The sequence below is a fragment of the Hibiscus syriacus genome, unplaced genomic scaffold (genome assembly GCF_006381635.1).
Source record: "Hibiscus syriacus cultivar Baekdansim isolate YM2019G1 unplaced genomic scaffold, ASM638163v2 tig00110773_pilon, whole genome shotgun sequence".
NCBI classification, from domain to species: Eukaryota; Viridiplantae; Streptophyta; class Magnoliopsida; order Malvales; family Malvaceae; genus Hibiscus; species Hibiscus syriacus.
In genome coordinates, this window is record NW_024062855.1 from 347,592 (window position 1) to 491,770 (window position 144,179).

Genomic DNA, 144,179 nt, shown 5'->3' on the forward strand with positions numbered 1-144,179 from the left:
AAGAAACACACCTCGCAAAATAGGGCATACAGTAAAACTACTGAGCATCGGTCTCGTCACGCTCTGCTACAGTGCTCGAACCTAAAGCATCACAATCATAGTTAATATCGGAGTAATATTTTAAATTGGGTATTCGAAAAGTTCACAGTTCATACGAGTGACTATCGACTCTCGTGGCCTAACGGATCAAGAAATGCTGGGTCGAGCTGGAGAACGGTCAGTCAAGTCTCTAGTACCTTCAAACAATAACAATATATTAGTCCCAAGTCTTACTTTAATTTTTCCAAAATTAAAACATTTAATTACTTAAGCATATTTGGGTTTGACGGCCAATTTGGAGGCTTTTGGGTTAGAATTTAGCGAAACGGACTTCAAAATCGGGCTCAGGACGTCAATAAACATAAAATATAACTTTTCGAAAATTTTGACTTTTTTGTCAAAGTCAATGGTCAGACTTGTCAAACTCAACGTTCTGACCGGTCAACGGTCAACTTTGACAAAAATTAACGGTTCGGTCCGGTCAACGGGGTCGGGCATGCAATACGGTTCTGCTCGAACCGGTTTCTGGAAATTTCTTTGGGTCAAACAAGTCCCTTGCGCACCGCCGACGTGTGGCGGCGTACGAGACCCATTTCACCTGTCGATTTTCCCCAGCTCAATAATAAGCTTAAATACAACTAAATCAATACAATATTACACCAATAAACCAATTCAAATTAATAAAAATCGATTATTAACTTACCCACACCGATGATCGGTGACGACGCGCCACTGGTGAGCAAAACTAGTCGGGTTTTGTCCGCGCTACACCGGTGGTTGCAATGGAGGCGGCAGTGAGATGAACCAACGTCAGACGCGACCGAAAATGGGTAAAATAGACGGCGGTCAGGGTGATTATCGTCGGCCAAACCTCGGCTGATTCATGGCGAATGACGACATTTCTCGGTGAATCAAGGGTTGGGTTTTGATCGCCGTTCGACGGTGAACACTTTGGTGGTCGTGGTTCAGGCTAGGGTGATCGGACGGCAACGGATTAAGGGCGAGAAGGTGATCGATGAGGGTTTAATTTAGGGGTTTGGGATTGGCTCAATTTGGGGGAAATTGGGGATGGCTCGACCAGGAAAACTAAATATCACTGGGTATAAAAAATGGGAAATTATAGGTTCTAATCCTTTTATTCCCTAAGACTTCTTTAAATGGCATACTATTTACTAAGTTTTATAAATTAGTCCCTAAACTATACCCAATTAAATTCTTTTATTAATTCTCTAATTTCCCTAAGAATTTGGGCTGTGACACTGCCCTAGCTACCCCATGTTCATCACTAAATATGAAAAAGTAATAGAAACGGTAGAAAACTTGGAAGAAAAATGCTCTTTGTTATTTTATTGATAAAATTACTTTATTTTATATTTTAGTAAAAACTCTTTTCTTCTACTTGTGGTTTTTATACTGGTCGTTATCTTTTAACAAATTGTTATTAATGTCAGGTTATTTACTCGATCACATTAATGATGTCCTTAAAATATAAAATTCTAATGTTGGATGCAATACCAGATTTACGGCAAGTCGTTTGAATATGCAGATAATTCTAGTGTAGATGGATTTGAAAGATGCCCTACTAGGGTTAGATAAGATGCCTTCGACATTGACAGTTAAAGAAAAGTAGCATAAAGATCAAAAGGCCTCATCATAATTACATCTACGTTTGTCAAATAATTTTTTGAATGACGTGTTGATGGAGAATAATGTGGTTACGTTATGGAAGAAGTTGAAGTAACTATGCATGAAGAAAATCTTAACTGACAAGTTATATCTAAAGATATGTCTTTATTCTCGTCATTTAGCAGAATGCATTTCTTTGGTATTATACTTAACTATCTTTCAAAAAAATTGTCTTGGATTAGAGACCATGAAGATTAAGTATGATAAAGAGGATTTAGACTTAATTCTACTTTGTTCATTACCATTTTATTTAATCTTTAGAGATACAATTTCCTATAATCGTGAATCTCTTATAATTGATGAAGTTGATGACCTCTTATCCTCGTATGATAAAGTGAAACTTTTAGTGATTAGATTTGATTTCTTAAATATAACACAACTTGAATTTCTGAGTCAATATTCGAGTGTTATTCTCATTTTATACCGAGTTTTGTATTTTTATACTAGTTACATTAATATCAAAATAATACACATTATTTAACTTGTTAAAATCTTCAAAATCAATACAATATGAATGTCATATTAATTATAAAATTTTGAAATTAAAGCTTTTTTTCTATGTTCGTTTTACGTCTATAAAAACTTATCCTTTTAGGATTTATATTAATCTCTATAATAATATCAACTCTGAAATTTAAATTATATTAATTATATTTATTACATTCAATGGATTGAACCCCGAGTAATATTTTACATTATTAACTCACATGGTTTCAAAGATATTTACGACTTATTGCAAATAGTAAGAAAAGAAAGAAACAAAGGAGGCTCCAAGCAAGGATCCAAAAACAGGCAATGTTGCCATTGCAAAACTGCTATCTGGACCCGGGGCAGAAGCTGAGCCCGGAGCAGAAGCTGGGCTGTCAGCGGCCATGATGGAGCTCATAGAGGCGGCGGCGACAATGACAGCGCATGAGATCTTCTTCATGTTCATGGTATTGAAGAATAAGCTTATTGGGAGACCTGCTGCAACAAAAACAAAATCTATTGATTTGGTTTGTGTTTTTGTCTCTCTTTTTGTTTTTCTTGCAGGTCTGAAGAACAATGATGGAGGTATGGGGCATTTTAAAGGTAAAATCCGTCTATTTTAAGCAAGAAACAGTTTTTTTCATGAGCTTAAAATACGGTTTATGTTAGGTTTTGCACGTTTTGAGGATTAAGATTGATTGTGCATAAATTTTGGATAGTTCAATTTTGTATTTTCATCAAAACCTTAGCCACCACATGTTTTGCAGTTAATGTAAAGCATCTGATCGTGCTAAAGAAACTCCCGTGAAAAGGCTGAGGCAAAATGTCAAAAAAATGTATCTGAACATTTAATTAAATAAGTGCTGTTGTTCCTGTTTAATTTTGGAGTATTTTAGTCTTCAAGATTTCATTTAAAAAAATGTTTTATGAATTGTTAGTTAATAAATGATTAACTCTCTAAATTTACCTTAATTTTCATCTTTTGGTTGATGGTAATTGAGAATATTATTTAAATAGTAGTCAACTTCAATATTGACATTTTCTTATCAGCACCAATATAATCCCATCAATATCGATAATCATGGCCTAATATTGATACTATGTTCATACAATATTGATATTATATATTTACAATATCGATACTATAGGCTAAAAATGCAAAAAGAAAAAAATCATGTTTAAATGAGAGAAATTAGCCTCTAATCATCACCGAACGTCATAATCATACTCTTAATATAATGTAAACACATCCAGTGTGTGATTCTTTTCGGACGAACAAAATCAAACTGAATAGAGTGGGCAGACTCTTGATTTAATGGTACACGAGCGGTGTAGACTCGATCACCTTCACAGTCAAAGAGAATATAAAGAGGGCAAATCGAGAGAAAATAATGATGAGGAGAGGGCAAACAGTTGAAATAAAGGAAGGAAAAAGAGGGCTAAAACCTGATTCTAGGGCTACTACAAGAAGCATCATCTTACATGGGCTAGCACGGATGGAAGGCACACTAATAGGTATGCGAGATACATTAGTTGATTCCCAGTAAACTTTATTTTGCAATTTTCTCTATTGTTTTAGGGTCTAACGTGAATTATATTTTTTAATAGTTTGAAGTGATTACAATATAATATTTATTTTATTTTTTAATTTATTTACAATGCACATACACATTGCAAATGTAATTGTTCGAATACATGACCTCTATAGAGATCAACATTCTCTTTCACAATTTATACTATTTGATGAATTCTTTAAGGAAAATTATATATATATTACATACAATAAGATTATATGAATTCATTAGTAATATTTTATTAAATAAAAAATAAATGATAATTAAATATTTTTTAACTCGTGCTTATTATAGACACTGATTATGTTGATTGTTGCGACACAATCTTCGATTCTAGATTTGTTAGCTAATCTGGCGCCAATGTTTTTTGAACGCAAGATTTGGGCTGTTTAATGTAATCTTATCATAAATTCAACTTTTTTATTATTATTACCAGTTTCTGATTTATTAATCGACTAATTCGAATCAGGTACTATAGAAATTTCATTTAGATTTTCTAAGATTTGGATTTTCTAAGATTTGGTGCATGAACTTGAAATTTCATTTAGATTTCGAGGTGAGAGAATATATTATTTGTATGAATAATAAATTGTGAAAAGATAATATATTACATGTTGTTTAGTTGATAGTTTCATTGTTTTAATATATAAGGGATATTAATATTTGCTTAAATGAAAAATTCAAATGTTATCCCTCTTCAATTATTAAAGACAAACAAATAAAGTTGATTGAGGTTTTACTTTTATGTTTAAAATAATATTTTATACTAGTATTTTTGATAATATAAAAATAATTAAAGTTATTTTTAGATAAATAAAAAATTTACTGTTAGTATATTGAATAATGGTTATTATATAAATATATAATGTATTTATGATTTTCAAATCTATATGAATAATTTTAAACTGATTACACTATGAAGCTCTAAAGAGAAAACAATAATTAATTAATTAATTATTATAACATGAATTATTTGGGGGACCATACACAGCATTCATCCAACCCATTACATTACCGACACTGATCCCTCCGACCAATCTTTTTCATACACGTGTCCTACTTTTATTGGGTTACAGTCACAGACCGTTGAAAGCTTTCCATTCCACACAACACACAATAACAGCCCCTGTTCTCTTAACTCCAAATTAATGAGCTGTTATATGAACGTTACCCAGCTGTGACTTTGCCCACAGTCGGCCCCACGCGCCTATCACCCCTCCAATAAAATGCCATCCCCCAAACCCTAAACCCAAACCAATCAGAATTACCAAACAACTATTTTCAAAAACAAAATCGAAAAGAGATCTCTTTCTCAGCTTATTCTCACTTTAAGAAATGGCTCAAGTTAGCATGATGAAGGCATTTTTGGTGGCTTTGATCATGGCATTTTTAGCCTCCGTCTCTGCGCAGGTTAGCGAGGCGCCGTCTCCTTCACCGGACGCCGGTGCTGGATTCTCCGTGGGCGTTTCTAACGCAGCTGTTGCCTTCTCTTTGATTGTTTCTCTTTTTTCTTTCTTGAAGCATTAAGTTTAAGGGCTTGTTTGGCTGTTTTTTCCCCTTATTATTATTTTTTGAGTTCATTCTTTGTTACTTAACCATTGTAATGAATTTGATTCTTTGAATATGATATTTCGAGTGATTTTTTTTAGGTATAATAATCTTCTTTTTAGCGGTTCTTTCCATAATCGGAGCAATATTCCGGTGTGAAATTCGTATTATTACCAAACATATTTGAGATAGATTGAAAAAATAATTTGAATTTTAAATCCAGTTACGGAAAAATTAAATATATTTGTGACGTTTTTGAAAAATAAAATAGAATTATAAATAAATCGTAACAAATTTACTGATTTGAAACGAGTTGAAAATATAAATGGGTAAACTACTCAAATGACCACATAATTATGATATTGGTGTTGATATGATTATGTTTTTAATTTTATTAATATGACTACATAACTATTTTAGTATAATTATACATTTAGTCTTAGTACTATATGTTCTATTAATTTATTTTTTTATATCATAGAGGATTAAATTTTTTGAATTATATTAAAGATAAGACTAAATTGATAGAATTTGTAAGTATTAAGGACTAAATGTATATTTATACTAATTTTGTTAACTACTACATCAGTACTTCAGTTAAATGTTAACGATATGTGACTTGATTGAAATCACTTAAATAATTATATGGTCATATTGACAAAATTGGAAATATGATAATCATATCGAATTTTAAGGAAGGTTTAAGAGGAAAATATTTGGAAAAAAAAGTAAAGTACATAATTATAGAAGAATGTTAAGGGCATTTTTTTAAGCATAATAACAAAAATAGCCCCAACATTTGTATAAATAATAATTTTGTATCATACTCTTTTTTGTTTGGAGCATTTTATTCCTTAATGTTTTAAGTTTTGGTTAAAACATACATTGTTGGATGGAAATTGTTAGTTGACTAACAGTCAACCCATATTCACATGTGTTCAATTAATGATGTTGCATATTCAACATTGTTATTTTCGCGACATGCGCATGACACATCGCCATTTTTGATGATGTGGTAAATGTCATGTCATCATTTTGGGTGACATGTCATGTTACCTATTAGTCAACTAACGGTTTTCATCCAACATAGTCTGTTTTGACAAAAAAATCAAACATTAAGAGATAACATGCTTCAGAAAAAGAATAGAATGTAAAGTGACCATTTATACCAACATTGAGAGCTATTTTTATTATCATGCCAAGAAAAATTCAGTTGGTGTTTTTCAATTTTTGTATTCCAATTTAGTGTATATTTTGATATCTCAACTTGGTTTCAATATTTGATTTAGTACTTCAACATTTTTTTGGGCTAATTAAATATTTGAATTTAACTTTTTAATTCAAATTAATATTGAAATTTTCATTTGTATTTGAAATTGGTATTTGAACTTGGTTGCAATGTCTTATTTGGTACTTAATATTTTGTTGGTCCAATTATACATTTGAATTTGACCTTTTGGTTTAAATTGATCTCAACATATATATATATATATATATATATATATATATATATTGCTTTAAATGGCTTATTTTAATCATTAAATTAAGTTCACGTAATAGTTTGAACCTAAAAGTCAAGTTCACGTATCTAATTGGACTAAAAAAGTTTAGATGTCAAATTGAATCTTAAAGCTAAATTTGATACCAAAATGAACAAAAAATTTACCAAATTACACTTTGAAACCAAGTTTAGATACCAAAACATATATTTATCTTATAATTTAGGCTTAAGATCTTGTTCAGCCTGTAAATGAATTGAACGTTCTGCGAACCGTTCATGTATCTTGCAGCGGGAAGTTCATTTATGTTCGTTTATTTATTAAATGAACGAACATGAACAAGATTTTGCGTTCGTTTAATTAAATGAACGAACACGAACAAATGGTTTGTTCGTTCATTTACGTTCGTGAACGTTCGATTATATGTTTGTTTATGTTCGTTCATTTATGTTCATTTATGTCCGTTCATTTATGTTCATTTATGTTCGAACAGAGGGCAAGTTGAATATGTTACGAAGATTATTGAAGTTGTTTGGATTTCAAGAAGATTGTTTTGTTGAACAAATTAACTTTAAGACTTTATTATATTCATATAGCTTATTTATAATTTATGTATATTTTTTGTCGTATTCGAACAAATTAACTCTAAAGTTGCATGTTATATTAATGAATTTTAAGTTGTTATTCTTGTTGTTTACTTTTTTTTTACATTCATTTGTTGTGTTCGAATAAGTTTATTTTTTTTGTGTTTGTGTTGTTCGTTTATTGTGTTCGTTTATGTTCGTTTGTGTGTGTCCGTTTACGTTCGTTTATGTTCGTTTATCATTTAAATGAACGAACATGAACAAGTTATTGTAACACCCATAACCCGTATAATTATACCTATACAGATTATAGATGTCACCCGAATTTCTAAAACCAATTTCAATTTCAAATTCAAAATTAATTTAAAATTTATTTTCTTAAAATGGTAAATGATATTATAAAAATATCATATCATATGAATTATTTTTTATTATAACAAATTTAAAGAATTTTTTATGAATAGTACCGTGAACAGTAATGAACAGTGTACCGATACACTACTACAGTAACGTGAATAGTATACCGATACACAAAAACATCGAATTTAAACTGCTACAGTAATTTTAGCAATATATATATATAAATAAAATTCATAAAAACTTAACATTTCATCACTATAAAGTTACAATTTTGTTTCCAAATATGCTCAACAAAGCAAATAGAACATTAATAAGTACATGCACTAATAAAGTCAACATTACATCATAGAATGTCTTACTATATTGAAATATACACCTCGATGCTTTATGTCACTTTGAACCCTTTATTCCACTACTGATTTTTTACCTACGCGTGAAAATCATCACACGCTGAGTATATACTTAGTGAGGTAATTAAAACAATAAACAGTGCAATACAATTCATGCATGAATTTCAATGTCAAAATCAAATGCCATAAAATCATGTTACCAACATATCCAATATTTTACCATGATCAAAATAATATAACTGAGTATAAAATTTCTTACCAATATACTTGTCATTTATTCTATAAGCTCGTAAGCTTAATTTCATGCTTACAATTTATTAACCAATAATCTATAAAACCATAGACAATAGCCTATTATAAAACCCTGACGACCCTGGATATTCGAGCAATATTTGCACCGTAGTGCTACACATAAGGTCGTGCCCACCATATACACCGAAGTGTATTACACATAAGATCGTGCCCACTATATACACCGAAGTGTATTATAAACCTGCAGCTGCTATACTCTATGGCATGCCAACTATATCCTGTCCCTCAATGACTTACTTGGGCATATAGTCTATTTTATTTGATACGTCTATGGCAAAGTATATTATCATAATTTAACATTGGGCAATTTATACCCGAAAACATTCATGGTAAAATATCACATTTTCCATAATCAATGTTATAATTCCATACTGTGACATATCAATGGCATGTCAATTTATAAAAAATATGACATAATATCATGCTGATATAAACAAGGTCAACTTATCACAAGTCTTCCTGATGATGTATAAAACATCCATGTATAATGTCATGCATGTATTGCACTCACCTTGACACTTTATATCTTTCAAAATATATGTGCCTCGTTATTGTCCACAATAAACCCTTTTCTATTTGACTTGCTTCTATCACAAATCAATCACGAGCTGTATAAATCACAAATTCATAACGATATATATGTTAGTATTGTACTAACATATCCCATAACAACTCCATAATATACTTGAAACTCATTTTCCACCAAATATTTTAACACTTATTAATTCTTTTTAATTTTGGCACCAACTTTTCCAACTTAAATAAAATGGTCATTCACCATTTTATCACTTAAAATTTCAATACAAAAATTCCCAAACAACAATTTCCAGTATAATACATCAATTATATAACACTTACACAACAATCCATCAATTTTCCAAAAATGCCAAAGTGATCCCCAACTTTTCAAAAATTACAAAACGATCCCCAAATTTTTCTAAGGCTTGTAGAATACTTCCTTCATCATTTCCAACCTTATATAATTTTTCCATAATTTTTCTCACTCAAACAATCCATGGCCGAAACTTAAAGAACAAGTTCTAGAAAGATTAAACATGTTCTAATCATCATACATGCTTGAATATGAATCTACTACCTCACAAACATCAAGATCCATAATCAATTTCATGATCCCTTATATGAACACAAACTGTAGAATTTGGGATCTTTGAACACCATCAAGATTATCATGCAATATTAGTACCAAATGATAGCGTTTTTCGCGTATAACCATTTATATTTTACGACATACTCAAAATCCTAAGGAAATTGCTTAAAAATTGAATTGAAGCTTTCTCTTACCTTAGGAGAAACCCACGACAACTTGGAGAAGAAGATGAGCAAGTTGGATGAAATGTTGGGTGCATTTCATATTAGTTTACATTTAATTCCACTATAAATAAATAAAATATTCATTTAATTGAGATAAGACCAAAACACCCTTAATGAATCTTCCTATTCACCATAAAACCAAAACACCTCATCCTTATCATCTTTCAAAGTCAAAGATGAATTAATTTGACTTTAATTTATGAAATTTCCCATGAAATTTTCAAAACTTGCGTTTAATTACTAAATTCCACTGTTCCGGTTAAATATGAAAAATTGCACATTTCCAAACCAAATTTCTCTGATCTAAAATATTAAAATAATATTTCCAACCATTTTATAACATCCTTCAGATTTTCATAAAATTCCAATTCAATCTGAATTAGCGATTCCTTACAAGTTTTAACCCTTTCTAATTTTTCTTTACTAAAAATTCAAATTCCAAAAATATGATTTCTATAAAATCTCACTCTCAATAGTAAACTATCTATTTATGGAACAAAATTCTTTTTAGGAAATTTATCACTTAATTCCCTAAAATTTCCAAATTTTATACTTTGGTCACCAACTTCAAAAGTTACATTTTGGTCACTAACAAAAAAAATTGGGTATTACAGTTATATTCCTTAATGAACGAATATGAACAAAAAAAAATTTGTTCGTTTATGTTCGTGTTCGTTTATTTATTAAATGAACGAACATGAACATACATCCGCTCGTGTTCGTTTACAGGTCTAGTCTTGTTAAGTCTTTTAGATTTTAGTTTTATTTAGATTAGTCTTTAAGAATTTATTTAATATGAATTCGACTTTTACTTATTTCTAAATTTTATAATTTAACTCAATTTTAATTGACAATAGTTTTTATTTGTTTTTTTTAATATATTAGTATTGTTTAATAAGAAGATGATACAAATCTTCATCTATTAGGGGGAAAAAGGATAACCACAATATTTAATTTGGTAAAGAAAATCATTATGGATGAATGTTAAGGAGTTCCCGCCGAAAGAAGGAATTGTCTTCGTCAATTTTTATTTCCCCCTAACCAAAATAAACTCTTAAACATTTGGGTAAATTACACATTTCTATACAAACTATCACTTTTGTTTTGTTTAGTCACCCAATTGTTTTTCTTTTACAAAATTATACATAATATTTAGTTTTAGTTTCATTTTGGTCACCTATTATTAAAAAATGATACTGAAGTGTCATAATAAACTAATGTCACATCATCATTAAGAAATAAAAAAATAATGTCATCAATTCTATTAATTTTTAACGATAGGCGATCAGAATGAAACCAAAATGTATCACCAACTAAAATAAGAGTAATTAAGTAAACAAATCTCACCCACAATCACTTTCCTTAGAATTATATTCACATAAATGTTCTCATTAGTATATATAGTTACCTTTTATAATATTCTTCAGTGAGATGTCATCTCCTTTTTTTACCTATGTCTAAATGAACGGACCTCCTAGATTACTCCAAAGATCGAGTCAATATATTACAAAGAATCTCTTGAACAACTATATGCGTATTGGTTATGGACCTTTGTACTCAGCCCGTGACAAAAGCTTCCAGCTCATCCACGTTTCATGTACATTTCTCATTCCATCTTTGATTCATGTTGCCTTCTAAGACAATTTAAATGCAATATTAGTATGAGATAAAAAATAATATATAATATATATTCATTAAGGTTTATCTGATACAAAATATTAATATTATATAAATATATATATTTAAATCCAAGACGAAGTAAAGACATAAAATGGTATAATTTTGAACTCCGTATCTTTATTTTATGAAAATTAAGAAGTCAATCCTTTTATTCTAATCTATTTAACTTTATGAAAATTAAGATGTTAGTCTACTGGGTAACATTCATGAACCTTGTCGTTAAATTGCTGACCTGAAATTAGTAGTTCAATGATTTATATATACGAAAATAAATAAAAATTGACAACTCAACAATTTATATGAATTAAATTACTAAATTTCAACAGCTCAAGTTTATATATATACGTTTATTGATAACTACTCAACTTTCTTAGAGAAAAAAAAATTATGACAAATTAAAATAAATGTTAAACTACATGTTTAATATCTCAATTATCACTTTTGTTTCGTTTTAGTCACCATACTATTTTTTTTCAAATCATATCTAACGTTACGTTTTGATTTTATTTTGATCACCTGTTGTCAAAAAATTAACATAATTGATGATGTAACAAATAGGTAACTAACTAAAATGGAACAAAAATTATAGTTGAGATACTAAACTTGTAGTTTACCTTAAAATAAATGGAGTTACCTCTCATATTACATTAAGTAGAGGGGTGAACTTTTTTTTGAATAGTTTAAGGTGATTATAAGAGTAATGTATGTTCATAGTCTTTATTAATCATTGACAACGTATACACATACTATAGATGTAGTTATTCAAATACAAAATTTCAAGAAAAAATGGTTCGCAGAGGGGTGAAATTTAGAATCAAACCAAAGAAAAATGAGAAGTGAAACAAACAATGATTGTTATATAGTAGGTAATCCGCCTTGGCTATTAGTTGAACTACTTGCACGTGGGCACACGGTGTTGGGTAAGGTTTCCCACTCTTACAAGACAACATGCCAACCGACAATGACCTTGGAACAACAACTAACATCGCCAACGTGTCTTCTTCTAACAGATGGATCAACCACCCACCACCACCATTTGAGCTGTTCAAAGCTTATCCTTTGATTTTTCTATAAGAAAAGCCTTCCCACTTTCCTACATATACAGCCCCAAACATTCATATGTTGCATCACTAAGGAACAGTGAAATTTTTTGGAATAATTTCTTTCCTTTTTCCAGTTTAAACTTTCCATATCTTTGTCAATTGAGTTTTTAGAAATGACGGAAGTTTGCTTCTCCAAGGCCATCATGATGTTTGTTGCTGCGGTTGTCCTCTCAGTGGCCACCGCTGTATCGGCTCAGGACAGTGCGGCGGCACCTTCCCCGACAATGGACACCGGAGCCGCCTTCTCCCTGCCGGTTTCCGGTGTTGCTGCCACATTCTCTCTTATTGTTTCTCTTCTTGCTTTTATGAAGCAGTGAGTTTACATTGTTTGTATTATTTTTTCTTTGAGGTGATTTACGTATTGCATTTTATTAAATTGATTGTAATAATAATATTTATTGACTATTTCATTTGTAACCAATAATATTATTTGTGTATATATATGAAATGGTGCTCACTTTTTGTGTTTTGTGTAGATGGTCGTCGGTTCAGAATCAAATTTTGAATAAAGGTTTAATAATTTTTTTATAAATCTGATAATTATTTAATAAATTTAATTATAAAATATATACATGTTATTTATGAAAAAAAATATCAAACAAGGAAAATAAGAATAATAAAATCAAGTGGTTGATATTGAATCAAATCTACTGGTTGGAACAGAAAATTGAGATAATAAACTATTTTTTTAATGATTGAATGATGATAAGATAATGTTTATTGAGATAATAAATTAATATTATTATGCAATCATGTGATAAATAAATAAAGTAGATAATATTATTAAGATACAATCACAATATCTAATCATAGACCGTAAAAAATATGACCTAATAAGTATTTTATAGGCTTTTTACTATTATTTTAATAGAGAAGATCAAAAAGAAAAGAAAAAGAACTGATGTAAGAATTCAAATCTCAAATTAATTTTTTTAAAATATGATTTCGAAACAAAAAGTAAATTCAACTCTCGATTGGTAGCAAGTTGAGTTGGTTGCATGATGAAGTTTGATTGAATTGGTTCCAATTTTTTAAATGGATTTATGAGCAAGAACAATTAAGCCATCTCATTCTCTTGGCTGCAAAAAGGTACGGGGAACGAGTGTGTCCAAGAACAGAGTTATAGTTGAAAGGTAAGTCGTTTAAATCTAAAATAAATAGAATCTTGAACCCTAAAGTTAAGAGATTAAAGGGTTTAATTTTACTAATTATAAAATTCAAAGGTCTCAGAAAGTAAGAAAAGAAAAAGCCAAGTGAAAAGAAGCAAACAATAGGCTAAGTCTACTGGTGGAGGCATGAACTCTACTTTCAATGGAGCACCAGAGGATTCAATAATCCTTATAAAGAAAGTAGTGTAATTAATTGAATGCAACAGTTACATGTTGATTTTATTTGTTTGATTAAAGCAAGAGTAAAGGATTGAAAAATTATTGGTATAATGGAATCGGCTTTTTGGTGGACTCAAAATGGGTAGTTAACGTTCTGAATGGGGAACAGACCGAGGATCATCCAAGTCACGTTCTAGTTAGTGATTGTAAGGAGTTACAGAAGGAAGGGTGGATGAGAGAGAGATGATACATTTGGAGGGAAGACACAGATTAGTTAGCCAAGATGACCCTTAACGAAACAAACAATCTTACTATCTATTTGGCTCCTCCGAATAAGATATTAACTTTGCCACAGGTAGATGCTAGAGGAGATGAAATGCTGAAAATGTAAACAGTTGATTTCTTAACTTCTATACCAAATATATATATATATATATATATGTACCACTCGGTGAGAAAAATCAATCAAATGAGATAGATCAAATTACAATTGTACTGTAGAAGAATCATTATCATAGAAATAACTTTGTCATGATTGATGTAATCATAAAATGAATGTTGTCCTCAAGCTTTACCTTCATATTCTAAAAAAGGATTTCATTGACTGATGTAACAAGGTTTAACAAATAAAAAAAATACTCTTAGGACATCGAAATAAAAAAAATATTTCATGAATTCTTTATTTAAAAAAATATTTCATTGCTCTTTCTAGAGATTTTAGGGTTGAACATTTATGTGTGTTGTCAATTAATATCGGAACAAATTAAAAACTTTCCATTTTGCTTATTATATTAAATATTATTCGATAGATAAACTTGATTTCAAAGATAATTGAAAACTTATAATGTATAATAAATATATATTACACAGTTAATCATTTAGATTATTCAACTTAAAAGTTAATTAATTAAATTAATCAACAATTTTATAAATTCGATTAAATTACTCAAATTTTAAAAAAATTGTAATAGATTAAGTGGGTCTTTTAAAAAAATTTGACCAACCGAATATTTGAAGAGTGAAGTGGTAATTTTAAAGCCTGAAAAAATGGGAAGGAAGTAGAAGTGGAGACTGGAGAAGATCGGGGCCGAGGAGGAAACTTAACCTAAACAAACAAGTCAAACTCATTTGACCCCGGAAACGCCTGTATTTCCCAAATCATTTTTTTTTTAAAAATTAATTTTCTCTATGTTTCTGATTTCTCCCCCCTTTTGTTGTAAAACTATGCATTAATCTGATGATTAACTGTTAATTAGCTCCGGATTAAGATGACACAACCGTCGGTGATACTAGCAACCGCCAGCTATGATCACACTATCCGATTTTGGGAGGCAAAAAGCGGCCGCTGTTACCGTACTATTCAATACCCTGACTCGGTTAGTTCCTTTGATTTTGCCCCAAACAATTTGGTTTCATGTTATTTATAAAATGTTTTTAAGGTTTTTGGTAGTTTTTGTTTGTTGGCAATTCTGCTTTTGAAATAAATAGTGACTATTGCCCATCGATTATGCTTTTTGTGTCATTCTAATTGTTACAAACATTGAAGTCTGTTCTTCATTCATGTAATGATGTAATCCTCTGGTGGGATGCAATCAGGTTTGTTATGGATTCATGGTCTCGGGCATATTTCATGCATTATACTTTGTTTAATTACTTCTTTGTGCAGATTGAAGGCGGTGATTTCAACCTGTTTCCCAACTTAATTGTGAAAGAGAAAGTTAGAATAAAGATGATCTGCAACTTAGCTACTATCTATTTTGAGATAGGAATGACATTAGGTTGGTGAATGGGAAATAACGGTCATGTTGGTAACTCTTATCTGGTTGAGATGGTTTGGATAGCCGATGCTGAGTTTGCATTTTTCAATTTTTAAAATCATATTTAAAATGTGTGTTTATGAGAACATCAGGAGTTAATGAAGCCTTTTATCCACTTAGTTTAGTTGTGTGTTTAGGAAGATGTAACTTTCCTGATGTGCAAAATCTTCCACTCGCCATAAATGTTTTTTTGGGATTTAATTTTGCTATGTGATTCCTGCAGCAAGTTAATCGGCTTGAAATAACCCCAGATAAGCGCTACCTGGCTGCAGCTGGTAATCCTCACATTCGTTTGTTCGATATTAATTCCAGCAGCCCTCAACCTGTATGTTTTCTTAACTTCTTGCATGATCTTTGTGGACTTTGTTCTCATACAATTAGTCTTATTGCTTCTTTTCATGCCATTGACTTTTATTGTGCATTACTTTTACTTCTATGCGTAATGATACATGACAGGTAATGAGCTATGATTCACATACAAATAATGTTATGGCTGTTGGATTTCAATGTGATGGAAAGTGGATGTATTCTGGTTCTGAGGATGGCACTGTAAAAATTTGGGATTTAAGGTAGGTTAAATTTGAGCCTAGAGGCAAGGTACCTTTATTCCAATGTTATCAAGGGTACAAGGCATGTTCTAGGCACTTGAACCCTTATATAGCCTAAGGTGTAAGGTGCAAAAAAGTGCTAGGATCAAGTGAAGTAAGATTCAATATGCATGTATGGTTCAGTTTATCCTACAAAGCTTGTAAAATTTTCTTCTTCCGTTTGTTGGCCAATATGCATAATTTCCTTGAGACCTTTATTGTCTCATTACCTAGGAAAATGCGCTGATAAAACTGATTTATTCAATTTAGTTGCTTTCTCTTTATGTGGATGTTCTCATTTTTAAGTCTACTGCAGGGCTCCAGGTTGCCAGAGGGAATATGAAAGTCGTGGTGCCGTTAACACCGTTGTCTTACATCCAAATCAGGTGATGACATATCATGTAAATTTTACAATAAATTTGTGGTGATCCCACAAGCCTTCTGTTTTCAAAAGAAGACATGTCTGTGTAATGCTGTTAAGCAGAGATTGTGTTGGCTTTTCTTGGATGTCAATCTCCTCCTTTTATGTCTTTTGGTTATCATGCTGTTTATCTATTGAGGTGTTTGTATCATGAAAGGGTTCATTATATGCTGTTGTCTTACACCCGATTCAGAAGATGGCATATCATGTAAATTTTACAATAAACTTGTGGTGATGCCACAAAACTACTGTTTTCAAAAGAACACATGTCTGTGTAATGTTGTTAAGCAGAGATTGTGTTGGCTTTTCTTGGATGTCAATTTCCTCTTATGCATTTTGGTTATTTCACTGTTGCTCTGTTGAGGTGTTTGCACCATGAATGGGTTCATTATATGCCTCTGTGATAATTAACAAACCTATCTGTTTCTCATCGTCTTCTAGCTAATAGGGTAATTGGAAAAAACCTGGCATTTGATTACAAACCCATCGGCTTTTTACCAATCAAAGAAGAAAAGATTTTATTAGACATGTTTATCTTTACTATTTATTGGACAGCATTTACCCAGTAGCTTACTTGTTGCTTTTATTTATTTTCTCTCACTTGTACATCATTGATTGTTAGACATGCTTTCTTGATTGCTGTATATCCTTGATTTTGTAGACAGAGTTGATATCTGGTGACCAAAATGGAAACATTCGTGTATGGGATTTAACAGCTAATTCTTGCAGCTGTGAATTGGTATTCTTTTCTTTCTTCTATCTTCATTTTACAGTTTATATCTACTTATTGGATTCATTTACATGAACATATATACATGAGAGGTCTCTTTCATCAACATGAACTTTATGCTTCGTGGACATCCTAAGTTGACCCCTTTTTTGTAGTAAGATTTTTGAAATATTTTATTGACGAACTTGTTATAAAGCTATTGGATATATGCACTCATTGCTAAAAGGTAATTGTTTTAAAGATCCGTGGATGAGTTTGGAAGCATTTGTAGATAGCTATCGTGGGCATCACATGAAGGAAAATAATTTATTAGATTCTAGACTGCTGTTTAGTAACTTTGACTGAGGAAATTGTTCATATTATTTTTGGGCTGTTTATATGATATCCTAACCTGAACAGTATTCATGTACTCTGAGCTAGCTGCAGCCTGCAAAGTTGTATCCTTGCCTCCTATGTCTTTCAGAAAGGCCTTGAATATTTTTTCTACATTTAGGCACTGTATAATTGCATTATCTGCTTCTTTCCCCATCCTCTCATCTGCTTCTTTACCCCCACCCTCTCCCACACACAATTGATTCAGTTATGCACCTGAGAATGATGTGTGTTAAGCTGTCAATTATTATTTATTATCAATTTTGTAAATCTAGGTGCCCGAGGTAGATACAGCTGTGAGGTCTCTTACTGTCATGTGGGATGGAAGTCTAGTAGTTGCTGCAAATAACCATGGTACCTGTTACGTTTGGCGTCTATTAAAAGGAAACCAGGTTACAATTTTATTTGAGTTGTGTTATAACTGGTCTTTTATTAACTTATTATGTCTTTTCTTAATAAGCATTATTTTTTTCTTCTTGCAGACTATGACCAACTTTGAGCCACTTCACAAGCTACAAGCACATAATGGATACATACTCAAATGTCTCCTTTCTCCTGAGTTTTGTGAGCCCCACAGGTTCTAACGCTTGAGATTAAATCTTTTAGTTTTTCATTTTAATTTTTGGCTTCTTACTGGAGAAAATTAATTTTGTGTCTGTATTCCGATGCTAGTGTAATTACTGTTAGCATATCTTTCAGATATTTGGCCACTGCATCTTCTGACCACACTGTGAAGATATGGAATGTTGATGGCTTCACATTGGAGAAAACTTTAATAGGTATGCACTGAGTTCTCAACTTTAAGCCGTGCTATAATTTTGCCTGCATAAATTAAGCCAACTGTGAATTGATTTAAAAGGTTTTTCTTGTTTTGTGTGTTATTACGTATCAGGACATCAGCGCTGGGTATGGGATTGTGTTTTCTCAGTGGATGGTGCCTATCTCATAACAGGTATTTGGTTTTAATATTGCATCCAGATTACATGCACCACTTTTTCCAACCATTTGGGTGCCCTCACTTTGTTTATGTCATCCACTTCGGTTCGGCAACACCTGTGCCAAAATATGACATTGAAGGCATGAAGGCATCTCTCTCCCTATATATGACATTGGATTTTATCTTTCACTTGGCAATAGTACTAGCAGTCGTGGATTTCATCTCAGTTATGGGCATTGTGGATGTTACATAACCCTTCATGGTTGTCACAATCTTGAACAAACAAATTACATCTGCAAAATATCTTATTTATGTTCTAATGTTATTTACTAATACCAGAAAATTGCATGAAGCTTGTGTTGTTATTGGATTAAAACCCATGGAACTTCAAGACATGTATCTTTCTTACTCTCTCACTTTGCCAAATGGTAAAGCAGCTCATCCTCCGGTTTCAATGCTTAAATACTAAATACATGGTTCCACTTCTCTGAAACTATTTCCATAAGTTGCCAAATATCCTTCAAACTCAAAAAAAGAAACGTGTACCATCATAGGCTCCCCCCCCTTTCTCTCTTCATTTCTGTTCAACTAGATGCTAGATAGACTCAATTAGTGGTTGAATTGTGGAATTGTATTTATACTGATGTTCTTTTCCTGCTCTATAAGGTTGTTGAATGGCAGGTAAGCCTTTACAATTGCGTATCAGGGATGGCAGAGACACTGCCACTCTAAATCCATTATGAAATACCCGCTACATTGCATAATGGCTGCATTTTAGAGCTATATGCTCTTGGCACTTGCTTGTTAGTTTATTATTTATGATTTTCTTTCTTCATCCACTTCCCCTTGCTTGTTCATTACCATTTGTACACGCTTGTTTTGCAATGGTCTTCACCTTGATCTGCTAGGCCTACTCAATCCTTTCCTTTGTGAGTGGGTTGCTGGTATAACATAGATGTTCCATATTACTTGAAAGAAAACAATCTAATAACTGAAGGGTTTTTTTTCTTTTACCCTGGAAAATGTGATATTTCCTCGTGAATTCGATCTGTATTTTAATGAAATGTGTGTGGATTGCAGCCTCGTCTGATACAACAGCCAAGCTATGGTCAATGACAAGCGGTGAAGAGATAAAGACATATCAAGGACATCACAAGGCAACTGTTTGCTGTGCACTACATGATGGAGCAGAGCCTTCTCCGTCTTAAACCTATAATCAGGTATTTTCTGGTTCCCTGGAAGAATTTCGAGTTTCTGATATTACCCGATATGTACAGTGAGTTTAGCAGTAGAGCAGTGCTTGGTTTTACTTTTAAAAAGAGATGTTTGTATCCGCCTCCATCTCGAAGAACAATTGGTATGTTTAAATTGGCATGGTTTGCCTTGGATCATCAAATCTAATTGTTTGGTTTTAACTAATGACACAATTGAATGGGAGTCCGTTACAGGAGAAATTGATTTGTTTTTAATTACGAAGAGTTATAAATGAATTTTGGTGTTTAACTTGGGTTGTTAAACAATTTTATCACTCATGAATCTTCAAGGATTTTTTAATTTTAATTTTTTAAATAATTTTAGTATTACTCAAAGATATTACCCATGTTTGAATAAATATTATGAAAAAGATAAGAGAAAAAGAATAATACATTTATTTTCTATTTGGATGGTTATTTTTTTCCATAAAATAAACAATAGTATTGGGTAATTATGTTTCTTTTGTCCCTCATATATTGCACGTTAGGTAATACAATTACGAAAAAAAAATAGTCGGTAAGAACCAATAAAATATGTCAATAGAAATGGCTTTATAAAGAATTCGTTGGCTAATATTTAATAGTCTTTGTATATATAATGACTTCTTAGATTTTGGGTTCAGAACGAAGAGTGAAATTTAAATTTTAAGTATTATAATTTTTAATGTGTTTCCTTTCCTCTTATTTTCCCTCAAATTGTGTATTAAAAAATTAAGTAAAACAAAGCAAGGATGAATTCTCTTCCTCGCTCAGATTCTCTTCTTTTTAATTCAATCCAAAACAAGTTATCAGTATTTTTTATATGAATTGTTAGGCTCAGAATAGACGTTCGTTTAATAAATACTGGTGATGATCTCTTAACTTCAATGGTAAAAAATAAAAAAAATCAAATAAATATTATTTATTATTATAAAATATATGTTTTTATTATCGTTGTCTACTATGTATTACTACCTGTTTCTATCACAAAAAAACGGAAACACTTATAGTGTGTATCAATTATTACTTGGGTAAAAGAAAATTTGAGGAAAATATTAAAGAAAAGAAAATTAGGGAGTTTGTTAATAAAGAACCTAAGATAAGATAAAATTTTGACGTACTAAATGGAATAAATAGATAAGTTGTCAAGTCTCTTAAATAAAATTAGAGATTTGAATTTTGACGTTGTAAAAGTTCTCTATAATAAATTTTTACGGTACCCAATTCATATTAATAAGCTAATAATCAAATGTAAATAGTTAAACCAAAAATAAATTAATAAAAGAACAATATTTACCAACTCTTCGCATTTGCTTTTGTTTTTTATCCTCGAAAACTAGTGTATAATTGATTTCAGTTCTTGGTTTTATTTACTTCATACTTTTGTTTCTTTCTTTTTTTATTAATTTGTTCATCCATACATGTAGTTCTTTGCGATCTTGTAAACGAACCACTTACCAACTTTTTGCTATTTATTATTTCTGTTTCAGGTCATCTCTAATCTTTTTATTTGTTTAAAGTAAATTTTCAAATTATTAATTATAGTTTACAAAACTCATCATTTTCACATGTAGTATAACAAATGATTTAAGTGTCAAATTAATTCTCAAACACCTATAGCTCTCTAATAAAATTTCCTGCCTAAATTATTTGACCAACCAACGAAGCCCACGAAATTACGTTAATGTACGAGTAATACAATCTTCCTTTATTTTATTTAGAAATTGTTAGCAAGAAATTAGAATTATAACCAAAAAAAAAAATTAGTCTACTACCAAGGCCTCATCGGTTAGTTTTTCACATTACAATCTTCTTTCTTTCTCTTTTTTTGAACAATTGCTGAACTATAACATATCACATTCTTAAGTAAATAAATTTGAGTTAAAATTGTACTACTGATGTGAAGTATCAAAATGTGAAACAAATAATCACAACGTAGTACAATCCCATATTTGAAAGAGTGTCGATGCTTAATCCCAAGATTTACTTATATTAAAAATCGTACAAGTCACTGCCCTACCTACCTTTTAAATTATATTATCCGCCTTGCTTTGCTATACCCAAAACATAACCTCTTAATTCAAAACCTTACAACTATATTGTTTTAGCGTTTACTTTTAATTATAGGTTATAGATGTGATTTCAACCACTTTCTTCCACTAAGAAATAGGAACGGAAAGGGAACCCTAATCCATTCTTTTTCCATTTTTCCATTGCAAATGTTTGCTTTGATTTACGAGTCATGAAAAAATCAACTCCCTGTGTGTTGGGGCTGGGAAAAAGTTTGAAGTACGCCAAATATTTCTAAAGAGATACAACCTACAATATTGAAAATAAAATACACTAAATATGAGAACGATACACGCACGCATGTATATACATACCTGATACAAGCACACATTAGGACTGCAGATATGATCGAATGTATGTAATTTTTCTGCTAGTAAATATACACCCATGGCAGTATTCCCTATTCTTGCTCATGATAAAACATGGTTATGTATCTTTTTCCTAGTGCAGCAAAGGAGAAGCTATGTTGAAGTTATGCACGTTAGCAACCTTTTACAAAGTTGTTGAATGTCAAGTGATGGATCAGTCAAAGTGATATCAGAAAGTACAGACCTTGCTTCCAGTAATAGGTGAGATATACTCTCCAAAATCGAATCTTCACTCCCCATAAGAGAAGCCATAAGCTTTGCAGCTGCCATCCTTTCCTGATGATAATCAATTGGTCAATCAGCACCAACTTAAATAAACTCTTATCACATTTTAAGTTCTAATGATGCAGAGAGGAAAGAAAGAATGAACACAGCTGTGGGGCAATCGAATTGATAAAGAAAGTGAAGGATCCAAGAATGTACGAGTACCATCACGGAAACTAGCCACCAGTAAGCTTAGTAAAATCAGCTAATATGAGCATTAGTAAAAATAATTGCTCAACTTTTGTAAAGTTTGGACACCTTCGTGGGTACAATCATGCGATCCCACAATAAAAAATAATTTTGTGGGTGTCAAGATATATATAGAAACTTTGAACCGATGTAAACCTACATTTTAACTCACTCATTAGATGTCAACATTACCATTTGTTGTTCAATATGCTTCTCATTATTGCTGTTATTATTAAATATCAGTTACAATTGTAATTGGCCTTTTACTATTTCTTGTTATATATAACGAGAATCTATTAACTGATGAAAACACAACAAAAATGATTAAAAACATATATGTTTACCTGTTAGTTATAAATAAGGAAAACCATAGAAGGCTGCGATTAAAAGCGTGAACGGTAACATAAATGGTTAAATTTCTACAATGTATAAAATATAATTTTAATAATGAGAAAAGAGTTTTAATTATATTAAAATATTGTTTTTAGAATAATTATTTATATTACTCTTAATATAGATGTGCTAAATTTCTCAAATTAATTTTTTTTCATCCATTTCAATGAATACTACATAACATGTTTTGCTTTATATTTCATAATCACGATTTATCCTTTTTGAAGCTGAGGAGGGATTTTAGATATCAAAATAATAATCAATCAATCACTCAAATCAATGTTTTTATATTAGTATACTTGGAAATAGTTGTAAATCCTGTTAATATATATTAGTTCATCTAAATGAACATTTTTGCTTTGCAAGATTTTCATTTAATATAAAATTCCTAATTTCATGAATATTGTTTTATAATATTTAGGCTGGGATTAGACTGTTAAAATCTTTTATTTGTTAAAAGTTTATTTATATTTTCTAAGTATAGTTTAAAAATATATCAATAATAAATATTTAAAAAAGCATATATTCACATGTAATGCACATGATCATATACTAGAATCTAAGAACAACCGAAAATGGAGAGGTTATGAGAATTTCTAAAAAAAAGGAAAATGGAGACAATATAATACCTGTTCTGATCCCTTTCCAAGGAATTTTAGAGAGAGCTTGAGCAGATCACAAGAATACGGAAGAACTGCAGACTTCAGATGATACACAGCAGAAAACATAACCTGGATGCACGCAGCTCTAACCTGAGGTTGCTTTATTACCTACATAATTTGATCCCATGCAGGCAAAGTAATAATATGATAAAAAAGAACAGAAGATCAGCATCTGCCGTTGAAACTAAAAGAAATTAAAATCAACTGGATATACAAATTCGGTGACAGAAGTACCTCAGCAAAACCAATTAGACATGGAAGAATTGTCTTAGCTAGAGCTTTTTTGCCATCAGATATCTTCTGACAAGCACTGATGAGAACATTAGCCATGCATAGACGAAAAGGAACAGGAACCGGTTCACGGCTTTCATCTGGCAACTCGGACCCAGGGATATGTCCAGTCTTATCATTTATTAATTGACTGATCACATGTCTGAGGGCACAGAGTTTTCCAGTAGCATTCCCTACAGTTTACACCAAAGACTGATACCTTGATCGTTGTATAACATATATGTTCATATCAGGAATAAAATACCAACCACAATTACCTTTCTGAACAACAATGTCACTCCTCCATGAGGTGCAGTCTTTAAATGATTCAGGAGCTTGCAACTCGGCACATATTATCAGTGCCAGACAATCAATGCAACCGTGTTGTGCTTTGGAAACTGAGAGAGCAAAAAGATTAGTTCAGACATACTGCTAAAATATTAATTGGAGGATCATTAACTTTCTAGTCTGGAGTGGGGAAGGAGAATTAGTCAGTTGCAACGTTAAGTACCTTGGTCACCATCTGATGACGGCCATAACAAAATCACTTCAATTGTTCTCCGGATTTGAAGAACAAAGGGATGCACAAGGGACTCCTTCCCTCGCACCTAGAAACAAGAAGAAAGCTTCAAATTAGCTCTAAAGATGAACTCAATTATTGCAGGAATATACCCTTCACTAACAAATATCTACTAAGAAGAGAACATGATTACCGCAAGGGATGTACACATTGAAAACAGGCACGCAATAATTTTCAATATATCCTGAGATGCTGCAGCGTGCTCTAATTGCGAGCAAACAAGTGGAAGCAGAACCTAAAGTACCATGAGGCAAATAAGAAAAACATCTCTATATAAGGATTACAAATATATTTATGTAAAATCTCGGAATATGTCAAGGAAAGACGGTGAAAAAAAATAATTAAGCAAAGTCATTGCTGGGTACTTGAGGATGGATGCGCCCACAAAGCTCAGCAGCAAGTTTTCTTACATCTTCAAACTCAAACTTACTAAATGCTCTGAAACGGGAAAAGTAACAACATTAGTAGAATGCCAACGAGATTACAGAAGTTAATAAAATACTCATTGTCAAGGATTGACCTATTAACAAGGAAAGCAGCAACACTATCATCATCAATGAGGTAGACATCTCTATATTCTGCAATAGAATAGAATCAAAGTTATCCATGACATTATTTTCTTTTTCTTCTATCTAAAGAACAAGAGTGTAAATCGTGATCAATTAGTTAAATATATTATTATCACATTTTCATGAATAGATGGAAAGGATATAACTTAATGTTTGTCATAGGCAAGGAAAAAGAGAGTATAAAATGTAATCAATTATTTAAATATTTGTAACATGCATCACGAAATTATGGAGTCAACCAGATCTTCAATCCAAAAAGAGATATGAATGCAACAACTTGGATTGCCATATGTAAGGAAGAAACGATACCATTCATAAAAGGCGCATTATGAAGTTGACCATACATAACAGAGGAATTGAGATCATTAAATACTCTTAACGGAAGCAGCCTAATTATGAGTAAAGGGCAAAGTCGCTCAAACAAAGATTGCTGCATTCTCATTGAGTCATCACTTGTACAAGTTCTTGTCTCCCATCTAGATAAGAAACCTTCATCAATCCTACAAGAGTGGAAAATTGGCGGTTCATATAGGAAAACAGCAAGAGTGCAAGACCTACCATTGAATAATCCCTTCAAATGTCAAATAAACGTGCTTCATGCACAAGATTTATCTAATACATAAATTAGTCTCCTTAAATGATCCAAAATTGGAAAAACAAACATTTTATTGACAAGTAGACAATCCTAACCTCTTGGCTTCTAGCAATTAACACAATTGTTTAAAGAAGCTAACGACTGAAAGTTTACTCCTTTAAAACTTGTTCCAAAAACAAATGTAACCAATAAATAAGTTATTGCAAGAATAAAATGATTGTTTGCCAAGGAAATTACAGACCTCGCTGTATCACATACAATTGGGTAACTTTACATAATGACCCCCAGATTTAGCCTAGTTGTTTCCACAGCCAACCTAATAAGATGGCATTCAACAGGTCTAGGGGTTTGAGTCCTAGCATCTACAACCTTACCTATTCAAAAGCAGGGGACCCTTTTGTACCCCAAAAATATGTAGTCAGAACATTAAAATAGATTAACTGACAAGCTTCTTATCTTATGTGACCAAACATTCTATGTATTGGCGGTTCTCTCAAGTATTATCGTTTGTGTGGCCAAGACACATTATAAAGAAACCTATCAGTTAGATTGCCAAGTAACTATATGCATTTGTGAAGAGCACAAGGTGAACTCTAGATGCTTAAACCCTTATATTGCTTCAGGTGCAAGGTGCTAGAAACAGCACTAGCCTGATATGCAATTTTTTTTATTGGACAAAATGCATGATTTCCTTATGATCAAGGATTGTTGTTGAATGATCTAATATTACGAAATATAGAGTTCAATATTCCCCTTTCCTTTCAATAAAGATATATCACATGAAAAAAAAGTGATAAATATAAGAAATTAAAGGGAAACTCAATCAGGCGGGCTTTCTTTGTGCCTATGGCCTTTAAAAAAGCATGCCTAGGCACACGCAAAATGGGTCTGAGGCACTTTTGTTGAATAATGTTAAGGTGCAGGTGAGCCTAGGAGCACGCCTTGACAACACTAATATGCATATCTCCTTATCATTCAAATAATGAGTTTTACTCTCATTTTTGTCTTCAACATTCTTCTACAAATAATACTTCCTGGTTACTTAATTAAACTCTCTACACCTTTTAATTAAACTCTCTACACCTTTTAATTAAACTCTCTACACCTTTTCACACCTTGTTAAACTCCCTATTTTTGCAGATTCCACTACATTCCACCCATGCCTTACCTGACAGCCATGAAATCTGCCCTGTCTTTAAGGGAATATTTTCATATCATACACATGCCTTCCTATCTTATCAAATGCGCACTTGCCACTTCAAAAAAATACTTAACAAGCATAAAGGTACTCCTGGCTCAATGCCATGAGCCTTATACAATATACTCGCTCCTTTTAAAGTTGAAACAAGCCTTAAAAAGGCTAAGACAAAAAACATGTCATATGATAGTTTGTGTTATATGATGTTCTTACTCTTTCTGGCCTTTCATTTTTAAAACAACACGAGAAAGGACTACATCTGCGGCTTCAGCTAACTGCTCATTTATGTGACTCAAAAACCTGACGATAATAGCATTGGATGGCTCTGCAAACATCTTGTCAATCAACGGTCCAATTAATGCATTCCAGTCTTGAACCTGAAATATTTCAGAACAAGAAAATTAAATAATTCACATACCGGCACCAAATATGGAGCTCCAACCATCCAATTTCATAGTTACACATACAGAAAATTGATCAAACTTATACATATATGTGGAGAGGAAAGAATCTATTAGGCAAATGTCTTGGTTCTCACATAGTACAGAACCAACAAAAATAAGATAATAATGACCATCACATTGGAGTAAACAACTGGACTAAACCAATCATCTCAAAACAAGTTGGTTTAAACATGCACATCTCAACCTAGTCCATGGTTCTACTATCAGCAACGCAAATAAACTATTTTAAGTTGAAGAAGTATTAAACTTCATAATCCACATGAGTGCATTTATGCACCCACTGCATGTTCATGCATATTCATCTACATTGTCCCTATCTTTGTGAAAGGGAAGCCTCAAATTCTAGGACTTTTACAAGCTGCCGAGAATGATTGTGAATTTAGAGAAGTCTATTTCTGAATTGGAGGCAGAAGCACAACAGGGGTCTTCTTTGGTTTTGATGGAGTCCATTGCGAGAGCTAAGAAGGAGTTGTGGTCTTTGTATCAAAAAGATAAACAAATTTGATTTCAGAAATCTCGGGCGAAGCGGATTCGGGATGGAGATCTGAATTCAAGATATTTTCACCGGTGCGCTTCAAATAGGGGAAGGGTTAATGCCCTGGAGTTTTTGCAAGTGAATGGTAAGTTGGTTTCGAACCCGGTTCAGATAAAATCTAGTGTTCTTAAGTACTTCAAGAAAGCATACAACTTGAAGCCAACATTGGCGATGGTGGATTTGGACTTGCCTTTCACTAAGTTAACCGAGGAGTAGTGTTCTTTTTTGGAAAGGAACTTTTCCGAGGAGGAAATTTGGGAGGCAATTACGTTGTCAGATAGCAACAAGGAGCCGGGACCGGATGGATTGAACATGGGGTTCTTCAAAAGATTCTGGCCGTCTTTAAAAGAGGACATTTTGATTTTTTTTTTTGATAAGAAGTGGAGGCCTCATTAAAAACCCCCTTCATGATTAAAGGAGCACCAATAGGTGCTCCTTAATCAGCGGAAGGAATAAAAGAGTGCCTCAAAATTCATTAATAACTGAAAAGTTACATAATGTTAGAAAAAACAGCCAAAACCCCCTACAATGAACAACCTAAAACACTCAAAAAAACATCCTAAACAAAAAATAAAACTAACCAATGCCAGTCTTAGCTAAGGTATCAGCCTCTATATTAGTTGTTCTAGCAACCCATTTAATCACACCCTCCATTTCTCTTAACTGAGTAGCAATGTCCTTCACTAAATCAACAAAAACAAAAGGACATCTATCTAAATTCTTAACTCATTCCACTGCTAGTTTACTATCAGTTTCAACAATCAAACGATTCTTGGACCTTTGAAGAAGAGAATGAAAGAAAATTAAACCCTTTTTAATGGCTTTAAGCTCCATCAAAGTAGGAGGACCTGGACCAGAAGCCTCTTGGAAAGAACCCATCAACGTACCAACCTCATCTCTTAATAAACTACCTATACTGCTTTTTCGCCAATCACCACTCAAAGTTGCATCCACATTCAATTTTAGAAAGCCCTTTGGAGGAGGAAGCCAAGGCACAATATTTAGAATCAAATTCCTGGAAGAATAGCATAAATCTCCAATAGAGGGATCACTAATGAGAGAGTCCTTAGAAATAGATACATCCTTTAACTTAGCTAAGAACCAAGAAGCTAGCCTGAATCTTGCCATAAAAAATAGATCAATCTGATCTAACGACCCCCCTTCAAACACAATGGCATTTCCGTGTTTCCAAATAGTCCAAAGAACGACTCCGGGGATAAAGGACCAAATACAAGAATAAGACACCAAATCATCCCAAGCTAGTAAAAAACTTTTGAGCATTGACAAGTAGAACCGAACTAAATTTCCAAAAATTCATAAACTTATTCCATAGGAACCACGCCACAGAGCAGGTGAATAATAAATGAGATGGAGATTCGATTTCCCTTTTACAAAAGGACATGTAATGTCTACAATCCCCGAAACCCCTCGCTTTTGTAATTCAGACTTTACTGCCATTTCTGGTGCACTACCTGCCACATAAAAGTCTCCACTCTTGGAGGCACCAAGCCCCTCCAAATGTTTTTCATCCAAAAAGTCTCAGCTGCCGAATCATAGTAACATAACTTCATACAAGAATTGACAGAATAAATACCTTCCCCATTTCCTCTCCAGAACAGACCATCTCTCGACTCTTGGGAGAGACTAATATTATGAATGATAGCAAGTAAGTCGGAAAACTGATCCAGTTCCCAATCACACAAATTCTTCTCATTTAAACATGCCAAGACCACCCTGCTGATCAAAACTCCCCAAACTCAATTAACTTCCCATTATGATTCATAGAAAGAGTAAATAATCTCGGGATAACTTTAAAAGGAGAATCTAATGCCCGTATATCAAACCAAAAACGGATACTCTCTCCATTACCCACTTTGACTAGGAACAAACTTCGAAACTTAGCACTAAACTGATCTTCTTTAAAATGGTTAATGACCACCGATTTCCAAAGCCAAGAGACATTTGTAGGAAGTTTACTCTTGAACAATAACAGACTAGAGTTCAGATTATATTTGTTACAAATCACCTTCTTCCAAATGGATTCCCTATCATTAGCAAACTTCCAAGACCATTTCCCTAGTAGAGCTCTATTCATGAATTTAAGATTCAACACACCTAGACCACCAAAACTTCTTGCTTTACACACTGTCGACCAGTTAACCTAGTGAATCTTTTTGGACTCTGCCCCGCCTTCCCATAAAAAGTTGGCCATGATGAAATTTAGTTTTAAATTCACCGCAGCAGGAATCTTGAATAAAGACAAAAAATATGTAGGTAACTAGCACAACAACGACTTCAACAATACCAATCTCCTTGCCAAAGAAAGGGTTTTTGCCTTCCAACCGTCCAGCTTCTTAAAAAAATTCTCAACAACCGGATCCCACAAAGTTAAAGAGTTCATGTTAGCACCAAGTGGCAGCCCTAGATAATCAGAAGGGAAACGACCAACTGAACAACCAATGTCACCCGCCCTCTCCTCAACCTCTTCCCCACTAATGTTAACGCCAAATATTTGCTTTTGCTGAGATTCAGCCCTCGATCCGGATGCCTTGGTCGAAGCTTGTTTGGGTTGGAATTGTACCTCCAAAAGTGAAGGCATTTTTATGATAGGTTTTTCACCAGAAGATGGTTATCAAATCTATTTTTTTTTTGGCTAGATATAGGGTGGTTGCCTGATTTTTGACAAAGAAGTCCAATTTCCCTGTTCTCCTATATTGTCTTGTGGGAGATCTAACTTTGGCTGATTTGCACACTGATCCGATGAAGAGAATTCCTCCCTCGCCCTATTGGTGTCCCCCTCCACCAGGTTATTTTAAAGTAAATGTGGATGGGGCTGTAAGATGTGACTGGAGGTGCAGCGGTATCAGTGGACTGCTTAGGGATGTTGAAGGTAAGCTGGTGGGGTCCTTCTCGTATGCGTTTGGACCAGGCCCTCCGATTCTTGCTGAGCTCAAAGCAATTCAAGTTGGTTTGAATCTTTTTTTGGATTCGAAGTGGAGCGAAAAAGGGGCGTCTTATTTTGGAAAGCGATTCTTCCAATGCTTTGAATTGGATTAAAAATCCGAAAGCAAGTCCTGACGCTTTTGTTCATCTGGTTAAGGAAATTGTCAAGCGCTTGCTGGATTATAATATGATCATTAGGCATGTTCATAGATGTATTAATTGGGAAGCAAATGATTTAGCTAAGTCGGGCATAAGGTAATGTAGGGTGTTTCCAGTTGGTTGTAGGGGTGTTCAAATAACCGAACTAATTCGGTTAACCGACCGAACCGAATTAGTTTGGTTAATTCGGTTACCGAATTAGTTCGGTCGGTTAACGGTTAAGAAAATTTTTATAATTCGGTTAACGGTTAATTCGGTTCGAATTCGGTTAATTAACCGAATTAACCGAATTAACCGAAATTAAATTTTAAATATTAAATATATTATATATAACATATGGGCTCAGCCCAAACCATTTAAAACCCAATTAATAATTTAAGATCCAATAACTTTTAAACCTAAATCAATATTAATTAATTAAAAAAATTATAAAATTTTTTTATTTTATAATTATATATTATTTAAATTAATTGTAAACTGTTTTTTTAATTAAAAAATATTATATATATATTATATATAACATTTGGGCTAAGCCTTAACAATTTAAAACTCAATTAATAATTTAAGATCCAATAACTTTTAAATCTAAATCAATATTAATTAATTAAAAAATTTATCTGAAATTTTTATTTTATAATTATATATTATTTAAATTAATTATAAACTTTTTTTGAATTAAAAATATTTAATTTTTATATAAATTAGAAAATTTTAAAAAAAAATCGGTTAATTTGAAAATTAACCGAATTAACCGAAATTAATTCGGTTCGGTTAATATGTTTGAAAAAAAGTTCGGTTCGGTTAACGGTTAAAGAAAAAAAAAATTCGGTTAATTCGGTTAAGGATAGTTCGGTTTGGTCGGCCACTGTTTTAACCAAATGAACACCCCTACTTGGTTGTGTAGGTTGAATGTCTTTTAGGGTAAAGGTTTTGTTTTGTGGGGAAGGTTGTAATTAAGATGGTTTATACCCAAGATGTACTTCATGTTTTAGTAATAAAATTTGGACACTATTTTCCTCCTTCCAATGATCATTAAGATACCTATGTAGCTTGACGATTAAGAAGGGGGTTTTTAACGATGCCTTTTTCCTATAAAAAAGAATAACTACAACACAAAAGTATGTTGCAAAATGCAAGAAGTAACCATGAAACAAAATTCTTTCGGCAATTCAATTAACAAGCAAGTTCTCAAGTTAGGAATAAAAAGGGATAATAATAACAACAACAATAATAATGGCATAAGAAGACCAGGTTTTTTCATCATATAGACATTCAGACCAACAACGAAAACAAAGAGACACGGAAGTTCTTATTACTAGGCCAAGGACAGTAGGATTATTAGCAAGATATAAAGATATAAGATTTACGCAGAAAAAGTTCCCCTGCTGTAAGGATGCCAGTTAAACATGAAAGATCTATACAGAAAAATACTTCAAAATTAGAAAAAAGTAAAATTAGATATCACAAAGATAAAAGGAAACAAGAAAGAAGTCTGAATGTATGCCACTCAACTCTCCCAGAGAATTGTGGATTTTAGATTTAGTATTAAGGAGGCTATGAATAACTCAAACAGTCTCAATAATACAAAGGTTCTTCCCTCAAAGTGAGTCCTTTATCTCATTTTTCCTCTTCCCATTTGTTGTTCGGAAAATAAGAATTCACTATATTTTTATCTATATAGCTAGTACTAATATTAGCACGTAACTGATATGAAGTATGCATGTAGGTTCACATGTATGCATGTACTTATGCATGTCAGTCTGTAGATAAAAAAATTGCAGAAAACATGAATTTATGTACATTTGTATTTTTTTGAATATTTCATTGCAAATTCCAATCACGCTTTCTTGAGAAATATGCAGCTCAAAATTTTAGCACGTCACATATCACATCTCTATATATCTTCTTAATAGATCACATCATCTCAATGCATCAAAAAATGGGAAATGTGATGAAAAAATAAATCTAATGCAAGGTAGTTATCTTCTCAATTCTTACAGTTTTTGACCACTCTGGGATCAGCCTTAGCACTCGATCGCATAAATTTGATCCTGCCACATCAGTACAAAGAGATTGCATAAATCCAGGATTGTCGTCCAAAGAAACTAATGAAACTTGCAAAGAAACAGATAGCTCAAAGTTTGAATTCTTGATGCTTAATCAACAATGAGGAAAAGATGACAAAACAAGGAAGCGAGTAGAAAGAAAAAGGAGGGAAGTTTGGAACATCCCTGTACATTCAGAATCCAAATACATACACACACATATCAAATGGAAAAGAATGCTTTCTCAATATTTAAAACAATAAAAGATATCAGTCAGAATACTAAAGAAATACAAAATGATATATAATAGACCGACATCCATACAATACTAGATGGATAGAGGATTGTGCCTTTATTGCTAATGAAGGGATCGACTAATGGAGAAAACAAGGGCTACAAGGGGTGGTACTAAAAGTTGACTTTCGGAGAGCCTACGATTCTGTTGAATGGCCTATTCTACTCAGAGCAATGAAGGAGATGGGATTTGGTATGAAATGGTGCTCATGGATCTCACAGTGTCTTTCCTCAGCTTCTATTTCGGTTCTTGTAAATGGCTCCCCCTCGGATGAGTTTTCTATGGCTAAAGGGCTTAGACAAGGATGTAGTCTCTCGCCGCTTTTATTTAATATAGTAGGGGAGCTGCTGCATTTGATGCTTTCTAAAGCAGTGGATAAAGGTCTGTTCCAAGGTTTTGTTATTCTGAAAATTCGTTTCGGCTATCACATCTTCAGTTTGCTGACGATCTCATCATTTTTTGTCAAGCTTCACTTACCCAGATTAAAAACGTTAAAAGAATTTTGAGGATTTTCAGTATAATGGCGGGGTTGCATTTAAATTTAGCGAAGAGTAAACTTTTTGGGATTAACGTTGATGAGGAAATCCTATCTGATTGGGCGTTGGAAGTGGGCTGTTCAGTTGATCGTTTTCCAACAGAATATTTAGGACTCCCCATCGGTGCTAGGAAGAATTCGGAAGCTTTATGGGAGCCAGTCGTTAAAAAATTTAATTCTAAACTAGCCGGGTGAAAAGCTTCTTCTCTTTCTTTGGCTGGTAGGACAGTCCTATTGAAGTCTGTGTTATCTTCCCTGCCCATATTCTTCTTATCTTTTTTTAAAATGCCTTGCAAAGTAGGCAAGTTAAATTCTTTAATGGCTAAATTTTTATGGGGTGACAGCGAGGATAAGAGGAAGATTCACTTGATTAATTGGAGTTCAGTTTGCAAACCTATTAGCAGTGGTGGCCTTGGAGTTCTTGATTTGAATCTTACGAATCGAGCACTATTGGGGAAATGGGTGTGGAAGTTCGCAAATGAAAAGAATTTCGTATGGAAAAGAATGATATGTAGCAAGCACAAGATCAGTTGCAACTCGATGTCTATCAGCAAGATTATTTCACCTAGATCTTCTTGGATTTTGAGAAGTATTGGCAACAAATTTTGGAAGAATGATTCGGTGGGTTTATGTCTTAGATCAAATTCGAAGCTGCAAGTTGGTAATGGAAAGTCTATTTTATTTTGGATTGATCCATGGATGGAAGAGGTTCCTCTAAAAAATCTTTTCCCTAGAATCTATGCATTATCTCCTAACAAATGGGGCAAGGTTGCTGAATTTGGCAGTCATGAATCAAATTGTTGGGTGTGGAATATTTGCACTAGGAGGAATTTGTCTGACTGAGAGTTGGATCAATGGATGGATTTGATGTTGAAATTGAAGGATATAAAATTTTCAGATTCTGTAGAGGATAGTCTCTCGTGGTCAGCTAGTGAGGATGGATTATTTTCGGTCAAATCTTGCAAGAATGCGCTCGGGTTGGAAGTTGGGAACAAGGATCTGTGGTCAAAGGGGGTGTGGTTGGGGCTGTCCCCACCAAGGGTTGAAGCCTTTCTTTGGCAGTTAGCCCATCAGAAAGTGGCAGTAAAAGTGGAGTTGGTTAACAGAGGAATGTCCTTAGGGGAAGCTATCCTTTGCCCATTTTGTAAGAAGCATGGGGAATCAGTGCAGCATTTGCTTATTACGTGTAATGTAGTTTGGGAATTATGGAAAAAGGTAATAAGCTTTTGGGATTTATCTGTAGTTTTACCTAAGGACCCTCCTTCTTTACTTATCCCGTGGGGGAATTTGAGGGTGAATTCATTGATTTGGAAGTTTATCCCGGGAGTCATTTTTTGGTCTATTTGGAAAGCAATGAATGAGATTGTGTTTGAAGGATTATCTCCTGATAGGATTTCTCTGTTTTTCATTGTAAGATTTAGGCTATCTAAGTGGTTTAAAGCCAAGTATCCTAAAATTCCTATACAGGAGGATTTGCTCATTGGGGATCCTTCACTTGCAGATGGAATTTCGGTTTCTGAATTAAAGGATTGCTCTGTGCTTTGCTGGCTACCCCTGTTGATTTTTTGAAGATGAACGTCGATGGAGCTGTAAGGTTAAGTGACTCGGTTGGTGGTATTGGAGGTATCCTTAGGGATTGGAATAGTTGCACTCTGTTGACTTTTTCAGGGAATATCGGTCAAGGTTCCCCACCAGTTGCTGAGTTAAAGGCTATTAAAAGAGGCATTGAAATCTTTTTGGCATCACGATGGTTTTCTGTCTCTAAGCTGATTGTTGAGAGTGATTGCAAGTCAGCAGTGGAGTGGGTTCACTTTCCGGAGTTGGCGCCTGTTTTCTTATTGCCTCTAGTTAAAGAAATTCTATCACTCTTCTCTGAAAGGTGTTGTTAATTAGGTTGATTCCAAGGGCTTGTAATGGGGAGGCAGATAGTTTAGCAAAGATGGGGATTGGTTGATTGTAAGACTATAGATACTTGTTATTTTCCTTCCCAGTCAGTAGGTTTCTCAAGTAGGTGGCGTTATTAAGTTTTATGTCAGGAATTCTGGTGTAATTGTTAAGTTTTATGTAATTTTGGTTCAGCAATAAAACTAGGCACTCTTTTCCTCCCTCCAATAGTGGATCCTTTCTGTTGGGAAAGGGCTATCTATGAGGGAGGTTTTTAATGAGACATTCTATTCCTATAAAAAAAATACTAGATGGATAGATACTGCATACATCACTGATTTCAGAACTTAAAAGACAATGAGAGCAGTCTATAGAACACATCCAAAGCACTTTGTTTCAGCAAATATAAATTGGGAAGAAAAATAACCTAAGGAAGTTGTAGGAATTGTAGAGATATGATTTGTTATGATTTGATATCATTCCTTTAGTTAAGGGATTTTGTACATATATTTATACAATCCCTTATTTTAAGGGATCACATCCTAGGATTAGTATCTTTCCTTCCTTAAGTGTTTCCTACTTTAGAGAGATAATTTGTATATAAAGATGTAATATGTCCTATTGAAAATAATATGAAAATACAGAGAATTACTCTAATTTCTACATGGTATCAAATTAGGTTACAGTTTCTTTCCAACCTAGACGATGTCCACAACTTCTTCTCCTACTCCGGAAATCACTTCGAATCCAGAAAATTTTTCTGGTTCTGCTGCTCAATTAGAAGGTAATCTGGTCATAAAAGAACCAGAAGGTAAACCTCATGCTACAGTTTTTTTCTCCTCCCAGTTGACCCCTAATTGGATCCTCGATTCTGGTGCCACGGATCATATGATTGGTAATTTGTTTTGCAATTATTTTCCAAACTTTGGTAAAGCCGTCAAAACGACTGATGATTCCTTGTGCAAAATAGAAGGACATGGCACTATTATTCTCAATGACCAGATTGTACTTAAAAATGTCCTCTTCGTACCAAATCTGGCTTGCAATCTCGTTTCCGTTAGTAAACTTTCCACTAACTTGCACTGCTCTGCAATTTTTAATGATATTGATTGCACTTTGCAGGCACTGAACTCGAAGAAGATTATTGGTAAGGTCAGCTTGCAGAATGGTCTCTATATTCTTCTTGCCTCTACTAAAACCGAAATCTCGAAATCTTTTACTGCTTTAGAAAAAGTTGATAATATTATGTTATGACAAATCGTTTAGGCCATCATAGTTTCCATTATCTTGCAAAAGTTTTTCCTGCTCTATTCATTCATAAAAGGCCAAATTCTTTTTCTTGCAAAGTTTGCTCTCTTGCCAAACATACTAAATCAACTTATTCTCCTTCTACATATAAGCCTTCTCACCCTTTTGCTTTGACCCACAGTGATATTTAGGGCCCTTCTCGGGTAAAGAATGTTGATAATTGTAAGTGGTTTATCACTTTCATTGATGATCACAGTAAGATAACTTGGACTTATTTGCTAAAAGATAAATTTGAAACTGCTGGGGTTTTTACCCAATTTTATAATATGGTTCTCACTCATTTTGGGTCTAAAATTCAGCTCTTTAAATTTGATAATAGCAGAGAATTTTTTGCTAAGTCTTTGAGTGCGTTTTTAGGGAAAAGGGCATAGTTTAGGTTAGTTCTTGTGCTGACACCCCACAACAAAACGGTATTACCGAAAGAAAAAATAGACACCTCCTTGAAGTTACTCGTTCTCTTCTATTTACCACTAATGTTCAAAAATATTTGTGGGGGAAGCCTTATTAACTGCCACATATTTAATCAATCGAATGCCTAGTAAGGTTTTACAATTTCAAACACCTCAATCTATATTTTTGCAATACTTTCCCCATTTTAAACCTATCTCCTCCATTCTTCCACTTAAAATATTTGGTTGTACTGTTTTTATCCAAAACATTGCTCCTAATAAGTTCAAGTTAGATCATAAATCATTAAAGTGTTTACTGGTTGGGTATTCTTCACTTAAGAAGGGTTATAAATGCTATCATCCTCCTTCTAAACGATTTTTTACCACTATGGATATAACATTTTATGAACAAGATCCCTATTTCACTCAGGTTGAAATTCAGGGGGAGACATGAAAGGATTTTCAGCCACATCAGGTATCTCCTCCTACTCTTCATTCTCAACCTTCAGAATTGTCACCAATTTTGTCTTTACCTACAGATTTGTCACCTGTACCTACTCCCATTAATTCATCTGTAGTACCTATCACTACTTCACCCACACCTACTCCCATTCAAAATCTTTCACAAACATCACCAATCAAACAACTTCGTGTCTATTCAAGGAAAAGAAAACATATTCCTAAGGTTGTTTTGCAATCTGATGCTTGTCGAGAATTGGATTTGGGTCCAACTGCCGAAATAGAAGAAGAAATCAGTAAGTCCACTTCCCCTACTCTAGATGACTTCCCTATTGCTATTAGAAAAGGGGTTAGACAGTGCACCAAGCATCCTATTGAAAATTTTGCTGCTTATAATTCATTGATGCCGTCTTTTCAAGCATTTACATCAAACTTGGATAAAGAACAGGTTCCAAAAGCATAGCTGAAGCTCTAAAGGATTCAAAATGGAGAAGGGATGTTGAAGAGGAAATTTGTGCACTAGAGAAAAATGCTACTTGGACCATTACGGACCTTCCTCAAGGAAAAAAGGTTGTTGGTTTTAAATGGATCTTTGCTGTAAAGTATAACTCCAATGGTAGTATTAAACGATACAAAGCTAGACTAGTGGCTAAAGGCTTTACGCAAACATATGGGATAGATTTCACAGAAACTTTTGCACCTGTGGCGAAACTGAATACTGTTCAAGTACTCCTAAGTTTGGCTGTAAATTGAGATTGGAAATTACACCAACTTGATGTAAAAAACGTTTTTCTTAATGGCAAGCTAGAAGAAGTCTATATGAAGTTGCCACCTGGCTTAAAGTCTGTTGAAGGAAGTAACAAGGATTGCAAGCTCAACAAGTCTCTACACGCATTAAAACAATCACCCAGAGCTTGGTTCGAAAGGTTCACTAACGTCATTATGAAAAACGGCTACAAGCAGTCCCTCGCCGATCATACTCTTTTCATCAAGGTAACTTCTACAAATAAGAAAGCTATCCTTATTGTGTACGTGGACGACATAATTCTTGCCGGAGATGATGAAGAAGAGATTTGCAATTTGAAGAAGTTGTTAAATGAGGAATTCGAAACCAAGGACTTAGGAAAGCTAAGGTATTTCCTAGGATTGGAGGTGGCAAAGTTAAAAGGACTTGTAATCAACCAAAGAAAATATGTACTTGATTTACTCAAAGAAACTGGTTTTCTTGGTTGTAAGCCGATTGATACCCCAATAGAGGCAAGCTTGAAATTTAGCAAAGAAGATGGGTCCTTAGTAGACAAAGAGAAATTTCAAAGATTAGTTGGGAAACTAATTTATTTATCCTTGACAAGGCCAGATATAGCCTTTCCCGTAAATGTGATAAGTCAACACATGACTAATCCTACTGAAGAGTATATGGCAGCAGCAAATAGAATTCTCAAGTACTTGAAGAAAACTCCAGGACACGGCTTAATGTTTAAGAAGACACAAGACAGAACTGTTAAAATTTTTACAGACTCTAGTTGGGCCGGAGACCTTACTGAAAGGAGATCCACTAGTGGCTACTGCACATTTGTTTGGGGTAATCTTACAACTTGGAAAAGTAAGAAACAATCTGTCGTTTCAAGATGTAGTGTTGAAGCTGAATTCAGAGCACTAGCATTGGGAATATGCAAAGGAATTTGGCTACTTAAACTACTGAAAGAACTTAACACTAATCAAGAGGATCACTTTGAAGTCTAGTGTGATAATCAATCTGCTATTCAAATTGCCAAGAACCCAGTTCAACATGATCGGACAAAGCATGTTGAGATTGATAGGCATTTTATAGCTGATCAAATTGCCAAGACCTCCTACTTTGATGGAATTGAAAGCTATCCTCAAGGGCTTATCTTACTTTTACTCTATTCGACACAGGATCAAGGGTCGCCTAATTATTGAAAGTGACTGCAGGGTGGCTGTTGACTGGGTTAAGGATTCTATTTCATGTCCTGATGTTTTTGCTCACTTTGTTAAAGATATTATTGAGAAACTTAGAGTTTGTGATGGTGTTATTAGATGGGTTAAAGAGCAGCTAATCTAGAGGCAGATACCCTAGCTAAAACTGGAATTGGTTGATCATCATCTTGTTTTTAAGGGTTGTTACCTGTCGATCTCCTTAAAGGAGTTCAGGGTATTGTATTCTTATGTTCTAATCCTATTATTAATGAAATTCAAGGCAGTATTTTCCTCCTTCCGTTGATTAAGGAACTTTTTCCGTGTTCCATTAATCATGAAAGGAGTTTTTAATGAGGCCTACTTTTCCTATAAAAAAAAGTTAACAAAAAGACGATCACACTTTCATACATTCCTTCAGAAGAACAAGTTGCAGACATTCTTACTAAGGCTTTGCCAAAGCCTGTTTTCAATAAATTCCTATTCAAGCTGGGATTATACAATGTATATTCTCCAACTTGAGGGGGAGTGTAGGAATTATAGAGATATGATTTGTTATGATTTGATATCATTCCTTTAGTTAAGGGATTATGTACATATATTTATACAATTCCTTTCTTAAGTGTTTCCTACTTTAGAGAGATAATTTGTATATAAAGATGTAGTCTGTCCTATTGAAAATAATATGAAAATACAAAGAATTACTCTGATTTCTACAGAAGTGCAACAGTAAGAGGCTCACCTTTCCTTGTGCTTGCTCCAGCTTCTGCATCAGCTTGGCCCTGACTGAGGTTGCTGTAAGGATTGGTGGAGATAAATGTTAAATAAAAGCAAAAACTGTTTATTACGAAGTAGAACTTGCAGGTTATGAGAGACTCCAAAAGCTTGCATTCCAAACAAGCCTATGTTGCTCAGAATCTTCATTTTTCATCAAGTACCCATGTCCAATGCTCATGTCCGACACTTGGATATGGGGATATGACCTCCAAGGATCCACCAAATATATAGAAAAACTTAGAAAAATCTAGCTAAACCGTGTCACATATGTATCCGAGTCCAAGTAACATAGGTACAGGCAGACATTCATGAACAAAAGAATACTTTTCTTTATTCCTGATTAAAGTCAAGCTGAAGATTAAAGCAACATACGTAAGACTGTCGAGCATCATGCATATAATTTCAGGGTTCTGGTGGTGATGCTTGAGCACTCTACATAAGGCCTCACTAGCTACTGGTAGTACTTTTTCCTCTGATAAGAAGACAAGACGAACTAATGCAGGCAACACAAATGATGGGTCTGCAAAAAAAAATCAGTCATACAGCAAGTTCTTGATGTTAAAAAAAGAATAAAAGAGCTTTCATCAAGATATTGAAATAGGTGATTAGTCGCATAACCAAAACCACAAGACTCTACAACAGCTTAATCAAGTTCTAGAACATAATAGCATTACAAGTGATCAGTCTGCATAAATAAATAATTCAGTCATACAGCAAGTTCATTCAAACCATCAGTGTTCAAAAGAATAGAATAAAATAACATATATCTTATCTTGAAGTATGTCATTAATAACACAAGAAAAACCACTGCACAACTTTAAACAACTTATACCCAAACAAGTTGTAGAACATAAAAATAGCATTAGCAGATATGAAGTGATAAATTATCGAAGTCACACACAATTAAGTACACTTATATTACATAATAAGGTTAAAGCTAACCAATCAGTGGAAGCAAATTGGGTGTTTCCTCCTGGATTGCAGTTTCTTCGTATTCAAGACATACCAGTAAGTGATTTGCTATAACTTGCCTGCAATAAAAACAGGGAAAGGTCAATGAAAACTCAGGAAATCACAAAATTATAGCAAATAAATCAAAATCTCATACCAGGTTGAGTGATAAGCTTTATGGGATGAATCTTTTGATATATGAACCAGTTCGGATACAACATCAAAAGCATTCCTTCTCTGAATAGCATTGCCAGAGGCGAGCCGTTTAAGAACTTCTTCAAGGCAGTGACCATCATTACTTCTGGTGAACCATTAGTTATTGTCATGTTTAAACAGAGGCCATTAAATTATTGTTGCTGTCAAAAACTAGTGAATGAAAATTTATAGTTTACATGGAACAGTATTCTGCAATGAGCATAACAACGGCTCTAGCTGCAGTATCTCTCTCATCAAGAAGGTGAAGCAGCAATAGTACCACAGAGTCCATTTGATTGATGTCAGATATACTGCCTCCGGATGAATCATTTGTCTTAAAAATGATAACCTTGAATATGTGGACAGCCCCATCTATTACATCTTCATCAGTGCAATGAAGCTTGCCAAAATGCAGCAAGAACAGACACCAGTATGAGTATGTCAACATTGAGACAATCCCTAAAAAATTGTGATATATAAAATGACAACAATGCATCATAGATCCTTAAATCTAGAGAATCATGGATGGTAAGATTGAGTACAATCGTCAACTCATTTCCGTTGAAGTGTTAAAGACATACACATTGCAGTTCTTATTTAACTAAAGATCACTTCAAAAACTCAAGAATACTTACCTGTGATAAAAGAACATGTGATATCTGCTTTCCATAATCCAACAATATGCATTCAAATTTTTTCTCATCAAATCGCCCAAGCAGAAGGCATAAGCAATTTATGAAAAATTTTATGGTCTCTATACCACCATCCTTGTTCTCAGCATGCCCCTCGACATGGTTATTTGTATAGTACTAGCATTAGCAACATAACAGATCCATCAGATAAAAGAAGGCTTAATATTAAATCTAAAATCAATAACAAGACAGCATCATGATCCCACAGAAAAGTACCTGGTGATACATGTATGTTATCCCATTAATGCACTCATCCTACATGAGCTCTTACAAGAACCATCATGTTGTTTCTAGGAATTCTAGTGACACTAGGCATAAACTCATATATACAACTTCATAAAGCTACCAAGTAATATTTTTTACTATTACCGACTTCCAAATAGTTTCAGAAGTAAAATTCTAAACAGACAGGAAACTCAAATATGTGTGATACAGTGAAAGTATTGACAACTAACTAGAACTAAAAGATAAATAAGGAAGTTAGGCATAACTACTAATGATGCCATCCATCAAATAGGTCCGCCAAAAAACAATGTGCAAGCATCTATACACCCAAATCGAGGGGAAGGGTGAGAAGAACCATATGGGGAAAAATTATATGTATATAATACACTATGACAGCGTACTCAACAAGAAAAAGGGAATGCAAAACATCCTTAAAGATGAATTTGTGCATTAAAATGTTTAGAAGGTTTCTAGTTTCACCTTACAATACCATAAGTCATCAAGAAAAGAGCGTAAATTCAAGCGATTTACCGATTAATAGTTACAAGTTCTGTTGTGCATCGGTGTACCTAAATCTGTTCACAGTTGCATGCTCAATAAAATCATAGACTTCACAATCAGCATCCAAAGTGCCCTTGTTTTCTGATTTCTCATTGTAAATATCTTTTTCCCTGTTTTTCAATTGAACGGAAAGCAAGGAAGGATCTTCAAATGAACAGAAGATTGGCTGTCCCTTTTTCCCATATGTATGGGGTAAGGGGAGGTAAGATAGTAGGCTACCCCCAACACCAGGTTGAGAGCAGCTTCCGTAAGAGACCTCCGAATTATGAAATGCCCTCCGTGAGACTCGATCCCACGACCTCAAGGTTAAGAACCTTGTGCTCTACCAACTGAGCTGGATGGTCATTTCCTTCAATTGAACAGAAGTATATATTTGCATGCTTGACTCTTGCTCATGGCATATGGGGCTACTAGTGATTAAGCTTCAATCAATGGAAAAAACTACTGTGTTGCAGACAAAATGTCAGTAATTTATCACTATCATTATGCAAGGCAGTTTCTCCTCAGGATTCATGGGTATGGAGAGGTATTCAGAACAACTATGAGAAAAAGGACGCGATAGGGGAGTGTTTGAGGTCCCACTTGAAGATCCAAGTTGGGAATGGTAGGTCAATTGAGTATTGGAATGATGTTTGGGTTAATGAATATCCTCTAAAGAATCAATTTCCTAGGATTTTTGCTTTATCGACTAATAAAAGGGGGAAATTGGCTGAATTTGGTTGCTTTGTCAATAATGGTTGGGTTTGGGATATTCAGCTGAGGAGGAATCCATGTGACTGGGAATTGGATCAGTGGTTTAATTTAATGCTATTGATTGAGAATATAGCACTGAACGAATCAGTGGATGATTTTCTTGCATGGTTGGGGAAAGATGATGGTCTGTTGTCGGTGAAGTCATGCAGAATGACACTTTCAGGCAGTATGGGAGGTACTTCTCAGTGGAACAAGTGGGTGTGGTCTGGATTGATTCCTCCTAGAGTTCAAACTTTTCTATGGCAGATTAGTCACCAAAAATTGGATGTTAGAGTGGAACTGAAGAAAAGAGGGGTTCCTATGCAAGAAGTTGTGTCCTTTTTGTCTTAAGTATGAGGAAACAATTCCACATCTTTTTATTTCCTACTCTGCTGCAGGGGAGTTGTGGAATAGATTTTTAGGTTTTGGGATATCTCCTCTGTTTTGCCTCAAGATCCTTCTGCCCTACTTTCTTCTTGGTCTCATAGAAGGGAGCATTCTTATATATGGAATTTTATCCCCGGTGTTGTCTTGTGGTCTATATGGAAGGCTAGGAATTCAGTGGTTTTCGATAACTATAAATTTGACAGTCATCTTTGTTCTTCATTTCCAGATTTAGGCTGGCTAAATGGTTTCTAGCTAAATTTCCCCAAGCTAATATTCAGGCTGATTTACTTGTAGGGGATCCAACACTTGCAAACAGGGTTTCTGTTAAACCCTCGAAGAATATAAAGGTTCAATGTTGGTCTCCACCTCCTCCAGATTTTTTTAAATTCAATGTTGATGGGGCGGTTAAAGGCGACGGGTCGCGGGGTGGAATTGGAGGAGTTTTGAAGGATTCGAATTGTTCTACTCTAATCAGTTTCTCGTCTACTGTGGGACAAGGTCCTGCTATGTTTGCTGAGCTGAAGGCTATTAAACAAGGCATTGATTTATTCATTACTTCTGAATGGGTTCTAAAAGGAAGATTAATCTTAGAGAATGGCTGCAAAACAACAGTGGACTGGATTTTGACGCCAGTTACTGCACCAACGTTTTTTTCGACCTTGGTTGGGGAAATTAGGGCGTTAATCTCCTCTAGGGATATTATCATTAGATGTATTCCTAGGAGTTGTAATTGGGAGGCAGACAAGTTAGCTAAGGATGGGATTGGTTGAATGTGTTCAAATTCTTTGTTATTTTGTTTCTGTATTGTATTTCATGAAGTAAGTTTGTAACCTGTAGTCTTATGTATTAAGGCTTATCAATAAAATTGGGTGCTCTTTTCCTCCTTCCACTAGTTGCCTCTTTCACAAGAGCCAACTATGAGGGAGGTTTTTAATGAGGCCTCCTATTTCTATAAAAAAAAAAGTGATTAAGCTTCAATAATTCAAAACTAAAACTTGTTTATATCATCAGGAAACCAAAGTCAACAAGGAGCTGAAAGTTTTCTATAAGGTAAATCTCAAGCATATCATGTGAACAAAATCCATCACCAAAATATAGAAGCATCAAGCCATATAACCATAAATGTCATAATGTTATAGAATAAAATAATGATATATCTGACCTGGATGCCGGACAAGTACTGGTCCAACAATTCCTTGTACTGCTTAGTAGATTTTTTATCCTCTAAGTGTAATAGCGTGCCATAGTGCTTCCAGCATGAAGAGAGTAGTAATGCTCTGGTTTTTAGAATCTGTGCCTGCCATCATGATTGCAAATGAGCAAATCGTGTTCAACAAACAACAAACATGATTGAAGGTAGGCACGGTTAAGAAGCACAATTAAAGAGTATAGGACCTGCCTCTTCTTGAAGGTCACCATAATGCACTTGTATCTCCTGCAACCACTTAAGCACTTGCTCCAATCCTTTAGCATGCAATGGACGACTTTTTCGGCTCCACTGTTTTGCATAATAAATGCATCAGCCTCCTATTTTGGTTTTTAGGACTACACAGAAAATCCTTCACTACTGTAAGAAGTTATGAGATATTCACATGCAAATTTGAGAAGAGAGATATTCTGATTACAATTAGTCATCTCAACTTTCTTTCTAGACTTTACCAAAAGTTGTTTTAGAAATGTATATAATAGTCAGAGGATAACACTTTTGAGGGCCAACAAGGAATTGTACTAGTTAATATCTATGAAAGAAGTAGCAAAAGAAGAGAATTGTCAAACAGGTGGGTACTTTTTACCAGAATTAGAAGAAAACTTCGCTTTCTCTAACTTCCTACCAGAAAGGGAGTAGTGCAACCTATTGTAAAGAAAACCATTCGACCTAGTAAGGTCAAAACAATCATCTTCCAATGTTTTAAATACACTACCAAGATAGTTAGTTCGAATACTTAAAATATCATCACAAAGCTATTTCCAATACCAATTTTATGATCCATATCCAAAACAATTCAAACATTTGTTGTAGAATAACTCTGGTTTAATATTTAGAAATAGTTGTGTTGGAACTATATTTAATAGTAAGAAAATAACACTTTCGAGGGCTAACAAGGGATCGTACTAGTTAATATTTGTGAAACAAGTAGCAAAAGAATTTTGCCAAACAAGTGGGTGCTTTTTACCAGAATTAGCAGGTAACTTCGCTTTCCCAACTTCCTATCAAAAGGGTGTTGTGCAACCTATTGTAAAGAAAACCATACACCCTAATAAGGTCAAAGCAATCATCTTCCAATGTTTTAAAGACACTACCAAAACAGTTTCTTCAAACAGTTAAAATTTCATCACAAAGCTATTTTCAAGACCAGTTTTATGACCCATATCCTAAAGGATTCATTTTCATTTCTTCCCTTAGTATTCAAACCATAATTTAGAGGAAGATCGATCTTTCCAAGTAATGATAGCTCAAATTTCACTTTGTTAAGTTCTTAGCATTTGATTTCCTAGCTATGATGAGCATTAGCAGCCTGTTTTTCCAGTTTAATAGCTTTTCTTGTCCTGTATTTCTAAAGTTCATTCTTGATTCTCAAAATCTGTGATGTATTCTCTGGTAAAAGAACGCCTTTAACTTTTTTCTACTTCCCAGTTGCTTTAAATAAGTTTGTAGGATACATTGCAAGACCCAAGCCCTCAACTCTAAGCAACTTTTCCATTTCTCCAATCCCTTTTGGCTAGGTTCTTCTCTCCAATAGGTAAAAAGGAGAATATAACCACACAAAAATACATCCATGAAACCATTCAGAACACTCACCCTGTAGACATCTAATGTAATCATATGCTAAAAACAGAAAAATAAAATGCAATCTTTCTGATGAATGAAGATACAGAAAGCAGATAAGCAAGGGTAGACACTGGACAAAAAAGAAAATAACCAACTTATAACACTTACAGCGAGAAGTTTCTCCACTAAGTAAATGAGATATTGTAGATAATCCCAAAGCAAATCTGACACATCCATGTTTACGACTTCAGAAAATTTATGACCTGTGCTTATTTTTCTCCCATCAATTCTTGACGCTAATAAACTAACTGGAGAATTAGATTCACTGGATTTCAATGTTTTAGTTCTGTTACTTAGCATATCAGGCTTTTTCGTTAACCCTTCAGTTAAAGCCAACAAACAATCTGCAGCGGCGACTGAAAGGCGTGAAGGGAGCTCAAATTTATCCTGCAAAATGCTATAGGAACAAACGGCAATTGTGAGATAAATCAGCTAAACATAAAATCACAATACCTTCTAAAAGAAAAGACCATTAACCACTTTTTAAAATTGTATACTGACAAATGAGACATACATAGTGGCAACATTTCATGTCATCTTACATAATACTCTAAATTCTCATGTTGCAAAACGTGGAGACTAGGAAGACAACACTTTGTTGAAGTAGATATAATGTCAATCTCTCATCTAAGGGCTTTAAAAAATACCTTTCCAAGATATCACGAAATCAGATACAGATGAAGCCATAAAGCATCATTCACATTAAGAGAATAGAAATGCTATTAGCATTAGAAATATCCAAGGGTTAGAGTTGAGTCTTCGTTGTCAAGATCTCAGGTTGAAATCCAAATAAAGGGGAGGCAGATGGTATACAAGAGGGCAGCCTCTCATTATGTGAATGAAAACCATTAGTTAGCCCCAACAGAAAATTGAAAGAAAAGATGAAAATTCTAGCTTACATGATGCCTAATTTACCATCCGACGGATCAGAAAAAGGTTCAGGACCTTCAAGTTGACAAACCAAATACATTAAGTGAAGCATCATTCACATTAAGAGAAGAGAAATGCTATTAGCATTAGAAATACCCAAGGGTTAGAGTTGAGTCTTCATTGTCAAGATCTCAAGTTGAAATCCAAATATAGGGGAGGTAGAAGGGGTACAAGAGAGCAGCCTTTCAATATGTGAATCAAAACCATTAGGTAACCCCGACAGAAAATTGAAAGAAAAGATGAAAATTCTAGCTTACATGATGCCTAATTTACCATCCGACAGATCAGAAAAAGGTTCAAGACCTTCCAGTTGACAAACCAAAAACTTAAGGAAAGTCAAACTAGTTCAGATCATTAGAGCACAAGAAACCATTAATAACCACTTAGTCACTTCAGCAGCAGTTAGTCAATGCCTATGGTATCGAATACTACCTTCCCTTGCGAGCAATACATGATAAATGTGGTATAGAAGTGCAAAGTGTCTTCAACAAAGCATTGTATTTCTCCTTTATTCCTGAAATCAATTATTCAAAAAAAATCATCAATTTTCAATGCCAAATGAGTGAAAGCACAATTTTTAATTACTAAAGATTATTTAACAGACTCAGCAGAATATAAACCGCTAAACTGGAAATTTTGGCAAGAAAAAAAAATTCTACCAAGACACAAATACAGAAAATAAGTCTGTGTTTGGCTATTACTTTTGGAACTTTCTTTTTCATTCTCAAAGATATGCTAAAAAGCAAAAATAAGAAGTAGAAAGAAAACTCATAATTAAATGACCAAATTAATAAAATGCAACACCAGTTCCAACATAATGGTTCCGCATAAAACTAAAATTATGCATTTTCCTATTAAAAGAATCATATTTCCAATTTTTTATATTTAAAAAAAAATCATACCAAAAATGTAGAACTTATGGCAAGGAGACTGATATAATGGTTCCACAACACAGAGATACATTATATACTCCTTAGAGACTTAGACTAGATGCCTTGAAGAATGTAGAGCAATGAACAATGTTAACTTATATTAAAATAGTATAGGGAATTTAAAATGAATTTGTTGACACCAAGAAAGGTAAAATAGCAATTCTAACATTATGATTCCACATGATAGATTCATTTTCTACACCATAGAGACAACTTATATAGAAATAGAATAGGAATTCATCTCTTTACCATTAACCAAATGCTGATCCATAACATTTTCGTACTCCATGAGTCCTCGTACAAGAGTACACCAACCAAAAGCTATATAGCGGTCATCTTTCCTTACAATGATATTTGAAAGATTCATGGAAACTGCTTGAAAAAGAAGCCCGTCTTGGAAGAGCCAATTGAGAAGTATCATAGGTTGAATGTCATGCTTTGAGTCCTTGAACGTCAATGACTGGCAACAAGCAAGCAAACACATAAACCTCCTTTGTAATTTATTTCTCACTTTCTTTTTTTATATGTAATACATACATAAATAAATAAAAACATATCTATGAATACAAAATCAACAAAACTTTATAATATTTGAAGTTAATTTTAAATTTTTGTGAAAAAAATAGAAAAAGAAAGATAGGTTTGATTACGTGTTGGATCATGGGAACCAGAATCTCATCCAAAGTCTCGCCTCTCTGAACCGCATCTCGAGTGTACTTGTGAAGAAACCGGAGCGAATCATCCAAAGAGTCTGAAATTTTAACATTTAAAAAAAAAAGGTTAACTTTATTAGAAATAATTTAGAAAGATTCAGGAACTGAGGCGTTTGGGAGCGTCAACTACCAAGCGAGGATTTGATGGAGGAGTCGAGGGAAAGGCGAGAAATGGAGTGGTGGAGTTTCTTGGGACGGGTGGCGAGGAGAGTGGTCATGGCTCTGCCGATTGTGACAGAAACCATTGATTCCGGCTCAGATTTCCATATTAACTGTTGTTGGTCTGGCTCTGCAGCCTCTGCTCCTCGCTCCATTTCTGGGGAAAGTGAACGGAATGTGCTCAGCTAGCAACTGTGGAGAATCAAGGTAGTTTCTGTTTCAGTCTACAAGAACTGATTTGTTTAATGGTTCTATCTCTGATGCTCGGAACAGCGCAAAGAGATTGAAGTCTTGAACCAGTCATTATGGGCCTCTCTGAACGGGAAGTCTTGAACCAGTTATTATGGGCTTCTCTGAACTGGAAGTCTTGAACCAGTCATTATGAGCTACCAACTATGTCTTGGTTTTGGATATTTGTAATCTACACCCGTACAGGGTAGGGTTATTTATCCGGTCCGAATATTGGTTTGAAAATTTTGGTCAAAATTTGGGTTTATGAATAAAAACCATATATTATTTTCATTCAAAATACGAATTTATTGAATAATCTCTTAATAAAATTAGTTTAGAGTATTTAGATTCAAATAATTGTGTTTATATATTATTAATAAATTTAAAAATTCTAACAAAATACTTTCATATAATTACCTCATATTATTTAAAAAAATATAAATCCACCTCAAATATGAAACATTAAGAGAGTATTTTTTATATATAACACCTTTAAATATATACTTTGTAATCTACAGTATCATTTTTAAAATAAATATTTATTTTCTAAAAATATTTTTTTAAAAACTTTTCCCCATGATGTTATTGTTTTTCTTATATTCTTTCTTTTATTTATTTACCTTCAATGGACGATTACGGTCTGTTACATGAATTTGACAATTTTGCTACACATTGAAATGATGAATTAGTACCAACTTAGATGAAAGAATGTTAATGAATATTTTTTCTTGTTTATTATTTTTATAAATTTCAGATAAATATAATGATGAATTACTCAATGTCTCATTTTTTATAGGGTATCTAATTTTTTCAATCATACATTTTATCTTTATAACTGAATTTCCTATTTTTTCTAATTTTGTTTTTTACCTTTATAATTAAGGTCTCTAATTTTTGCAATATCACATTTTACCTTTATAATTGATCCCCTATTTTTTTCAATCTCACTTTTTACCTTTATAATTAAGGGTCCTAATTTTTTCAATCCTACTTTTACATTTATCAATGAGACCCCTGATTTTTTTCAATCTCACTTCCTACCTTTATAATTGAGGCCTCTAATTTTTCAATCACACTTTTTACATTTATAATTGAGGTCTTTAATTTTTCCAATTCCATAAAATTCTCAATTTTCTATCTTTTTCTCTATCCCTCTCATTAGTTCATTTAATTTCGAATTAAATATAATCATATTTTTTTACTTTTTTTTCAAATTGTATTCTTTAACTTATCAAATATTATTTGACTCTTAGTCTTTTTTTTGAATTAATCACTGATATCCGATCTATTAACCGAATAATCTAGATCGGGTACTACAGAGGCAATGGCGACCCTCCCAATCCAGTTTGCTCCATTCGTAAACGTCAGGATTCAAACCTCTGACCTTGTTTAAGGGACCTAGTGCCTCATCTCACTAGACCATCTAATTGTTAGTGACTCTTAGTCTTCTTTAATCTCAATCTAATGGTAAAATATTATTATAGTAAATGTATTTAAGGTGTTTTTCATTTGACTATTACCAAATATTTTTTCTTTGACTCTTATTGAATTGTATCTCTTTATTTTTTTTCATTATTCAAAATCAAGATCCGTATCTTACATAAATTCATTTTTTTATTTATTCTCCTAGTTGTATTTAAAGTATTTTCTTGTCAAATTATTAAAAATAATGTTTGACAAAATTTAATCATTTTCCTACAATTTATTAATAATTTATTAAATTAATTGTCCAAAATAATATAATATACTTTCATTCTATAAGGGCTTATTTTTTAGTTTCGCTCGGGGCTCCAAAAATGTCTGAGACGACTTTGTGTAATATTTGTTTAAAGACTCTCAATCCTTTTGATAATGAACACTTATACCCCTACATATGCGATGCTTAAATTCGGAACCTTAAGAGATAACAACAAATCCCTTAATCACTGAGGTCGCTTAGTTCGTATAATATTTTACTTTTAAATAACAAAACTACATCAGATATTATTTTGTTGATTCTTTTATATCATATTAGAGCTAACATATAATATTGAATTTTAGTTTTATATTCTATTATCTTACTCTATTGTTAAATCAATAACATAACAAAGATATGATTAACAAATGATGACGTGATTATCACATCAACATGAGGTCATTTTTGATGTGATTATTTTAATGTTAAAAAAATTCAAAACAACAAAAATTATTAAAATTTTGTATTTGAGTATTTAAACTCCAAACTTTTGGAAATAAAGACAATAATTCAATTACTAGATTAATTTTAAATTTTATTATATTATTATAAATATAATATACATATCATATATTTCATATTATTTATAGTTTATGTTTTAAAAGTAAAATATTATTTATTATATGAATATATTATATTATACATATCATACTTGTCATTGGTGATGACCTCCATCTGATCCTTGAGATTGATTACAATTTGAGTGGCGTAAGGGTAAACATCCATCCATTCACCGTATTTCGAGAAGCTGAAGGTCACCCACTTGGGTGCTTCTAAGAGCAAGACGATGCCACCGACATCCGTATAAGCTCGAAAACACTTGATTTTGTTTGGGGTTGGGCGTAGTTTGCAACTTTGGTGTCAACGGTTAGACATTTTCCCCCATAGAAAGCTTTTTTCAAGTATCCCTCCTCTAGTCTTAGGTTCTCACATAAAATTTTCTAAGTAAAATAACGTTATTTTGAGTCTTTTTTAGCATTAAAACGACGTTGTTTTGGCGTGACATTCACCTCATCGACTGTTAGTCATGTTATCGTCTCATTATTAACTTAACGCTAGAGTAACATAATTAAATTTAAACTAAAGTTCATACTATAATTAGCATAATTAAAAGTTTAGTGTTATAAACGAGTCAACATGTAAAATTCAGTGATATCTGATCTAACTTACCCTTAAAAATATAGAAGATGTCCAAACCTGAAAGCAAAGAAATATATGTCAAACTCATGAATCAAATCCCAAATACTTTGGGTAATTTTTTTACGGTTGAGCGAGAAAAATGGTTATTTATCCTCTATAAATGGCATTTTCCTTGTTTAATATGTGTGTAAACAGGCTCAATTTTTTTTATCTTCAGCCCTTGTTTTCAATCAAAGTGTCACAACCCAAATTTTTAGGAAAAATTAGAGAATTAATTAAAGATTTATTTGGGTAAAATTTAGTGACTAGATTGAAATCTGATGAAGTTAGCAGACCATTTTAGGAAGTTTTGATGAATGCATGGATTAAACAAGAAATTAGCCATTTCTTATTACCAATAAAAATATAATTACCCGATTGGGTAAACCCCAAACTATTTCCCAAAAATCCCTAAATTTTCCCAATTTCCCTTAACCTTAACCCTAACCGTCATTTTCCACGGTCGATTCCTCGCCATCCGGCCATCTCCGACTGTCGCCACCGCCCTCATTCGATGCGTCATTGTCCAACGAACAAAACCCAACCCCCAATTCATCATGAAACGATATCTCAAGCTACGAAACCCCGTTTCAAGCTTCACATTTCCCCTCGACACGCCTCGATTTTTCGGCGATTTCGACCGAATCGACGAGCGTCACGCCTCACCATTTCCACCACCTTATTCACCAACGTCATGCGACCAAAACCCGGTCGATTTAGTCCCTCATCTTCGCGCCGTCATTAACCGCTGTTGGGGGTAAGTTGACAGGTTTATTTTTAGTAAATTCGATGAGTTACGTTGTGATTTTGGGCTAGTATCTAATAAATTTGATTGTGTAGTTAAAATTGGAGTGATGGGCCAGTGATAGCGGCCCTTGTCGCTGCTGCATGAGTTGGCAATGCGCGTGGGGGTCTTCGGCCGGTCCAAGAGAATTTTGGAAATCGGTTCGAGCAAAACGACTCGCCTGCCCGACCCGTTGACTTACCCGACCCGATGACCTTTGACTTTGACTGAAAAAGTCAAAAAATTTAACAGCCTTATTTTATATTTTCCGACATTCTGAGCCTGATTTTGAAGTTCGTTTTACCAAATTCTAACCCGAAAACCTCCAAATTGACCGTTAAACCTAAATATGCTTAAGTAATTAAATGTTTTAATTTTGGAAAAATTAAAGTAAGACTTGGGACTGATAAATTGTTATTGTTTGAAGGTACTAGAGACTTATCCGACCGCTCGCCAGCTCGACCTAGCTCTTCTCGATCCGTTAGGCCATGGGAGTCGATAATCACTCGTATGAACCGTGAACTTTTTGAATACCCCGATTTAAAATATTACTTCAATATTAACTTTGATTTATATGAATTAGGTTCGAGCACTGTAGCAGAGCATGACAAGGTCGGTGCTCAGTAATTTTACTATGTGTCTTATTTTACGAGGTGTGTTCTCTATGTGCTACTCGATGGTTTATCTGATTTGATATATATATATTTCACTGAAATTTAGGATTCAATGGATGATGGTTTATGAACTATGATGGAATGATGCGTGATATTTAAATGATTGTTTTCACTGGAGGGTATTATTTTACCGAATACGGATCATGGAAATCTTTGTTTGTTATGTGAACTAATTTATGAGGATATTATCTGGGTATATTGGAGTGTGGAGGTATAACCCTGATCAAACTGGTAAATCCTTACGGACCTAAGGCGACTCTTGGGTAGGCTTTCAGGCCCCAAGATGTTCCCTTAGGTTGGCTTCTTATACCCAATGGGTATAAGGTTGCCCTATGGACGTAGTTCTGGGGAACTACATATGGTGTAAGGGATGAGGGTATACTATGTGATTTAATATCTTGTGTTTTATCAGGATTTCCATGATACTTTACTGGACTATTACTTGATGGTTTTTCATATTATGTTTTTATTGCACTAATGGAATACACTGAGTCCCTAGCTCACTTTTCAAACGGTTTTCCCCCTTTCAAATACTTGTGGATAGGCAACGATTCAGGCACTCGGATGATCGAAACATTATAGAGGAACTTTTTATTGTAATATTTCTATCTTCTGAATTGCTTTTAATTATATGACGTATGCCTTTATTTTGACATACTCGTTTTATGATGATGATGATGTTTATGGATTTTGCTACTGTACATCAGGTTTATGACATGTTTTGTTTATGTAACTGTTTTTTTAGTATTTTATTTACGAGTTAAACTTTTATCGTTATTTATTTTACATTTATAAATGTTAATTGTAATATGGTTTTAAATTAACGAATAACGTTTTAGACAAATGTTTTAAGAAATTTTAATGTAATTCACCTGACTTAATCGAAACGCATAGGCTGGGTCTAGGGTTACATTTTATTGGTAACAGAGCTTTTAGTTTTTAAACCTCACATTGTAAATGGGTCATACGTAAAATTTTAAACTGTTTTAAAAACGTTTTACAAATTTTCTGTAAGGCCATGTCACCTGTTTTTACGAGTTAAATGTGTCCAGTACTCCAGTGTCGATCTAACTTTAAGTCTACCTCTTTTGTGAATTAGAGATCATTGTCGATGAGTGAAAGACGTGGTCGTCGGCCTAGCCCTGGATGAGGTCGAACTGCTATATTTTCTGATCCTGTTGATGACACTGCTATAGACCCGCCACTTGCTCCCGAGATAGATATGTCGACTCCTGTCAGATGAGGTCCAGATTCTAGTTCTGAGCCTACGAGAGTGGTGCTTGACGAGAGAGGTCCAAATTGGCTCCATAATACGAAAAAACATATAGATCAGTTGGGTTTGGACCCAACTAAGAGATAACTGGGTACAGTAGCGATGTTAGATGGTAATGCCCACACCCGGTGGGAGTCAGTAGTTAGTAATGTCCCAACTGATCGTTTGACTTAGGAGTTCTTCAAATAGCGCTTCAGGAAGCATTTTCTGGGAAAATGTTATCCGACTGAGAGACAACATCAGTTCCAAGACTTGGTGCAGGGAGATATGTTAGTCTCCGAGCACGAGATAGAATTCTTGAAACTGTTAAAATATTGTATTAGTTTGGTTCTCATAGAGAGAGAGAGATGCTGCAAGTTTGCTCTCGGACTTAGATATGAGTTGAACAGGCAGATTGTGACCCACCGGGATGAGATTTTTGATGTGCTGGTGAGAAGAACGAAAGATGCAGAGGAGGTGGAGGATTTAGCTCCTGATAGAGAGTGTGTCGATCAGTAATGATCTAAGAAGTCTTTTGGCCCTACTGAGTCTTTTGCACAGTCAGAAAAGAGGACTCGTACTTTGGCCCCTCATAAGTGTAACATCTTTTCCCACAGCTGTTAGTCAAGGTGGTTTTTTGGGGTTGCCTCAGGTGCCCCTTTATGATTATTGTGGTAATTGACACATAAGAGAGTGTCGTAAGAATCCAGTGGTCATTTATGGAGGGACTGTCCACAACTAGCTTCTTATGAGCAGACATATACCCAGACTCCTGCACGTTCACATACATTAGTTCAAACCTCAGCCAGATGTCGTAGTCAGGGAAAGCCTTCCGGATCAGCATCCAGGGCAGATTGTAGAGCTCGAGCCTAGCAGAGCCGAGAGCATGTATTTTTGGAGGCCATATAGCCAACTTTAGTGTATGCTACTAGACATCGGGATGACAGAGATAAACCAGAAGTTATTGCAGGTACATTTACCATTATTTTGTTCTATACTTTGCATTACTAGACAATGGCTCCACCCATTCCTATGTATCTAGTTCAGTTTCTCGAAACCTTCAGATTCTGATTGTAGACACCGATAATACTGTTACGGTTACGACTTCAGTAGGATAGTCAGTGGTGGGGAATAAAGTATTTTGGCATTTTCCTCTAGAGGTTCAGGGTGAAATTTTTCTCATCGACCTTATGGGGCTTCCTTTGAAGAGTTTGATTTAATTATAGGGATAAATTGGCTGAATAAACACAAGGTCAATTTGGATTGTGAGTACAAGAGAGCTACTCTGAAGACTTATGATGGTCGGACTGTTGTGTTAGTTGGTGAGCATTGTGGTTATCTCTTCAATATAGTTTCGGCTTTGGTTATTGACCAAATAGTCTGGAAGGGATATGAGACTTTCATTGCCTATATTTTGTACACTAAAGGTTCTTTGTCCAAGATTAAGGAGATTTGTATAGTTAGCGAGTTTCCCGATTTCTTTTCGGAGAAGTTGCTAGGGTTACCTCCTGATAGAGAGATAGAGTTCGAGATTAAGGTTTATCCCGGATCTGCACCTGTTTCTATGGCACACTATCGCATGGATCCAAAGAAACTTAAGGAGTTGAAGGATCAGTTGCAAGAATTATTCTATCGAGGATTTATCATGCATAATACCTCACCCTGGGAGCTCCAGTTCTGTTTGTGAAAAAGAATGATGGATCGCTAAGGCTATATATTGACTACCGGAAGTTGAACAAGTTGACGATTCCACTACACATGATTTATGATTTATTCAATCAATTGCGAGGAGCTACTGCATATTCTTGTATCGATCTTCGCTTAGGGTATTATCAGTTAAAGTTTAAAGTTCAAATGTTGTGAAGACTGTCATTTGCACTAGATATGGTCTTTATGAGTTCTTGGTGATGCCTTTTGGTCTGACGAATGCTCCTGCAACTTTTATGAACCTGATGAATTGTGTGTTCTGGCTCTATTTAGATTAGTTTATAGTAGTTTTTATTGATGATATTCTAGTTTATTCCCAGACTGAGGCAGAGCATGATGAGCATTTGAAGATTATTCTGCAGACTCTCAGAGAGCATCGTTTGTATGTTAGGTTGAGCAAATGTGAATTTTGGCTTCGGGAGGTGTCATTCATTAGGCATATTGTTTTTACGAGGGGTATTCAGTTCGATCAGAGCAAGATTGAGGCTATTGTGAGTTGGAAGCGACCCAAGAATATCTCTGAGATTCATAGTTTCTTGGGATTAGCATGATATTATCGGCGTTTTATCGAGGGTTTCTCGATCATTACGGCTCATTTGACGAAGCTGTTGAGGAAGAATGTCCCATTTGAATGGGGCGAGGTACAACAGGAGAACTTTGAGAAATTAAAGGTGGTTTTGACTCAAGCTCCAGTGTTGACTCAACCTGAGCCCGGGAAGGATTTTACAGTGTATAGTGACGCTTCACACTCCGGTCTTGGTTGTGTTCTGATGTAGGAGGGTAAAGTAATAGTTTATGCGTCTCGTTAGCTGCATCCGCATGAGTGTAATTATCGACCCATGATTTGGAGTTAGCAGCAGTGATCTTTACCTTAAAAATCTGTATACACTATTTTTATGGAGAGAAGTGTTAAATTTTTACATATCATAAGAGCTTAACGTATCTTCTGATCCAGAAGGAGATTAATCTATGGCAACGTCGTTGGCTAGAACTTCTAAAGGATTATAATTGTATGATTGATTATCACACGGGTAAAGCTAACATCGTTGCAAATGCTTTGAGTCGAAAGGTGATAGCTGATTTGAGGTCCTTAATGGCAATGATAAATTTATTTGATGATGGTACTATGTTAGCAAAATTACAGGTTAAGTCAAACTTGGCTAAAGAGATTAAGGCTAAGTAATCTCATGATAGCTTCTTGATTTCCATTTTAGAGCAAATGGAGCAGGGGAAAACCTCAAATTATACTTTTAACCAGGATAGAGTGTTATGCTTCAAGGGTCGATATTGTGTGCCTGATGATACAGAGTTGAGGTAGGATATCCTCAGTGAGGCTCAGAGTAATCCATATGCTTTGCACCTCAGTGGAGATAAGATGTATCGGAATCTGAGAAAGATATATATCATTGGATCAGCGTGAAGAAAGACATCTCTGATTTTTTGGCTAGATGTTTGACTTGTCAGCAAGTTAAGGCAGAGCATCAACATCCGTCAGGTTTGTTACAACCTATCAAGATTCCCAAGTGGAAATGAGAGCATATTACTATGCATTTCATTATTGGGTTGCCTTTGACACCTTCGAAAAAAGATTCGATCTGGGTGATAGTTGATAGGCTTACAAAGCCGGCTCCCTTCATTCCTATGCGGGTAAGTTATACGTTAGACAAGCTGGCTATATTGTATATGTTAGAGATCGTTAGATTGCATGTTGTTCCGTTATCTATCATTTATGATCGAGATCCAATATTCACTTCGAGATTCTGGAAGACACTGCATAGGGCTCTGGGTACGAGATTGGATTTTAGTACAACTTTTCATCCGCATACTGATGGTCAATCTGAGTGAGTGATTCAGGTCCTGAAGGATATATTACAGGGCTACGTGATTGATTTTAATGGTAGTTGGAAAAACTTTTTGCCTCTGGCTGAGTTTGCCTACAACAACAGCTACCAGGTTAACATTCGTATGGCATCGTACGAAGCACTCTATGGGCGTAGATGTCGTACCCCGATTTATTAGACTGAGTTATGTGATCGTAAGACTTTGGGACCTGAGTTAGTGCGTGAGACAGAGGACACAGTCAGATTGATCCGTGACGGCCTAAAAGAGGCATTTGACAAACATAAGTCTTATGCTGACCAGATGAGGAAAAATATTCAGTTTGAGGTCGGAGATCATGTCTTTTTAAAAGTATCTCCATGGAAGAAAGTGATGAGATTTAGGCGAAAGGGTAAATTGAGTCTAAGATTTATTGGACCATTTCGTATCTTGAAGAGAGTATGACTTGTTGCATACTAGCTCGAGTTGCCTCCCCAGCTCAGTCGTATCCATGATATTTTTCATGTGTCGATGTTGAGGTTCTATCATCCAGACCTAAGCCACATTATTTAGTTAGAGGATGTTGAGTTGAGACCAGATTTATCATATGATGAGGAGCCTGTACAGATCTTGGATCGAGATGAGAGAGCGCTGAGGAACAAGCGTACTCCGATGGTAAAGGTCCAATAGAGGAACTGAGGTCTTGCAGATGCCACCTGGGAGACAGAAAAATCTGTAAAGACTCAGTTTCCACATTGTTTACTCCAGGTAAATTTTGATGAAAAAATTTCTTTTAGAAGGGGAGAATGTCACAACCCAAATTTTTAGGAAAAATTAGAGAATTAATTAAAGATTTACTTGGATAAAATTTAAGGATTATATTGAAATCTGATTAAGTTAGCATACCATTTTAAGAAGTTTTGATGATACACGGACTAAAATAGGAAATTAGACATTTCTTATTACAGTAAAAATATAATTATCTGATTGGGTAAACCCTAAATTATTCCCTGAAAATCCTCAAATTTCCCCAATTTCCCTTAATCTTAATCCTAACCATCGCTTTCCACAGCCGATTCCCCGCCATCTGACCATTTTTGACTGCTGTCACCGCCCCCATTCGACGCGTCAACATCCGACGATCAAAGCCCAACCCCCAATTCACCGTGAAACGATATCTAACGCAGCAAAACCCCATCGCAAGCTTCACATTTCCCCCGGTGAGCCTTAATTTTTCAACGATTCAGACCGAACCGATTAGCGTCGTGCTTCACCGCTTCCGCCACCTTATTCACCGACGTCATGTAATCAAAACTTGGTCGATTTGGTCCCTTATCATCGCGCCGTTGTGAACCGCTGTTGGGGGTAAGTTGACAGTTTATATTTAGTAAATTAGATGAGTTACGTTGTGATTTTGGGCTGGTATCTGATAAATTTGATTGTATAGTTGAAATTGGAGTGATCGGATGGTGATTGCAGCCCCTGTCGCCGCCACACGCACCGACAATACGCATGGGGGTCTTCGGCTGGTCCAATAGAATTTTGAAAACCAGTTCAGGCTGAACCGACCCACCTACCCGACCCGTTGACCGTTAACTTTGACCGAAAAAGTCAATTTTTAAAAAAAATACTTTTTTATGTTTTTAGACATCCTAAGCCTGATTTCGAAGTTTGTTTTTCCAAATTCTAACCTGAAAGCCTCCAAATTAACCGTCAAACCCAAATATGCTTAAGTAATTAAATGTTTTAATTTTGGAAAAAATTAAGGTAAGACTTAGGACTGATAAATTGTTATTGTTTGAAGGTACTAAAGACTTATCTGACCGTTCGACCCAGCTCTTCTCAATCCGTTAGGCCACGAGAGTCGATAGTCACTCGTATGAACTGTGAACTTTTTGAATACCCTGATTTATAATATTACTTCAAGATTAACTTTGATTTCTATAAATTAGGTTCGAGCACTGTAGCAGAGCGTGATGAGGTCGGTGCTTAGTTGTTTTACTGTGTGCCCTATTTTACGAGATATGTTCCCTATGTGTTATTCGATAGCTTATCTGATTTGATATATATATTTCACTGAAATTTATGATTCAATGGATGATGATTTATGAACTATGATGGAATGATGCGTGATATTTGAAAGATTATTTTCACTGGACGATATTATTTTACCGAATACGGATCATGGAAATCTTTTCTTATTATGTGAACTAATTTATGGGGATATTATATGGGTAGACTGGAGTATGGAGGTACAACCCTGATCAAGCTGGTAAATCCTTAAGAACCTAAGACGGCTCTTTGGTAGGCTTTCAGGACCAAGATGTTCCCTTAGGTTGGCTCCTTATACCCAATGGATATAAGGTTGCCATATGGATGCAGTTTTGGGGAACTGTATATGGTGTAAGGGATGAGGGTATACTATGTGATTTAATAATTTATGTTTTATCAGGATTTCCATGATACTTTACTAGACTATTACTTGATGGTTTTTCATATTATGTTTTTATTGTACTAATGGGACACACTAAGCCCTTAGCTCACTTTTCAAATTATTTCCCCCCTTTCAGATACTTGTGGATAGGCACCGATTCAGGCATTCGGAGGATCGACACATTATAGAAGAACTTTTTGTTGTAATGTTTCTATCATCCGAATTGCTTTTAATTATGTGACATGGGCATTTATTTTGACATAATCATTTTATGATGATGTTTATGGATTTTGCTATTGTAATTTAGGTTTATGACATGTTTTGTTTATGTAACTGTTTTTTTAGTATTATATTTACGAGTTAAACTTTTATCGTTATTTATTTTACTTTTATAAATTTTAATTGTAATATGGTTTTAAATTGTCGAATAACGTTTTAGAAAAATGTTTTAAGAAATTTTAATGTAATTCACTAGACTTGGTCGAAACCCATAGACTGGGTCTAGGGGGTTACACAAAGCAAGTCATTGTTGAAGACCACGGTGCATGAAAACCATCAGTCTATCCTGTTGAAACCCCGACTGCAACAGGAGAGTCTGTTTCACACTCGTGGTCCTTAGCAATTTCCTTTCGGGTTATAACTCTATACTACAAGTCACCCAACTATTGATGCTTTTTTTATTTCATCATCATTTTTTGGGTAAGTTCGTAATAAGGTTAATTTTTTTTTTAATTTTAATCATCATCATCGAAACAAGTCACTTGATCACTTAAAACTTCATAATATTTATATATTCTATCAATTTGATATTAATTCAAAATAATTCATCAAATTTACTCCTGATTTTAAATATTTGAATCAAATCCTAAATTTCTCATCACTCTTTGTTTGTCTTCTTCTTTAACTAAAAGAATTTTCTTTTTGCATGTTTCTCTTTCTTTTTCTCAAAATAAAAAACAATTGAGCTTCGAATATAAAATCAGAAAATATAGTACAAAAAGCAGGGGGAATAAAGGATTCTATTTTTTTTAGTTACTGATCATTTTGTGTTTAACCCATTTTGAAAATATCATTAGTTTCAATTTTTCTAGCTGGACAAGCTGGCTAGATTGTACATGTCAGAGATTGTTAGATTGAATGGTGTTCCGTTATCTATCATTTCTGATTGAGATCCAAGATTCACTTCGAAATTCTAGAAGGCATTGCATAGGGCTCTGGGTACGAGATTGGATTTTAGTATAACTTTCCATCCACAGACTGATGGTCAATCTGAGTGAGTAATTCATGTCATAGAGGATATGTTGCAGGGCTGCGTGATTGATTTTCATGGTAGTTGGGAGAACTTTTTGCCTCTGACTGAGTTTGCTTACAATAACAGCTACCAGGCTAGCATTTGTATGGCACCGTACGAATCACTCTATGGGCGTAGATGTCACACCCTGATTTGTTAGACTGAGTTGCGTGATCATAAGACTTTGGGACCTGAGTTAGTGCGTGAGACGGAGGACACAATCATATTGATTTGTGATTGCCTGAAAGAGAATTTGACAGACAAAAGTCTTATGCTGACCATAGGAGGAAAGATATTCAATTTGAGTTAGAGATCAGGTCTTTTTAAAAGCATCTCCATGGTAGAAAGTACTGAGATTTGGGTAAAAGGGTAAATTGAGTCCAAGATTTATTACATCATTTCGTATCTTGAAGAGAGTAGGACATGTTGCATACCAGCTCGTGTTGCCTCCCAAGCTCAGTCGTATCCATGATGTATTTATGTGTCAATGTTGAGGTTCTATCGTCTGGACCCAAGTCACAACATTCAGTTAGAGGATGTTGAGTTGAGACCAGATTTATCATATGATGAGGAGCATGTACAAATCTTGGATCGAGATGAGAGAGCGTTGAGGAACAAGCATATTTCGATGGTAAAGGTCCAGTGGAGGAACCGAGGTCCTGTAGATGCCACATGAGAGACAGAAGAAACCGTAAAGACTCAGTTTCCACATTTGTCTACTCTAGGTAAATTTCGAGGACGAAATTGCTTTTAGAGGGGAGAATTGTCACAACCCAAATTTTTAGGAAAAATAGAGAATTAATTAAAGATTTATTTGGTAATTTAAGGACTAGATTGAAATCTGATGAAGTTAACATACCATTTTAGGAAGTTTTGATGAATGAAATGACTAAAATAGGAAATTAACCATTTCTTATTACCACTAAAAATATAATTACCTGATTAGGTAAACCCCAAATTATTTCCCAAAATCCCTAAATTTCCCTAATTTTCTTTAACCTTAACCATAATTGTCGCTTTCCACGGTCGATTCCCTGCCGTCAGGCTATCTCTGACTGTCATCATCGCCCACATTCGACACGTCATCATCCAGCGAAAAAAAGCCCAACCCCTAATTTACCGTGAAAAGACATCTAACGCCACGAAACCCCGTCAGAAGCTTCACATTTTCCCCCAGCGTGCCTTGATTTTTCGGTGATTCCGATCGAACTGACGAGTGTCGTGCCTCATCGCTTCCACCACCTTATTCAACGACGTCGTACGACCAAAACCCAATCGATTTAGTCCCTCATCGTCACGCCTTCATTAACCGTCGTTGGTGGTAAGTTGATTTTTTTTAATAAATTTGATGTCTTTCATGTGTCGATGTTGAGGTTCTATCGTCCGGACCCAAGCCACATCATTCAGTTAGAGGATGTTGAGTTGAGACCAGATTTATCATATGATGCGGAGCTTGTACAATCTTGGATCGAGATGAGAGAGCACTAAGGAACAAGCATATTCCGATGGTCAAGGTCCAGTGGAGGAACCGAGGTCATGCAGATGCCACCTGGGAGACATAAGAATCCGTAAAGACTCAGTTTCTGCATCTATTTACTCCAGGTAAATTTAGAGGATGAAATTTCTTTTAGAGATGAAGAATTGTCACAACCCAAATGTTTAAGAAAAATTAGAGAATTAATTAAAGATTTATTTGGGTAAAATTTAGGGACTAGATTGAAATCTGATAAAGTTAGTAGACCATTTTAGGAAGTTTTGATGAATGCAAGGACTAAAATAGGAAATTAGCCATTTCTTATTACCAGTAAAAATATAATTACCCGATTGGATAAACCCCAAATTATTTCCTAAAAATCCCTAAATTTCCCCAATTTTCCTTAACCCTAACTGTCACTTTCCACAATCGATTCCCTGTCATCCGACCATCTCCGACTGCCGTCATCGCCCCTATTCGACGTGTCATCATCCAAAGAACAAATCCCAACCCCCAATTCATCATGAAATGGCATATAACACCACGAAACCCCGTCGAAAGCTTCACATTTTCCCCCCAACGATTATATTTTGGCGATCTCAACCGAACCGACTAGTGTCGCGCCTAACCTCTTCTACCACCTTATTCACCGACATCGTACGACCAAAACCCGATCGATTTAGTCCCTTATGTCGTGCCATCGTTAACCACATTGGGGGTAAGTTGACAGTTTATTTTTAGTAAATTTGATGAGTTATGTTGTGTTTTTGGGCTGGAATTGATAAATTTGATTGTGTAGTTGAAATTAGAGTGATCGACCAGTGATAACGGCCCCTATCGCCATCGCATGAACCACCACACGTCGATAATGCGTAGGGGTCTCCAGCCTGTCCAAGAGAATTCTGGAAACTGTTTCAGGCAGAATCGACCCGCCTGCCCGACCCGTTGACTGTTGACTTTGACCGGAAAAATTAAATTTTTTGAAAAGCCTTATTTTATTTTTTCGACGTCCTGAGCTCGATTTTGAAGTCTGTTTTGCCAAATTCTAACCTGAAAGCCTCCAAATTGATCGTCAAACCCAAATATGCTTTAGTAATTAAATGTTTTAATTTTGGAAAAATTAAAGTTGCCCTATGGACACAGTTCTGGGGAACTGCATATGGTGTAAGGGAGGAGGGTATACTATGTGATTTAATATCTTATGTTTTATCAGGATTTCAATGATACTTTATTGGACTATTACTTTATGATTTTTCATATTATTTTTTATTGCACTAATGGAACACACTGAGCCCCTAGCTCACTTTTCAAATTGTTTCCCCCTTTTCAGATACTTGTGGATAGACACCGATTCGGGCACTCGGAGGATCAACACTTTATAGAAGAACTTTTTGTTATAATGTTTATATCTTCCGAATTGCTTTTAATTATGTGATGTGGGCATTTTTTTACATACTCATTTTATGATGATGATGATAATGTTTATGGATTTTGCTATTGTACTTTAGATTTATGACATGTTTTGTTTATGTTAATGTTTTTTAGTATTATATTTACGATTTAATCTTTTATCGTTATTTATTTTACTTTTATAAATGTTAATTGTAATATGGTTTTAAATTATCGAATAACGTTTTAGAAAAATGTTTTAAGAAATTTTAATGTAATTCACTAGACTTAGTCGAAACACATAGGCTGGGTCTAGGAGTTACACAAAGCAAGTCATTGCTGAAGACTACGGTGCATGAAAACCATCAGCCTTCCCTGTTGAAACCCCGACTGCAGTAGGAGAGTCTGTTTCACAGTCGTGGTCCTTAGCAATTTCCTTTCGTGTTATAACTCTATACTACAAGTCACCCAACTATTAATGCTTTTCTTCTTTCGTCGTCATTTTTTTTGGGTAAGTTCGTAATTAAGGTTAAGTTTTTTTTTAAATTTTAATCATCATCATCAAAACAAGTCATTTGATCACTTAAAACTTCATAAAAATTATATATTCTATCAATTTGATATTAATTCAAAATAATTCATCAAATTTACTCATGATTTAAATATTTGAATCAAATCCTAAATTTCTCATCACTCTTTGTTTATCTTCTTCTTTAACTAAAAGAATTTTCTTTTTGCATGTTTCTCTTCTTTTTCTCAAAATAAAAAACAGTTGAGCTTCGAATATAAAATGAGAAAATAGAGTACAAAAGCAGGTGGGGGAATAAAGGATTCCATTTTTTTTTGTTTTTAATTACTGATCATTTTGTGTTTAACCCATTTTGAAAATATCATTAGTTTGTATATCTTATTCGAAGGTTTGATTTTTTGTGTCATTGAGAAATTTAAGTTTTTCTTAAATTTCTCTTTTGTAGATTTTTCACCAAACTTTTGTTATATCAGATCATCTCTATGTTCATTGAAATTTTAAGGTACGGTGATCAAACTAAATACCATAATAGTTAAATGACAAATGATGTAATTTATCCTTTTTTTTAATAATATAAGTTCTTGCCACCCTCTATTTTGTGTTTTTTAATACAAAGTTGTTAGCTTCTCTACGTTGATGAATAACTTATTGTTAATTTAAGTATTTTCGTTGGAGTTCTGGGCTTTGTTCATCTAAGGGAGGTTTATGCAATACCTGGCCGTGTAGAAAAAAAAAATAATCTGACACCGTTAGTTGAGTTGAACGACGATATTTTATGTTAGAGGTCGAACTTTTAAAATTTTAAGAGATAATAAATTTATAAAATTTTAAGGACGAAAATATATTTTTAATAGAATATACATAGAAAATAAAAAATATATATAATTATTTTAATGTTTAGGGGCGGGTGCTTCCACCCGCCCCTTTGGACCATCTTATTTCCTCGTTTAATTTGTGTAAGTCCATTTCGATCCCTTTGATTTCTTTCTCGTTGTTTCTTTTCTCATTCCTTGGAAGTTCCACTTTGCATGCATGAAGACTGTCACAATTGTAAGAAGGTGGTGAAATTCCAGCCATTTAAGATTTTTCTTTTAAAAAAAAGTTCTTGAGGAAGTTTGAACTTGGTACACACCAATTACTTATTGGGCTGCCACACTGTATTCATGGCGGTTGAATGCATTTTGACTCTGTGGAACAATATGGGAAAGTTACCCCTTTTCATATTCTTCAGAGATTCAAGGTATTCTTCATTTCCCAGATAGTATTTTTATTTTATTTTTTTCTTTAAATCTGCCATATCCTTCTGCAAATTTAAACGTTGTGCTTGTTGCTCAAGCCTCAAGCCTTAAATGGAAATAATTTGCTTCTGGTTTAACCTATTTGGAAAAGCTTAAAACGATGATCATGGTTGAAAATTTAAACCCAGATTTCCATTTCAAACCCAAAAAGGAAGTAAAGTAACACATGATCACCATCGATCTGAACATCACTTGGGCAGTTTTGTTACTCTTTGATCATAATAATTTTGCAGGAATGTTCTGAAAAAGGATGAACTAGGCATAGAAATAGCGAACATAGGATTACCTGCAACATTTGCTTTGATGGCAGATCCTATTGCTTCTCTAATAGACACAGCATTCATTGGCCGCATAGGTTTGTGCTCACTTTCTTCTACCATGATTGTGTGATACATTTATTATATCATTGTTATTGCAGTGTATATATGAGACTTGTACACTTTCAAAAATAAAGTCAGCTTATTTTTAGTCTATGTTTATCATATTCGGATCTGCGTCGCATATGGGTATGTTCATTATGATTCTGGAAGATAGGCATCCCGAAGATGATATCACTACAGGGTCTGTCAATTTATAAGTTCTGTTCATATAGTTTCTGAATCATCAATGTCTTGGTTATCTGTTTCGATATGTAGCTGATATTTGCGATTCTCAGATACCATTTAGTTACTCTATACGATTATGAATGCGTGAGATTTCATTAATGATCCACTTCCGAGTTAGTAATCAGTTAATAAGATTTGATTTCATTCTATACATATAAATCTTATCCTATAGGTGCCATGGAGTTAGCTTCTGTAGGAATTTCGGTTGCAATTTTTAATCAAGTATCAAGGATTACCATGTTCCCACTAGTCAGTATTACCACTTCTTTTGTTGCTGAGGAAGAAGCTACTATTAAATCTACTTCTGAAGCGGAAGATTATGAAAATGTTGGAAGTAATCAAGATTTTGGCCTGGAAATGGTGCCTCTAACTGGTATGCTTTCTACATTCGCTCTCCCTGGGCTAATCTGAGTTTTGATAAATTGCATTCTTAGACAAGGTTCACTTGCATGAGGTTCTTTCACCATCTTGATTATATCTGCTACATTTAGCATGTTTTGGCCCATCTATAATTTTATCATTGAGAATATAAATGTCATTTGTAGGCAGCAGTGACATGAAAATAGCCAAATCCGAGGACAATAGAAGACGTGTACCATCAGCATCTTCAGCTCTGGTTATTGGTTGCATGCTTGGAATACTTCAAACTTTGTTCCTTATTTCCACTGCTAAACCTCTCTTACGTTACATGGGCGTAAAACCTGTGAGTGTTCATTTTGTCTACATTGGATTAGCCTCTTGAAGTGAACTTACCCTAATTGGTCCCCGAGAATCTAAACTGCTGCATCTCTAATATTTCTCTAATTTGATTAGCTTTCTACTTTTCTCTTAACAGCAATGATACTGCTTTTGCTTTGTCCAGGAATCTCCTATGCTCAAGATAGCCCAACAATACTTGACATTACGATCACTCGGTGCTCCAGCTATTCTTCTTTCGTTGGCTGCTCAGGGTGTTTTCCGGGGATTAAAGGATACTAAAACTCCCTTTTATGCAATCAGTAAGCAAGCTTCCGTTATAATTAATTTGATTGTGCTGGAAATCAAAAGCAGCTTGTGGAGATTTATTCAGACAATCCCCTTGAAAGGAATTCATTGAACGGGACTATTTATTATTTGAAAAATATCATTTCCATGGAGTTCAATGGATGTTTACATTGCACCTCCATCTGCAGGATCTATTAAAGGCTGCCATTGCAAAACCAATTTCATATCCTACTTGTCCTTTCGGATTATCAATCATGCATTATGAACGCGAAACATTGTCATACAAGGAAACTCATTATATATCATAGTTTGTGAGCAAACTACCCCTAATAGTTTTTTTTGCAATTTCTAATGCAGTCATTGGAGACTCGGTGAACATTCTTCTCGACCCCATATTCATATTCACACTTCGTTTGGGGGTCAATGGTGCAGCCATCGCTCATGTAGTTTCTCAGTAAGTTATTTTCTTTTTGTTGCGTCGGCCCTATCATCTGTCTGGTCTTTTAATGTGTATTCATCTGGTTAATAACTTAGTGCATTGTATTTGTAGGTATTTAATTTTTATCGTACTCATTTGGAGATTAGTTGAAAATGTCATTCTATTGCCTCCAAGTTTTAAAGAGTTACAGTTAGGTCGATTTCTTAAAAGTGGTGAGTGCTTTAATTATGGTTATTTAACGAACTCAAAAGGATGTTTGATTGTTCGACGTAAAATTGAATTCAATCGTTTCAGTTGGATTTTGTAATCCAGTTTTCTTTCCAAATGATTTATCTGCTGGGAAAAGGAAAATGATATAGAACACTTGCAGGACTATGATATATTTGATGTCACCAATTCAGGATTTCAGCTATTGGTTAAGGTAATATCCACAACATCTTGTATAACCCTGGCGACTTCATTAGTGGCTAGGCTGGGGCCAAAACCAATGGCTGCATTTCAGGTTTGCTTGCAGATGTGGGTGGCAACCTCTTTGCTTGCCGATGGACTGGCTGTTGCAGCACAAGTAAGATTTTATTTTAATTTAATGAACCACCTTTACATTATGTTTGCCCCCCTACATATTTTTACAAGTTCTTCTCCTTGGAAGTTGGCTTTGTTCGGAACCAGTCAAAATCATGATCTTCCTTGCTTTCCCTTCATCTCTTTAAGCCATAGAATATGTTGATTACAATAGTAGAGATGTGGTTGGTGGACTCGAATATGGTGGCGTAGGTCCCTTGTATGGAAGGTATTTTTTTAGATCTAATACGGATGCTCTAATATGGAGGGGGAAAAGAGCCCTCCAAAGACCTATTGAGAAAGGGGAAGAAAATCGTTTTTTTTGGGGAGGAGAGGGGGAAGTTAAAGCATAGGGTGGTTGTTGAGTGTAATTGATGGGATTCAAATAGGTCCACGAATATTATTTATTATTTATTTATTAGAGGTATAACACTTGTTCCATCTTAATCGAGAAAGCGTTATACATTGATTCTATTTGAGAGTGTTTATTTCCTACGCACCACATGGACAGAGTGAATTTGAGACATCGTTTGTGTTGGTAAAATCTTGATAGGATTGTGGGGAAGATGAATGGTTCAACCCCTATGATTTGGGTGGAGAATCGTGCCGAACTCTTATGACGCTCTGACATTAAGCATCAATTAAGAGCTTTCGAAAGACCAATATGATGAATAGATACCTTAACAATTTATAAACGATTATTTTGTTAATTTAGCACCACGTAGAGAATATCAATATGACTGAAAATTTGGTAGGTGCAACCACCATGATCATCTTAACATAGAGATTTCATTAAGGAGGCGTCTCACACTGTGAAAACTAGACAATCAATAGTGGGATGTGACGATTTATGATCATCCCAAAAAAGGCATCTCACTTTATGAAAACAAGGTGACCAACGGAAGGATCTACCAGTTCATGATCATCCCAACAAAGGGGAAGAGAGCCCTTAGAGACAGTCATAAAATGATTTTTGATGACTGACTATTGATGGGGGATTCAAATATATTATTTTTAAACTTCAACATATTTCTTACCTTTTCCAGGCAATCCTTGCAAGTGCATTTGCGAAGAAAGATTATGAAAAGATAGTGGCTGCTGCTTCTCGTGTGTTGCAGGTATTAACATTACATTAACATTAAACTTCACTTGTTTCACCTTTGCTTCATGCTCTAAATTCTCCTTATCATATCTATCTTCAGATTGGTCTTCTTTTGGGGCTTCTGCTATCATTTTTTCTAGCAGCTGTATCACAACTTGCTTCCACTTTGTTTACCAAGGATTCCGATGTTTTGAACCTCATGAACATCAGCTTTCCGGTATAGCCCCCTTAATCAAAATCATAACAACATTTTTTGGCTTAATATAAAGTGTTCCAACTATATCGCTTTTTCATTTAGGTGTCTAAATTTTTTTTAGTCAATGTAGGTGTCTAACGTTACCAATGTTATCATTTTAAGTTTCTCGACTATTACAAAAGTTAAAAAAAATTGTTATCTTACATGTCTCACATTTATTTTCTTTTCTTGAAAATTTTATTTTAAAAAATTAGTATTATTTAAAAAAAAGCATAATTTCTTTTTGTAAAACCTCGAAGACACCCTAAAATCCCTTATTATCGCCGTCCGTCACCAACATCGTTGATCGGCCACCACCAATGTCACAAATGAATATGGAGGCAACGTGGTTTCCACCCAAAGGTTCATCAGTCATTATTGATTGTGGTTTAAGGATTGAATATTTGAGATTTTAGGGATTTGAGTTTATGAATTTGGGAATTTTGGGGTTTGAAACGACAACGAAGGTGATGATCGGTAAGTGGGTAGGCAACAACAAATTATTGACCGTTTGACGATGGATGGCTGGAGATGATGGAAAACGAGAGTACTTGGGATTATAATTAGGGATTTTAAGAATTTCATTTTTTTATATATATATATATATATATATATGTTTTTTAATAATAATAATTTTAATTTTTTTTAAAACTATTTTTTTTTAAATATATAAATGCGACATGTGTCATATATCAATTTTTTAACTGTCGTGATGGATCATCCACTTAAAATGGTGATGTCGAAAACATTAGACACCTATAATAATCGGGGAAAAATTACTTAAATGAGAAAATATATATAATTTGAGATGCTCCAGTTTTATTTATTAAGACATATTATTTTCTTTGTTAGAATACTAACTTGTTGGGTCATCAACATTTTCTTGTGGATTAAGGTCATTGCAGTAACTCAACCTATCAATGCTTTAGCCTTCGTTTTCGATGGAGTTAACTACGGAGCTTCCGATTTTTCATATTCAGCCTACTCCATGGTTAGTTCAATTCCAACCTGCATATAAACAAAACCATAATATCCAACAGCTTTTTCTATCCCATTTTTCTTTTTCCTAGGTTGCGGTTGCAGTCGTGAGCATCTCCTGCTTGTTCATACTATCCTCCAGCCATGGCTATCTCGGCATCTGGATTGCTTTGACCATCTTCATGTGTTTACGTGTGTTTGTTGGTCTTTTGAGGTGATAATTCAACTGTGGTTTCATTTATCTGATTCTGAGAAATTTCAGTATGATTCTAACACTTCCAATTGTTCTTCAGGATAGGAACTGGTATGGGACCTTGGTCTTTTCTCCGGAGCTGAGTGCTTCAAATGCATTATTTCGTTGTTTAGGAAAGACGAGGGATTGTATATGTATATAAATATATCAGTTTGTTTTACTATTCTATTTTAATACAGATTTTAATTAGTCAAGAGCTCCTCATCAACTAACACATGCAACTCAACCCAACTTGCTTCTTTATGGTATGCCTTGCAATCAAAACAACTATATTTTGGCTCAACATATGCATGCAAGTGAAACTAAACTTCACCGATCAAGTACATATTATTATTATTTATTATATTTAATTAATTTGATATTCAAATTACTTATTGATCTAATATTCGATCTAATATTTAGATATTATATATATTTTTTAAATTTATTTTAGATATATAAAGTTGGTAAAGTAATAAAAATAGAATCTAAACTTCACCAATCAAACTTCAAATTTCTTTTACTTTAACTTTCTTTCCAAGCAATCTATGGTTTCCCTTCACCTTATAATCCCTTCAATTTCCCGTTGTTTCCATTGCTAAATCAACACTTTCCAACGATGGTGATAACTAAGCAAAACATAGACCTCATCTTCACTCTCTCATTTCTCTTCTTTTTCCATCTCCATTGCTCAATAACTTCAGCTCAAGCTCCGGGTCCGGCACCGGCACCGGCACCTATGCCACCCGGTCCGCCGGACGTCACCAAAATCCTCGGAAAAGCCAGCCAATTCAACATCTTCATTCGTCTTCTAAAATCCACCCGAGTCTCCAATCGTCTCCTCGGTGAGCTCAACAATACGGACGATGGGAAGACGATTTTCGCACCGACAGATAAAGCTTTTTCGAGCCTGAAATCCGGTGAGCTGCATTCACTCAACGATGAACAAAGGGTTGCACTGGTGCTATATCATGTCGTCCCAACTTACGTCCCATTATCCCAATTCGTAATCATTAGTAACCCTATGAGAACTGAAGCTGGAGAGAGTGGCGACGGTGAGTTCCCTCTCAATGTCACCACTGCAGGGAAAACGGTAACTCTAATGACGGGGCTGACGAAATCCAATGTTGCCGGCACCATTTCCGCCGATGGTCAGCTTGCTATTTATCGAGTGGATCAAGTGCTACAACCTTTGAAAATCTTCGCTCGTAACTCTTCAGCTCCTGCACCTGCACCTACACCGGGAAAGTCTTTGATGGGAGGTGATGTTGGTGAGAAGTCTGAAGCTTTGAGCATTGGCATGCATAATTTAGCTTTGCTTGTACTCTGTGTTACGACTTTCTTGCTTTCTTCGTGATGGGGAAATTTGGGTAGCTCAATTTAATGTGGGTGATTTTCTCCACGGATTGTGATTTAATTTCTTTGTGAGTGCTTGTTCCCTTCAACCTCCGCCAATAATATCTGTAAAAGAATTCTCTCTTTTTTAATGCAACTCCTACTATTATTGAACCTATTGATAAGTGATCTCAATTATAAAGACTATTATTCTTGTTAATTTCTAGAAATTCTTTACATTGTTCATATTTTTGTTTAAAATTTTAGACATCATAGGTTTCATCATCAGGGAGTTTATACTAAATACATATATATGTGTGTGTTTCTTTATTCTGGATAACAAGATTTTTGTTCTAACCACTACATTAATGTGTTTCTCATGTCCAAGTAATATGCTCAGGGTACCAGAAAGTGCTTTAAACTTAGAGAGAAAAAAATCCAAAAACTTTCTTTTTTTGATAAAAATGAAGGCCTCGATAAAAACCGCCTTCATAACCGTCAAACAACAAAGACTCAACGGACATTGGAAGGAGGAAAAGAATGTTTTAAAAATTTTATTGCATAAGAACCAAGTACAATAAGATCATACGACCACCCAAAATCGATGGCAGCCCACTCAACTCATTGATATAATATTAGGTCCAATACAACTTTACAACAAAATCATGGTAAAAGAATTATAATATCTAGTATATTTATATATTCACATGCTATTAACAGGTGCATCGCATTCAAAATTTCATAATTAATATCGTATTCAATAATTGACATTACAAGTATTAAACAGGCTAACATAATATAATAAATAACCCTGTATTATTTATCCATGATTAATAAAAGCAAATTGATAAGAACACGAATGAGAACAAATATAGTAAAAGGAGAAATATGTATTATTTTCTCAAATATGAATTGTATATAATAATTTCTTTAAACTTTATATTTATAAACCTAAAGAATAAATATAATATGGAACTCTAACTTCAATGGACATTAAAAATTTAATAATAAAATATATCAAAATTTCATTTAATACATAATATTTAATCATAATAAATACATATAAACAGTTATTTATAACCATCATTGATTTAAATATTACTATATTAAGAAAACCTTGCAATTTAACATTTAAAAAGTTAAAAGGTAAATATAAAAGCTTTATTCGTTTAATGCACGAAATATAATTCCTAGAATGTCGGAGAGTGGATAGAGGCTGTCCCAATATTATTATGTTCAGATTTTCTTTTCTTTATTTTTCCCGCAAGGAAGAAGGAAATTTGAGCTGTTTCCGGGCGTTTCAACTTTCATTTCGCGGTTTCTACCTGGACCCACGAAATCCGAAAGTAGCTTCTTTTCCGGCAAGAGAATTGAACTTAGGTTCTGGGTTCACGGAATTACAACAATGGGGACGCCGGAATTCCCTGATCTCGGAAGACATTGCAGCATTCAACATTGCAAACAGATTGATTTTTTGCCTTTCACTTGCGATCGCTGCAATCTGGTAAGCCATCATTTTCTCCTTCTCTCCAGTTTTGTATCCCATATATGAAAAATGTCTCATTTTGATTATTCACAATCAAGACTTTCGAATAAATCATATCGGGCTTAAGCTTTGAATTCTTTTGGTGAAGTTTCTCCCTTTTCTTATTAATGGAAACAGTGCTATTGCCTGGAACATCGAAGCTACATTAAACATCAGTGTCCAAAAGGTGACAACAACGGTGTCACCGTCGTCATTTGCCCGTTATGCGCCAAAGGAGTTCGCTTGGTTCCCAATGAAGATCCCAACATCTCCTGGGAATCACATGTTAATACCGAATGCGATCCGTCAAACTACGAGAAAGTTGTCAAAAAGAAAAAATGCCCGGTTCCTCGTTGCAGGGAAGCCCTAACATTCTCCAACACGATCAACTGTAGGGACTGCGGTGTAGACCATTGCTTAAAGCACCGGTTCGGGCTCGACCACAACTGTGTAGGACCTAAGAAACCCACCGGAGCTCCGGCAACATCTTTATCTAACTGGGTCACAAGATTTCTCAACGTAGGTACTAGTTTTCGTGAAAACCAACAAAGTGGGAGTGACAGCAGCAGCGGGAAAGTGGAGGAATGTAGGCAATGCAGGGTGAAATTTTCGTCGGTGACGGCCTTGGTAGAGCATGTTAAGAAGGTGCATGAAAAGAACAACCAGTCTCGAGTTCTAAAGATGTCCATTGATGTGTGCCCCAAGTGTAGTAAGGGGTTTCGTGATCCTGTCGCCCTTGTAGAGCATGTCGAGAGGGATCATGGCGGTACTTCCAGAGCTTGAAAAAAGGTTTGATTTCATATAGTGAATTCATTATTCTTTTGTAATAATTTAAAATTTAGGGTCAAATGCAAGTTTTCATTATGGGAATCTTGTATATTGTACATGTAGAAGAGAATCATTAAAAATGGAAACCTTTTCGGGGTTCCTCTTTGCCATGCTATACCATAAAAAAATCAAACAATCTAACCCTATAAATACAAGGTTCACTTTGGTTTGTATAGGCAAAAGAAAATGAAGTTCAAAAATAATCTAACAAAATGGCATCAATTGTCTTCAACTTGATCTTTTACTTCTGTCACCGCCAGCAATAGTGTTGTTATGCCTCTTTCGTATCTTCTCTACAAGTTGCATTTTCATTAATCGATGTCTTTGAAATAATTTTTTAACTGATCAAAACCTTAAAAACTCCTAGAAGCCTTCAGAGTTCTATATCCTTCATACAACTACAATCTAATAATATGATCATTTGTTAATTCATGTGATCTGTCAAAGTCAAATTTGCTATTAACAATAATATCTATAAGCATTATCATCCTACAAAAAGTTATAATGTTTGTAGACCCGACACTAATACTAAACGTCATGGTATAAATCATTATGTAAAGTTGGAGAAAGGATTTAAATTTTTTCTCTTGCGTTCTCTTTACTTTTATGAGTTACCTAAACAATTGATGATGACTCTCCGTCTAAACCAGAATAATAAATCGCTTTTAGTCATTGCAGACACCATTTTTTTATATCAAAAGGTGTCTATTCTACAATCAAACACTTTAGGTTGTTGAAATCTACGTTCCCGAAAGATATAGTTGCAATATAAATATAATCCAAGCTTTGATCAACTAGGCTATGGCTACCAAGATCGTATCTAGGCTTGGGCAGGAGGGGCACCTGCCCATGGCCCAGTTATGATTATATTTTGAAAAAATATAATTTTATATCAGTTACAGGTCTAATTATTTTTAATACTTGTTATTAAGAGCATAATTTTTCTTCAATATTTATTATTATGAGTTCAATTTTTTTCTAATATTTATTAGGGTAAAGTATAATAATGGTCATTGAACTTTTCTAAAGCTTTCATTTAGGTCCCCCAACTTTTAAAACTTGCAATACAGTCCTTCAACATTTAGTCCGTTTGCAATATGGTCCCCAACAGTTACGTCGGAAACAATATTGCAAATGGAGTAAATGTAGGGGGACCATATTGCAAATGGACTAAATGTTGAGGGACTGTATTGCAAGTTTTAAAAGTTAAAGGACCTAAATGAAAGCTTTAGAAAAGTTCAGTGACCATTACTATACTTTACCCTTATTATTATTATATTAAGCTTAGGCTTAGCCGCTTAGCTATTAGAATCGAGTTTACCCCGTATTTTATTAAAATTTAATTTTAAATTAAAACTATTATAAAATTTAGTCTCATCAGAATCCAATGAGCCACCCTAATCTCTTTATAAATTAAATATTGTTATTGTATAGGGTTTCCTCTTTATTTTTTTAATAATATTTTTAATCATTCTATTTAAAAAATTAAAAATACTTTTAAAAACAATTTTTAATTAGTCATAATCTTACAAACATCTAAATTAAAACCAATTGCGGATTAATATATTCAAACTTATAACTTATAAAAGATTCTAATTTTGTCAAAAAAAATATATTCTAATTAAATTAAGATTCAACTAGTACAGAGCTAAATAAATAATGTAACTCAATTTTAAGATCTCTTAAATAACATTTTGAAAAATTTCAATTAATCAAAAAATTATTATTTTAATAATTTAATATATAAAAATGTTTAATAGTATAAATTAAATCTACAAATTAATTTTTAATTAAACTTTATAAAATTATTAACTAGATAAAAACTACTTATCACATAATACAAACACCTTTTGTTTTCTTTTTCTTTTTCTTTTTTAATTATATTATCTTTTAAAATTTATATTTTATCAAATAATTTAATTATATTCAATATTCAATTTTAATTATACTTTAAAATCAATATTTAATTTTTCATTATGTCAAAAACACGAATAGAATTTTGATTAGTAGATGATAGGCGGAGCTAATTATTTTTTTAAGGAAAAAAAAAAGATGAGATTCCCATTAAGACTTATAAAGAAACAATAAATAATAATAAATAATAAAACAATAAAAACATATATAAAATTAATAATAAAAAACAATAAATAATAGGGTAAAGTATGTAATGATCATTGAACTTTTTTAAAGCTTTCAAATGTTCGTTTGCAATATGGTCCCCGACGTAACTGTTGGGAGACCATATTGCAAACGGACTAAATGTTAGGGGACTTTATTGCAAGTTTTAAAAGTTGAGGGACCTAAATAAAAGCTTTAAAAAAATTTAGTGACCATTACTATACTTTACCCTATTTATTATTAGGGGCCTACTCTTATAATTTATTTTTTCTAATATTTATATAAGTGTCTAATTTATTTTGTCAATATATTTTTTCTAACATTTGTTATTAAGGGTCTAATTTTTTAATACTTATTATCGGGGCCTAAAATTTTCAATATTTGTTATTAAGAGCATACTTTTAAATTTTAATTTTTTTTCTAATATTTAGTTGTTGTTATGAGTCTAATTTTTTTTAATACTTTTTATTAGATGTCCAATTTTTTTAATATTTATTATTTATGAGCACACTCTTAAAATTTATTTTTCTTTAATTTTTTTATTAGGGACCCATTTTTTCAATACTTAATATTATGGAGCTACCCTTAAAATTTATTATTTTCAACACTTGTTATTAGGAACAATTATTTATATAACGGTATGTAATCAAAACAATGACCGTTATGTATTGGTAACGACATCATCCAAAACTGTGATTTCTACAACTGTTATGTCTACAATAGCATATGTTATTAAAAATTTACAATCACGGTATTTATAATGACCGTAATATCATCAGTTATGTCTGTCATAGTGATAAATATAATGTATTTAAAATATAAATACAAATCGAAATCGAAATTTCTGATTTGTTATTTAATGTCAGAAACAGGCTGATGGCTACATCGGCCTTTGGCGGTGTAAATGAGGGAACTTTTTTTTACTCCATTCACAGCTTTTACCACTGCGATGACGTTGTCGCCAAAGGCCTTCAAACTAAAGGCAGGGGTAAATCAACTCAGTGTGGTGGTAATAGAGGTAGATCCAAATATAGGGGAAAGAGTCAATTGAATGTAAGCTATTGGTATTGTCGATTTGTCATAAAAAAGGACATTATGAAAAAGATTGCAAGCAGAGGAAGAGTGATCATATTGGTAATGTAAAGTGTAAACAATTTTTAACGTCATTGTGAATTTTTATGGTTTGTTTTATAAAAGCTTAAATATACAAAGAGGTGTTCAATTTATGTTTTTTTCATTTAGTGCCTAACGTTTATTTCGTTTCAGCTTGGTACTTAACGTTTTATTCCGTTACTCAAAATGGGTCAAAATCTCGTAATTTTGATTTTTTAGAAATATTAAAATATTATTATATTTATAAAATATTACTTTTTTTTCCTTTTAAATTACAAAAAAGCCTCAAAATCCCCAAATCCTAACACCAACCCGTCGCCGCCGTCCTTTTTGCCGCGACCACTGCCGCCGACGTAGTCTTTGTCATCATCTTAATTATAAGTCGTCGTAGTTGTCGTCGATTGGCCGTCGAAATCATTTGGAATTGCGATTTTCATCCTAGGGTTTGCAAGGTATAAAACGTCGATTCACCGTCGGTCGACAGTTGATCAGTCACGATTTCATTGGGATTTTGGTCACCGAAGGGAGGTGAGGTCGGGTGGAGCTTCGTCGATGGCAAAGGGCGGCTATCGACGTGGGTTTAGGGGTTGAAATGAATATTTCAAAGTTTTGGGGTTATTTTGAAATTTATATGTTTTCTTTTTTAAAAACATGTAATTTTATTTTTTATTTTATATAAAACTTTTAAAATCATTAGATTGTGACATGTGTCACTTAACGGAAGAAATTAACGGTCCATCACGACTTGACCTATTTTGAGTAACGGAATTAAACAAATATATAAGCCTTTTGCATATCTAAACCTTTTATAAATGACTTCATATTATGATCGAAAAAGAAAAAAATTTAAAATAGTAGTCACTTCGGTGACTTAATGCGACACACTAAGCTTATCTCGTACCAAATCGAATTTAAGGTATTACAAAATCAGTTAAAGTTTAAACTTTACAAAGCATGAATCACCACAACACATCATGTGCACAATTGGAAACATAATCGTACATCTAATTTACACAAGACATAAACTTTCACTAACCAAAACACAAAATAAACATATTTGAATATCCACCATTCTAAGAGTTCAAAACTAAAAATATTTATATTGTTTTGATTCATAATTGACTTGTAATTTTTAAAATGCAATCCTGAAGATTCTAACAAAATGGGTTTCATGTGAAAACAAATATAACATACAAATTAAGCTTATCTACCTCAAACTTATGCAAATGAAATCAAATATGACAATTAAATTCTCAAACTGCTACTTCATTTAAACTCGAAAAAATTGACAATAAAAATGTGCATGGCCCATGCAGGCGGGAAGCAATGTTAAAGTTCATAACAAAAATTCCTCAATAAAAGGAAAAAAAAACTAATAATAATATAACAAATTTTCTTCTTACTATAGAGAGAGCTTTTATTTTATTTCGAAATAAAATAAATATTTTATAAAATAAAAATAAATAAATGGAGCGACATACATAGCATAGGATTGTTACGCCTCGAACGTTAAACTCATACATCATTAGGATTATTATTTAGCAAATGTATTTAAACGAAGAGATTAATCACTTAATTGAATTTCGCTGTTTGGGCAAAGGCTGGAAACGCGGTGATTGTTTTCCATGCCTTAGGTTTCCAGCCTCAGTTCTCCCATTTCTGGACGATTCCAGGTATTTTCTTTTTAATTTTTTTAGAAAATTTGTTTGATCAAAACCCCACATTTTGTCATTAATTTTCTTTTTTCCCCCTTCTTCCCCCTTCAGAATTTGCATTTTCCAGATATCATTTCGTTATCTTTAATTCCTCAATCCAAGTTTGTTGGGTTCTTATTGAATTTCGATTCAACATTGCATTTTGTTGATACCCTTTCGTTTTGAATTTCTAATACAGGTTATGATAGCAGTCAATAATAGTTTTTAGCTTGGTTTGATTTGGAGGTTAACTTAAAAGTTATGAAACCAGGATTGTTGTTCATAGGTTGGTGATTGGATTTTGGGGGTACCCATTTGTTTTAAAGCTTTTCTTTCCCTTCTGGACATTGAAGTCCAGCTTTTTATGACTTGGAAGGGAAATAAAGCAGAAGGATTTTGAGAAATTCTTAGGTAATATTTGAAATCATATATACAACAATGAGCTTCATCTCCAGAGCCATTTCGAGGCATGTCATGCCTGCATGTTGTAACCTATGTTTCCTTTGCCCTGGACTGAGTACAAGGTCCAGGCAGCCTGTTAAGAGGTATAAGAAGATGATCGCCGATATATTTCCTCGTAAACAGGTTTGTATTTTCAAGTTTTCTGCAAATTCAAACATTTTGTAATCCTAGTAATATGTGGCTCTACATATTTTTAACTTTTGAAGATGTACTCAAGGGTCAGTTAAGTTAGCTCATGCTTTATGTGTAGGGTTTGATGTATTTTCCTCATATTTAAATTCATTTGTATATGTGACTTTGTAAAGCAGCCGGATGGGTGGCCACTGACTGATTAGTTAGAGCTAATTTAATTCAAACGTTAAATAAGGTTTAGCTCTGCAAAAACTTAGTGTTAATGATTCTCTAACTTTATTGTGGATGAAATTAACATCTTTAACATTTACTTCTCTTTTGTTGTAATTTCCTTTCTTCTGCTTTATTAATCATATAATTTAATCTATTTTTCTTTTTATAGGAGGAAGGACCAAATGAACGCAATATAGGAAAACTATGCGAATATGCCGCAAAAAAATCCTTTGCGCATTCCGAAGGTACAATATTTTACAAGTGTCAGGATAATGCTTTTGATGTAACTGATGGCATTCTTGAAATCTATTGTTCTTATAGTTGTGCATGCTTTTGTTGTTGACATAAGAGATCCTTTAAATTATAATACTTATGAATAAAAATGCATGTTGATATCTGGTTATGACAAATGCCTGCACTTTGCACTTTTTAAAAATGAAATTTAGTACTCATGGAGAACATAAAGTTCAAATAGATAATGATGAGTTTTTTTAGAGCTCGATGACAAAAGTTACAAGTTTTAGATAAATACTTTTTTAGCTTTTATTTGGTTTTATGGTTTAAGAACCTGAACTATTCTCTTTGCCACTGGATCCAAGTTTTCTTCCTGTCACGCTGTGTGATAAAATACCTAACAAAGCATTTTGAAAAGCAAAAAATTATGTTGATTAGGAAGTCATTTTTAGCTGCTTTTGCTGTGATATTTGTTCTGGGAATGCTTATCTCTACTGATTAGAAATGAAGAATTTTTACTGCAACATGCACAATTTCGAGCTAATGAATCATGTTAATCATTCTTATTTCTAATTCTTCCAAATTTTATGACCAGATCACTAGTCTTCTCGAGCAAAGGTGTTACAAGGAGTTGAGAAATGAGAAGTTTAATTCAGTCAAAATTGTTATGTGTATTTACAGGAAACTGCTGTTCTCTTGTAAGGAGCAAATGTGAGTTATACCTTTATCAGATCTTTTGCTTCATGAGATCTTTTGATTCTCTCTGTTGTCCTTAATGGCTAATTATGGAATCTAAATTTGGAGATAGGGAATGGACCATTGTGATTTATGACTAAAATGTTTTCTAAGCTTACTAGATATTTTAGTTGATTGCAAGTTATATGTCATTGCAAGATATTTTTCTATGGTATGATCTATAGAGATTATACTCTTCGACTGAAACTTGTTTTTTTTTTGGGTTCAAAGTTAACTGGAACTTGCTATACCTTTATGGATTCTTCTCTTGAATTTTCTAATTAATTTGTTGTATTAATTATATCAGTAAATGTAAGTGATCTGATCTCTTGATCAATGTTTGGATCATTAAAAGGAAATTAGAATTCAGATAGTCCACAATGCTAGTTCAGAAAGATGAATTTTAAAGAGGAAATTTGACTTAATTTACAATATAAAATGTGATAATCAAATTCACACTTTACGCACAAATTAGTTAACCTTCAGTATGCCTATATATTTGAAAGTATACAAAGATGAAATTTTGAATTTACAGCTATGAACTACCTATTCTTATAAAAAAAAGCTATGAACTACCTATAGATATTTCAATCAATAAAGGTATCTAAATAATCCATGAATTTGAAAATAATCACGAAGGAAATATTTATGTATTCTTTATACACAATTTATACAAAATTTGACATCCTGATTCTTTTAAATTCAAGTTACAAAATGCAACGTAAATCTTAAGTTTTCTTATCAATCATGCTTGACCTTTCACCAAAAGATATAAAATATCCATATTGTAGTTTCAAAGTGTAATATATCAATATAATAACCGATAATTTTATTATGCTTTTACTTGTAGTTTTTCCCTGAACTCATTTGATTTCTGGTTATCAATTATTTCATAGGTCATTATTTTCTAGTAGCTTATTGGACATTATACAGACTCTGTTGGAACAAACACGGCATGATGAGATGCAAATTATAGGATGTCAGACACTTTTTGACTTTTTAAATCATCAGGTTGGTGCTTTCGGCATTTCTTGTATGCTTCTCATGTTGAATGGATTTCTATCTTGCAGTGCATTTATTTCAAAAGTTAGTATGTTTATGGCTACAGGCTTCAAACTCATTTTATCTTGTGAAATTTTCCAGGAGGATGGTACTTGCATGTTTAAGTTAGAAAGCTTTATTCCAAAACTATGTCAATTAGCTCAAGAAGCTGGAGAAAGTGAAAGGGAAAGAAATCTATGTGCAGCAGGGCTGCAAGCACTTTCTTCAATGGTATACATTCTAACGGCTTCTCTTCTTTTAAGATGCATGATCTTAACTTTTTGTTGGGTTTTCTGGTAAATAGATGAGAAAAATAAACCTTTAGTCATATAATAAGTACTAACAATTATATTATTTCTGGGAAACTAAACCAGAAGAAACTAATATGCACCATGTATAATGAAGGAAGAAGAAGGTAAATCAGAGTTATGTAGTATCTTACTATGAATGAGCTTTGGTGTAGTGATGTTGAAGTATAGCATTTCCTTATTTTTCCAAAATTTATGATGTAGGACTTTGCGAGATTAGGTTTTTAGTAAGGCTAACTTATTAGAATGGTGGAAATGGAATTCCTTTTCCAATAATCAAAATTTAGTGTTAGTTTGTCTTTCTAATTACATATTAGCATGTGAGGCCGGGTTGTTTTAGTGAGCCTAACTTCTTAGAATTATGTAAAGTTAAATTTCATTTAAGAGTTAGTGTTATAACTTATAAGTTATAACATTCTTTCATACTACTTATTAGAACTCCTAATAGTAGTCAATTGAAGTAGACACCACGTTTGATATTGTTTATTTATTTATCCTACCTTATTTTGCCCCAGCCCATTAGTTTGTCTTTGCCTTAAAATGGTCTCAAAGTTTGAGGATTTCGTTTTTCCAGTTGGAGTGCTTAGAAAAGTAGGAAAAGAGGACAATGAATACAACCTTGAATACGCTTTGATACCTTCATGTTGGTCTAACCTTGCCTTAGCTGGAATGTAGATGGTTTTTTTTTTGATAGAAGTTGGAGGTCTCATTAAAAACTCCCTTCGTATTCGTTCACATACTAAAAGTATATTAACGAACATTGGAAGGAAGAAAAGAGTACCTCAAATTTTATTGATAATATTACCCGATACAAAAGACACCACGGAGTAACCTCACATGGTGATGTACACCATTACAACAAAGACCTTAACTTCAAATGACCTCATCCAAAGCCACAGTCTAATCACCTTACTCCTAATTACACCATCAACAGTAGGAATAAACCATCGCAACAGAACATGATACAAATTAAAAGCAACACCTACAACCGTAAAGACTAAAACAAAACCACAATTGAAGAGACAAGATCAATGAGACTCGTCTTCTTCAGGAGCCCAAGAGTTTGGTTTGAATGAAGGCTCTATCTCATGCACCATGACCTTGAAGAAGTTGTCACCAACCTTCAATTCCACCAACGCATCAATTCTCGAATCAGCCTTTGTGAGGACTTGAATTTTTGCCCAATCAAAGGTTGACGGAGAATGACAACTTTCGTCGATATCTAGTAATAAACCCCACTTCTCAGCAATGTTCTTGAAAGTATCCCAATTCCATGCGTGAAAAGGAACACCCTCGCAAACTAACCATACTCGACGACACTCCATTACCAAACTTTCTGACCAAGCTTCGACTATAGAGAACCACTCTGCGAGAATCTTTGATTTATCGTTCTCCACACTTCTCAATGAAACATTGTCTTTGAAAATCATTAAAATCGCATTACCAGCAGCTCTCATTAAGGTGAAGCTAGTGAGGCCCTTCGCTTGCATTTGTCTAGCGAGATGACCAATTTTGACAAAGTCCTTGCACCACCCCACTAGACAATTGCTCAACACCTGAAAATGTAGATGGTTATGATATGTGGCATGGGAACTTAAACGAAGTCTGGTGGTATTAGGTCTTTTCACTTGATAATTGTATATTGGTCAAGACATTTGTTGCATATCAAATTGGTTGTGTGCTCAAGGTTACTTATGGATCAAGCCTCATCACTAGTTGAAGCTCATTATGGATCTTATTTCCAATTCATTTTGAATCCTGCACATGAGGTCACATTTAAACCCGTAATTGAAGTGATACAAACTCACATAAATGTTCTCCCATAGTTCAAAGCCAGGAACCCTTGTGAGCACATCATAATGTGCCAAAAAGAAATCTATGATTTTAGATAAAAGTGGTTAAACGAGCACAAATAAGGCTAGGCTTTTACCAACTCCAGTTCAATTTTTTTTTTTTGATAGGAATTGTAGGCCTCATTAAAAACCCCCTTCTTGATTAAGGAACTTATAATGAGTTCCTTCATCAGAGGAAGGAGGAAAAGAGTGCCTTAAACTTCATTAATGATAATACCTAAGATTACAACAAGAAGAAGCCCCTTACAACAATTTGAAAAAACCCAAAATAAAATACCCCTAAGATACACTGGAATTAGCCAATGGCAGATTTAGCCATCCCATCAGCCTCAATATTGGCTGCCCTAGCAACCCATCTAATAACACCCTCAACTTCTTTTAGCTTGATAGTTATGTTCCTTACAAGACTGACAAAAATCTGAGGGCAGAAAGTTCCATTCTTAACCCAATCCACGGCCAATTTGCAGTCTGATTCTAACAATAAACGACCATTAATACCTCCTTTCACTGAATCAAAGAAAATTAAGCCCTTCTGAATAGCCCTTAGCTCCATCATAATAGGTGGACCTGGACCCGTGGCCTCCTTAAAAGATCCTAGAATAAGACCTTCCTCATCTCTTAGAATACCCGCAACTCCACTGCTGTTCCAATCCGAATTTGTAGCAGCATCCACATTCAATTTTACAAAGCCCTTAGGAGGGGGGGACCAAGGAACTGTAGTAACCATCGATTTGTTGAGAGGGAAGCATGAATCCCCAAGAGACGGGTCCCCGATTAGAGAATCCATTGAAATACCAGAATCTGCAAACTTAGCTGAGAACCAAGATGCAAGTCGTACTCTTGCTAAGAAAAATAGATTAAGATGGTCAAACTTCCCTCTATCAAAAACAATATCATTTCTTACCTTCCAAACAGTCCAAATAACAACGGCAGGAATGAACTTCCAAATGGCAGACCTAGGATTAAGATCTTCCCAAGCTTGAAGAAACTTCTGCGCATTTGTATGAAAAACCACAAAAGACTCCAATACTGCACAAATTTGTTCCAAAGTGACCACACAACTGAACACGAGAAAAATAAGTGAGAAGAAGATTCAACCTCCAAATTACATAAAGGACAAGAAGGATCTGTTATACCCGTAACCCCTCTCTTAACCAGTTCAGACCTCACTGGCAGTTTTTGAAGAACTACCTGCCACATGAATACCTCAACTCTTGGTGGCACCAGACCTTTCCACACAAATTTCTTCCAAACATAATCCTCCTTCTGAGCCAAAGAACAAGTCTTCACACATGAATTAGCAGAATAGACACCAATTCCGTTTCCTTTCCAAATCAGACCATCGATTGCCTCTTTAGACAGATAAAAATTAGAAATGATAGCCATCAGGTTAGCCCACAGTTCAAATTCCCAATCGGCTAAGCTTCTCCTCAACTGAATATTCCAGATCCATCCCAAAGAGCTGAACTCGCCAAATTCAATCAGTTTTCCAAGCTGGTTTGTAGAGATTGCGAACAACCTCGGAAAAGAAACCTTAAGAGGACAGTCCATTGCCCATTTGTCCTGCCAAAACTGAATAAATTGACCATTCCCAACTTCTAGTCTGAACATGCTGCGAAAATAGCAACCAAAAGAGTCTTCTTTAAAATAAGAATTCACCACCGAGCTCCAAATCCAAGAAGCTTGAGCTGGGATTTTGCGATTGAACAATAAAGAAAAAGGATCAATATTGTATTTTGAACAGATCATTCTCCTCCAAACAGCATCCTTGTCATTTGCAAATCTCCAAGACCATTTCCCCAATAGTGCCCTGTTCATATTGCTAATATTTAACACTCCTAAACCACCAGCCTCCTTTGGCTTACACACGTTAAGCCAACTAACCCAATGAATCTTATTTTTCTCCGCTCCTCCTCCCCATAAGAACTTAGACATGATTGAGTTGAGTTTAGAAGTTACGGATGATGGAATTTTGAATATAGACAAGTAGTAAAAATTGTAAAAATTGTATTTCTACTAGTTTCCTATTTTACAACTTCACAACTCTCCACCGCAAGCTAGAGCATAAATATTAATCATGCACAACTTTGTTAGGATTTTCGAAGCTCAATAGAATCAACCGAAAAATGAAAAAGGGGGTGAAATGGAGAAAAATTGTTTAGGGAGTAAGGAGAGTAAAAGATAGAAAGATTTGCACATTGATTTATAGTGGTTCGACTTCTCAACTAAGTCTACCTCCACTACCTTAGCTCCTCACTAAGGATTTTCCAATAAATTCACTAATTTGTTCTTTCTTTTTCAAGGACAAAGAGATAACCTTTACAAGACTCCCTAGCTTTTCAAAGGCTCAGCTAGAACAAAAAACCCTTTACAAGGAAAAAGACTCTAAAAAGAAAGGTGTTTACAAAGAATTAAAGCTCACAAGAACAAAATATTTACAAGAGAATAGGAATAAAGAGTGAAAAGTTATTCCCTTGTGTTTGATTGCTTGGATATGTGTTCTAACCCTTCTTCAAGTGTCTTGAACTTGTATTTATATGTTGGAATGAGTTTGTGGCCGTTTCTAGCCGTTGGGAGTGATTTAGAGCAGTTGGGGATGTTTTTTCTGCAAAATAAAACTGCTCAGTACAAAGGGTATCGGTACTCCTATAGGGAGTATCAGTACTACCTTTGTTATTTTTAAATAAAACTAGCCATTACTAGCCGTTGGGCCTGACGGTATCGATACTAAGCCTATTGTATCGATACTACTATGTAAAGTAGTATCGGTACCCCTTTGGGTATCGGTACCATTTTTGCATTCTGGAATTTGAGCAATGCTGGTAGTATCGATACTACCTAGTGAGTATCGATACTTCCCTTACCTTTGGTATCAATACCATATGAACAGTATCGATACTGTTCATGAGGTATCGATACTGTAAGAACAATATCGGTACTTCTTGTCCAGAAAAACATTTTGTGCTCAATTCCAAGTTAAATGGACTTTGAAAACTTTGAATAAATTCAATTCAAGTCCAAAAACATTTTGCCATAAATTGTTATACCAAAACATAGTTCAACAATCTTGTTAGAAATATAATCAATTCAAGCTCCATTGAGGGCTTTTGTGAAGATATCCTCTAATTGATCTCATGTTTTAACATAGCCAGTACAAACGAATTTTTGTTGAATCTTTTCATGAACAAAATGGAAATTAATCTCAATATGCGTAGTTCTTTCGTGAAACACTATATTAGAGGATATATGAATAGTAGCTTGATTGTTGCACCACAGTTTTGTTGGCAATGTGGTTTTCAAATCGACTTCACTTAACAGTTGATGTGGTCACTTAATCTCTCACACACAGATTGTTCCATAACTTTATATTCTGATTTTGTACTCATCTGGGATACTACATTTTGCTTTTTTTTCTAATGAAATCAAATTTCTGCCAATAAAGACACAATATGTAGTAGAGGATCTTATATCCACCTTTGATCTTGACCAATCTGCATCTGTGAAACACTTAATATTAGTATGTCCATAATTTAGATATAATACATTCCTGGAGTTTTCTTTTAATGAGTAACACTTTACTCCAGAACTGACCAATGTTTGACTGTTGAAGAAGACATAAATTGACTCACAACACTGATAAAGTATGAAATATTAGGACCAGTTCTTATAAGGTAATTACATTTCCTGACTAGTCTCTTATTCTTCTCAAGATCCTCAAATAATACAATATCTTCTTTCATGATGTCTGAATTGGTTTCATCAGTGTGTTATACAACTTGGATTTGTACTTTTCAATTTCAAATAACAAGTCGAGTGTTTTCTTCGGGACAACAGAATATCATTCTTACTCTTGTAACTTCAACACCCAATAACTACTTCAACCATCCCAATTTATTTTTGTCAGAATTGAGATTGGAGAAAATACTTCAAAGTTAAAATTTTTGTACTATCACTCTCAGTAAGGACAATGTCATCAATATATACCTTTAATAAGAGATACGTCAGATTGTTTGTAGAACATTGTATGATCAGAATTACTTTGCTTCAACCCAAATTCCTGGACTGCCTCATTGAATATCCAAACCAAGCATGTACAGAAACGTCTAAAGTCTACATACCTTCTCACACTCCCCCGAGCAACAAACTCAAATGGTTGCTCCATGTATACTTCTTTTTGAGTGAGTTTACTTGATTCATCGATAGTATTGGTAGGAGTAGTTTGCCCAGATGGTGAAGCAAACTCAGTATTGGAGGTTGCAACATTGGCCGATTTTGTTCTACGAGCCTCATTTTGAAGCTTCACACAATGATGTTTCATATGGTCCGACTCATGACAATAATAAAATACAATTCCATGCGACTCCTTATTACAACTATCACTACCTCCGTCGCAATTATTTGATATTTTTGTCTTGTTACCGGCTCACAAGAGCACTATTATTAGTATGAGCTGAATGAGAGTTTTCAATTTGCAACACTTCTAAAAGCATCTTGAAAAGAAGTAATTTCAGAATTTAACTAGAATTTGACATTTTCTAATCCCAATTATGAAGGAAAACTAGCAAGGAAACTCATAATCGCATATTTTCATGATAAGTCTGATGAACTTTTACATCCGCAATAAATGGCAACAAAATGTTAAGCTCTTTCAATAGAACGACCGACAAACATCATATATCCGACAAATATTTCCTTTTCATACAAAATATAGTTCCTTCCAAGAATGAAAGGAAGAATTCTAAGACTGCTATGTTTAGCTATTCTAAATGCAAACCTTTAACTATTTCAATCTCATATGGTTCGACTGCTAGCATTATGATGACTGCATCTCGGGCTTTTCATAACAGCATAGAAGACTTAATCTGGAAATAGTTGTAAATGGTGATAAAATATTCCATTTCACAAATTGTTTCTTTTACATCCTTTACTTTCTCACGGTTTCAACTGAATATGGACGTATTCTAATGCATGTTCGATTATCTATTTTCTTATGTAGATTTGGTTTATGGGAAAACACTCTCACATTTCGCTGGAATTTGATAATGTAAGCAGATTCAGGCCTACTCACATACCACTGCAAGTTTATTGCTATGTTATTCATTTTATTTGTTTTCTTCATTGCCTATATTTGCATGTTTTCAGTTATAGTGCTAGATTTCAGTTATAAATCCTCAACTTGTGTGATTCGTGACTTTCTGATAAGGGCAAAGCAGCTAGATAAAAAGTATGATTAGTTTGTTTTCTCATGATACAAATGTGTTATTCAAACTTATCTTCTGGATATTTCCATGTTTGTTCCATTGCAGAATATTTTCATTGGTGATTTATTTTGGCAAATTCATTTTCTTTCTTAAAAGGCATTTTTAATGATCAAAACAGATTGTTTCAGTAGTCTTGGAAAATTATGAAGACCCAAGGAAAAATTTAGAGAACCTTAATGCTTCCCAAAGTCAGTTGGAAGAAGACGTGTTAAAAGATGAGGGACATGTCCTCATCACATTTCCTTCTTGGGACACAATTGTGAATGACAAGGAGAACTAATTGTCTCAGTGTAATCAAATGACTCGAGTTTGTGATTCATTTTTTTATTTTACTTCTTTACCTTTCAGTGAGTTCCTTTTTTTCTCTTTCACAGGGAAGATGCTCAGAATCCCTGCTTCTGGTCCAAGGTTTGCTTACATAACATGGCAAACCTAGCCAAGGAAGCTACAACAGCACGACGTGTTCTTGAGTCTTTGTTTCGTTACTTGGATAATGAAGACTTATGGTCTTTTCAAACTGGTCTTGCCTTTCCAGTCTTAAAAGATATGCAGCTTTTACTGGAGAGCTCTGGTACCATGCATTTTCAATTGTCAATATGCCTGATTTTTTTCTGTTTTTGTTTATTTTTCCTAAAAAATTCTCAGACTTGTAACAAGTTTGAGAATCTGGTACTATTTATTTATTTTTCTCTGTTTTCAGGACAGAATACACATTTATTGCTATCCTTACTAGTTAAGCATCTTGACCACAAAAGTGTTCTCAACAACCTGACATGCAACTTCAAATTCTAGAGGGTATAACCTCTCTTGCTCGACAGTCAAAAGTTGAACCTTCTATAGCAATACTTGGTGCAGTTAGTGATGTTATGAGGCATTTACGAAAGAGCATACACTGCTCACTTGACGATGCAACTTTGGGAGCTGATACTATACAGTGGAACAGGAACTTTAAAGAAGCTGTGGACAATTGCCTTGTACAGTTATCAACAAAGGTGGGATCACTCTTGTCACTATTAAGTTTTAGTCTGACTGGATGGTTCTAAATTGAGCTAGCTACTGTGAACAGGTTGGAGATGCAGGTCCAATTCTTGATGCTATGGCTGTGATGTTGGAGAACATCTCAAATATTACAGTTATAGCCAGAACTGCAGTCTGTGTCGTCTATCGTACTGCTCAAGTTATAGCCTCAATTCCAAACCCATCCTATATAAACAAGGTAATGAATAATTGTTAATGGTTTTCTGTTGATTAACATTTCATGGTGTTGTATGCGGTACTTTTAGTTATCTCTTCTATTCGGTGTTTCTTTGTTCGCATAGGCATTTCCCGAGTCATTGTTCCATCAATTACTCCCAGCTATGGTCCACCCTGACCATGAAACACGAATCACTGCTCACCGTATTTTTTCTGTTGTTCTTGTGCCGACTTCTGTTTGCCCTCAACAATCCTCTGGTACTCCGGTAGCAAACAGAGCTGCAGCTATTCCAAGAACGCTTTCAAGAACTGTCTCTGTCTTTTCTTCATCAGCTGCCCTTTTTGAGAAGCTAAAGAAGGAGAAATCCTTCTCAAGGCAGAATTCTGTAATAGAAAATGGGAACATTGCTGGTGAGGGTGAAGTTAAAAGCATAAATAATGCAATTCTGAATAGATTGAAATCGTCTTATAGTCGAGCATACAGTTCAAAATATCTCCCTGTATCATTGGAAATAGATGAAAATTCTCCGAGCAATTCAAATACGGTATCTGTGAGTATCGGCAATCTACTCATTTTTTTCTTTTTATCTAATCTATCATGGTTAATGCTCTCCCCATATGCCCATATGTTAACTGCTTCATAAATAACTTTAGTAATTACATAATCTTCTGAAGCTATATTACAGTTAGGCATAAAGTTTGATTACCGGCACAAACTTTATAGCAGATAACTGAAACAGAATACCTTATTTGGGCAGCAATGTCTTGCTCTTCTCTACATTCTTAAAATGATTTCTTCTTGAAATGATTAACACTAAAGTATGTTTGAAATTGGTTTGTTTACACATCTTTAATTAATTATTTTTATTTGTAAAACGTCAGGAGGCCCATTCTCTACGGCTTAGTAGCACCCAGATTAGTCTCTTGCTTTCATCAATTTGGGCACAATCTGTCTCTCCTCAAAATACACCACAAACTATGAAGCCATTGCTCATACATACAGCCTTGTGTTGCTCTTCGCTCGAGCCAAGGTAATTGCTCAACTGTTTCTTCCTGAAAACAAATTTGGGGTCAGAAAGAACAATAATTCTACCTAGAGTATTAGGGTCTCGCTTTTGTCCGATAAAGAAACACGTGTAGGACATCATGGTACCTTTAACTTTGCAAGTTGAGTAGTCTATGGGAGAACTTATTAAGTCTTTAAATTGTATTTTATGTGAAAATTGTAGTTGATTGTCTAAGTGGCTTGTTGGTAAAAAAACTTTTATTCATTGTATCAATTGCATCTAACCGATATTCATTATTTTCTGGAGGTTTGATTTCTGTATTTCCATTCTTAATATAATGCAGAATTCTAGCAATGAGGCTCTTGTTCGCAGTTTCCAGCTAGCCTTTTCATTGCGAAGTATCGCTCTTAGTGAAGGAGGTGAGTGTCCAGATTAGTAATTGTCTTTGCAATCACATGGGTTTTGCTGGTGTTTGCTTTCCCCCACGTTACAATCACTAGACAGTATTTGCAAGTTATGATTCGCATAAAATATGCTAGATTTTGCCTCTAATCGGTAAATGGTCCAAATTCACTTTCACATCAACAAGCTCATTGTAAAAGCATGAAATATTTGTTGGTAATCTGTTCTACAAAATTTATCTTTGAAATATATCTTGAGAACCTCTTATAGACAATTTCCATGAATGTTGCACATCATATGGTAAGAAGGGTTAGGAAGATGTCTTGGTTCATTTCAATTAGGTTGTAACACAAGTCCTTAGAAGAAATAACTCGCAAGTGACTTCTTTTCCCCCCTTTTTTCCTGTTTCTTCGATACCTTGTAGGAGGGAAACAAAAAGGAAATGAAACAACTAACTTGATATCTGTTACTGGGATATTATCTCTTTATTCTGAACTTCCACTGTTGCTGCAGGGCCACTTCCACCATCACGTCGTAGGTCTCTTTTCACCTTGGCAACTTCTATGATCCTATTTTCATCAAAAGCATTCAATATTCCTATTGCCTATTTTGCCAAGGTTACTCTAACAGAAAGAATGGTATGAAAACTTATCGGTCATGATCTTCACTAATTTCTTTCCCTTGCTTTTTTCATATGTTAATTAAACATCTCAAAACCAGATTGATATTTTCATGTTATTGTTCTATGATTAATAGGATGACCCGTTCTTGCGCTTGGTGGAAGATTGCAAGTTAAAGGCAATTGACTCGAGGTCTGTTTATGGATCTGAAGAAGATGATAATTTAGCTCTAAAGACACTCTCACAAATTGAGATTACCCCAGAGCAACGCAGGGAAAGCCTTGCTTCTGAGATCTTAAAAAGATTGGGAATTTCATCAGAAGTAAGCCTTTTTATCCCAATTCAATCCTTTCCTTCTTGTTGGATATACTGTTTTCATTGTTGGTGTTATGCTCTCTTTTTGTGCTTTGGTGTTTTGTAAATGAACTTTGGGTGCTTTTATGGAGTATGTTTCAGAGTTCCAGTGCTTTCAGGAGATTCTTGGCTGCTTGTATTTTGGTGTTCTTTATTCTGGGATGTTCTATATTTTCATGCAGATGTGGGTCAAGTTTGTGTCTGATTCGTTGTTTTTAGGTACTTTATGTTTTCATTAATACGTGGATCAGGTGTGCATGCTGCAGTGTTTTTTTCTAAACGTTGGTTAGTTATACACTTTTGGGTTATAATAAAAATTTATTTTGGCCGAACAAATATGTATTTATCATCAAAGAACTAGTAATATCTGTTTTAATTACCCCACACTAATATCTTGTGCGTATATATGCAGCTTGAATTGTCCAATACAAGGGCACAGTTGTTAAGTAAATTCTTGCCGGATGATGTGTGTCCTCTAGGTGCCCAGTTGCCAAAGGATGCACTACTTAAAGCTGGCGCAGAAGAGAATAATTCTATTAAGGAGGTAAATGGCCTTGCACTACCCTCGAAATTTATCTCTCAAAGCTTGGAACTCATTTGCCCTCTTTTGCTCAGCAGGGAGCTCAATTTTTCTCTACAGAAGATGAATGTCAAACCAAAGATAATTCTGGGTTGTCCCAGGGAATTCCAGAACCCTTGGATGTCAATCAACTCCTAGATTCTGTAATTCTTTCTTACTGTCTTTAAAGTACAAGCGATCAAACACATATTTATTTGCTTTATCGGCACAGGTATTGGAGACTTCATATCAGTTTGGAAGACCTTCTGTCTCCACCGGACCTGACATGTCTTACAAGGATATAGCTCATCATTGCGAGACACTCCAGACCGGGAAGCAGCAGAAGCTGTCTGATTTGATGAGTGTCCATCTGAAACAAGAAAGCTTGATTAACTGCTTATCTTTTCAAAATCCTTTTGACGACACAAAACAGGTACCCTTAACTCCCTTGTCAACGGGAATTCGTGAGGCCCTTGATTTAGTGAATTTTATGCACGTGTTAAGTGGTGTTATTGGACTTAGTTGAGCCACTCCATCTACATATTAATTTTAGGTTAGATGCTTAATATGATATCAGAACCAGGTGCATTGTATTGTTCTTCTTACCTATAACCCCATGTGAGGCTGACGACCCCCAGTGAGGTTGTCTACGTGTAGGCCCTATTGTTCTTCTTACCTATAACCCCATCTGTTAAGTATTGTGTTTCTCGTGATTAAACATTCACGCTCGAACTTAAAAAATGCAGACTGGCCCTATCCTCGAGCAAACAGATGGTACTAACCCATTGAAACAACCATTTGACACTCTTTCACCGCGGTGTGCAACTGAGTACCAGAACCATCTCCAGCCGTTCAGTTTACCAACCTCGTCCCCATATGATAACTTCCTAAAAGCTGCTGGTTGTTGATCCTGTAAAATCATGTAGCTAAAAATCCAACATCCGGTGATCTTTCCCGTTGAAGTAAAAAAGTATCATCTCCTATTTAAGCCAAGGTTGAACATACCATGGAACTGGTGATTTTAAGTTCAAAGATGTTTCTGCTGCAACCAATTCTACCACCTTTTCTTCTATGTATTTGGTTGAATTTGCAAAATTTTCAGCATTTAATCCATTCAAAAACACCTTATTATTTCCTCCTTATGTATGTATAACTTTTAATTCATTCATCTATCTGTAACATATGGTGATGTGTTTCGCGCTGATGTTATTTTTTTATATTATATTTGTATTCGTATCATCTATCTGAATTCATCATTACCGTCCTCCTTTGAATGTCGAGCCTTCTTTCTTCAAACAGCTTGCCTTCAAGATAATATCCCTTTATTTTACAAATCGAGGGAATCTCAGACTTCGTTTCTTATTGCTTTTCAAAAGTGCTTTTGAGATTAAAACGCTGTTGGAACTATAAGCAATACTAAATATGTTTTAAAATTACATTTGAAAAGTGCTTTTTAATCTAAATTTAAAAGTTGAAATTTCTAATTTTTATGTTTGAAAAAGTGATTTTGGAGTCGAATTATAATTTTAACATTCGTTTATTATATCATATGATGTTTTATTTTATAATTTATAGACATCAGCGGCCTAGAATACTTGTTGTCCTTTATTTCAGGGCCAGAGGCTGATTTGAAATCATGCCGGTGGTCACTAGTTAATGCACCAGAGAAGAGTAATGTGCGATGAAGAAGAACAAAATAAATATAATGAAATTGCAAATGCTGAAGCCGCTTTGTGCTCCTTCATTAAATCTGGAAACATGAAGAACGATGAGAATGTGCAGAACAAGCTCCAAAACTCAGACATGTGCTTCCAAGATCTAGAGGAAGGTCTTGAAAGCTTCTTTAGTTCTTTTCTATTTATTTCTTAATTGTGGGATAATTAAAAGATAGTATCTATTCAAAAGATTATCGACTGAACGCTCAAACATTCCTGCAGATATCATGTTTGAATTCGAGATATTTAGGGATAATAAACATATCTTTAACCATTGAAATCGTTAAATTTATGTCTTTTTTCTTGTTTAAATATTATTTTAAATAAATTTTTTGTCTCTTTCAATTTTTAGATTTAAATATGTGATATATCCATATTATTACGATATAAATTGATGCTAACTCCTTATAAAATTATTAAAATAAAATTCATTTTAATTCTAATTGATAGTAAACTTTAAAATAAAAATCATTTGATCAGCAGCATTTAACAGCTTTAAGATTGTGTGCCAACCGGAACGGGAGGAGAAAGCCTGAGCTTCCCCGACATCCTGAAGCTAAAAAGCTGAATCATGTTAGTCCAACCATACAACAACAGAAGCTGGAGTTACAGATGCATGGGACTGAGAATCACAAAGAAAAATAAACTTAAAACAAAATAAAATAGAAATGATTTCCAGAAGACGACACGACAACGACCCACCAAATACCAAATTGCTTTACATATAATTTTACATTAAAGCCTGCCCAAACACACCAACCTCTCTTCTCTTCGCTTGTACTTGTCGGCAACAAGAAAGATTGTCTGTCAATTCCGTTTCATTTACTCTTTCACTCCACACGAAACACAAGTATAGAGTCAGGCTATTGAGTGTAGCTGGGGATCATAAGGGAAGATCTACCCAGATTCTAGCTTTGGAAAAATTCTAAGCTAACGATCAAATGTTGGTCCAAGACCGTGCAGTTCCCAAATCTTCAAAGCCTCCCCACATCACAACTCTCCCTACACACAGGTTCGCCGACTCCAAAAGCCTTGATTTTTCCACATGGCTTACCGAGAATTTCTACAGAATCATCTCAATCTTTGTCCTTGTCGCCGCCGTTTTCTTTCTCTACAGTTCCACCAATACGACTTCCCTCCTTTGCTTCCAGTCCCAGACCCAACGCGCCATGGAATCCATGTCTCTCCCTCAAATCAACTGGAATTCAATCAAACATGTCGTAACCGGTTTTCGTCCGGGTACGAAAAATTTATTTGACGGAAAAATTGATGTGAATAAATGGTTTTTGAAAATAATTTAGGAGTCGCCATCGGCCTTTTGGGTCAGGTAGGTCGAATACCTAAAAATTATTTTTTAAAAGAGTTTTAAGAAATCATCAATTAAAAAATGAACTGATATGCGTTTATAACCAAAAATTCATTCTTTTTAATAATAAAAAGGGATTCGTGGTCGGTTACGTTTAGGGAAGGATTAGCACCCTTACAACGCCCAAAATTGATACTTTTTAATTATAAATTGTCTCTATTATTAAAAATTCAAAATATATTTAATTTATAATCCTATTATTTCAAAATTATATAAAAAATATTTAAAAATATCGGAAAAGGACTTCTAGGTGCCTTAAGACAGCTCTTTTCTTTGATATTAATAAATATTAATTTGAATAAAATAAAATAATAATTTTTTATAATATTTAATTTTAAAATACCAGAATAGAACATCCAGTTGTATTAAGACTGTCATTTTCTTCGATATTGAAAAATAAATATTAAAATAATTTATTGAGAAAAAATAAATAAATTATTATTTATTATATATATTTATGACTACATAATAATAATAAAAATATTTAAATATAAAACAAATAAAATTAAAACAATAAAAATATAATTAGAACTATATGAAAATATTTAAAATTGGTGACTAGATTATAGTAAAATTAAAATTAAATATCCAATTCATAATTAATCAAAATTATAGGGATTAAACATGCTATTTTCTTATTTATTAATTCAGTGACTAAAATAAAACTTATCTAAAATTCGAATATCAGATTAAAATAAATAAAAAATATAAACTCGGGATTAAAATATTAATTATTAAAATTAAGGGATTAAATCTGTTATTTACCCTATATATATTATTTTAATATAAAGGACTAAAATAAATAAAATTGAAATTAAAGAATCGAATTAAAAGGATTATAAACTTGATTTAGTGACTAAAATGTAAAGTTTACAAAATAGGCTGACTGCGGAAAGGATTTAACTATTATTTAATTACACGAATAGCCCTCCCCGAAACGACGTCGTTCGGGAAAGGCTATTTAAAGCCGAATCCGGCTGGCCCTTCGGGCCATATCTCATTTCCTTTTTTTTTTATTTCTCTCTCTAACTGAGAGAGAATAAAACGCTCTCCCTTCTCTCTAGCTTCCCTCATCGGAGGGAAGCCGGTCACCGGACGGCAGCCGTCTGCCGCCGTGACTCTCACCGCCGGCCACCGCATCCGGTGGCCGGAAAAAATTATTTTTACACCATTATGTAGATCGGACCGTCCTAAGGACGGTTCCGGTGCTCTTTTCTCCTAAATAGCTCCCGATCGGAGCAAATCTAAAGAAGTACCTTCGGTTTTCGAAGGTTTTGGTGACGTTTGAAGAGGTCCGGTGGCTTCCTCGGTAAGCTTCTTTCCTTTCTTTTCGTTTCTGTTTTGGTTTACTACTGGTTGTGGGTTGTTGTTCTTCGTTTGTATCTTTGCTCTCTGTTTCTGTCTCTCTCGGTCTATCTCCTTTTTTTCTTCTTTTTCTTTTTTTTTTCGCAGATGGGGTGATGGCTTTATAGCCATCACCGGTGTGGCCATCAGACCGGGTAAAAGAATACCCTTCGGTGAGTCACCGGACTCCCAGTGGTGACTCACCCCATAGCCATAACGTGGACGGCTGGCGTTGGAGCTTCTGGAGCCTTCGGTTGGGGCGTGGCAGCGACTGGAGCGACGTGGAGCGACATGGAGCGGTGGCAGCTGGTGTAGTCCCTAGGGTATCATAACCCTAGGGTTTCGTCTGGCGCCATCTGGACCGTTGGATCAATGCTAGATCCAACGGTGGAGAAGCAAAGCGGCGACAGCTGGATAGAAAAACCCTAATTGGGTTTTAGGGTTTCTGATTTGGGCCAGTTGGGTCCTTTGTAATTGGGCCGGTCCAATCTGGGCCTGTTTTGTAATTATTTTTTAATAATAATAATTATAATAATAATAATTATAATAATAATAATAATAAAATGAGTAAAAAAAATTAGTATCTTCAGCTGCCCCTCTTTGCCCATTCTTCTGTTAACAAGAATAGGGCAAAGACGAAAAGATAATAAATTTTTTTTATCCATTTGGCTTCACATGATTATAATAGCAATGTTGAATAAATTCTTCTCTTTCTTCAGATAAGTTCTTCTCATTATGAACTTCCCCCTGGGGATGATGTTGGCCTATTTCCTTCTGTGATAGAGTCATTCCAAAGGTTGAATAAGCTCTTCTCATTATGAACTTCTTCTTTCTTTTTCAGATGAGTTCTTCTCATTATGAACTTTCTCTGGAAAGGTTGATGCTAACATATATGTGATAAAATTATGTAAAAGGTTGAACATGCTCTTCTCATTGTGAACTTCTTCTTCCTCTTCAGATAAGTTCTTCTTATTATGAACTTTCTCTGGAAATGTTGATCCATCAAGTGATGAATTTGAATAAAAGGTTAAACAAGTTCTTCTCATTATGAACTTCTTCTTCCTCTTCAGATAAGTTCTTCTTATTATGAACTTTCTCTGGAAATGTTGATCTATCAAGTGATGAATTTGAATAAAAGGTTAAACAAGTTCTTCTCATTATGAACTTCTTCTTCCTTCTTCAGGTGAATTCTTCTCATTATGAACTCGAACTGGAAAAGCTGATCCATCAAGTGATGAATTTGAGCAAAAGGTTAAACAAATTCTTCTCATTATGAATTTCTTCTTCCTTCTTCAGAATTCTTCTCATTATGAACTCGAACTGGAAAAGCTGATCCATCAAGTGATGGATTTGAGCAAAAGGTTAAACAAATTCTTCTCATTATGAATTTCTTCTTCCTTCTTCAAATGATGAGTTCTTCTCATTATGAACTCGAACTGGAAAAGCTGATCCATCAAGTGATGGATTTGAATCTTTGCTAAAAATCTTTGAAATTCCTGTCAAAATTCAATATGGATGAAATGAATGAAAATGCACCTATTTTTGCAAACACCTAAATGATGCATGAATGTTAAGTTATTTGATTTCAGATTGGTGAATTGAGTATTTCTTCAATTGTAAAAACCCAATAGATCTATTTTCTTCAAATCAGAGAATCTATCATCTTTGACAAATGTAGATATAATTTCACAAAACCTCTTGAGAATAAAACTCAATAGTATAGGCTCTTGAAAAGCTTGCATTCATTCAACATGTTAATTCTGATAACAACTCATCTGATTATGAAGTGACATTTCAAGATGATTTCACAGATATCGATAGTTCTTTTAATACCAAGAAATCTTGAATTCTGATTCTGATGAGGAGAATAAACTGTTATTCTTGACAAAAATGGGATTCTCAGAGGCTAAAGCTTCAATAGCCATGAAGAGATGTGGTTCAGATTCATCAATTACAAAATTGACAGATTTCATATGTGCTGCTCAAATGACTAAGGCTGCTGATGCACTTCTTCTGGTAAAAGGTAGGAAGTCATTATGCAATGATCCCAATTACAAGAAAAGGCGAAACTTGGGCTATGATTTTTGGGAAAGGACTAAACAGAAGAAGCTTGAAAAGAAGCTTCTTAATGAAGACGATCATGCAATTCATCTTTTAATTCCAATGATTGGTTCTGTGGTTCCTACTGAACCAAATCAGATAACTCAAAGAACACTTCCAGAAGATGCTATGAGCACATTCATCTTTCAAGTCCAATGATTGGTTTTTCGGGGTTCATACCAAACCAGATCAGATAACTCAAAGAACACTTCCAGAAGATGCTATGAGCACATGGCATTTGTTCCAGTTAATGTTTGGACTGGGATATCACAGTACTTATTCGATGTAGAGCCAGAATTTGTAGATTCGAAGCATTTTCATGCTACTACACTGAAAAGGGCTATATTCATAATTCTGCCAATTGAGAACAGATTTTCTCTTATTCTGCTTCCTCTATGTGCTGATGCTTTTACATTGACAAAGAAATGATGGCCTTCATGCGAGTGTCCAAAAGTATGTTCTTGATGAGTGCTGAAAATGGAATCTGGTATGGGTTGGAAGGAATAAATTTGCTCCACTTGAACCTGATGAGGCGGAAATGCTTCTAGGTTTCCTTAAAAACCATACACGAGGATCTGTATAGAGACATGTTCCATGGTGGTATCAATGTCCTGTCTCTTTTCTCTGGGATCAATGATGCGGAGGTTTCCTTTTATTGTCTTGGCATATTTTTGAAAACAGATGTGCAAGAACTGAATGATGATCGACTGGAGCAATTGATGAGTAGTTTTTAATGGACTCAACCCTGTTATCGATGGCATCCATTGTAACAGCCTTACTGGAAGAAATAAGCATCATTCATGGGCTTAATGATTTTTGTTGGTGCATTTACTTGTAATGATTGCTACAACGAACTATCTTTTCTACTGCTTCAATATACCCCATTCTTTTTGAATCATGGAACAATTTAGTTGATAGTAAAACTTGTCATCTTCAACTTTTGAAATACTGTAACCAATGTTACTCTATATATCCAGAGTGCAAATAATGACTTGTTCATGGATTTATGATGATGATGATTGGTTTAATTTGTATTCCATGCATTTAAAAGGTATTAACATAAAGTGATATTCAGAAATCTTTAACTTATTTCAAAATTATGTTAATTCAATAGAAGAATAAATTGAATTTTCGAAAATAAATAAATTGAACTTAAAATAGATAGAATTGTATTCAAAGTTATGACAAGCATAAGATTGATAAAAATTCAAATGTCTCAACAAATTATTAGCATAAGTATTTCTAAATTAATCAAATTGACACAATTTAGAGTAATGATGTAAGCTTTTGTCTGGAAGATCTCAAACGTTGTCAAAATACTTGTAGATGTGAAGTTTCTCCCAAACTGTCAAAATCTTAAGAGGATTCAATTGCCAGATGCCTAATATCAACATGCATTTGAGTCGCCTGTTCAGGTTTTCAACTCAAATCCTTCCTTTGATTACAAGATGCCCTTTGCGGGTTTTCATCTTGACCCCCCTTTTTCTTTTTCCTTTTTCTTTTCTTTTTTTCTTTCTTTTTTTCTTTCTTTTTTTCTTTCTTTTTCTCTTCTAGCATAATATTTCTTGACAGAATCCGAGTTTATTGGATTTCTCAGAATTTTTCCATCCATTTCTGCCAAGATCAACGCTCCTCCGGAAAAGGCCTTTTTCACAACGTATGGCCCTTCCCAATTAGGCATCCATTTCCCACGGAAATCTTTATGTATAGGCAAAATCTTTTTTAGTACTAGATCACCCTCTTGGAATTCTCTTGGATGTACTTTTTTGTCATGAGACTTCATCATCCGTTTCTGATACATCTGTCCATGGCAAATAGCTTTCAATCTTTTCTCCTCAATAAGGTTCAATTGATCAAATCTAGCTTGGATCCATTCAGATTCATCCAATTTTGTTTCTCTCAAAATTCGAAGCGATGGAATCTCAACTTCAATCTGTAAGACTGCTTCCATCCCATAGACTAAAGAAAAAGGCGTTGCCCCAGTAGATGTTCGAACAGTAGTTCGGTATGCGTATAGAGCAAAAGGTAACTTCTCGTGCCAATCTTTGTAAGTTTCAGAGGTCTTTGTAATGATTCTCTTGATGTTCTTATTTGCTGCTTCAACTGCCCCATTCATCTTTGGACGATATGCCACTGAGTTTGCATGTTTGATCTTGAATTGTGCACAAAGTTCGGTCATCATTTTGTTGTTCAGGTTCAGAGCATTATCTGTAATGATCCTTTCTGGTAGGCCATACCGACAAACTATCTCTTTCTTTATGAATTTGCAGACTGTGGACCTCTTAATATTGTCATATGAAGCAGCTTCAACCCATTTGGTAAAATAATCAATTGCAACAAGAATGAAGCAATGTCCATTCGATGCTTTTGGTGTGATTGCACCAATGACATCTATTCCCCACATAGAAAATGGCCAAGGTGCTGTCATTACATGTAAAGGAGATGGGGGTACATGAATCTTGTCTGCATATATCTGGCATTTATGACATTTCCTTGCATAATCAATGCAATCTGTGTGCATGGTAGCCCAATAATATCCATATCTCATTATTTTTCTGGCCATGGAAAGACCATTTGCATGTGTTCCACATATTCCACTGTGTACTTCTTCAATGATGCTTCGAGCTTCGCTGGTATTTAAACATCTTAATAGCATTTGATCATTTCTTCTTCTATACATAATCTCGCCATCAAGAAAATATCCAGCAGCCATTCTTCTCAAGGTTCTTTTATCAATTTCCGATGCATTTGGTGGATAACTTTGATTTTTGATATATTGCAGAATATCATGATACCATGGTTTACCATCTACCTCTTCTTCCACACTATAACAATGTGCAGGAATTTCATATACTTGCATTTTGATTGGCATCATATCAACTTTCTTAGTTGCCTGAAACATAGCAGCTAATGTAGCCAAAGCATCTGCCATTTGATTTTCTTCTCTAGGGAGATAATTGAAGGTGACTTTCTCAAATTCTTTCACTAATTTGAGGGTAAAATTTCGATATTCCAACAATTTGGGATCTTTTGTTTCCCATTCTCCTCGCAATTGATACACCACTAATGATGAATCTCCATATATTTTGAGACATTTGATTTTTCTTTCTATAGCTGCTTTCAATCCCATGACACAAGCTTCGTATTCCGCCATGTTATTGGTGCAAAAGAACTCCAGTCTACTTGTAAAGGGATAATAAATATTTTCTGGAGAAATTAACACTGCCCCGATTCCTCGTCCCAAAGCATTGGATGCTCCGTCAAAGTAAAGCTTCCAAAATGCAGATGCACCATTTGTTCTGACTTCTTCATTCATGGATATGCACAACAAATCTTCATCGGGAAAATTGAAGCTCAAAGGCTGATAATCATTTGATACACGACTGGCCAGAAAATCAGCTATGACACTTCCTTTTTATCGCTTTTTGGTTGACATATACAATATCAAACTCAGATAATAACATCTGCCATCTAGCCATTCTGCCTGTCAAAGCTGGTGATTCCATTAAGAATTTCAAAGGATCAAGTTTTGATATCAACCAAGTAGTATGGTATAACATATATTGTCTGAGTCTTCGAGTAGTCCACACCAAGGCACAACATAATTTTTTGTATTGGTGGATATCGAATTTCATAATCAGTAAATTTCTTACTCAGATAATAAATAGCTTTTTCTTTCCTTCCAGATTCATCATGCTGTCCTAGTACATATCCCATCGAATTTTCGAAGACCGTCAAGTAGAGAATTAATGGTCTATCAGGCATTGGTGATACTAAAATTGGGGCATTGGATAAATATTTCTTAATAATATCCAAAGTTTCTTGACATTCTTCATTCCAGACTTCAGGATTGTTCTTTCGAAGTAATTTAAACACTGGATCACATTATTCAATTAATTGAGAAATTAACCGAGATATATAATTTAATCTTCCCAAAAAGCCTCGAACTTCTTTTTTTGTATTGGGTGGTGGAAGATCTTGAATTGCTTTTACTTTATCTGGATCAATCTCGATTCCTTTTTTGCTGACCACAAATCCCAAAAGTTTCCCAGAAGTTACCCCAAAAGTGCATTTTGCGGGGTTGAGCTTTAATTGATACTTCCTCAATCTCTGGAAAAGCTTTCTCAGATTTTGAATATGTTCTTCTTCATTTCGGGATTTGGCAATCATGTCATCCACGTATACTTCAATCTCTTTGTGCATCATGTCATGAAACAAAGTTACCATGGCTCTTTGATACGTTGCCCCTGCATTTTTCAATCCAAATGGCATCACTTTGTAGCAGAATGTGCCCCACATGGTTACAAATGTTGTTTTTTTCCATGTCTTCAGGATTCATTTTTATCTGATTATATCCTGAAAAGCCATCCATAAAAGAAAACCATGCGTGTCCTGCAGTATTGTCCACCAATGTGTCTATGTGGGGTAATGGAAAGCTATCTTTCGGACTAGCTTTGTTGAGATCTCTGTAATCCACACACATTCGAACTTTTCCATTTTTCTTCGGTACTTCGTCCGGGTACGAAAAATTTATTTGGCGGAAAAATTGATGTGAATAAATGGTTTTTGAAAATAATTTGGGAGTTGCCATCGGCCTTTTGGGTCAGGTAGGTCGAATACCTAAAAATTATTTTTTAAAAGAGTTTTAAGAAAACATCAATTAAAAAATGAACTGATATGCGTTTATAACCAAAATTTCATTCTTTTTAATAATAAAAAGGGATTCGTGGTCGGTTACGTTTAGGGAAGGATTAGCACCCCTACAACGCCCAAAATTGGTACTTTTTAATTATAAATTGTCTCTATTATTAAAAATTCAAAATATATTTAATTTATAATCCTATTATTTCAAAATTATATAAAACATATTTAAAAATATCGGAAAAGGACTTCTAGGTGCCTTAAGACAGCTCTTTTCTTTGATATTAATAAATATTAATTTGAATAAAATTAAATAATAATTTTTTATAATATTTAATTTTAAAATACCAGAATAGGACATCCAGTTGTATTAAGACTGCCATTTTCTTCGATATTGAAAAATAAATATTAAAATAATTTATTGAGAAAATAAATAAATAAATTATTATTTATTATATATATTTATGACTACATAATAATAATAAAAATATTTAAATATATAAACAAATAAAATTAAAACAATAAAAATATAATTAGAACTATATGAAAATATTTAAAATTGGTGACTAGATTATAGTAAATTTAAAATTAAATATCCAATTCATAATTAATCAAAATTATAGGGATTAAACATGCTATTTTCTTATTTATTAATTCAGTGACTAAAATAAAACTTATCTAAAATTCGAATATCAGATTAAAATAAATTAAAAATATAAACTCGGGATTAAAATATTAATTATTAAAATTAAGGGATTAAATCTGTTATTTACCTTATATATATTATTTTAATATAAAGGATTAAAATAAATAAAATTGAAATTAAAGAACCGAATTAAAAGGATTATAAACTTGATTTAGTGACTAAAATGTAAAGTTTACAAAATAGGCTGACTGCGGAAAGGATTTAACTATTATTTAATTACACGAATAGCCCTCCCCGAAACGACGTCGTTCGGGAAGGGCTATTTAAAGCCGAATCCGGCTGGCCCTTCGGGCCATATCTCATTTCCTTTTTTTATTTCTCTCTCTAACTGAGAGAGAATAAAACGCTCTCCCTTCTCTCTAGCTTCCCTCATCGGAGGGAAGCCAGTCACCGGACGACAGCCGTCTGCCGCCGCATCCAGTGGTCGGAAAAAATTATTTTTACACCATTATGTAGATTGGACCGTCCTAAGGACGGTTCCTGTGCTATTTTCTCCTAAATAGCTCCCGATCGGAGCAAATCTAAAGAAGTACCTTCGGTTTTCAAAGGTTTTGGTGACGTTTGAAGAGGTCCGGTGGCTTCCTCGGTAAGCTTCTTTCCTTTCTTTTCGTTTCTGTTTTGGTTTACTGCTGGTTGTGGGTTGTTGTTCTTCGTTTGTATCTTTGCTCTCTGTTTCTGTCTCTCTCGGTCTATCTCATTTTTTTCTTCTTTTTCTTTTTTTTTCGCAGATGGGGTGATGGCTTTATAGCCATCACCGGTGTGGCCATCAGACCGGGTAAAAGAATACCCTTCGGTGAGTCACCGGACTCCCAGTGGTGACTCACCCCATAGCCATAACGTGGACGGCTGGCGTTGGAGCTTCTGGAGCCTTCGGTTGGGGCGTGGCAGCGGCTGGAGCGACGTGGAGCGACGTGGAGCGGCGGCAGCTGGTGTAGTCCCTAGGGTATCATAACCCTAGGGTTTCGTCTGGCGCCATCTGGACCGTTGGATCAATGCTAGATCCAACGGTGGAGAAGCAAAGCGGCGGCAGCTGGATAGAAAAACCCTAATTGGGTTTTAGGGTTTCTGATTTGGGCCAGTTGGGTCCTTTATAATTGAGCCGGTCTAATCTGGGCCTGTTTTGTAATTATTTTTTAATAATAATAATTATAATAATAATTATTATAATAATAATAATAATAAAATGAGTAAAAAAAATTAGTATCTTCAGCTGCCCCTCTTTGCTCATTCTTGTGTTAACAAGAATAGGGCAAAGACGAAAAGATAATAAATTTTTTTTATCCATTTGGCTTCACTTGATTATAATAGCAATGTTGAATAAATTCTTCTCTTTCTTCAGATAAGTTCTTCTCATTATGAACTTCCCCCTGGGGATGATGTTGACCTATTTCCTTCTGTGATAGAGTCATTCCAAAGGTTGAATAAGCTCTTCTCATTATGAACTTCTTCTTTCTTTTTCAGATGAGTTCTTCTCATTATGAACTTTCTCTGGAAAGGTTGATGCTAACATATATGTGATAAAATTATGTAAAAGGTTGAACATGCTCTTATCATTGTGAACTTCTTCTTCCTCTTCAGATAAGTTCTTCTTATTATGAACTTTCTCTGGAAATGTTGATCCATCAAGTGATGAATTTAAATAAAAGGTTAAACAAGTTCTTCTCATTATGAACTTCTTCTTCCTCTTCAGATAAGTTCTTCTTATTATGAACTTTCTCTGGAAATGTTGATCCATCAAGTGATGAATTTGAATAAAAGGTTAAACAAGTTCTTCTCATTATGAACTTCTTCTTCCTTCTTCAGATGAATTCTTCTCATTATGAACTCGAACTGGAAAAGCTGATCCATCAAGTGATGAATTTGAGCAAAAGGTTAAACAAATTCTTCTCATTATGAATTTCTTCTTCCTTCTTCAGATGAATTCTTCTCATTATGAACTCGAACTGGAAAAGCTGATCCATCAAGTGATGGATTTGAGCAAAAGGTTAAACAAATTCTTCTCATTATGAATTTCTTCTTCCTTCTTCAAATGATGAGTTCTTCTCATTATGAACTCGAACTGGAAAAGCTGATCCATCAAGTGATGGATTTGAATCTTTGCTAAAAATCTTTGAAATTCCTGCCAAAATTCAATATGGATGAGAATGAATGAAAATGCACCTATTTTTGCAAACACCTAAATATGATGCATGAATGTTAAGTTATTTGATTTCAGATTGGTGAATTGAGTATTTCTTCAATTGTAAAAACCCAATAGATCTTTTTCTTCAAATCAGAGAATCTATCATCTTTGACAAATGTAGATATAATGTCACAAAACCTCTTGAGAATAAAACTCAATAGTATAGGCTCTTGAAAAGCTTGTATTCATGCAACATGTTAATTCTGATAACAACTCATCTGATTATGAAGTGACATTTCAAGATGATTTCACAGATATCGATAGTTCTTTTAATACCAAGAAATCTTGAATTCTGATTCTGATGAGGAGAATAAACTGTTATTCTTGACAAAAATGGGGTTCTCAGAGGCTGAAGCTTCAATAGCCATGAAGAGATGTGGTTCAAATTCATCAATTACAAAATTGACAGATTTCATATGTGCTGCTCAAATGACTAAGGCTGCTGATGCACTTCTTCTGGTAAAAGGTAGGAAGTCATTATGCAATGATCCCAATTACAAGAAAAGGCGAAACTTGGGCTATGATTTTTGGGAAAGGACTAAACAGAAGAAGCTTGAAAAGAAGCTTCTTAATGAAGACGATCATGCAATTCATCTTTTAATTCCAATGATTGGTTCTATGGTTCCTACCGAACCAGATCAGATAACTCAAAGAACACTTTCAGAAGATGCTATGAGCACATTCATCTTTCAAGTCCAATGATTGGTTTTTTGGGGTTCATACCAAACCAGATCAGATAACTCAAAGAACACTTCCAGAAGATGCTATGAGCACATTCATCTTTCAAGTCCAATGATTGGTTTTTCGGGGTTCATACCAAACCAGATCAGATAACTCAAAGAACACTTCCAGAAGATGCTATGAGCACATGGCATTTGTTCCAGTTAATATTTGGACTGTGATATCACAGTACTTATTCGATGTAGAGCCAGAATTTGTAGATTAGAAGCATTTTCATGCTACTACACTGAAAAGGGCTATATTCATAATTCTGCCAATTGAGAACAGATTTTCTCTTATTCTGCTTCCTCCATGTGCTGATGCTTTTACATTGACAAAGAAATGATGGCCTTCCTGCGAGTGTCCAAAAGTATGTTCTTGATGAGTGCTGAAAATGGAATCTGGTATGGGTTGGAAGAAATAAATTTGCTCCACTTGAACCTGATGAGGCGGAAATGCTTCTAGGTTTCCTTAAAAACCATACACGAGGATCTGTATAGAGACATATTCCATGGTGGTATCAATGTCCTGTCTCTTTTCTCTGGGATCAATGATGCAGAGGTTTCCTTTTATTGTCTTGGCATATTTTTGAAAACAGATGTGGAAGAACTGAATGATGATCGACTGGAGCAATTGATGAGTAGTTTTTAATGGACTCAACCCTGTTGTCGGTGGCATCCATTGTAACAACCTTACTGGAAGAAATAAGCATCATTCATGGGCTTAAAGATTTTTGTTGGTGCATTTACTTGTAATGATTGCTACAACGAACTATCTTTTCTACTGCTTCAATATACCCCATTCTTTTTGAATCATGGAACAGTTTAGTTGATAGTAAAACTTGTCATCTTCAACTTTTGAAATACTGTAACCAATGTTACTCTATATATCCAGAGTGCAAATAATGACTTATTCATGGATTTATGATGATGATGATTGGTTTAATTTGTATTCCATGCATTTAAAAGGTATTAACATAAAGTGATATTCATAAATCTTTAACTTATTTCAAAATTATGTTAATTCAATAGAAGAATAAATTGAATTTTCGAAAATAAATAAATTGAACTTAAAATAGATAGAATTGTATTCAAAGTTATGACAAGCATAAGATTGATAAAAATTCAAACGTCTCAACAAATTATTAGCATAAGTATTTCTAAATTAATCAAATTGACACAATTTAGAGTAATGATGTAAGCTTTTGTCTGGAAGATCTCAAACGTTGTCAAAATACTTGTAGATGTGAAGTTTCTCCCAAACTATCAAAATCTTAAGAGGATTCAATTGCCAGATGCCTAATATCAACCTGCATTTGAGCCGCCCGTTCAGGTTTTCAACTCAAATCCTTCCTTTGCTTACAAGATGCCCTTTGCGGGTTTTCATCTTGACCCCCCTTTTTCTTTTTTCTTTTCTTTTTTTCTTTCTTTTTTTTTCTTTTTCTCTTCAAGCATAATATTTCTTGACAGAATCCGAGTTTATTAGATTTCTCAGAATTTTTCCATCCATTTCTGCCAAGATCAACGCTCCTCCGGAAAAGGCCTTTTTCACAACGTATGGCCCTTCCCAATTAGGCATCCATTTGCCACGGAAATCTTTATGTATAGGCAAAATCTTTTTTAGTACTAGATCACCCTCTTGGAATTCTTTTGGATGTACTTTTTTGTCATGAGACTTCATCATCCGTTTCTGATACATCTGTCCATGGGAAATAACTTTCAATCTTTTCTCCTCAATAAGGTTCAATTGATCAAATCTAGCTTGGATCCATTCAGATTCATCCAATTTTGTTTCTCTCAAAATTCGAAGCGATGGAATCTCAACTTCAATTGGTAAGACTGCTTCCATCCCATAGACTAAAGAAAAAGGCGTTGCCCCAGTAGATGTTCGAACAGTAGTTCGGTATGCGTATAGAGCAAAAGGTAACTTCTCGTGCCAATCTTTGTAAGTTTCAGTGGTCTTTGTAATGATTCTCTTGATGTTCTTATTTGCTGCTTCAATTGCCCCATTCATCTTTGGACGATATGCCACTGAGTTTGCATGTTTGATCTTGAACTGTGCACAAAGTTCGGTCATCATTTTGTTGTTTAGGTTCAGAGCATTATCTGTAATGATCCTTTCTGGTAGGCCATACCGGCAAACTATCTCTTTCTTTATGAATTTGTAGACTGTGGACCTCTTAATATTGGCATATGAAGCAGCTTCAACCCATTTGGTAAAATAATCAATTGCAACAAGAATGAAGCAATGTCCATTCGATGCTTTTGGTGTGATTGCACCAATGACATCTATTCCCCACATAGAAAATGGCCAAGGTGCTTTCATTACATGTAAAGGAGATGGGGGTACATGAATCTTGTCTGCATATATCTGGCATTTATGACATTTCCTTGCATAATCAATGCAATCTGTGTGCATGGTAGCCCAATAATATCCATATCTCATTATTTTTCTGGCCATGGAAAGACCATTTGCATGTGTTCCACATATTCCACTATGTACTTCTTCAATGATGCTTCGAGCTTCGCTGGTATTTAAACATCTCAATAGCATTTGATCATTGCTTCTTCTATACATAATCTCGCCATCAAGAAAATATCCAGCAACCATTCTTCTCAAGGTTCTTTTATCAATTTCAGATGCATTTGGTGGATAACTTTGATTTTTTGATATATTGCAGAATATCATGATACCATGGTTTACCATCTACCTCTTCTTCCACACTATAACAATGTGCAGGAATTTCATATACTTGCATTTTGATTGGCATCATATCAACTTTCTTAGTTGCCTGAAATATAGCAGCTAATGTAGCCAAAGCATCTACCATTTGATTTTCTTCTCTAGGGAGATAATTGAAGGTGACTTTATCAAATTCTTTCACTAATTTGAGGGTAAAATTTCGGTATTCCAACAATTTGGGATCTTTTGTTTCCCATTCTCCTCGCAATTGATACACCACTAATGATGAATCTCCATATATTTTGAGACATTTGATTTTTCTTTCTATAGCTGCTTTCAATCCCATGACACAAGCTTCGTATTCCGCCATGTTATTGGTGCAAAAGAACTCCAGTCTACTTGTAAAGGGATAATAAATATTTTCTGGAGAAATTAACACTGCCCCGATTCCTCGTCCCAAAGCATTGGATGCTCCGTCAAAGTAAAGCTTCCAAAATGCAGATGCACCATTTGTTCTGACTTCTTCATTCATGGATATGCACAACAAATCTTCATCGGGAAAATTGAGGCTCAAAGGCTGATAATCATTTGATACACGACTGGCCAGAAAATCAGCTATGACACTTCCTTTTATCGCTTTTTGGTTGACATATACAATATCAAACTCAGATAATAACATCTGCCATCTAGCCATTCTGCCTGTCAAAGCTGGTGATTCCATTAAGAATTTCAAAGGATCAAGTTTTGATATCAACCAAGTAGTATGGTATAACATATATTGTCTGAGTCTTCGAGTAGTCCACACCAAGGCACAACATAATTTTTGTATTGGTGGATATCGAATTTCATAATCAGTAAATTTCTTACTCAGATAATAAATAGCTTTTTCTTTCCTTCCAGATTCATCATGCTGTCCTAGTACATATCCCATCGAATTTTCGAAGACCGTCAAGTAGAGAATTAATGGTCTCTCAGGCATTGGTGATACTAAAATTGGGGCATTGGATAAATATTTCTTAATAATATCCAAAGTTTCTTGACATTCTTCATTCCAGACTTCAGGATTGTTCTTTCGAAGTAATTTAAACACTGGATCACATTATTCAGTTAATTGAGAAATGAACCGAGATATATAATTTAATCTTCCCAAAAAGCCTCGAACTTCTTTTTTTGTATTGGGTGGTGGAAGATCTTGAATTGCTTTTACTTTATCTGGATCAATCTCGATTCCTTTTTTGCTGACCACAAATCCCAAAAGTTTCCCGAAAGTTACCCCAAAAGTGCATTTTGCGGGGTTGAGCTTTAATTGATACTTCCTCAATCTCTGGAAAAGCTTTCTCAGATTTTGAATATGTTCTTCTTCATTTCGGGATTTGGCAATCATGTCATCCACGTATACTTCAATCTCTTTGTGCATCATGTCATGAAACAAAGTTACCATGGCTCTTTGATACGTTGCCCCTGCATTTTTCAATCCAAATGGCATCACCTTGTAGCAGAATGTGCCCCACATGGTTACAAATGTTGTTTTTTCCATGTCTTCAGGATTCATTTTTATCTGATTATATCCTGAAAAGCCATCCATAAAAGAAAACCATGCGTGTCCTGCAGTATTGTCCACCAATGTGTCTATGTGGGGTAATGGAAAGCTATCTTTCGGACTAGCTTTGTTGAGATCTCTGTAATCCACACACATTCGAACTTTTCCATTTTTCTTCGGTACTTCGTCCGGGTACGAAAAATTTATTTGGCGGAAAAATTGATGTGAATAAATGGTTTTTGAAAATAATTTGGGAGTCGCCATCGGCCTTTTGGGTCAGGTAGGTCGAATACCTAAAAATTATTTTTTAAAAGAGTTTTAAGAAAACATCAATTAAAAAATGAACTGATCTGCGTTTATAACCAAAAATTCATTATTTTTAATAATAAAAAGGGATTCGTGGTCGGTTACGTTTAGGGAAGGATTAGCACCCCTATAACGCCCAAAATTGGTACTTTTTAATTATATATTGTCTCTATTATTAAAAATTCAAAATATATTTAATTTATAATCCTATTATTTCAAAATTATATAAAACATATTTAAAAATATCGGAAAAGGACTTCTAGGTGCCTTAAGACAGCTCTTTTCTTTGATATTAATAAATATTAATTTGAATAAAATTAAATAATAATTTTTTATAATATTTAATTTTAAAATACCAGAATAGGACATCCAGTTGTATTAAGACTGCCCTTTTCTTCTATATTGAAAAATAAATATTAAAATAATTTATTGAGAAAAAAATAAATAAATTATTATTTATTATATATATTTATGACTACATAATAATAATAAAAATATTTAAATATATAAACAAATAAAATTAAAACAATAAAAATATAATTAGAACTATATGAAAATATTTAAAATTGGTGACTAGATTATAGTAAAATTAAAATTAAATATCCAATTCATAATTAATCAAAATTATAGGGATTAAACATGCTATTTTCTTATTTATTAATTCAGTGACTAAAATAAAACTTATCTAAAATTCGAATATCAGATTAAAATAAATTAAAAATATAATCTCGAGATTAAAATATTAATTATTAAAATTAAGGGATTAAATCTGTTATTTACCATATATATATTATTTTAATATAAAGGACTAAAATAAATAAAATTGAAATTAAAGAACCGAATTAAAAGGATTATAAACTTGATTTAGTGACTAAAATGTAAAGTTTACAAAATAGGCTGACTGCGGAAAGGATTTAACTATTATTTAATTACACGAATAGCCCTCCTCGAAACGACGTCGTTCGAGAAGGGCTATTTAAAGCCGAATCCGACTGGCCCTTCGGGCCATATCTCATTTCCTTTTTTTTATTTCTCTCTCTAACTGAGAGAGAATAAAACGATCTCCCTTCTCTCTAGCTTCCCTCATCGGAGGGAAGCCAGTCACCGGACGACAGCCGTCTGCCGCCGTGACTCTCACCGCCGGCCACCGCATCCGGTGGTCGGAAAAAATTATTTTTACACCATTATGTAGATCGGACAGTTAATTGAGAAATGAACCGAGATATATAATTTAATCTTCCCAAAAAGCCTCGAACTTCTTTTTTTGTATTGGGTGGTGGAAGATCTTGAATTGCTTTTACTTTATCTGGATCAATCTCGATTCCTTTTTTGCTGACCACAAATCCCAAAAGTTTCCCGGAAGTTACCCCAAAAGTGCATTTTGCGGGGTTGAGCTTTAATTGATACTTCCTCAATCTCTGGAAAAGCTTTCTCAGATTTTGAATATGTTCTTCTTCATTTCGAGATTTTGCAATCATGTCATCCACGTATACTTCAATCTCTTTGTGCATCATGTCATGAAACAAAGTTACCATGGCTCTTTGATACGTTGCCCCTGCATTTTTCAATCCAAATGGCATCACTTTGTAGCAGAATGTGCCCCACATGGTTACAAATGTTGTTTTTTCCATGTCTTCAGGATTCATTTTTATCTGATTATATCCTGAAAAGCCATCCATAAAAGAAAACCATGCGTGTCCTGCAGTATTGTCCACCAATGTGTCTATGTGGGGTAATGGAAAGCTATCTTTCGGACTAGCTTTGTTGAGATCTTTGTAATCCACACACATTCGAAATTTTCCATTTTTCTTCGGTACGGGAACAATGTTGGCTACCCATTCTGGGTATTTAGCTGCCTGTAGGAAACCTGCATTGATCTGTTTCATCACTTCCTCTTTGATCTGCAACAACATTTCTAGCCTCATTCGTCTGAGCTTTTGTTGGACCGATTTATATTCTGGATTGATTGGAAGCTTGTGCATCACTATATCTGTACTCAAGCCAGGCATATCTTGATAAGACCAGGCGAATATATCTTTGAACTCTTGAAGAAGATTTATCAATTCTTGTTTTATCTGAATTGTCAGAGTAGTACCAATTTTCACCTCTTTCATTTCTTCATATGTTCCCAGATTCACAGTCTCAATCTCTTCTTTGTGAGGTAGAATTTGTTTGTCTTTTTTTTCTACCAATCTTAATAATTCAGTAGGAACTGCACATTCTAGTTCATCCTCACACCCATTGATTTCTTCCAGACATATGGGCTGCTCTAAATTTATCTCTTGATTAAATTTAGGAATAAACATGCTATTAACATGGTGACACCTGCAAATTTAAGTCGAACACATTTCCGAAAGAATATAGTAAATTTATGAAATAAATGTAAAAATGTAAGAAAATGTAAAGAATGATTGCCATCTGAAATTTTTAAAGAAAATTTCTTATATTTAACCTAATTTTCTTTACAAGATAAAAAAAAGTTTTCATACTTTTGAGCTAAACATAAAGATTAGTTCTGAATATTACTCTGCGTCAATATTAAAAACTATAGGAAGGTCTTCAGTGGTCCAATTGTTGAGTGTTTCTCCAGGAAAACATGGGCGAATCCTATCCAAGTATTTGCCAGTCTTGTTGTCATTCATGATCATGTTGATAAATAATCCATTCATAGATTCTTCAACTGTGTTTTGATCTTTCGTCAACTTTTCTTCTTTAAAGGCTTCAACAAGCTGTTGTTCTACATTAATAATTCCCCCTGATCTGAATGTGGTCTTAAACTGTGGGAAAAACATGTGTTCCCAAAGGATTTCTTTCCCTTTCAACCTTTCCTTTTTGTCTTCACATCTTCTTTTCATCTCTTTGTTCTTTTGCTGAAAATTGGGCTTAAATCCAAGCCCAAAACGATCTTTCTTCATCTGTATATTTACAGGAACCGAAATCCCTTGAAGATTATTTCCTAAACCTTTCCCAGCTTTAGCTCCGATGCCTAAAGTTTATCGTACCGTCATCTTGGTACAATCAGATAATCTGGGATATGGAATTTTGCTTCCTTCTGCAATAAAGGTTGCATTTACAAATTCAAGAGCTCGGAAAGAGCATTCAAGAGCATCATCATTGGTTTCGATATATGGAACATCACTTGTTACAGACGCAATGATTTCTTCTTTAGCTCCGACGCATATTAGTTGTCCATCAACAACAAATTTCAATTTCTGATGTAATGAAGAAGGAACGGCTCCTGCTGAATGAATCCATGGCCTCCCTAATAAACAATTATATGTAGGGTGGATGTCCATCACCACAAAGTCAATATTATACACGACTGGTCCGATTAACAACGGTATTTCCATTTTCCCAAGAACCTCTTTTTGAGTACCATCAAAGGCTCGTACTACATTCTGATAGCTCTTCATGTGTGATTTATCCACAGGCATTCTTTGAAGTGTGACTAGAGGCATCAAGTTGAGAGCGGATCCATTGTTAATCAATACTCCTGGCAACACATGACTATGACAATGTGTCGTGATATTCAAAGCTTTTACTGACCCCATTCCGCCTTCAGGTATTTCATCATCCGTGAACGTTATGTAATTGTCAGCGGCTATATGTCCCACAATTCTGTCAAGTTTATTGATGGATATATCTTCAGGGATAAATGTTTGATTGAGAATTTTCATCAAAGCATTTCTATGTGCTTCTGAATTCATCAATAGATCAAGAATAGAAATTCTCGCTTGTTGTTTGTGTAGTTGTTCAACCACACTATACTCACTATGTTTTAGGAATTTCAAAAATTCTTGAGCTTGTTTTTCTGTCACAGGCTCATTGAATGCTGGAGGGGATTCATCATCAAATACCTTCTGAGGTATTACCATGGCTTTTCCTTTTGTTTTCACTTGTTCTGAGGCATTGGATGTTTCGGGAGAGTAACATCTCCCACTTCTTCTAAAGAAACCGACTTCACTCACTGCTTCAGATGTCGATGTTGTACCCAAACTCTGTATTTTCTCTTCCGTTTTTTCTAGAGAAACAGATCCTCCTACCATTGAAACATTGGTAGTATAATTCCAAGGTACCCTGCGGGTATCTTTGTATGGAAATGGTAGAGGAGTGGTGATAACTACTTTCGGCTTTATTGGTGCAGGAATCACCGTAGATGATTTCACATTAATGATCACATGATCATTTATTCTTTGACTAGGTTTAGAATCCTCTGATGAGCAAACATCATCTTCTTTTTTCCCTGGTTCTTCTTCAAAGAATTCTATTTCTCTGTTGTTCATCAATTTTTGCACCAAATCCCTAAACTCAGGACATAGTTGAATTTTATGCCCCTTCTCTTGATGATATTCACAATAATTCTTGCCTTCATTCTGCTTTGGCCTGAATTGTTGTGGAATTATATCGGCTAAGGAGAGTTGTTGGAATACCCAAACAAAAGGAGATTTAATTTCAGAAATGTCCGTTTTTTCTTTCTTTCTGTTCTCTTCTTGAATTGTATTCACGTTTTTATCTCCATGATTTGGCAATGGATGATTTGATGTAGATGGTGAATTGAATTCCAACTTTTCAGTGTTGATCAAATTTTGAACCACCCTTTTGAACGCCAAACAGTTTTCAATAGAATGGCCCGTAATTCCTTCATGGTAAACACAGTGTGACTTTACATCATACCATGGAGGGAATGGTGGTTGCATGGGAACCAAAGGATAGGGCCGTATGACATCTGCTTTTAACAGCGAATCATAGATCTCAACATATGGTACTGGTAAAGGTGTAAAAGATAACCTTTCATTTTCCTTTCGAGATCCTCTGGACTCTGCTCGATTAGAGTTTGTTTCTTCTTTCTTAACCCTTGGTTGGGTTATTGTAACGCTTTTCGATGAATCCTTGTTGTAAGAGTTTGCATTGTTGATCTCATTCTCTTTTTTCCGGTACATAGGTCTTTTGGAACTAGACCCCTCATTTGATTCAATTTTACCACTTTTCAAGATATTTTCAATGAGTTCTCCAGAAATAACCAAATCTGCAAAATTTCTGGTTGCATTCCCCATTAGATGATTTAAATAAGGAGCTTTCAATGTATGGACAAATATTACTGTAGCCTCTTTTTCTGACAAAGGTGGTTGAACTTGGGCTGCTGTGTCACGCCATCTCTGGGCATACTGTCTGAACGTTTCGTTATTCTTTTTCTCCAAATTTTGGAGAGTCCATCTATCAGGAACCATGTCTGTTACATGGCGGTACTGCTCTAAGAATGCTTTAGCCAGATCTTTCCAGGATCTAATGTTGGCTTTGGTCAATTGAGTATACCATTTTAAAGCTGGTCCTGTCAAACTATCTTGAAAGCAGTGAATTAACAACTTCTCGTCTTTCACATATCCTGCCATTCTACGACAAAACATAGTAATGTGGGATGAAGGGCATGTATTACCGTCATATCTATCAAATTCGGGAACTTTGAACTTGATGGGGAGGATTAAGTCTGGAACCAAACTCAACTCACTAGCGTCAAACCCATAGAATGATTCAGTTATTTCCACAGATTTCATTCGTTCTTCTAAGCTCTTGATCTGTCTGGTCAATTCTTCATTTACTTTTTCTTTCTCATTCAGCTCATTCAAAATCTGGGATTAAATGCTCAGTATTAAAATCCCTATTTTCACATCAGATATAAGTGGATTTTTGCTTGAAGATGCATGATCCACTTGTCGATTTTCATGTGGTTTGGCTTCTTGAAATGCTGATGTGCGAGCATTAATTTGTATAGGTGTAGTACCAGAGTGATAAATTGGTTTTGGTGGAAAACCTAGAGGATACATAGGTTCTTGGTCGAAAGATACAGGATTTTCATGCATTTTTCCAATGATAGCCTGCCTTTTAAACATGTCCTCTATTTTCTGCATCATACTGTCTTGTGAATTTGCAATACTGGCTTGAATTTTTTCCAGCTTCAGTCTCATTTCTGCTTGTTCTTTATTATGTTGTTCCTCAATACGTTGTATTTTATCCTCCATAATTCTCTTAGTAGCTTGTCTAGTACCGTAGTGATGTTGTATTTCTCTTTTGGCCAGAATAACTGCGATTGAAAAATCTTTTGATATTATTTTTTCCAAATTTAATTAATGAATTTATCTTAATAATAAAATATCCATAAGAAAATCATGAAATGAATAATGAATGTATGCAAAATGTATGTATGCAAAAAGGTATTGATCCCAAAAAGTTAACTGCCATAGAACAACTTTCATCGGCATACAAAAGTTTCTTTATAATAGTTCATAACTACAGATAAGGCGTAGCTTTCCTATTAAGCTCTATAATTTCTTTCATTAACCATGACACCTTCTTTCCGAACTTAGAAACTGGATCAACGTGATGCTCAATTATTTTAGCTTCAACAGCTAGTTCCCCAACATATCTAGCAACTTCGCTCATTTGTACCATGGCCTCGAACACCATATTACTTCTTTCTTCACTTCTTTCAACATAGAAATCAGTTGACTTTTGCCATTGTTCATTAGTTCCTTCCAGAGTTGCTCTAATTCAGTGATTCTGACTTGAAAATTGTGCAGAATTTTTCAAGATCTCTAATGCGTCTTCGCAGTGAAGCACTTTCCTCATTACTTTCTTTGAGATCATTAGGTCCTAGACGAACCTTTTCTTGAAATAATGACTCTTCAAGTTGCAAAATGTAAGCATTAAACTCCGAGTTTTTGTTTCTAGACTGATCCAGATCTTCTTCAAGTTTTGTTCGTGCTTCTTGCGTTCTTTGATTAATCTTCTGGATTTGAACATTCTTGTTTCTGCATCTTTGCATCCAATTGCTAGCCACTTCTTGCTCTACCTCAAGTTTGGTGTTGAAATTCTTTCTTTCCAGCTCCCATTTTTCTTTTTCAATATTAAACTCTTCAATCTTTTGGCCCCTGACTTCAAGTTCGGCAATCAACTGGTTCATTTCAGATTCAAATCCTTTGAACATTATATTTTTCTCACCTTCAAATTTATCAAAGATGTCATTTTCATCTCTTCTAAATCTTTGGCTCGATTCCTTTCTCTTTGCATTTCATTGATTTCGCGGTGTTCAGCTTGTGTTTTATAATTCGCTCTCTTCTGTCAACCTCAAAATCTTCCATTTTTTGCTTTCCTTTCTCAAGGCTTTTGAGTAGACGGCTATTCTTTCCTTTCAGATTTTCAACTCGACTTTTCTCGATGTTCAATTATCTACTCATCTGTACTGTTGATTGGCTTGGTCCTGATGCTTTCCGGGATTTATATAACTCTTGGTAATTTTTCTTTAATGTTCTAAATTCACCATCAACTTTTTCTTTGTTTTCTCTCAACATTGCACATTGTGATGAATGAAAGTCAATATCAACACCCAACATAGCTTTATCTCGTCTCATTTGCTCTAATTCTCTTGACCAGCTTTCTTTCTGCTTCAAACTCAGCTCTCAGGATTTCAATCTCTGATGGAACCACCTTAATGCGATCTTCCATAGAGATATCCTCATTTTGATCTGGTAGAGGAATATTTTCATTTTTCTGACATATCTCCATTCCTCATAATCAGGAGTTAAGATTTCTTTTGCTGCTTTAGCTCGGATACAAAAAGTTGTTTTCCAAGCTGTAACGGCTTCCATGATATTTCTTTTATAATTTTTGCTGTGGAATGCGAACTCAGATGAATGTAATCCAGCGGTGACAGGTACAAATTGACGACCTTCATAATGTCTTATGACCAGAAGTGGTGCATATCCAATTCCTCCCCATAATCCGAGCAGCATTATCCAATTGTAATCACCACATTTGTAAAAGAATTCCCTTTGGATTTGCCACGGGGCTCGCCAAACAACGTCATTACTTTGCAGATTTCGAAAAGCATTAATCCACATATCTTTCTTAATTTCTTTCGGCCATTCTTGCTCCAGAAATTCTTTTAATGGTGAGTAATCCGTATTAAAGCGTCGGTATGAAACCTTTTCTGTCTTCCAGAAATGGCTACGGACCCAAACATATAACAACTGGGTACACCCTGAGAATCGTCCACCTCCTAGCTTTCTACAAGCATTTAACGATCTGAAGGTCTCTGCTAGAATTGCAGAAGCAGGATTAATCTTTTTCTGTAGCTGTTCAAACAAATCTACCACTGCAGCTTCAACATATCCCAATACTTTTGGGAAGATGACCATACCATACATACTCAGAGCAAATAGATCGAATCGTACTTTAGTGTCTGGATGACTCTGAATAAGTTCTTTAATGTTGGTCTAAGCAATTCCTTCGCTTTCGGCTTTTTGTTTTGTACGGGATGCCACCCATTCTTCTCGTACCCCGGCAATCTTTGCTAATTTAACTCGAAAGGGTTGAGTTTTAATTGACTTTGAATAGATTCGATTCTCCAAAGCCCCTTCTATATGTAGCAAAGTTGTGTACTCTTCAATAGTAGGGACCAAGTCCTCCTTATTGAGAGTGAAGCAATTGTACCCTGGATTCCAGAATTGAATTAGGGCTCTGAGTAATTCATCATCAACTTCAACATAGAGCAAATATGGGATGTCTCCGTAAGTCTGATAAAACTGCAATTTTTTGTTTGAATCCCAACTTTCCCAAATGCTTCGCAAATCTTGCATATCATTTCTTTTTAGCGAAACTGGAGCATAACTGGCCAAGTCAAATACATAATCATCCTGCAGACTGTCTCCTTCTTGTCTTTGTAAGTCCTCAGCCCACTATCTTACTTCTGAGTTTAGAATTATTTGATTTGAATACTTTTTATCCATGGATGAAGGCTTTCCAATGAGACAATTAACACGAGGATCAATTCCTTTTATCCTGTATGATGCTATGCAAAATAAAAAAATAAAGAACACACAAAAAGAAATGAATTAGTTTACATAATAAAGAATTTAACAATAATATCTACCTAAATATCTTTATTTAAACATGCTTTTTCATAATTTAAATAATTTAAATTTACATGTAATTTAATCAGTAAAGAAAATAAATAAATTAACAGGAAAGTTAGAACTCATTTCTCCTCTATGTACACCTATTTTGGACAAAATTTCGGCATGACTTCAGATCGGAAGAGTTTTTAGGGTTTATTATATGCAAGGTTTCAGATCTAAGAATAAAGGTATCCGAATTGTCCTTGTTATGCCCCCTTGGGTTGATAACCTCAATCCTAGTCCATCACAGACTAAAGTGGATCGAGTTCAATTCGAGGGGATACATTTCTCTATGCCTGACACGGAGAATAAATTCTCACGAAGACATAGAGCATATGAACCCCGAAAGTTACTTGCTAGGTCTGACACAGAGAATAAATTCTCACGAAGACGTTGCTTTCACTCCCCTTAAAAGGGACAAACTCAATTATAGAGCTTTATGTTATGCAATGCAAGTGTTGTGTGTGAGGAGAAATGTTCAAACCTCTGACAGAAAAATAAATAATGAAATAAAATACTTGCAAATAAAAAAATATTAATAGGAAAATATATACATACTATGAAAATAATAAATATATAAAAAATTTGAAAAGAAAAAATTATAAATTAAATATATAAATTTTAATTTATAGAGACAATTTATAATTGATTTTAAAAGTTTGACCAGTCCCCAGCAGAGTCGCCAAGCTGTCGTAACCGGTTTTCGTCCGGGTACGAAAAATTTATTTGGCGGAAAAATTGATGTGAATAAATGGTTTTTGAAAATAATTTGGGAGTCGCCATCGGCCTTTTGGGTCAGGTAGGTCGAATACCTAAAAATTATTTTTTAAAAGAGTTTTAAGAAAACATCAATTAAAAAATGAACTGATCTGCGTTTATAACCAAAAATTCATTCTTTTTAATAATAAAAAGGGATTCGTGGTCGGTTACGTTTAGGGAAGGATTAGCACCCCTACAACGCCCAAAATTGGTATTTTTTAATTATAAATTGTCTCTATTATTAAAAATTCAAAATATATTTAATTTATAATCCTATTATTTCAAAATTATATAAAAAATATTTAAAAATATCGGAAAGGACTTCTAGGTGCCTTAAGACAGCTCTTTTCTTTGATATTAATAAATATAATTTGAATAAAATTAAATAATAATTTTTTATAATATTTAATTTTAAAATACCAGAATAGGATATCCAGTTGTATTAAGACTGCCCTTTTCTTCGATATTGAAAAATAAATATTAAAATAATTTATTGAGAAAAATAAATAAATTATTATTTATTATATATATTTATGACTACATAATAATAATAAAAATATTTAAATATATAAACAAATAAAATTAAAACAATAAAAATATAATTAGAACTATATGAAAATATTTAAAATTGGTGACTAGATTATAGTAAAATTAAAATTAAATATCCAATTCATAATTAATCAAAATTATAGGGATTAAACATGCTATTTTCTTATTTATTAATTCAGTGACTAAAATAAAACTTATCTAAAATTCGAATATCAGATTAAAATAAATTAAAAATATAAACTCGGGATTAAAATATTAATTATTAAAATTAAGGGATTAAATCTGTTATTTACCCTATATATATTATTTTAATATAAAGGACTAAAATAAATCAAATTGAAATTAAAGAACCGAATTAAAAGGATTATAAACTTGATTTAGTGACTAAAATGTAAAATTTACAAAATAGGCTGACTGCGGAAAGGATTAACTATTATTAATTACACGAATAGCCCTCCCGAAACGACGTCGTTCGGGAAGGGCTATTTAAAGCCGAATCCGGCTGGCCCTTCGGGCCATATCTCATTTCCTTTTTTTTATTTCTCTCTCTAACTGAGAGAGAATAAAACGCTCTCCCTTCTCTCTAGCTTCCCTCATCGGAGGGAAGCCGGTCACCGGACGGCAGCCGTCTGCCGCCGTGACTCTCACCACCGGCCACCGCATCCGGTGGCCAGAAAAAATTATTTTTACACCATTATGTAGATCGGACCGTCCTAAGGACGGTTCCGGTGCTCTTTTCTCCTAAATAGCTCCCGATCGGAGCAAATCTAAAGAAGTACCTTCGGTTTTCGAAGGTTTGGTGACGTTTGAAGAGGTCCGGTGGCTTCCTCGGTAAGCTTCTTTCCTTTCTTTTCGTTTCTGTTTTGGTTTATGCTGGTTGTGGGTTGTTGTTCTTCGTTTGTATCTTTGCTCTCTGTTTCTGTCTCTCGGTCTATCTCCTTTTTTCTTCTTTTTCTTTTTTTTTCGCAGATGGGGTGATGGCTTTATAGCCATCACCGGTGTGGCCATCAGACCGGGTAAAAGAATACCCTTCGGTGAGTCACCGAACTCCCAGTGGTGACTCACCCCATAGCCATAACGTGGACGGCTGGCGTTGGAGCTTCTGGAGCCTTCGGTTGGGGCGTGGCAGCGGCTGGAGCGACGTGGAGCGGCGGCAGCTGGTGTAGTCCCTAGGGTATCATAACCCTAGGGTTTCGTCTGGCGCCATCTGGACCGTTGGATCAATGCTAGATCCAACGGTGGAGAAGCAAAGCGGCGGCAGCTGGATAGAAAAACCCTAATTGGGTTTTAGGGTTTCTGATTTGGGCCAGTTGGGTCCTTTGTAATTGGGCCGGTTCAATCTGGGCCTATTTTGTAATTATTTTTTAATAATAATTATTATAATAATAATAATTATAATAATAATAATAATAATAATAATATAATAATAATAATAATATAATAATAATAATAAAATGAGTAAAAAAATTAGTATCTTCAAAACCCATTGTTGACAAGACATCACCGTATGTTAATTTCAGATCGGAGCAGTGGGTCATTGTCTCCGTTTCGAGTTACCCGTCTGATGCGTTGCAAGAGATGGTGAAGATTAAAGGGTGGCAGGTTTTGGCAATTGGGAACTCGAGGACTCCCGGAGACTGGAGCTTAAAAGGTGCGATTTGTTTGTCCTTAGATATGCAAGCTAGTTTGGGTTTTCGAGTTGTGGATCATTTGCCATATGATTCTTATGTTAGAAAAAGTGTTGGTTATTTGTTTGCGATTCAACATGGTGCTAAAAAGATCTTTGACGCTGATGATCGGGGTGACGTAATTGATAATGATTTAGGGAAACATTTTGATGTAGAATTGGTAGGGGAAGGAGCTAGGCAAGAAGCTATATTGCAGTATAGTCATGATAATCCTAATAGGACTATAGTCAACCCTTATATTCATTTCGGGCCGAGGGGATTACCTTTGGAAAATGTAGGTGAAATTGGACATGAGGAGTTTTACAGTGAGGTTTTTGGTGGGAAACAGTTTATACAACAAGGGATTTCAAATGGGTTGCCGGATGTTGATTCGGTGTTTTATTTTACTAGGAAGTCGGGTTTGGAAGCCTTTGATATTAGGTTTGATGAGCATGCACCCAAAGTGGTGCTGCCACAAGGTATGATGGTGCCGTTGAATTCCTTTAATACGATTTACCATTCATCAGCATTTTTGGGGCTTGATGCTTCCTGTTTCTGTTAGTACAATGGCTTCAGATGTATTGAGAGGTTATTGGGGACAGAGGCTTTTGTGGGAGATTGGTGGTTATGTAGCTGTGTATCCACCTACAGTTCATCGGTATGACAGAATCGAGGCATACCCCTTTTTCAGATGAGAAGGATCTTCACCTGAATGTAGGTCGTTTGATCAAATTTCTGGTGTCATGGAGATCAAATAAGCATAGGTTTGTTTGAGAAGATATTGGAATTGAGTTATGCTATGGCAGAGGAGGGGTTTTGGACCGAGCAGGACCTCAAGTTCACTGCTGCTTGGCTTCAAGATTTGCTTGTTGTAGGTTATCAGCAGCCAAGGTTGATGACATTAGAATTGGACCGACCACAGGCAATTATTGGCCATGGGGATCGAAAATAATTTATCCCTCAGAAACTGCCATCTGTCCATCTAGCAGGGGAAGAAACAGTGATGGTTAGTTCTGAGATTGGGAATTTGATTCGTTGGAGGAAGAATTTTGGAAATGTTGTGCTTATCATGTTCTGCAATGGTCCTGTGGAACGTACTGCCTTGGAGTGGAGATTACTTTATGGGCGATTATTTAAAAATGTGGTTATTTTGTTTGCGAAGAAGAATTCAGATCTTGCGGTTGAAGAAGGTCAATTAGATCACCTGTCAATTAGATCACCTTTACAAGTAAGTTTCCTGAAGAATTGTTTCCTACCCAAGGCATTTTACTTTTAGTGTATCAATTTATATGTCTATGATGCATCTTGATTAGAATTTGGATTATTGAATTTTGTTTCTTTATTTTCTTCTGAATTTTTCTTGGGAGAATAAAGTGACATCCTAGTTTACCAGATAGCTTTTCCTTCTGGCCACTAGAGTGTAGATTTGCCTGATTTTCTTTCATCCTTAGCTGGTCAGTCATGATCTTAACCTTTGATTTTATGTTAATCTTGATGCTCTAAATTATTTTATAAAATTTGAGGTAGTGAAATTAATAACCGGTTAATACCAGTGTAGTATATAATATATTAGGTTGTGGAGGGTGATATGTGTTGTATAAAGCAACTTGTAATCACTTTATTTGAATTCAAAAAATGAGTGAACGATTGAAAGTAACATACAAATTTTGAACATTGGTTTGGGGAAGTATGATGCTCAGATGCTTTCCCAAGAATTTCATGATGGAATCATTTACGCATAGGTTATAGGTGCTTGGAATGTTTATGGTGTTTGAATTTTTCTCCAATTGAGTCTGCCCTGTTTGATTAGCTGTTCCAATATCTAGGCATGCTTTCTTTTTCTGTACAACCATTAAATCAAGCTATTAACTCAAAACATACTCGATATACTTTGCAAGTCGTATTTGACTTGAAGTTATTCTTGCGAAGGGCTTTTGTTAGCCTTGAATCCTTGCATATTGTAGATGGAATATAGTGTTTGAAACTGGGGTTTGCAACCTTTTGGTTTACTGATTCTGGATGGTAACATTAGATATTTTCAAATCTCGAAGCCTCTTTTCTGATTTCATTCATCATCCTTGAGAACCAGTTCCTTTCTTTTTGATCCACTCTCGTTTTTAGTACCTCTGTTTTTTTGTTTCCACATCATACCTAGGCTCTCCCTTCTCACTTCACTAATGTTTTTGCCTTGTAGGAAGAACTTGAGGGGAAAACTCTTTTTCAACCAAAAGCTGTAAATTCATGAGTAATTTTCGATTAAAAAATTTCTTCATTGCCTGCTTAATCTTATCTCCTAAGCACAACCTAGGAGGGTAAAATAGTGTTCATCTATATTATTTTCAGAATAAATTAATTGTCTGAATAATTAGTCATCTCCTTGAAGGAGTTATGTTATACTGCAAGTGGATTTTTCTAATATAAATTGAACCGTAATTGCCTTTTCTTTTTCTGTTATGTTAACATGTAGGTTAGGTTTGATATTAAGTCAATTAAGTTATTGGTGTGTTTACATCCCACAACGGTAGTGCAGAATCAACTAGGGTTGCCCTCATCAAAAACAAGACCATTATACATCATTTTACAAATGAGTGAAAGAGATAGGAACGTAGAGAGAGAAAAATTGAAAGGGAAGTTTTCTTCCGGGAGTGTTTGGTCGGCTTTCATCGATAATCTAAGTAGAAGAGTGTCTCGACGAGAGTTAAGGGAGTTGTTCTCAACTTAGGGTCCGGTAGTCAGAGTGTTCATTCCTAAAGAAACAAGGAATCCGAAATACAAATTCTCTACTTTCGCCTTTGTTCATTTTGGTAACGAGGAAAGTCTAAAACGGGCTATTAACAAGCTGAATGGTTCATTGATGGATGGTCGGAGAATTACAGTTGGTGCTGCACGATACAAGGATGCTCGTATGAGGTCAGCAGGGCAGAATAGTTCACTGGAGATGACTTTTAAAGGTCTCAGTTGATATTTCAAGGTCAAAAGAGAAAGTTGATATTAACAGGAGTTTAAGGGATGAAAGATCTTACAAGGATGCCTTACTGTCTAATAGATTGAAAAGTAATGTATCGGACCAAAGGGAAATGTCATATGAAGGTTTCAACAGAAGGAAAGGCATAAAAAATATGTGGGAAATGCATATTCCTTCAGAGAGCTCCAGTTGGGTGAAGAGGTCATTAACGGGGATTATTAAACATTCTTTTGAGTTAGAATTAGTCCAGAAGTCTCTAGTTAATGAAGGTCTTGAAGTTCAGATTGCTATATGGGGTTACGTTTGGAATTCATGTGTTGTAACCTTTAAGTCGGATGAGGAAATGTTGGATGCATGGTCGACGAAAAAAGATGAATTACTTTTCTAGTTCGATAGGTTGGCACCTTTATTGAATGATGATGGCATTCCAATGGCTTTTTGCCTCATAGAACTATCTGGGGTTCCATTATTATGCTGGAAAAACACCTTGGAATGTTTAGCAGGGTGGTGGGGAATGGTGGAAGATATCCATGAAGATACAAAAAACAGAGAAGACCTCTCCACGGCGAAGATTTTGATCAGGGTGGCGAGCCCATATGATGTCCCTGAGGTGTTAACACTTGGAGCTTATGGAAGATCTTATACAATGAAGATTAAGCGGGGTTCGGTGCTTGAGTATAATTTTGATTTTTCTAGCAAAGCGTCGGTGGGAGGTTCAGATGAAATTCAAATTGGTGAGAAGTTTGCTGGAGAGGAAGCTGACAGGAGTGTGTCAGAAAGTATGGAAAGTGCTGAACATTCAGAAGAACACAGCAGACAAAAGGTAGACTTATGGTTTGACAAAAGAGCTTATATGGGTTTGGTTGGAGCAGGTGGGGAAAATCATATCCCAATGCTTAACAGAGATGGGAAAAGCATTAATTGTGAGGTGTCAGATTGCCAGGATCTTGGGAGAAACAATTTGGGTGATTATGCCGGTTTGGGATGCAGAGTTTTTAATTTTTCGGCTGATGGGTCTGAAGCCCAGTCAGTAGAAAGTGGACAACCTGGTTCTACAGATTTTAAAATAATTCCAGCTGGGCCAGTTATTAAATTGGATAGTTTTGGGAGAATGGACCAGAACCAATTTATTGTTCAATCTGTCAACATGGAGGAAGCAAATAATGGAGTTATATCTCATTCCAGTTTGATGCTCCGCAGTGGGGAAGTAGTGTTAACAGCAGCAACTAAGATGATTGACTCTATTGCACATGCTGGAAAAATGATTTCTAGGGGAAGATCGCTTCATCGATCTAATTCATCTTTAACTACTAGGAGTGAGCCGTTGGAAAGGAGAAGAACGGTTAGTTATAAAAGGGTATATTCGAGATCAAGGGAGAGAAGACATTGGCCATTAACTGCAGAAGAGGAAGCCTTAGCCAAGCTAAAGGGTAAGGACTTGGTGCTAAATTCAGTTCTGCCAGTCAGTCCAATAACAGATTTTAATATGGATGGTTGTGTGGAGTCTACTGAGGAGAGGCATGTTGCTAATAGCAGTTTGGGTAATACGTGTGAAGGGTGGTTTTCAGAAGGTGATGATTCTGATTTCAATTCCACTGCATTGATTCGAAGAGCCAAAAGGTTGTTGATAAGGGAGGCATTGGATCAGGCAAGCATTTCAACAGTTTCTTCTCCAGCTTTTTCAGTTCTATTGGAGGAAGCCTTAGCTACTTGGGAAGTCAGTAAGCTTTTGGGGGTGTCTTTCAAGGAAGGGAAATCAACTTTTTTGGAAAAAAATATTAAGTTGGAGGAAGATTTGAGGCTGGTTTGAGCTTCGATTTTCTTGGCAATTCTAGTTTTTTTATTTTTGTGATGATTAACCAATTAGCAATTATTTCATGGAACGTTCGGGGATTGGGAAGAATAGAAAGACAAAGGTCTGTTCAAAATTTAGTTCTAAAGAAACGCCCTATTTTTCTTTTGCTTCAAGAAACGAAAATGGAGAAGATTCAGAGGCAATTTTTGAGGAGTGGCTTGAATACCCTTCAAGGGTTTACAGAATCTCCAGCAGTGGGTTCTTCTGGAGGTTTATTGAGTTGTTGGGATGAGGGCATGTTTGAAGTGGAAAATCATGTTATAAACAGAAGGTTCATTGCTACTTTTGGGAAATTTCGAACTTCACAACTTAGGTGTGGTTTTATCAATGTTTATGGTCTTACTGTTGAAGAAGAAAAAGCTTGCTTTTTTGAAGAGTTAGCTGGTTTTATTTGTGGTCATAGTATTCCTCTTTGTGTGGGAGGTGATTTTAATGTGTATCTTTCAGAAGAGGAGAAGATTGGAAGAGCCTAAAACATAAATTCAATTAGAATTTTCAGTCATTTTATCCAACAGACAGGTTTAATTGATTTACCTCTGCATGGGGGTAGGTTCACATTGTGTAGCAATCAAGATATACCCACCTTTGTTAGACTGGACATGTTCCTTGTTGATGTCCGTTTCTTGGAAGCCTTTCCTGAGACTATATAGTATTTGTTACCTATGGCTTTATCAGATCACAATGCCATTTTTCTTGAGAATGGTGGAGTTAGTTGGGGTAAAAAATCATTTAGGTTATTTAGTTATTTGATGGATGAAGAAGGTTTTCAGAATTTAGTTGGCTCTGCTGTACAAAACTGCAAGAGTAAACACAAAAGAGCTGGAATTTTTTCTATCCTGAAATCTACCAAATTGGCGATCAAGGAATGGGCAGGGAATAGAGATCAATACCCAGCTGTAGAAATTGCAGAATTAGAAAGGAATATCCACTTAGCAGAGGAAAATTTCCAGCAAATGCAAGACTATAATGGACGTGAAAAAGCTGCAGAATTGAGGACTATGAGAGCAGAATTATGGAAGCTTTATAAAATTGAAGAACAAATTTGGTTTCAAAAATCGAGATCAATATGGGTGCAAGCAGGGGATCGTAATACAAGATTTTTCCATGCATGTGCTTCAGTCAGGAGAAAGAGGAATTTTATGAGTGTTCTAAATATCAGTGGTGAGGTTATTCAAGATCCAGCTATCATCAAAGCTACTGTTAAGGACCATTTTTTTGGAATCTATAATTCTAAGTCTACCTTGGAAGTTGAAGATTTGAAGCTGAATTTTTCCAGAATTTCTGTGGAGCAAAGTGTGTTTTTGGAAAGAGAATTTACAGAGGAAGAAATTTGGGAAACTCTTCAATCGTGTGATAGTAACAAAGCTCCCGGACCGGATGGATTAAATATGGGCTTTTTCAAGAGATTTTGGTCTATTCTAAAGGTAGATATTCTGAAATTTTTTCATAATTTCTATATGGGGAAAGATTGGGAACATGGAGTTAATCATACTTTCATTACTCTTACTCCCAAGGTGTCTAATATTGGTGGATTAGATGATTTTAGACCCATAAGCCTTGTAGGAGGGTTGTACAAGATCCTTTCAAAATGTCTTTCAAGGAGATTAAGGAATTGTATTACTGGTTTGATCAGCCCAACGCAGTTTGCATTTATTCTAGGTCATCAAATACTAGATTGCTCTCTTATAGCTAATGAGGGAGTTGACTTTTGGAGGAGGAAAGGGCTTAAAGGATGTGTGTTTAAAGTGGACTTCCAAAAGGCCTATGATACTGTGGATTGGTCCATTCTTTTTACTGTTATGGAGAAAATAGGATTTGGCTTCAAATGGAGGAGTTGGATCAGACAATGTGTAACAACAACCTCAATTTCAGTTTTGATTAATGGGGTCCCTTCTCAGGAATTCCCTATAGCAAGGGGTCTCCGTCAGGGCTGTTCTCTATCTCCTATGCTTTTCAACTTGGTTGGGAAACTTCTAAACTTACTGGTTTTAAAAGCAGTATCTGAGGGACTGTTTTATGGACTGCAATTTGGAAGAAATGAGACGACTTTTAATTTATCTCATCTGCAATTTGCAGATGGCTTAATTATTTTCTGTGGAGCTTTGAAGAATTAGATTTTAAATGTTAAGAGGGTCCTAAGAGTGTTTGAACTCATTTCTGGCCTTCAATTGAATTTGAAGAAAAGCAGATTATTTGGTGTTAATACGGCTGCAGAGGAGGTTGAGGAGTAGGCCTCGTCTATTGGTTGTGCAGTTGGGAATTTTCCCTCTGAATATCTAGGTTTGCCTCTCGGTGCATCTAGGAATTCTTCCTCTCTTTGGGATCCGATGGTTTTACAATTTAACAAGAAGCTTGCAGGTTGGAAATCGAACACTCTTTCATTGGCAGGGAGGTTAGTCTTGATTAAATCGGTTCTCTGTTCACTTCCAACATACTATTTATCACTGTTTAAAATTCCTTCCTCGGTTAATTCCAAACTAAATTCCATAATGTCTAAATTCCTATGGGGAGGTGGAACGGATAAAAACAAGATTCATTGGGTCAACTGGCCCAATGTGTGCAAATCTAAGGAGGAGGGAGGTTTGGGAGTGTTGAATATTATTAATATGAACAGAGCTCTACTGGGGAAATGATCTTGGAGGTTTGCTAATGAAAGGAATGCTGTTTGGAGGAGGTTGATATGTTCAAAATACAATCTGGATCCCTACTCTTTACTGTTCAATAGCAAGATACCAGCTCAATCCTCTTGGATTTGGAGTTCAGTGGTTAATTCTCATTTTAAAGAAGACTCATTTGGCTCAAAATTTCGAAGTATGTGCAGAATTCAAGTTGATTGTGGTCAGTTTATCCGTTTTTGACAGGACAAATGGGCAATGGACTGCCCTCTTAAGGTCTCTTTCCCAAGGCTGTTTGCTATCTCTTCAAATCAGAGTGGTAAATTGATTGATTTCGGCGAGTTTAGTTCTTTAGGTTGGATTTGGAATATTCGATTGAGGATGAATTTGGCTGATTGGGAATTTGAACAGTGGACTAATCTGATGACAATCATTTCTAATTTTTGCTTGTCTAAAGATGTCAGCGATGCTCTGATCTGGAAAGGGAAAGGGATGGTGTTTATTCTGTTAATTCATGTGTGAAGATTTGTTCATCGGTTTCTCAGGAGAACTCTTTTTGGAAGAAAATTTTGTGGAAAGGATTGGTGCCACCAAGGATTGAGACTTTTATGCGGCAGGTGGTCCTTCAAAAACTACCAGTGAGGACTGAACTGGCTAAAAGAGAGGTTTCGGATATTGTAGATCTTTCATGTCCTTTATGTAATTTGGTGGATGAATCCTCTTCTCATTTATTTCTCTCTTGTTTTGTCGTGTGGTCTTTGTGGAATAATTTTTTGCAGTATTGGAGTATCAGTTAGGTCTTACATGGAAATGCGCAAAACTTTCTTCTAGCTTGGGAAGATCTAAATTCCAGTTCTACTATTTGGAACTTTATTCCGGCTGTTGTTATGTGGATTGTTTGGAAAGTTAGAAATGACATCGTCTTCGAAAGAGGGAAGTTAGATCAAACTAATTTATTTTACTTAGCTAGAGTAAGGCTTGCATCTTGGTTCCTAGCTAAGTTTGCAGATTCGGTCATTTCTTTGGATTCCCTTATCAGTGACCCTTCCCTTGGGGATTCATGTTTCCCTCCAAACAAATCAATTGTCTCTACCATCCCGTGGTCCCTCCCTCCTAAGGGCTTTGTCAAATTGAATGTGGATGCAGCTACTAGTTCTGACTGGAAGAGCAGTGGAATTGCAGGTATTCTAAGAGATGAAGGTCTACTTTTAGGTTCTTTTAAGACGGCTTCTGGTCTGGGTCCACCGATTCTGATGGAGTTAAAGGCTGTTAAGGAGGGTTTAATTTGTTTCACTCAGTGAGAGGAGGTATTAAGGGTCGGTTGATTATAGAATCAGATTGTAAAATGGTAGTGGATTGGATTAAGGATGGATCTTGTTGTCTTGTTTTCTATGCCTCCATTGTTAGGGAGGTAGCTGTTAAACTCAAAGAAGTCGAGGGAGTTATTAGATGGGTGGCTAGGACATCCAATATTGAGGCTGATGGGTTGGCTAAGTCTGGTATTGGTTAATTTTACTTTGTTGTTGGGATATTTTAATTTGGGTTATTAGGTTGTTTGTAAGGGTTTTATCTTATTATTGTAAATCTTATGTATCTTTATTAATAAAGTTTAAGGCACTCTTTTCCTCCTTCCTCTGATTAAGGAATTCAATATGAGTTCCTTAAATCATGAAGGGGTTTTTTAATGAGGCCTCAATTCCTATAAAAAAAAGTTATTGGTGTGTTTCTTTCTTCTGAACTAAGTCTTCCTGAAGGCAGAAAATTGTTGTTAAATGGTCAATTCATAGTAATAGTCATGGAAACTTAGCTCTAAGTAAAGTCATGCCTGTTTTACAGGGCATCTGTCATGTTTACTAATTATCTCGTAACATATTTTACAGGCAGCTGCCCAAGATCTTTGATCAATTCTCTAGTGTGGATGGCTTTTTATTCGTTGAAGATGATACCGTTCTTAATTACTGGAATCTACTACAGGCAGACAAGACTAAGCTATGGATTACAGATAAGGTACCTATGCCTTCTCAGTTAGCTTCTTTTTTTCCTTCTTTTTTTATGCCTACTCTTAACATGTTTTAAATATTTAAAATAGTTTTTATCAGTAATTTTTGTCGCTAGGACCTCGGCTTTTATTTGTTTCTTTTAACCATTTATAAACGATTATAAATTATTCTGCTACTTATTTGTGCTTTAAATTAGATATGCAATTTATATGGAGGAAACAGTTTGAATTGGTATAAAATTTTATGCATTATGTTCCTGAGAAATGGAAATTGTTGATCACGAGTAAACTACTAAGTCGCTGTTATTATTTGTCTTCTGCCATTTGATGGTATTTAGGTATCCATGTCTTGGACAACGTCGTCAACCAAAGAAAATTCGGGTTGGCATTCAAAGCAAGCGGACTTGGTAAACAAAGTTGTTAGTACAATGCCGGTTCACCTCCAAGTAAACTATAAAGAAGTTGTAAAGAATGAGCAAAGCTTCATAATTTGCAGTTGTGAGATATTCTACGTTCATCGGCACTTTGTCGCGGACTTTGTTGATCTCGTTAACCTGGTAGGCCATTTAGATATCCATCAAAAGGTAGCTGTACCCATGTTCTTTTTGTCGATGGATTCTCCTCAGAATTTTGATTCGGTGCTGAGTTCAATGGTGTATAAGCAAGATCTACCTTCAACTAATTCCTCTTGGACACATTATTCTGCACAAGCACCGGCAGTTCATCCGTGGAAGGTGTCGAGTGAAGAGGAATTCATAAAGATAATAAGAATAATGGCGGAAGGCGATCCCCTCCTAACGGAGTTGGTTTGAAGGTGAGGTTGATGAGGACCACTTTTGTAACTGTAATACCAAACAATGTTTATTTTTCCTTTTGGTTCGTTCATTCTTTTTAAGGGGAAGGGAACTTCCCTCTACATGGTTTACCTTTGTATGATTCTTTTACTGATTGGAGATTCCATTGAAAAAATTGCACTAAGAAATTTCAACTTTAAACTCATTGAAAATCATCTATTAAATATTTTTCCTCCCTTAAATGAACTGCATTAATCAAAGAGAAAATAATTTCAGTGATCGAAAATGCCTTATAATATATGATTTTAATCATTTTTTTTGGATTTGCGAAAATGATCAATAAATTCGCAATGCGAACTCCAATTTCGGAACACAGTTTTCAAATTCGTAACGCAAATATGTAAATCACAATGCGATTTTTCAAATTCGCAACACAGAAGTCAAATTCGCAAAGCTTATTTATTTTCGTAACGCGAATTTTATTTTCGAATTTGAAACACAATAGTAATTTCGCAACACAAATATAAACAGTATAATCGTAACTCATAACCTAAAATCCAAAATCACAACTCAGTCCCTTCTCCATCTCTCACTCTCTACGACGATATCCGTCCTCATCTTTGGCGAAATTCGTCCCCATCTCCAGCGAAATCCGTCTATCTCCATCTCTCAGAGCCACTCTCACAACCATTCAATGCCACAAATGGAAAATCAACCACCGAGGATTAGTTTTTTTAATTATTTTTATTTTGAAATTTTTGCATTATTATATATTTTTCATATTTAAATTGATGATAAATTTACTGGTAATTTCAATATATAGATTAACCATTCACTTAGATTGCTTAGTAAATTCATTCGGTTGCTGCCAATACTGCTAAATTGTTTAGTCTTTAACCCTGTGAAGTTAGTATTTGTCTTTGTTTTGTCTTTTGGTTGAAGTAATGCAATTCATTCGAGTTTCAATTTGCAGAAGAATTTTGAAACTTAAATTCGCAACACGAAAATGAAATTCGTAACACGAAAATCGCAATGAGAAAATGAAAATCGCAACGCAATTTAGTTTCACGTTGCGATTTTCATTTTCGTGTTGCGAATTTAAGTTTTAGAAACTACTATTTTTCTGCAAATTGAAACTTGAATGAATTGCATTACTTCAACCAAAAAACTATGATAGAATAATGACTTGGGTGAATATCGTGCTAGTTTGAAACATATTTGGTTTTGGTTTCACTGTTTAATATCATGTCTGTTATAATGTATAATTTGTAGTTTTTGGTATATCTAACTTGGTATGTTTATTGTATTTGTTAGAAAATTTTTTCGGCTTCATTGACTGTTAGGATTTTCGGAAGCTCGAATCGACAACCGGAATGGTTTGCAAAGAGGGGTCGGAATGGTTTTAAGTTTAGGGAGTAAGGAGATTGAAAGATAGAAAATTGCACAGCGATTTAGAGTGGTTCGACTTTATCAACCAAAGTCTACATCCACTACCTTAGCTCCTCACCAAGGATTTTCCAACAAATTCACTAATTTGTTCTTTCTTTTGAGGACAAAGAGATAACCTTACAACTCCCTAGTTTTTCCGGGCTAAACTAGAACCTTTCCCCTTTACAAAAGGATAAGAAATGTAAACAAGAAAACCTCTCTAAGGTAGGTGTTTACAAGAATTAAGCTCACAAGAACAAAATATTTACAAGAGAAAGATGAAATAAGAATGAAAAACTCTTCTCTTGTGTTTGATTGCTTGGATGGTTGTTCTCTTACTTCTTCAAGTGTCTTTAGCTTGTATTTATAGCTTGGAATGTGTTCGATGTCGTATATAACCGTTGGGGATGTTTTGGAGTCGTTTGGGGATAATTTTTCTACTCAAAAAGGTTGCCCATAACATGATGCATCGATGCATGATCAAGGTGCATCGATACCCCTTCATTAAATTCAAATAAACTAGCCGTTACTAGCCGTTGCAGCCTTGATGCATGGATGCATGTCAGGATGCCTCGATGCATGGCAAGGATGCATAGCAAGATGCATCGATGCACTAATTGCATTCGATGTTTGGATGCATGGATGCATTGCATGATTCATCGATGCATTAGTGCAGATGCATGGATGCATTGCAGGGATGCATGGATGCACTGCAGGGATGCATGGATGCACTTTGACACCCTTTAGCATTTTTGCTCAAATCCAATTTTAATGGACTTTGAATTATTTTTGAAACCTTTTAAAACTTTGAATAAATTCAATTAAGTCCAAAAACATTTTGTAAATTCAATTCAAGTCCAAAAACCATTTTGCCTTAAATTGTTATATCAAAACATAGTTCAACAATCTCCCCCTTTTTGATATAACAAAACATTTGAAAAATTGTTTTTGGCAAAACTCCCCCTTAATAAATTGTTTAATGAAAAAGATATCAATTGTTACCAATTGTTGGAAAATATATGAAAATGTTAAGCTCCCCATTTTTCATTAAGAAATTGAATTTTTCAAACCACAAACTTCTCCCCCTTTTTGTTATATAAAAAATAATTCAATCTTTGAAGTTCAAAATAACTTTGGAGAGTAAGTAGTAAATTTGACATTTAAAAATCATTTGAAAAATCAAAGCTCCCCCCCAATAAATGCATTCCAAACAAAATTTAGCTTTAGGATCATGACACTTAAACAAAATTGAATTTCAACAAAGAATAACAAATATGTTAGTAGCACATGAAATTCAATACATCCAAGTCTAAAATACTTTATGCAAGATCAATTATTGAAATTAAGTGCATATGCATAAAGTTTTCCAAAAATGTTATGCATTTGAAAATTTTGATATCAATTGTTAGAGAGATATCATTTTCATTTAAACCACATGCATAAACATTTAAATTTAGGTCAAAATATTAAAATTTATAAAATCAAAACATTTGAAAAGTTGATATCAATTGTTAGAGTGATATCATTTGCATTAAAACCAATTTTGACCAAAATTCCTTATGATGAACTAAAAATTAAAAAAAATCATTAAAACTTTAAAATGTTCATCATAAAACCTTTTTAACATACATGAGATTAAAACAATAATGTATAAACATTTAAAACCAAAACTCATGCATGCTTAAAATCAAATGAGCAACCAAATACCAAATTAAAAACATTAAGCTTAGAGGTTACCCATTCCTTTTTCATGTGTGGCTAGATCATCTTGAATATCATCATTTTCATCACTATTGCTCCCACACACCTACAAGAGAAATTTAAGTAGATTTTGGTATCCAAATTGCTTTGGATCCTTGAACGTTAGTTTCAATGCCCCTTGTTCCTTTTGGAACCCATACTTGCCTAATTTTAAAATGTTTTCCTTTCTTTAAAGGACGAGTATGTTCCAAATGACCATAAAAATGACAATGTGAGCATTTTGCCATTTTTAAACATAATAGGTTATTTTTAGAAATTAATTTTTTTTCTTTTGTTAAGCCTTCAAGCTTAACTCCTAACTCAAAATTTTCTTTTTCTAAGTCATTTATTTTGATTTTTGAAAGCTCTAAATAATTTTTCAAAATTTCATTTTGATTTTCAAAATCAACTTTTGCTTTCAAAATCAAATTATCTTTAATTTTGAGTTTTGAAATTAATTTCGTATATTTTAAATTCATGGTCTCAAATCCCAAATACAACCTATTATAAGCATCTTGTAACTCATCAAAAGTAAATGAATTAAATTCATTTGAGTTAGAAGATACCTCGAATTCTTCTTGAGTGGTCATGAGGCATAGGTTGACTACCTCATCTTCATCATTAGAATCATCTTCATCACTCCAAGATGCAACAAATGCCTTCTTCCCCTTTTTCTTTAGAAGAGGACATTCATACTTGACATGCCCCTTTCTTTGACAATTGAAACATATCAGGGGACTCTTCTTCTTGGTTGATTCATGTTTCACTTCCTTGGAAATCATGAATCTCTTGAGTTCCTTCAATAGCTTGACCATCTCTTCTTCTTGTTCATCATCGTCTTCATCCACCTCATCACTTGAATCTTGATAGCTTTCATTGGTGGATTTGAAGGCAATGCCTACCTCCTTATTCTTCTTGTTTTTCTTGTTTTTCTTCTCTTCCCTTTCTTCATCATCCTTCACCATCATCTCATGAGTGAGAAGGGAACCAATTAGCTCGTCGAGAGTGAGAGACTTTAGGTTTCTTGCTTCGATAATGGCCGTCTTCTTTGATTGCCACTCCTTTAGAAGAGAGTATATCATCTTCCTCATAAGCTTCTCATTTGGGATTACTACTCCATATCCCTTGAGACCATTGACAATCACGGTAAATCTATCCGTCATAGCTTTGATGTCTTCATTGGGTTTCATCTTGAAGTTCTCGTAGCTATGGTTGAGAAGACTTTTCTTTAATTCCCTCACTTCGTCGGTTCCTTCATGAGTGACTTGGAGCTTATCCCAAATCTCTTTGGCACTGGAACAAGATGAAACTCTTCCATATTCATTTGGGCCTAAAGCACAAAATAGAATATGTATAGCCTTAGAATTAAGCTGAAAATTTTTCTGCTCTTCTCTACTCCAATCGTTGTACTTACCGGGTGGAGAGGAGTAACCGTCCATGATTGAGTACCAAGCTCCTAGATTGTAGGATTGAATAAAGTACATCATCTTGTTCTTCCAATGTGCATAATTTGCTCCATTGAAGAAGGGTGGCTTGTTGACCAGTTGTGAATCCATAATAGGATATTCTTCAAGATAATAAGCACCGGAGGAAAAAGTCATTTCTTTCGGTTGCGTCAGGAATTGGTAGAGCTTCTTCGAGGATCGTCTCAAGGTGGTTAAACCTTCTTAACGAGTTAGGCTCTGATGCCAATTGTTAGGATTTTTGGAAGCTCGAATCGACAATCGGAATGGTTTGCAAAGAGGGGTCGGAATGGTTTTAAGTTTAGGGAGTAAGGAGATTGAAAGATAGAAAATTGCACAGCGATTTAGAGTGGTTCGACTTTATCAACCAAAGTCTACATCCACTACCTTAGCTCCTCACCAAGGATTTTCCAACAAATTCACTAATTTGTTCTTTCTTTTGAGGACAAAGAGATAACCTTACAACTCCCTAGTTTTTTCGGGCTAAACTAGAACCTTTCCCCTTTACAAAAGGATAAGAAATGTAAACAAGAAAACCTCTCTAAGGTATGTGTTTACAAGAATTAAGCTCACAAGAACAAAATATTTACAAGAGAAAGATGAAATAAGAATGAAAAACTCTTCTCTTGTGTTTGATTGCTTGGATGGTTGTTCTCTTACTTCTTCAAGTGTCTTTAGCTTGTATTTATAGCTTGAAATGTGTTCGATGTCGTATATAACCGTTGAGGATGTTTTGGAGTCGTTTGGGGATGATTTTTCTACTCAAAAAGGCTGCCCATAACATGATGCATCGATGCATGATCAAGGTGCATCGATACCCCTTCATTAAATTCAAATAAACTAGCCGTTACTAGCCGTTGCAGCCTTGATGCATGGATGCATGGCAGGATGCATGGATGCATGACATGATGCATCGATGCATGGTAAGGATGCATCGATGCATAGCAAGATGCATCGATGCACTAATTGCATTCGATGTTTGGATGCATGGATGCATTGCATGATGCATCGATGCATTAGTGCAGATGCATGGATGCATTGCAGGGATGCATGGATGCACTGCAGGGATGCATGGATGCACTGCAGGGATGCATGGATGCACTTTGACACCCTTTAGCATTTTTTCTCAAATCCAATTTTAATGGACCTTGAATTATTTTTGAAACCTTTTAAAACTTTGAATAAATTAAATTAAGTCCAAAAACATTTTGTAAATTCAATTCAAGTCCAAAAACCATTTTGCCTTAAATTGTTATATCAAAACATAGTTCAACATTGACTCTAAGGAATAAATTAAGCCTAGCCACTACAATAGCGTCAACACTTACACCTGTACAAAGAAAATTGTTTGAGGATACTTGCTTCGGGCCATGGCTGAAAGTACAACATCCATGTGGAGATGCTATGTTGACCCATTTGTTTCTTCAGACCATGACTAACTATCTACCCGAGAGGATACAACGTGGTGATAAAGAGATATGGTTTCATTTTCTACCGGCGTATACTTGTTTTGGGCGGGAGGAGTTTTGCTTAATCAATGGTCTACGTTTCAGACATGATGAAGTAGGTCGGTACACTAGTCATATCGCCCGCCCATCATGGTTATCTCGGGTTTTTCCTGAGCTGGCAAAGGTGAAGCCCAGTTTATACGTCGACGACTTGAAAATATTACTTCTTAAAGATGGTTTTACTCAAATGGATGACCTTGATGTTGTCCGAGTATGCCTTTTATTACTTTTGAATGCCGGCTTTTTAGGCAAAGAGGCCAGACAACCTATTTCTGAGGACCTAATATTATTGGTAGAGGACCTAAATGCATGGAACGTGTTTCCCTGGGGTTCATATCTATGGAAAGCTACTTGGAAAAAGTTGTCGTATGTCTTTAAGGACTGTCGTAGTTTGTGTGGCGATGGTTCCAAATACACTTTGGTAGGCTTTATTTGGGCCTTTAAGGTAAGAATTTCTATATAATGTTTCCAAAATTTTAATTAATTATTTAACAATTACTAATGTTTGTAGAT

General features: G+C 34.6%; 6 protein-coding genes, 2 long non-coding RNA genes and 1 pseudogene across 10 annotated transcripts; 6 read left to right on the forward strand and 3 right to left on the reverse strand.

The window, feature by feature from the left end:
* The first annotated feature begins 14,902 nt into the window (after positions 1–14,902).
* Positions 14,903–20,109, forward strand: LOC120139752 (target of rapamycin complex subunit LST8-1-like). Of its 2 annotated transcripts, XM_039154895.1 has the most exons (11): positions 14,903–15,009; positions 15,120–15,239; positions 15,904–16,005; positions 16,137–16,249; positions 16,584–16,653; positions 17,350–17,427; positions 18,066–18,182; positions 18,273–18,367; positions 18,490–18,569; positions 18,683–18,742; positions 19,808–20,109. In XM_039154895.1, the coding sequence occupies exons 2-11, from the start codon at positions 15,132–15,134 to the stop codon at positions 19,933–19,935; spliced, it is 951 nt and encodes a 316-aa protein (XP_039010826.1). In that variant the 5' UTR covers positions 14,903–15,009; positions 15,120–15,131; the 3' UTR covers positions 19,936–20,109. The 2 variants fall into 2 exon arrangements, with proteins under 2 accessions (XP_039010826.1, XP_039010825.1); XM_039154894.1 differs by lacking the exon at positions 14,903–15,009 and having other exon boundaries at positions 15,053–15,239; positions 19,808–20,108.
* A 1,799-nt stretch (positions 20,110–21,908) lies between these two features.
* LOC120139789 lies at positions 21,909–50,399 on the reverse strand. Of its 2 annotated transcripts, none has more exons than XM_039154923.1 (25): positions 50,124–50,399; positions 49,931–50,031; positions 49,530–49,740; positions 48,781–48,862; positions 47,527–47,815; positions 45,988–46,086; positions 45,751–45,885; positions 42,627–42,800; positions 42,189–42,391; positions 41,954–42,097; positions 41,788–41,876; positions 41,218–41,365; positions 40,811–40,863; positions 33,217–33,269; positions 27,331–27,494; positions 25,634–25,824; positions 25,276–25,333; positions 25,121–25,193; positions 24,889–24,990; positions 24,687–24,783; positions 24,454–24,573; positions 24,140–24,369; positions 23,873–24,013; positions 22,464–22,673; positions 21,909–21,997 (listed from the first exon to the last, which is right to left on the reverse strand). In XM_039154923.1, exons 1-24 carry the CDS (start codon positions 50,305–50,307, stop codon positions 22,491–22,493), a joined length of 3,324 nt encoding a protein of 1,107 aa, XP_039010854.1. In that variant the 5' UTR covers positions 50,308–50,399; the 3' UTR covers positions 21,909–21,997; positions 22,464–22,490. The 2 variants fall into 2 exon arrangements, with proteins under 2 accessions (XP_039010854.1, XP_039010853.1); XM_039154922.1 differs by having other exon boundaries at positions 21,909–21,994; positions 22,461–22,673.
* A 17,398-nt stretch (positions 50,400–67,797) lies between these two features.
* Positions 67,798–71,861, forward strand: LOC120139771 (protein DETOXIFICATION 42-like). The gene is made up of 10 exons (XM_039154906.1): positions 67,798–67,889; positions 68,181–68,302; positions 68,725–68,925; positions 69,098–69,255; positions 69,415–69,550; positions 69,894–69,990; positions 70,087–70,187; positions 70,377–70,540; positions 71,583–71,654; positions 71,739–71,861. Exons 1-10 carry the CDS (start codon positions 67,813–67,815, stop codon positions 71,859–71,861), a joined length of 1,251 nt encoding a protein of 416 aa, XP_039010837.1. The 5' UTR covers positions 67,798–67,812.
* A 916-nt stretch (positions 71,862–72,777) lies between these two features.
* On the forward strand, positions 72,778–73,192 carry LOC120139787. Its single transcript, XR_005517668.1, has 3 exons — positions 72,778–72,864; positions 72,944–73,065; positions 73,145–73,192. It is a non-coding gene; the product is annotated as an uncharacterized LOC120139787 (long non-coding RNA).
* Positions 73,193–73,633: 441 nt separating this feature from the next.
* LOC120139772 (fasciclin-like arabinogalactan protein 12) lies at positions 73,634–74,440 on the forward strand. The gene has a single exon (XM_039154907.1). It carries the CDS (start codon positions 73,703–73,705, stop codon positions 74,438–74,440), a length of 738 nt encoding a protein of 245 aa, XP_039010838.1. The 5' UTR covers positions 73,634–73,702.
* A 1,383-nt stretch (positions 74,441–75,823) lies between these two features.
* LOC120139781 (zinc finger AN1 and C2H2 domain-containing stress-associated protein 11-like) lies at positions 75,824–76,726 on the forward strand. The gene is made up of 2 exons (XM_039154918.1): positions 75,824–75,922; positions 76,082–76,726. The coding sequence occupies exons 1-2, from the start codon at positions 75,824–75,826 to the stop codon at positions 76,724–76,726; spliced, it is 744 nt and encodes a 247-aa protein (XP_039010849.1).
* Positions 76,727–81,530: 4,804 nt separating this feature from the next.
* On the forward strand, positions 81,531–97,171 carry LOC120139785 (annotated as a pseudogene).
* LOC120139788 lies at positions 86,211–98,879 on the reverse strand. The gene is made up of 3 exons (XR_005517669.1): positions 98,795–98,879; positions 86,352–86,358; positions 86,211–86,222 (listed from the first exon to the last, which is right to left on the reverse strand). It is a non-coding gene; the product is annotated as an uncharacterized LOC120139788 (long non-coding RNA).
* Positions 86,919–87,671, reverse strand: LOC120139782. Its single transcript, XM_039154919.1, has 2 exons — positions 87,579–87,671; positions 86,919–87,487 (listed from the first exon to the last, which is right to left on the reverse strand). The coding sequence occupies exon 2, from the start codon at positions 87,459–87,461 to the stop codon at positions 86,970–86,972; it is 492 nt and encodes a 163-aa protein (XP_039010850.1). The 5' UTR covers positions 87,462–87,487; positions 87,579–87,671; the 3' UTR covers positions 86,919–86,969.
* Positions 98,880–144,179: the final 45,300 nt, after the last annotated feature.

What these genes read in the sequence shown, in the direction of transcription:
- LOC120139789 (XM_039154923.1), bottom strand. Translation starts at nt 50,307, where the DNA reads ATGGAGCGAGGAGCAGAGGCTGCAGAGCCAGACCAACAACAGTTAATA. An exon ending in CACATGTTCTTTTATCACAG is followed by an intron (nt 42,392 to 42,626) that starts GTAAGTATTCTT and finishes CATTTTGGCAAG; the next exon opens with CTTCATTGCACTGATGAAGA. An exon ending in GCTGCTTTCCTTGTTAATAG is followed by an intron (nt 25,194 to 25,275) that starts GTCAATCCTTGA and finishes TTCCCGTTTCAG; the next exon opens with AGCATTTAGTAAGTTTGAGT.
- LOC120139782 (XM_039154919.1), bottom strand. Translation starts at nt 87,461, where the DNA reads ATGGATTCTCTAATCGGGGACCCGTCTCTTGGGGATTCATGCTTCCCT.
- LOC120139772 (XM_039154907.1), top strand. Translation starts at nt 73,703, where the DNA reads ATGGTGATAACTAAGCAAAACATAGACCTCATCTTCACTCTCTCATTT.
- LOC120139771 (XM_039154906.1), top strand. Translation starts at nt 67,813, where the DNA reads ATGGCGGTTGAATGCATTTTGACTCTGTGGAACAATATGGGAAAGTTA. An exon ending in AGCATTCATTGGCCGCATAG is followed by an intron (nt 68,303 to 68,724) that starts GTTTGTGCTCAC and finishes CTTATCCTATAG; the next exon opens with GTGCCATGGAGTTAGCTTCT. An exon ending in AGGTCGATTTCTTAAAAGTG is followed by an intron (nt 70,188 to 70,376) that starts GTGAGTGCTTTA and finishes TCACCAATTCAG; the next exon opens with GATTTCAGCTATTGGTTAAG.
- LOC120139752 (XM_039154895.1), top strand. Translation starts at nt 15,132, where the DNA reads ATGACACAACCGTCGGTGATACTAGCAACCGCCAGCTATGATCACACT. An exon ending in CTATTCAATACCCTGACTCG is followed by an intron (nt 15,240 to 15,903) that starts GTTAGTTCCTTT and finishes TGATTCCTGCAG; the next exon opens with CAAGTTAATCGGCTTGAAAT. An exon ending in TGGTGCCTATCTCATAACAG is followed by an intron (nt 18,743 to 19,807) that starts GTATTTGGTTTT and finishes TGTGGATTGCAG; the next exon opens with CCTCGTCTGATACAACAGCC.
- LOC120139781 (XM_039154918.1), top strand. Translation starts at nt 75,824, where the DNA reads ATGGGGACGCCGGAATTCCCTGATCTCGGAAGACATTGCAGCATTCAA. An exon ending in CTTGCGATCGCTGCAATCTG is followed by an intron (nt 75,923 to 76,081) that starts GTAAGCCATCAT and finishes TAATGGAAACAG; the next exon opens with TGCTATTGCCTGGAACATCG.